The 144,179-nt window shown below is 34.5% G+C and overlaps 6 protein-coding genes, 1 non-coding gene and 1 pseudogene across 10 annotated transcripts in view; 4 read left to right on the top strand and 4 right to left on the bottom strand.

Moving 5' to 3' along the window:
* Nucleotides 1-4,849: 4,849 nt before the first annotated feature.
* LOC132310392 (uncharacterized) lies at nucleotides 4,850-6,360 on the bottom strand. The gene has a single exon (XM_059808570.1). The coding sequence runs from the start codon at nucleotides 5,571-5,573 to the stop codon at nucleotides 5,142-5,144; it is 432 nt and encodes a 143-aa protein (XP_059664553.1). The 5' UTR covers nucleotides 5,574-6,360; the 3' UTR covers nucleotides 4,850-5,141.
* A 37,371-nt stretch (nucleotides 6,361-43,731) lies between these two features.
* On the top strand, nucleotides 43,732-86,115 carry LOC132307849 (DNA-directed RNA polymerase IV subunit 1). Of its 4 annotated transcripts, none has more exons than XM_059805719.1 (21): nucleotides 43,732-44,067; nucleotides 45,737-45,887; nucleotides 51,153-51,239; nucleotides 53,703-53,808; nucleotides 54,676-54,796; nucleotides 54,897-55,018; nucleotides 58,893-58,946; nucleotides 59,069-59,296; nucleotides 60,414-60,551; nucleotides 60,677-60,772; nucleotides 60,864-62,801; nucleotides 65,812-65,981; nucleotides 66,116-66,182; nucleotides 66,261-66,379; nucleotides 66,616-66,764; nucleotides 75,661-75,920; nucleotides 76,021-76,194; nucleotides 76,279-76,416; nucleotides 77,957-78,219; nucleotides 84,114-84,225; nucleotides 85,269-86,115. In XM_059805719.1, exons 4-21 carry the CDS (start codon nucleotides 53,722-53,724, stop codon nucleotides 85,440-85,442), a joined length of 4,410 nt encoding a protein of 1,469 aa, XP_059661702.1. In that variant the 5' UTR covers nucleotides 43,732-44,067; nucleotides 45,737-45,887; nucleotides 51,153-51,239; nucleotides 53,703-53,721; the 3' UTR covers nucleotides 85,443-86,115. The 4 variants fall into 4 exon arrangements, with proteins under 4 accessions (XP_059661702.1, XP_059661700.1, XP_059661701.1 ...); XM_059805717.1 differs by having other exon boundaries at nucleotides 53,700-53,808; XM_059805718.1 differs by lacking the exon at nucleotides 45,737-45,887 and having other exon boundaries at nucleotides 53,700-53,808.
* Nucleotides 65,328-65,452, bottom strand: LOC132310939 (U6atac minor spliceosomal RNA). Its single transcript, XR_009482769.1, has one exon. It is a non-coding gene; the product is annotated as a U6atac minor spliceosomal RNA (small nuclear RNA).
* LOC132309823 (SPX domain-containing membrane protein At4g22990-like) lies at nucleotides 85,741-89,205 on the bottom strand (annotated as a pseudogene).
* Nucleotides 89,206-89,698: 493 nt separating this feature from the next.
* Nucleotides 89,699-96,788, top strand: LOC132309822 (SPX domain-containing membrane protein At4g22990-like; the record flags this gene model as incomplete). The annotated part of the gene is made up of 4 exons (XM_059808091.1): nucleotides 89,699-89,887; nucleotides 92,968-93,158; nucleotides 94,327-94,460; nucleotides 96,324-96,788. Coding segments are annotated over 4 exons (753 nt in total), but the record flags the coding sequence as incomplete, so codon positions are not given.
* Nucleotides 96,789-115,252: 18,464 nt separating this feature from the next.
* Nucleotides 115,253-117,319, top strand: LOC132307848 (molybdenum cofactor sulfurase-like). Its single transcript, XM_059805715.1, has one exon. It carries the CDS (start codon nucleotides 115,303-115,305, stop codon nucleotides 117,172-117,174), a length of 1,872 nt encoding a protein of 623 aa, XP_059661698.1. The 5' UTR covers nucleotides 115,253-115,302; the 3' UTR covers nucleotides 117,175-117,319.
* A 17,131-nt stretch (nucleotides 117,320-134,450) lies between these two features.
* LOC132307847 (hydroxymethylglutaryl-CoA synthase-like) lies at nucleotides 134,451-140,698 on the top strand. Its single transcript, XM_059805714.1, has 12 exons — nucleotides 134,451-134,708; nucleotides 135,573-135,679; nucleotides 136,470-136,602; nucleotides 137,158-137,301; nucleotides 137,584-137,742; nucleotides 138,811-138,884; nucleotides 138,984-139,059; nucleotides 139,171-139,226; nucleotides 139,333-139,420; nucleotides 139,776-139,916; nucleotides 140,016-140,165; nucleotides 140,321-140,698. Exons 1-12 carry the CDS (start codon nucleotides 134,634-134,636, stop codon nucleotides 140,534-140,536), a joined length of 1,419 nt encoding a protein of 472 aa, XP_059661697.1. The 5' UTR covers nucleotides 134,451-134,633; the 3' UTR covers nucleotides 140,537-140,698.
* Nucleotides 140,699-143,411: 2,713 nt separating this feature from the next.
* The window catches only part of LOC132307846 (bifunctional dTDP-4-dehydrorhamnose 3,5-epimerase/dTDP-4-dehydrorhamnose reductase-like), a 3,735-nt gene continuing 2,967 nt past the window's right edge, over nucleotides 143,412-144,179 (bottom strand). The window contains exon 2 of the mRNA XM_059805713.1: nucleotides 143,412-144,016. Within this exon, the coding sequence (XP_059661696.1) occupies nucleotides 143,564-144,016 (453 nt within the window). The 3' untranslated portion in view covers nucleotides 143,412-143,563. The remainder of the gene's footprint in view (nucleotides 144,017-144,179) is intronic.

The following is a 144,179-nucleotide window of genomic DNA, read 5'->3' as shown; positions in this document are numbered from 1 at the left end:
ATTCAAATAACAAGAAATATAAAAATAAATGGCATAAATAAGGCACTGGCCAATTGAAACAAAGAAAATACAGACAAATTGAACAAATTCATGCATTTTCAAATTACAGACATTTTAACATAAATTAAACAAATTCATGCATTTTCAAATTAAACCCCCTAATCGAACAATTTACAGACAAATTGAAAAAAAATCAAGATCCTGAATTTACAGACAATCGAACAATTCAACAAATTCAACAAACCCAACAAAGAAACTCAAAAACTAACCCTAAACCCCTAAATCAAGATCCTAAATTACAGATATAAATTTAACAAACCCTAAACTCCCAAACCAAAACAACCGAACAAAGAAACAGTTAAAAAAAACATTTTTCCAAACCCGAAACCCCCTATCAACTAAAACGAAAATCAATTTTTAGAAAGACAAAATCCATACCTCTAACTCGCGATTTTTTCTCAACAGCTTCAAATCAAACAAATGTTTCCCCTTCGAACATTCAACTATCTGCAGATATGTTGTTTGACCAAGTGTATTCGGTGTACGTATCAACCAAAATCGATGTCTTCACATACGAACCTAGGGTTATATCTCTCTGTTATCTCTTCTCTCTACCTCTCTATCTAGGGTTAGTCGACAAAATGAATTTCCAAAACCTAAGTTTGGGTTAACGAAGTAAAGTGGATTGAAGTGTTTGGCCACTGTGATTACAAGGTGTTTGGTTCACAGGATAAAACAAAATTGGGTTAAAGTTATATAAACTTTGGTTTGGTTAAGTGTAAAGAGGAAAACGACAAAAGGGCAATTTAGTCATTTCATTCACTTATTATTTTTTGCCAGCCGACAATGTCTGACAGGGGGTCTGACTGAAATTTTGCAAACGTGGGGGGATCTCCTTGAAGTTAGGACATACCTCATAAGGTGTAACTGAAGTTAACCCATTTGTATATTGTAATGCTATTATGAGACAACTCCTATCTAACTAATGAATTAAAAAATTTATTAAATGATTAATTTGACTTTTTATGCGTTTGAAAAAATCTGTCTCAATTACGTGGTTAAACAAAGAGACTTCATGTTGGAGACTCTTTAATAGCATTACTCATTTGTGTGTGCATATATATATATATATATATATATATTCTATTTTAATTAACTTAAAATAATTTATTAAAAATATACTAAATGAAAATAGAAAGAAAGTTGATAAAGAACGGTACCATTGGCCCCAATGTAGCTCTGCAACTGTTTTTTAGACACACTTTTGTTATTTTATTTAAGAAAATTTGTAAACTTTCCAACAGGAGAAAGTGAAGTTTCTCAAATAAAGTGCAACTAAAAAAAGAAAAAACTTAATGATTGTAAATATGTGTGTTTATATATACATATTCCTTTTTAATTAACTTAAAAGGATATAGATATCAAGTGATGCAAAAGAGTAATTAAGATTAATATATGTATAATAACTCTCTCAAAAAACTGATAATTGTATGGGTCTTTTTTAACTATGACTTAATAAAATGAGTCTCTTTCATAATTATATAAGAATTAAATTGGGGCATTTAAAAAATTAATTAAAAATTATTTATAAAATAAAAATAACAAGAAAGTCATGTGGGAACTGGCCCACTGAACCCTCTGTGGCTTCGTCACTATTTTTTAAGCTTGTTTTTGTCATTTATTTATGGAATATTGGGAATCGAATTTGGGGTGTCTAAAATCGGAAAAGGAATATATATATATATATATATCCTTTTATAATTAATTAAAAATTGATAAGTATCAAGTGGCGAAGAGTAATTATGATTAATATGTTTCTAATAAATTTCTTACAAAACTAATAAATTGTATCATTAAAGTAACAAAGTTGCATCAAAATCCAAATTTGTTAAAATAATCTAAATACTAATTAATTCTTAACTAATTAAGTTTTTTTTTTTTTTTTTTTTTTTTGTCAGACCTAATTAAGTAATACTCCAAGACAATCAATATATAAATTAATTAACCTATTTATTTATGTGGTCTTAGGGATGAGAATTGAAAGGTGGAATGCTAAATCATTTTAAAAGTTTTTTAAATATTACAAGGTTCACTAAAAGATAAAATGTATGGGTCTTTTTAATTTTGGCTTGGTAAAATTGGTCTCTTTGAGAATTATATAAGACTTAAAAAGGGACATTAATATAATTAATTAAGAATCTATATACTGAATGAAAATAACATTAAGAATATATATACAGAATGAAAATAGCATTAAGAATCTATATACATAATGAAAATAATAAGATATTTACGTTGGAACTACCTCACTCAACCCTCGGTGAGTTCCCCTACTGTTTTTTTGTCATTTTATTTATGTAATATTGTAATCTCGTAAGTGGGGTGTCTCAAATAGTTTGCAATGGAAAAAAATAAAAAATAAGAGTATAAATAAATAAATATATTTATTTTATAATTAATTAAAAATAGATAGATTCACTTCTAAGACACAACTCTCACCAGCATTATGTTTTAATGACGTGAACATAATCTATTTATTACATTATTTTTACATTTATTATTGGAGTTTCTTTTCAACTTCAATATCAATGAAAAATAGCATTATGAATCTATAGATAGAATGAAAATAACAAGAAATTTACGTGGGAACTGCCTCACTCAATTCTCCGTGAGTTCCCCACAGTTTTTTTGTCAAATTTTTTTGTCATTTTATTTATAGAATACTGTAATCTCGTAAGTGGGGGATGTCTCAAGTAGTTTGCAATGGAAAAAATAAAAAATTAAGAGTATAAATAAATAAATTTATTTCTTTTATAATTAATTAAAAATAGATAGATTCCCTTCTAAGACAAACCTCTCACCAGTCACCAGTATTATGCTATAATGACGTAAAAAATAATATATTAATTACATTATTTTTACATTTACTAGTGGAGTTTATTTTCAACTTCAATATCACTGAAAATAGCATTAAGAAATTATACATAGAATGAAAATAACAAGAAATTTACGTTAGAATTACCGGCCCTCACTCAATCCTCCATGAGTTCCTCCCCATTGTTTTTTTGTCAATTTTTTTTTTTTTTTTTTGGTCATTTTATTTATGAAATATTGTAATCTCGTAAGGGGGTGTCTCAAATAGTTTGCAATGGAAAAAATAAAAAAATAAATAAATATATATATATATATATATATATATATATATATATATTTCTTTTATAATTAATTAAAAATAGATAGATTCCATTCTAGGACACACCTCTCACTAGTATTATGCTTTAATGACATGAACAGAATCTATTAATTACATTATTTTAACAATTATTAGTGGAGTTTCTTTTCAACTTCAATATCAATACTCTTTTATCAACTTATATTTTTACACTATAATTTTCCGCATGTTATTTTTTATTTTTTTATTTTTTTGGGAAAGCCAAACATGTTAGTTTTCATTCAAGATAATCATTGGACGTTCCACTTTTTAACAATAGCAGCGCCAAAAATTACTTCCAGCGGAGCAACCTTTTGACAATATCATATATAAACTTAAAACATACTCAAATTCAAGATAACCGCAAAATTTTACAATAACATATTTTTTTATTCTAAAATATTTGTTAACTAATGTATGTAATAAAATTGCTAAAATAAAAAATGACTAATCCAGTACTGGAGGCTTACACAATCGCACCGAAGCAAAATTGGTAAAATAATCTAAATATACAAATTATTGACTAATCAAGTAACAATCAAACGCAGTCAAAATATAAATTAATTGACTTTCCGAAAAAAAAAAAAAAAATTAATTAATTAACTTGATCAATACACTTATTATTGTATTGTCACTAGTTGTCAAAAACACCCCCTTTCCGTATTTTTCAAACTAGTCTTAAGATAATAATTGAACTCTTTCCTTCTCAAGAAAGATGGAATGCTTAGTGATTTTAAAGTTTTTTTCAAATATTGTGAGGTATACTAGAAGAGAAAGTTTATGGGTCTTTTTTTAACTTTGATTTGGTAAAATGAGTATCTTTGAGAATTATATAAAAATTAAATAGGGGCATTTATATAATTAAAAAAAATTATACACAGATGATAATATCAAAAAAGTCATGTGGCCCATGTGGGAATTGCCCCAGTGAACCCTTGGTGGCTTCGACATTGTCTTTTATGCAAATTTTTGTCATTTTATATATGAAAATTTGTGAAATTATCTACAATTGAAAGTGGGGTGTCTCAAAGAGTGCAACGAATAAATTTAAATTGTGAAGTTTCCAACCATTAAAAGTGGGAGGGTCACAAACAGAGTGTAACTGATAAATTTAAATTGTGAAGTTATCCACAATTGAATATGGAGGTGTCATAAATGTGTGTGTATATGTGTGTGTTTTTTTTGCCCTTTTATAATTAACTTTAAAAGGTAGATATCATGTGATTGAAAAAAGAATAATTAGGTGACTAATATGCTTCTAATAAATCTCTCAAATAGCTAATAAATTGTATCATTAAGTCACCCATCCTGTCCCGCTAAATAACAAACGATTAGTTGGATATGAAATACATCCCTTGAGAAAGATAAATGAAAAGAAAGGAATTGGGGGTTAAAAATAAATACGTGAAATTGTAATGGGATTGATTTTTGATTCAAATAACATATGATTACTCGGATATGGATTGAAGATTTATTTCGATAATTCGTTAACAATTTGAATCCGTTAATATATTAACTAAACAAATCAAATATAAATTAAAGTCAAACCGATTTGAAAGTAATCCGAGCCGCGTAATATATTAATACGGGGTAAGTGTAGAAAACACCCCTCAAGTATACTTTTTGTAACATTTTTACCACTTATTTGAAAGAGTGTGCAATAAACACCCTTAATCTTTTAAAATTGTGCAAAATTACCCCTCTGTGAAATAAACAACCCTAAATTATTGTTGTAATACCCATTTTGCCCTTTTAGTCTTCCCAAAATACCCCTCCTTCTCTCTCTACTCTCTATTCCCTGCCGCCAGTTCCTCCCACCACCGTCTTTTTCTACACCCAATTTTGCTTTCACTCTTCTTCTTCATCATCATCACCGAATCAATAAACATCCAATTAAAAGCTAAAACATGAAATTTAAAACTAAAATATACTAATAATTTACGGACATGATTGCTTCAGCATGCAAACGAAGCCCATTTTGTTCAATCTCAGACATGTAGTTCTTCACTTCTTTTCGAACCATCTCTTGCATCACAGACAAGAATTCTTGACTAAAGAACTGTTTCTCAGCCGTTGGAGCTCCAAATTCGAAGTTTTGACCGCTATGAGCCACCATCGGTGGTGGAGCGAACTGGTGTACAATCACAGGCGGTGATGGTGGTGGTGGAGCCAACTGGGTAGGCTGCATGACTTGATGGGATCTGAATACTTGATTCGAGACCTCACACGAATCAGAGCCGGGCAGGGACAAGCTTAGAGAGGTAGACGGGTTGGTGGTCGACGACGACGACTTCTCGATCTGCAGCATCGGAGGAACGACCCCAACGGTTTTCTCAAACGAATTGGATCCGGTGAGCTCCATGGCGGAGTTGTGAGCTCAGAAGATGGCGGAATTGGGGCTACCGTGGTGGAGGTGCCGACATCGGAGGTGGAGGAGGTGATTACGATGTAGGATACAACATCATGTTCGGATCTCCCACCACCACCACATCCACCTCTCACTGCTCTATTCTGACACATGTGTTGCTTCTAAAACTACTTTTGCTCACAGCAGAACCCCTCTTTAGCCGAACCTCCCCAAATTGAACACACTTGTTGCTTTAGCCCTTGCACTTGTCTAACTTGAAATTGCATATACCATTATGAAAATTCCCAAATGACTCAGAAAACAGAACATGCAGCCGATTCCACCGCCCCTTGCTCATAACCGCTGTGAGATCTCATTGGCCGCCCGCCCATCCCGGGATCCATAGTCGCCGATGGGTTTTTCTCCATCCACCGAGCTTCTTCTTTACGGCCAGATTCACAACGCCGACTAAAATCACAACCTCTTCGGCAACGACAGAAGCGAACTAGAGGCTGAAACGGCGACTTAGGACAGAGTGCGGCGGTGACCTTCGGATCGGTGGACCGGCAGAGATGGATGGCCGGTGAGATAGGTTCGGTTTGGCAATGGCTTCGGCTTTGATGAAGCTCGGCTGGACTGATGGCTGTGCAACGACGGCGGAGCTTATCTTCTCCTTGCTTGCCGATGCAGGCTGTCGCATGAGAGGGGGCCTGTTTATTGTCCTTTTTAATTTTTTTACAAAATTTTGTATTTTTATATATTTTATAAAATTATTGATTAAGGGTATTTTAGTCAAGTTTGATTTTAAATTTGCAAGAGGGACTTGATTGCACTAAATTGAAACTTAAGGGGTGTTTTTTGCACGAGAGGGGTGTGATATGCACTATAAGCATACTTGAGGGGTGTTTTTTGCACTTCACCCATATTAATATAGAGAGATATTTTAAACATATAATATCTATACAAAATTAAATAAGGTCATTTATATAATTAAATAAAAATTATACACATCTATAATAACAAGAAAGTGATGTAGGAACTGCCTCCCTAAACCTTTTATGCAAACTTTTGTTATTTTATATTTGAAAAATTGTGAAGTTACGACAATTGAGAGTGGGGGTGTAAAAGAGTGTAAGAGTATAATTGACAAATTAAAATTATGAAGTTTGTATAATTGAAAGTGGAAGTGTCACAAAGAGGCAACTGACAAATTTAAATTGTGAAGTTTTGGACAATTGAAAGTGAAAGTATTGCAAATAGAAACTGAACAAATCTAACTTGTGAAGTTACCGATAATTGAAAGTGGAGGTGTCACAAATGAATGTATATATTTATGTTTTTTCCTTTTATAATTAACTTTAAATGGTAGCTATCATGTGATTTGTTAAAATAAAAAAAAGGTTACCCCTAATGCATAAGGCTCCCACCAATACAAATTTGCTAAAATAATTCAAATACAAATTAACCTATTAATTCTGCCCAAAAAAAAAAAACCCATTTAATTAATTATTGACTAATCCAGAAATAATCAAAGACAATAAATATACAAATTAATTAATCTGATTCATACAATAAATATACAAATTAATTAACCTGATTCATACATCTGTTATTCATACACCAAGTTATGGCAAGTACCTCCTCTCATTTTTATGTTTGATCTTACAAATAAGAACTGAACTCTCTCTATCAAGAGGGTGGAATTAGGGGTGACAAAGTTTGACACAACTCGCCAACACGATACGAGTTAAATGGGTTTGGGTTAACGTTAAACGGATTCTGGTCATAAACGAGTCGACACGATTAACCCATTTAGTTAATCATGTTGTGGGTTGAAGGGTTCGACTTGTGTAACCCGTTTAACTATACGTGTCATAAACAAATTTTTATTTAAGTTCCAAAATAACTATCTAAACTTGTATCTTATAATTTATTCTTTGATAGATTAGAGATTATTTAGTAATTTGGTTAGATTGAAACTTATATTTATCTAGTATTTAATGTTTGATATAGTATTATTAATAATTTAAATAATAAAGTGTTTAGATTTATTAAACATGTCATTAAATGGATTACACACGCAACCCGTTTAATAAACAGGTCGGGTTAGTGTTGAGGGTTCCTGACACAATTATTAAACGGGTCGTATTCGGGTTGAGCTGTTTAGTATAATACCCTTAAATTGACACGACACGATTACGACTCGCAAACACGAATTGTCACCCCTAAGTGGAATGCTTAATGATTTAAATTTTTTTATAAATATTGTGAGGTTCACTAGAAAAGAAAATGTATAGGTCTTTTTTGAATTTGACTTGATAAAATGAGTTTCTTTGATACTTATATAAGAATCAAATAGTGAGATTTATATAATTAATTAAAAATCTACATATAGAATGATATTAAAAAGAAACTCTTGCGGGATACTGTCCATTGAACCTATTGTGCCTCCATCACTTCTTTTTAGGCAGATTTTTATTATTTAATTTATAAAAATTTGTAAACTCGTTGAAAATTGAAAATGGGTGTCTCAAATAAGATAAGGTATTAGGTGCGCCTGGCGCACCTTACACTGGACCCATTGAAGATATGCGTGTTGTGCACGCGCAGGCCCATATTGTGCACGTGCGACTATGCACTCGGGCCTCAGCGTACCAAATATTTATTCCTCAAACGAGAAGGTATTGGGTGCGTTCGACACATTGTGCACCAGGCTCATTCGAGCCGTAGATGTCAGGAAACTTTACCACGGAACCTTCTGTGGCCCCGTCACTGTTTTTTAGGCCGACTTTCATTATTTTATTCATGGAAAATTGTAAATTGCCGACAATAAAAAATGGGGGCGTCTCAAATAAGAAAATGTATTGAGTGTACTCGGGGTACCATACACCGGGCTCATCTGAGCCGTACATGTTGTGCACGTATAGCTCCGATGAACTGGTGCACCATACACTCAGCGCACCGAATATCTACTCCTCAAATAAGAAAATATTTGGGTACGCCCGGTGTACTGTACACTGGGCTCATCCGAGCTATACATGTTGTGCACATATAATCACGTGTTTAGCACATACGGCTCAAATGAACTGGTGTACCATGTATCTGGCACACCGAATATCTATTCCTCAAACGATAAGGTACTGGGTTCTCCCGACGCACCGTGTACTGGGCTTGTTTAAGCCATACATGTTGTGCACGTGCAGGCAACTGCCCAACTGAACCCTCTGTGGCTCCATCACTCTTTTTAGACAGACTTATTATTTTATTTATGAAAAATTGTAAACTCACCCTCAATCAAAAATAGGGGTGTCTCAAACAGAAGAAGGTATTGGGTGTACCCGGCGCACCAGGGCTCATCCGAGTCGTACATGTTGTGCATGCGCTGGCACTTGTTATGTACGTATGGCTCAGATGAACTGGTGCACCATGCACACCGAATATTTATTCCTCAAATAAGAAGGTATTGGATGCGCTCGACACACCATGTACCAGGCTCATCTAAGTCATACGTATTATGCATGCGTGGGAGCGTGTTGTGCACGTACGGTTTGAAAGAACCAGTTTAACATACACTCAATGCACTAAATATCTATTTCTCAAACAAAAAGGTATTAGGTGCACCCTATATACTGGGCTCATTTGTGTCGCACGTGTTGTGCACGTACAACTCGGATGAGCCAGTGCACCATGCACTCGATGCATCGTGCATCGGGTTGCGTGTTGTGCAATTGAAAAAATAATAATAATAAAAGTATTAATATGTGTAAATATATACATATTTATACTCTTAATTTTTTTTTTTTTTTTTTTTTTTCAATTGTACACTATTTGAAACACCCCACTTTCGATTGTCCATAAATAAAATGACAAAAGAATGCCCTAAAAAATGTGACAAAGCCACATAGTGTTCAGTGGGGCAGTTCCACGTGACTTTCTTGTCATTTTCATTCTGTGTATAGAATGAATCATTCTGTATATAGAATTAAAATAACAAAAAATTTATATATGGAATAAAAATAATAAGAAATTTACGTTGGAACTTCATCATTAAACTCTCGGTGGCTTCACCACTGTTTTCTTGGCAGGTTTTTGTCATTTTATTTATGGAAGATTGTGATCTCTTAAGTAAGGATGTCTCAAACAGTGTACAAAAAATAATAATAATAATAATAATTAAATTAAATTAAGTGGAGTGATCTTTTGACAATATCATAAATTTTTTAAAACCAAAATAAAAATATTGATGTTAATATATTTAATATATTTCATCACCATCTAAAAGTTAAGATCATATAATCAGCTTAAGAATTCGCATTTAATTGACGACTAATAAAATGACATAGTTTACTCAAATTCATGATAACAACAAAACTACAAAATAACATATTTCATTCTAAAATATTAGTGAGATTTTATATATATATATATATATATATATATATATATATATATATATATATGCGTTAATATTTTTTATTAGTAATTTTTTTATTTAATAACAATTTTTTTAAATTGCTAGAATAAAAAAGGGCTAACCTTGTGCATGTACATGAGGCTCTCACCAATGTAAATTTATTAAAATAATCTAAATATTAGTTAGATTCTTTAATTAGTTATTGACTAATCAAGTAAATAATAATCAAGACAGCAATTTTAAAACATCTAATCTTCTTATTTTTTTTATATAGTCTTACAGATAAAAATTGAACTCTCTCCCTCTTAAGAAAGGTGGAATGGTTAATGATTAATTTTTTTTTTTTTATAAATATTGTGAGGTTCACTAGAAGAGAAAGTGCATGTTTTTTTTTTTTTTTTTTTTTTTTTTTTTTTTTTTGTTACTTTGGTTTCATAAAATGGGTGTTATTTAGAATTAAATTAAAATTAAATAGGAGGAATAATATAATTAATTAAGAATATATATACAAAATGAAAATAACATTGAGAATCTATATACATAATGAAAATAACAATAAATTTATGTTGGAATTGGCTCACTGAAGCCACTAGTTTTTTTGCACCTTTTTTTTTTTGTTTTTTTTTTTTTAATGGAAGACCGTGATCTCATAAGTGGGAATGTGTCAAACAATGTGCAATCAAAAAAACTAAAAATTTAAGAGGATAAATATGTGTGTGTATATATACACATATATATTTCTTTTATAATTAATTAAAAATAGATAAATGTGATGCAAAAAAAGAGTAATTATGTTTAATATGGTTATAATAATTACTCAAATGGGTCTTTTTAAATTTTGGGTTAGTGAAATGGGTTTCTTTTAGAATTATATAAGAATTAAATATGGGCGTTTATATAATTAAACAAAAATTTATACACAGAATAATAATAACAAGAAAGTCATGTGGGAACTGCTCTACTGAATCCACCCTCGGTGGCTTTGCCTCTCTTTTAGGCAAACTTTTTTCATTTTATATATATATATATATATATATATATTACCCTGGTAAGAAAAGCGCCATACGGCATCTACAGGCAAGGAGCAAGCTACAACAACCATACAAGAACCACATAGAACAGCAAATAACAACATCAAGCAATAACAAAACTAACACTCCTTATAGTCAAGATCACAGTCTTGACAAACCAGGAAAAGGTGTCAGTTACAGTAGGAGTATCAGCACCACAAACATGTCCTTCACCATACCACAAACAAGAGAAAGACGTGCAAGAGCTCCACAAACATGTTCGTTACCTCTAGCCAAGTTGCGCACCATACCACTAATATCTACATGACCTTGCACCAACCCCAGCCAAAGCTATTGCTAAACTTGATTCATTGCAGGCTGTAAAAATGGGACATAACCCACCAAAGACTTAGGTTCAATAGAGTCAACCCAATCAGGCAGTGGGTTAAAATATGCACCATGGCCCAAGCCCACTATTGGAATGGATAGAAAATTCAAGATTATGCCAATAGTGGAAACCATAAAGCCCAAAGGCCAGAGGCCCAACAAACCCATACTAGAACCTTCCAGGAATATGTGGACCAAAACGAAAGCGTAGATGATACACCAGTCATGCAACGTAAGCAACACCAGAGATGATGTCATGTCGACCTGCCTGAACAGTATCCCAAAGCATTGATAGACACAGTGAACCGAATCCGGTAAGCTTGATGAACAAGATAGCAAATCGGCCCGGTGATCCTACTCGGTCCTCTTGGATAGCAAAAGAAGAAAACAACCAAAAAAAAATGGTATAAATACCTGGATCAAACAAAAAAATCAGCAAACATAGGTCATCAGGTATTGCATCGTTCCAAAGTGGCCATCCACCCATCCAACGGAGATAAGCTGTGTCCGGGATTGGTAAGGACAACCATCCCCCAAAACATCCCAGATCAAATGGAAAGATCGGCAAAAGGCTGGTATCATCAAAGCGCAAAAAGCCCAATTGTACGTATCCTTGTTCACATATGCTCCGTCGGCTTAACAACCTACAAGAGCTCCGGACTGGATAAGGTATGGAATCCATCTGTTGCGGGAAGCCGGAGAGATGTACCGCAAACACCACCGGTGTACCTCGACAATCGTGCACAAAATCAACAGCTGCGGCCTCCGACAGAACCCATGGCGGCAAAGAAAAAGAGACTGCAACAAATCCAAAGGGATCGGATGGAAACACAGCACAGATGCCCCGATGCAGCAGATTTAATCAAAAGAAAACACAAAAGGAAAAAGGAAACAAAAGGGGAGAAAACGGCGATCAACAAGGATCAACCGCAGAAACACAAAAGGAAACAAAGGGACTAGGAAAAAGGAAACAAAAGGGGGAAATTGGTCTAAAAGAATAAATCCAAAGTAAAAAAATAGAGAGGAAGAAAGGAAGAGAAAGACAGAATAAAAGAAACAGGATGAGAGACAAGCTCCCAACAAAAACTCCGACGAGCGGAGAACTCTTCATAGAGAAGAGAAACTCCTATGAAAAGGAGAAAACCGGACCAATCCACTATTTTAAATTTGTCTTTCCATTTACTTATCTTCAAAAAAAGCCTAAGAGTGGGGTATCTAAAAAAGAGCAACTGACAAATTTAAATTGTGAAGTTTTTGATAATTGAAAGTGAAGGTGTCTCAACCAAAGTGCAACTGACAAATTTAAATTATAAAGTTACCGACCATTGAAAGTGGAGGTGTTAAAAATATGTATGTATATATCAATATAGAAATATATTTTAAACATAGAATATCTAATGTTGTAATATATAGAATTTAAATGTTGTCAAAATGTTTTATGACTATTTTTTTTTTACTATTCAAGTGACAATCAAACGCAATCAAAATATATATTAATTAACTTAATTCATACATTTATTATTATGTTGTCACAAGTTGTCGAAAACACCCCCTCTTTCTATTTTTCAATCTGGTCTTACATATAAGAATTGAACACTCTCTCTTATCAAGAAAGATGCTAAAATACATACATACATACATATATATATATATATATATATATATATATATATATATATATATATCAAATATTGTGAGGTCTGCTGGAAGAGAAAGTTTATGGGTCTTTTTTTTTTTTTACTTTGACTTAGTAATATAGGTCTCTTTAAAATTATATAAGAATTAAATAGGGGCATTTATATAATTAAATAAAAATTTATAAACATAATGATATTAACAAGAAAGTCACGTAACAACTGCCCCACTGAACCCTCGGTGACTTTGCCATTGCCTTTTTGTAATACCCCAAATTTTAAGAGGATTGTCCTGGTATTTTAATTAAGTATTTACTTGTATTTTTAATTATTTAAATGGTTTTGTTGCTTGTTTATTTGAAATTCTTTGAATTAATTGATTTAAATGTATTATTTGTTTTAATTAAAGTATTTGATTTAATTATGTGACTAATTGAAGTAATTGTTTTAATTATTGTTTTTATTAATTGAATTATTTGTAAATTGTTGTTTTTGAATAAGATAATTATGTAATGAAGATAAATAAGGATTTAAATATTTTTTTTTTTTTTTAATTAGGGTTTTCTTAGAGACCGCAGGTATCTATTATGTATTTTAACCTAGGTTTGTTATAGGCCAACGGGGATTATAATTAGGGCTCTGTCTCTACACGTACAGAGAATAGGGTTTATTATACGTCGCTATATATATAGAACAGTGTGTGGATCTAGGGTTTTTAGAATACAAAAGCTCTGTCACGTACTAAAGATACAGAGAGAGAAACAGAGAGCAGTTGTGAGGAAACAGAGCGAGGCTTAAGAGGAATTGTACAGAGATGACCAAGGAGGTTGATTAAGGATTAGAGACGGAGTAGTAAGAAGCTTGATAGCGTTCAGAATTGCCGGAAAACTTAGAGACGACGCTGGAATTTCATAATTGAAATCACAGGCAAGTTTTTCTCTTTCTCCTTCTCTTGGCTCGTGTTGATATTATTTCTGTAAAACAGAATTTATGCATGTTTTAGTTTCAGCATTCTGTTCTTAAAGCATGTTAAGTTAGTTGCAATTTTAGCCTCTGTAATTCTTTTCAACTACTGTAAATAGAACATTGGAATGATACTGGGTATATATAAGACTATTAAGTTCAGTATTTAAGAGAAACTGGAATGACCGGAGGTGGAAAAGATAGGCTGAAATGGAGCCGGCTCCCACACAAGTAGAGCCGGCTCTAGGCTAAAAGAGCCTGCTCCCAAAATTTGGAGCAGGCTCCATCTTCAATTGTGCATTCTGTTATTTTTTTTTAGTTTTTCTACGACTTGTTTAACACTGTTGGAGCATGGAGACTATTTGAATGGATCTGAAACTTTACAGAGGGACTAAGGAATTAATTTTGGGTGTTATTAGGACCTAAATTGATTAAAGTTTAATTCTAAATTAATGGAACAAACCGTATAAAATTTATGCACATTGTATACGGTTAATGGATGGATGATGATTTAAATGCTTAAGCTTATTTTTGGATTTTCCAGTGGGATCTATTATGTTTGAAAAATTGTTCTAAATGCATTATACGGTCATTGATGTATTGAAGTTGATCTATACATGCTTTGGAGGCTAATTGTTGAAGTATTAAATCCTTTATGCAACTATATGGATTAATGTTTGGTTTTAGATTGTTAAAGCATTAATCAATCTTCTGCAGTTATTTTAGCAATGTATCGGACTAATATGATTATAGAATTTATTTAAATGCATGATAGAGTCATTGATATATTAAATGGGATCTATGCATGCTTTGGATATTAGTTGTTGATTTATTAAAGTATTTCTTACAACTATATGGTTAAGTACTCGGATATAAATTGCTGAAATTTTAAACATATTTCTTAAATTATTTGGATAGTGGTTTTGGTTTGTAAATTATTGAACTGTTATATATATTGTAATTTACATGGAAATGGAGAATTGTATGTACCGGTATGAGACGGTGACATACTAGGGACGGTTTAGCTCAAAACGCATAAACCTACCCTAATGGACTAAAAGAATGGATTGAACAATATTAAATCCTAATTGTGACTAAGTCAAATCAACTGCGACTAAGTTGAACGGCTTCCTGGATTAATGGATGGTAGTTAAGTCATATCAACTGAATAAGTTGAGTGACTAACTAGTTGGGTTATTGTCTGTCAGTTTAATAAATAGTTGAACTACATACCCTGGATTTGGACGGACTTTATATATATGTTTATGGTACCATGAGTTGAGCTTGGGTCTCAGACTCGTTGGTTAGGGTGCGTATATGCAGTGGATGCGTAGCTGGTTATAATAGGTTAAGGTGTACCCTGTTAGGTCTAGGTACTCATACCCACCTTTGGGTGCGTATTCGCATGTTGCCTTCTATTCAGGTTGAGACCCCTATTATAGACCAGTGAATGTCCCTTAGTGTGGATATATTTATATGTATGGACTAGATAGATATTGTGCGGTGTCTACGGTGTATCTGCGTATCGGGTCACTGTATGGATTGCAGTTAGATTAGAACTTGCTCGTGGATCTGACCCACTCCTTTATTATTCTTTTCAGGTACAGGACGGTTCTAGCCTTAGAGCTTGATCGTGCTTGTCGAGGATAGTCTCTCATTCATCTGATTACGTAGGACTTCTCTCGATGTTTTTAGCATTATCTATTTTCAGTTTTCAATTTCAGTTGAACTTTTGGTTAGGGGTCCACCAGTGGATTCCCAAGTTGTAACCTTAAAGTTTTGGAGGATTGGAGTTTTATTATTCAGTTATACATTGAGGGTTTTATAATTAATATTTCTTTCAGCTTTATTATACCTTTATTATTTCATTTTGTCATCTGTGTTCGCTTTAAAATACTTTAATTGTTTGATATTCCCTTGGGTTTGGGCCTGGGCCTGATCAACCCGTGTCTCGGATCCGAGGGGTATCACACTTTTAGACAAAAAAAATCATTTTTTTATATGAAAATTTATAAAGTTACCGACAATTGAAAGTGGGGTGTCTCAAAAAGTGTAACTAACAAATTTAAATTGTGAAGTTTTTGATAATTGAAAGTGAGGGTATCTCAAACAAAGTTCAGCTGACAAATTTAAATTGTGAAATTTTCGATAATTGAAAGTGGAGGTGTCATAAATGTATACAATGCATGAAGCTCCCACCAAGACAAAATTGTTAGAATAATCCAAATACTAATTAACTTGATTAATTAATTCTTGACTAATCAAGAAATAATCCAAGACAATCAATATACAAATTAATTAACCTTCTTTATACATTTATTATTCATATACTAGTTGTCGCAAGCACCTCTTATTTTTATGTTTGGTCTTACAAATAAGAACTGAACTCTCTCTCTCAAAAGGATGCAATGCTTAATGATTTAAAAGTTTATATATATATATATATATATATATATATATATATATATATATATATATATATATATATTGTGAGGTTCATTAGAAGAAAAAGTGTAGGGGTCATTTTTAACTTTGGCTTTGTAAAATTAGTCTCTTTGAAAACTATATAAGAACTAAATAAGGACATTTATATAATTAATTAAAAATCTATATATTGATGAAAAAAAAAAAAAAAAAAAACAAAACAAAACAAAAAAACCTTGTGCGGACTGAACCCTCTATGGCTCCATCACTGCATTTTTGGCAGACTTTTATTATTTTATTTATAAAAAATTGTAAACTCGTTGACAATCGAAAATAGGGTGTCTCAAAATGAGAAGGTATTAGGTGCGCCCAACACCATGCACGGGACTCATCTAAGCCGTGCGTGTTGTGCATGCGTGAACGCGTGTTGTGCACAATCGGCTTGAATGAGCTGGTGCACCATGCACTCAACGCACATAATATCTATTCCTCAAATGAGAAAATATTGGGTGCATTCGGCGCACCATTCACCGAGCTCATTCAAGTTGTAGATGTTGTGCACACACGGGCAATTGCTCGACTGAACCCTTTGTAGCTCCGTCACTGCTTTTTAGGCCGACTTTTATTATTTTATTTATGAAAAATTATAAATCACCGGCAATCGAAAATGGGTGTGTCTCAAACAGGAAAAGGTATTGGGTGCACCCAGCACACCTTGCACCTTACTCATCCAAGCTGTACGTGCAACGCATGCTGTGCACGTACGAATTAGATGAGGTGGTGAACCATGCACCTAGTGCTCCTTCTTACTATTCTCTGCCATGCACGTGACGCACCGGACCACCTCAGTAACCAGTTCTTCGGGAAGTTCTAACAGTCCCATTTCCATCTTACTTACCTTATTTGTTAATTGTCTCTGTGTTTATAGAAGGGACTACATCCTAAGGTTCCAATTTATACTGTGAATTATTCATGATTTACCGTGGTTATTGCTATAATAAACATTAGCCTTAATTATCCCATTTATGAAAGCCTGAATTGAATATCAGGACTGTAGATTGAAGTCTCCCATTAAAGGATGTTAGATGAATTCAATAAAGTCCACCGTATATTGGGCTCATACAAGCCGCATGTGTTGTACATGTATGGGCACGTGTTGTGCACATACGGCTCGGATGAGATAGTGCACCATGCATCCGGTGCACCAAATATATATTCCTTAAACGAGAAGGAACTAGCTATGCCCGATGCACTATACACTGGGTTCACTCAAGTCGTACGTGTTTTGAACGCGCGAACAAGTGTCCCATTAAACCTTTCGTGGCTCCCTTACTACTTTTTAGGCAAACTTTTATTATTTTATTTATGAAAAAATTGTAAACTCATCGACAATCGAAAATGGGGGTGCCTCAAACCGGAGAAGATATTAGATCCGCCCGGCGCATCATGCACCGAACTTATTTAAGCTTTAAGTGTTATACACACGCGGGCACATGTTATGCACAAACGGCTTAGATGAGCTGGTGCACTATGCATCCAACACATCGAATATCTATTCCTCAAATATGTAGGTATTAGATACACCCGGCGCACAGTGCATAGGTGTGATACCCGTCGATTCAGGAACACGAGTTGATCAGGTCCGTGCACGAGATCGAGGGGAATATCAAACAATTAATATTTTAAATCAAATACAGAATACAAAAATATAAATAAATAATATCACTGAAAGGAAAACTAATAAATAATGTCCTCTAAATAGAATCCATTAACTCTCACGGATAGATAAAACTCTTTATAGAATAAATTCTCCAGAAGAATACAACTTGGAAATCCTCAAATATGGACCCTTAATAATATCCCACAACTAAAAATACATAAATGTCTAATAAACTGAAATAACTAATCAGAAGGTAGAATCCTACGTCGTTGACACCAGAAGAGTGATTATGCCAAGTCTCTGATCTGCACGAACAACTACTAATCCTGTTACTGACGAGGACCTGAAAAATATAATAATGGTGGGTCAAAACCCACAACAAGTCATTTCTACGATAACCCAAACAAAAACCTGAAGAAACTACATATCTATAACTAACTCATGCAATAATGCATAATCAATAAGTATATAAATATATACAATAAAGAAATTCACTGGAATAAGACAGACTCAACCATGTAATGAGTATCTCATAAAAATCACACATAAAGGTGATCACGAGTCCTCCTTCGACCAACGACACACATATCCCTAAATCCAGCTACCCATCTTAACTGGCAATATATGCCTCCACCCTAATCACTTATCACAAGACCTCAAGTTTGTATCATGGTACACATAATATCATTAAAGATATAACTAACCTTATCTTGAAAATGGTCTACAAACAATGACCATACCCATATCCTAACAATGGGTTGGAAAAAATATATAAATATAATAATCATATCCTAACAATGGCATGTCATCCATATCCTGACAATGGCATGACATAGAACCACATTCTGACAATGGTTCTCAAATAATCCATATATATATATATATATATATATATATATATATATGTCATGTTTAAGACTACAAAATACATATATGCACTTGATTAAAATCATAATGTATCATAACATCAAATAACGGACAATTTTCATGTTATTAAATCTCAGGAAGAACTTATAATTATTTAAAACTTCCTATAACAATTATCTCCACATAATCTGAACCCTAAGCACGCTGATAATTTATATTTACAGCCAATTAAGAATTTCAAATACATATCTCATGCTAAACGTTTAATCTCAACTGTTAAAACAATTTAAAAGATTAAATTCACCAATTCATAAATAAATAAATTTCAATTGCATTCATGTTATTATCATGTCTGTTTAAATTTACATAACACCTTATCTAAGTCCCTAAACATTATTCGGGATCTTAAATAATCAAATTGGGCCTTTAACATAGCTTTTTAGCCAATTCAACACAGTAGCGCTTGAGCACTGCTGCCCAGAAAATGGCGCTTGGGTGCTATTTCGGGAAACAACTCTAGAGTACCTGTTTTCAACCCTGTTCTCCATTTTAAGGGTCCTAAAGCATGTTACTAAGTCCCATAAACATCCAAGCATACATCATTATAACATGTAAAAATCCATTTAAATCATATCTAAGTCATGAATTTTTCAAATCATACATCAAGAACAAATATGAACATATAATCACAAAACCTATGCTCTAGATCAATTTAAACATGGATTCAGATTTTGTTAACCCTTTAATCATCCCTAAAGTTACCCTAGAGATATATAGATCACAGATCTAAGGGAGAAGTGTAGAACAAAGGACTTACCTTAAACTTTCGGATCAAAAGTTAAACTCCTTATTCCTTATTCTTCTTCTTTAACACCAGCAGTTTTGGGTTACCGACATCTACTCCGATGATCTTTCTTCTTCTTCTTCTTCATTCTCTCTCTTTCTCTCTCTCTTCCTTACGTTTTCTCTCTCTTTCTCTTCTCTTTTTCTCTTTCTAAATATACTCTATGTGTGTGTGTGTATATATATATTGATAGTTATATACTACATATATCATATACCTAATATACGTCTGACAATCTCAAACTAAGTAAATAATATAATAAATAATTATTTTTAATGAAACATAATATGTGATACCCCCGGATTTCCGAATGCGGGTTGGCCAGGTCCACAAACAAGTTCTACTCTACTACAATCCAAGCAGAGATCCGATACACGTATACATCCTAGTCAATCCAACAGTAACTAGTAGTCCGTATATATATATATACACACTAAAGGAACCTCACTAGACTATAGGGTTGTCTTAACCTGAATAGTAGGCAACATGCAAAACGCACATATAGTGGGCATGAGTACCTAGACCTACCAGGGTACACAACTACACTATATCTAGATACACATCCCTGGCAATATACGCACCCTAACCACTGATTCTGAGACTCAAGCTCATATCATAGCACCATACTTATATATATATAATCTAGTAACCATCCTATTCAGTATAAATTAATCCTCCATAAGTTATTCAACTTGTTCAGCTGACCTGACTTGAATATAAGTAGGACTTAACATTTTAGTTAATACATTCCCTTATATAATAAATTAATCCTCCATAAGTCATTCAACTTGTTCAGCTGACCTGACTTGAATATAAGTAGGACTTAACATTTTAGTTAATCCATTCCCTTATATAAAATAGGTAGGACTTAACTGATAAGTTAATCCGTTACTAGAATGCCACCGTCCCATACCGGTGCATTAAATCACACAATTCAACAATTGATGTAACGATTAAGGAAATACATCAAACAATCCAAAAATAACTATGATAATATGATATCAAGTTATCACAAAATATGAATGACTTATTATTTATTTAAGTTTCCTATATCATATGTCCTACATAAACTGAATCTTATACATATGATGATATTTTATTATACCGTCAAATAAGCATTCTCTATATTCAATTCATCCTACACATTTAATCTCAATTGTTAAAACATATTAAAAGATTAAATTCATTCATTTGTTTAAAACATTCAAATAGCAAGCATCATTATGATTGAGTCTATTTAAATTTATGTAAACCCAAACCTAGTTCCTATTTAATGTTCAGGAATCCTAAGCATGTTTCTACGTTCCATCATTCCACAGATATGAAATATACATAATTTAAACATATAAAAATTTACATCGGAAATCAAATTAAAATTATGCATTTATCAATTCATAACACAAGAACAGATATGAACCAAATTCATAAAACCTATGTTCTAATCCAATTAAACATGCATAATTATTTAATTTTAAGTGTTTAATAAATCCTGAAATTTCCTAGGCATGTATAGAAACACGAATCAAAGGGAAAGAGATAGAAGAAGAACTTGCCTTAAACTTTCGGACTGAAAGTTAAACTTCTTCTTCCTTGATCTTCTCTCTAAAGGGTTTTCTCCTCATTCCTTCCTCTTTCTCCTTCTCTCTCTAACTCTCTCTCTCTAGAATATATTACGTGATATATTTTCACTCATTTTTCAACCTATAGTTGTGTATTTATAGGCTAAATAATAACCGTATTCCTTTTTCCAATCCAAGTCAACTTAATAAAGAAAAATAAAAAAACAAAAATATTAAAAAGGTAACTTAGAATATGTTACGTATATAATCAATATATATCCTTATTAATTAAATAAAATATATACATTAGATTATTTATTAATACTAAAGTTACCATAATTTTAAAAGGTAACTTAAAACATGTTAAGTATATAATCTATCTATATCCTCATTAAATAAATAAAATATATACATCAGATTATTTATTTATACTAAAGTTACTATAATATTAATAAGTAACTTAAAACATGTTAAGTATATAATCTATCTGTATCCTTATTAAATAAATAAAATATATACATCAGATTATTTATTTATACTAAAGTTACCATAATATTAAAAAGGTAACTTAAAACATGTTACGTATAAAATATATGTATATCTTTATTATATAAATATATACATCAGATTATTTATTAATACTAAAGTTACTATAATATTAATAAATTACTTTCCTTTTTATATATATGTATATACATATATATCTATATATATACATATACATATACAACTATTCATGGGTAATTATCCATACCTATCCAATCTCCTATTCATGTAGTCCATGGGACCCAATTAGTTAGCCCATTACCACTAACCATAACCATAAAATAAAACATTTAATCGTTTAATTTATAATTAATTACAATTAATCAAATACATCATTTAAGCGCACAATCTAATTAAACAAATAATACAAATAACACCTAGACAAAATACAAATAACACATAGATAAGTAGCCAATTAATCAAGTAACACTTAATTCAATTAAACACATAAACAATTAGTCAAATAATTAATTAAATAATTAAAAAATACAATAAAAATAAATAAATAAATACCGAGACTAATGTAATACCCCTAATTTTAAAAGGATAATCTCGGTATTTATTTATTTATTTTTATTATATTTTTTTAATTGTTTAATTGATTATTTGACTAATTGTTTATGTATTTAATTGAATTAAGTGTTATTTGATTAATTGGTTACTTATCTATGTGTTATTTGTATTTTGTCTAGGTGTTATTTGTATTATTTGTTTAATTAAATTGTGCGCTTAAATGATGTATTTGATTAATTGTAATTAATTATAAATTAAATGATTAAATGTTTTATTTTATGGTTATGGTTAGTGGTAATGGGCTAACTAATTGGGTCCCATGGACTACATGAATAGGAGATTGGATGGGTATGGATAATTACCCATTGATAGTTGTATATGTATATATATAGATATATATGTATATACATATATATATAAATGAAAGTAATTTATTAATTTTATAGTAACTTTAGTATTAATAAATAATCTGATGTATATATTTATATAATAAGGATATACATATATTTTATACGTAACATATTTTAAGTTACATTTTTAATATTATGGTAACTTTAGTATAAATAAATAATCTGATGTATATATTTTATTTATTTAATAAGGATATAGATAGATTATATACTTAACATGTTTTAAGTTACTTATTAATATTATGGTAACTTTAGTATAAATAAATAATCTGATGTATATATTTTATTTATTTAATGAGGATATAGATAGATTATATACGTAACATGTTTTAAGTTACCTTTTAAAATTATGGTAATTTTAGTATTAATAAATAATCTAATGGTAACATATTCTAAGTTACCTTTTTAATATTTTTATTTTTTTATTTTTCTTTATTAAGTTGACTTGGATTGGAAAAAGGAATACAGTTATTATTTAGCCTATAAATATACAACTATAGGTTGAAAAAGGAGTGAAAATATATCACGTAATATATTCTAGAGAGAGAGAGTTAGAGAGAGAAGGAGAAAGAGAAAAGAATGAGGAGAAAACCCTTTAGAGAGAAGATCAAGGAAGAAGAAGTTTAACTTTCAGTCCGAAAGTTTAAGGCAAGTTCTTTTTCTATCTCTTTCCCTTTGATTCGTGTTTCTATACATGCCTAGGAAATTTCAGGATTTATTAAACACTTAAAATTAAATAATTATGCATGTTTAATTGGATTAGAACATAGATTTTATGAATTTGGTTCATATCTGTTCTTGTGTTATGAATTGATAAATGCATAATTTTGATTTGATTTCCGGTGTAAATTTTTACATGTTTAAATTATGTATATTTCATATATGTGGAATGATGGAACGTAGAAACATGCCTAGGATTCCTGAACATTAAATAGGAACTAGGTTTAAATAAATTTAAATAGACTCAATTATAATGATGCTTGCTATTTGAATGTTTTAAACAAACGAATGAATTTAATTTTTTAATATGTTTTAACAATTGAGATTAAATGTGTAGGATGAATTGAATATGGAGAATGCTTATTTGATTTAATCTTTTAATATGTTTTAACAATTGAGATTAAATGTGTAGGATGAATTGAATATGGAGAATGCTTATTTGACGGTATAATAAAATATCATCATATGTATAAGATTCAGTTTATGTAGGACATATGATATAGGAAACTTAAATAAATAATAAGTCATTCATATTTTGTGATAACTTGATATCATATTATCATAGTTATTTTTGGATTATTTGATGTATTTCCTTAATCGTTACATCAATTGTTGAATTGTGTGATTTAATGCACCGGTATGGGACGGTGGCATTCTAAGTAACGGATTAACTTATCAGTTAAGTCCTACCTATTTTATATAAGGGAATGGATTAACTAAAATGTTAAGTCCTACTTATATTCAAGTCAGGTCAGCTGAACAAGTTAAATGACTTATGGAAGATTAATTTATTATATAAGGGAATGGATTAAATAAAATGTTAAGTCCTACTTATATTCAAGTCAAGTCAGCTGAACAAGTTGAATAACTTATGGAGGATTAATTTATACTGAATATGATGGTTACTAAATTTTATATATATAAGTATGGTGCCATGATATGAGCTTGAGTCTCAGAATCAGTGGTTAGGGTGCGTATATTGCCAGGGATGTGTATCTAGATATAGTGTAGTTGTGTACCCTGGTAGGTCTAGGTACTCATGCTCACTATATGTGCGTTTTGCATGTTGCCTACTATTCAGGTTGAGACAACCCTATAGTCTAGTGAGGTTCATTTAGTGTGTATATATATATATATACGGACTACTAGTTACTGTTGGATTGACTAGGATGTATACGTGTATCGGATCTCTGCTTGGACTGTAATAGAGTAGAACTTGTTTGTGGGCCTGGCCAACCCGCATTCGGAAATCCGGGGGTATCACATAATATATATATATATATATATATATATATATATATATATGCACACTTCATTGTATATATAACTACTAATCTCCATGGATCACTATTCAACCCATTTAGAATTCCACTCAAGTAGTTTAAGACTCATCTAGTTGGTTCATAGGCTACAACCCAAATTTATAAACAATAAAATAAAATAAACAAATTATTTAACTAACACAATTAAATATTTAAAATAATTCAATTACATAAACACGTCACATTAACTCAAACAAAATACACATACACAATTAGCCAACATAAATAATTTAATTAACTTAATTAAAATAATTAAATAAAACAAATAATCGATTAAAAACGCAATTAAATATAAAAAGAAATAATCAATTAACCACGTAATTAAATAAAAATACAGTTAAAATACATAAATAAATCTCCAGAAATTAGTGATATTACAATCGGGCCCATCTGAGCCGTACGTGTTATGCACACGCGGGTGCGTGTTGTGTATATACGACTCGGATGAACCGATTCACCATGCACTCGGTGCACTAAATATCTATTCTTTAAACGAAAAGGTATTGGGTGCGCCTTACGCACCAGTCTCATCTGAATCATACGTGTTATGCATGTACAACACATACAGCTCGGATGAATTGGTGCACCATGCACCCAACGCACTAAATACATATACCTCAATCGATACGTACATGTGTTGTACGTGTTGTGCACGTACAACGCACACAACTCGAATGAATCGGTGCACTATGCACCCGACGCACTAAATAGCTATACCTCAATTGATACGTACATGTGTTGTACATGTTGTGCACGTACAATGCATACAACTTTGATGAATCAGTGCACCATGCACCCGATGCACTGAATACCTATACCTCAATCGTTAAGGTATTGGATGTGCTCGATGCACCACACCATGTATGTTGTTCAATTGAAAAATAAAAATAAGAGTATTAATATGTGTATGTATATGTACATACTTCTAGTTTTTTTTTTTTTTTTTTTTTTTTTTTTTTTTTTTTTTTTTCAGTTGCATATTGTTTGAAACAGCCCCACTTTCAATTGTCCCTAAATAAAATGAGAAAAGGATGCCTAAAAGACATTAATGAAGCCACATAGTGTTCAGTGGGGGCAGTTCCACATGACTTTCTTGTTATTTTCATTCTATACACAAAATGAAAATAACAAGAAATTTAATTATAGAATAAAAATAATAAGGTTAATTTCACTGAATAGCTATACCTCAATTGATACGTACATGTGTTGTACATGTTGTGCACGTACAATGCATACAACTTTGATGAATCAGTGCACCATGCACCCGATGCACTGAATACCTATACCTCAATCGTTAAGGTATTGGATGTGCTCGATGCACCACACCATGTATGTTGTTCAATTGAAAAATAAAAATAAGAGTATTAATATGTGTATGTATATGTACATACTTCTAGTAGTTTTTTTTTTTTTTTTTTTTTTTTTCAGTTGCATATTGTTTGAAACAGCCCCACTTTCAATTGTCCCTAAATAAAATGAGAAAAGGATGCCTAAAAGACATTAATGAAGCCACATAGTGTTCAGTGGGGGCAGTTCCACATGACTTTCTTGTTATTTTCATTCTATACACAAAATGAAAATAACAAGAAATTTAATTATAGAATAAAAATAATAAGGTTAATTTCACTGACACCCCCTCAGGTTTGGCCAAATATCACCTTAAAACAACTTTCGAAAATTACTATCACTCATGCTACAAATGTTTGTTCCGTTTTTCACTCACACCCCAACTGTTATCTTTAGACGTCTGACGCCATATAAAATGACTTAAATGCCCTTTGACCTTGTCAGAAAAAACTTTAATCTAAAGAAATATACTAAAAGACTAAACAATTCTAAATGTTTTGCAAATTTACAATTATATATATATATATATATATATATATATATATATGGTGCAATTACTCCCCCTGAATCACCTAAACTCTATGCAAAAGAAAACTAAATGTTGAGACTGTGCTCGAGCACTGTCATCCTAGAACTTAAACATAAGATGGGTCTGCCCTTCACTAAAGTTCCTCCATTTGTAGTTCCGAATCTATTGTAAATCATCACCACCATTTATAACCAAAACCCACATCACGGGACTTCGTTGTCATCTTAGTGATCCAACCACTAACACAAACAGCAAAAGCAAGTCTAACATCAACATGCCATGAACACACCACAGCCGCCGTGCTCTAACCTTGAGAGAAAATTAAAAAATAAAGGAAAAAAACCAAGAAACAACCAAGAAAATTGATGAAAACTATCAACAATTTGGGATTTGAATTTTGAGTTTCACTATGGGTGTTCAAAGGTTGTGAAAGAACAAGGATTGGAGGTTTGATAGATACTGTGTGTGTGTGTGTGTGTGTGTGTGTGTGTGTGTGTGTGTGTGTGTGTGTGTGTGTGTGTGTGTGTGTGAATTGGGTTTGATTTGTGGTTCTGGTTCAATTAGGTTCATCATGGGTCGAATTGGGTGATAATTATGGTGGTAGAAGTAGTGGTGGTAATATATATATATATATATATATATATATATATATATATATATATATATATATACGTGTGTGTGTGTGTGTGTGTACAGAGATTGAACTGATCTGGACTGACTTCATCAAAAGGTGAAAGCCCAAAAGTTCCTAAGCGAACAAATCGGTGAAGATTCAGATCCGGCCCGTTTGGCGATCGGCTTCTTGGTCTCAGCGAAGGTCATCTCTCCGTTGACGTTCTTAGAGACAAAAACTCAGTAGTTTGCCGGCATTTGGGATAAATCTGTGTGGGGGTAACGATGTCGGCTTTGGGGACAAAAACTCAGTAGTCTTCTTCTTTTTCTAAAATATTTGATTAATCTGTGTGAATTGTTGGTTATTGTATAGTATGTTGTGTTGATTTGATTTTTTCTTAATAGTTATGCTAATTTGATTAGATTAGCTGAAAGGTTGACTCATCTGGCACTGATGGTGTGGTGGTGGGGTGGGGTGGCCGGCGCTGGAAAAGAGAGAGTGTGTGTGTATCGTTTGTCGACAATAGAAGAGAGGATATGTGGGTGAGGGTGAGGATGATAGGGGTACTTTCGTCTTTATAAGTTTTAAAATTAAAGGCATTAAAAAATGAGGGTAAAAATGTCATTTCACACCCATTTTAATGGTGTTAGTAACGGAAAAGTAATTTGGGGTGTAAGTGATAGTATTTTTCAAAAGATGTTTCAAGGTGATATTTGGCCAAACCTGAGGGGGTGTCAGTGAAATTAGTCAAAAATAATAAGAAATATACTTAGGAACTGCCTCAGTGCCTTCGCTACTATTTTCTTGGCAAGTTTTTGTCATTTTATTTATGGAAGGTTATGATCTCGTAACTTGGATGTCTCAAACAGTTTGCAACGAAAAAAGAAAAAAATTTAAGTGGAGTGACCTTTTGACAAAATCATAAAAAAAATTAAATCAAAATAAATAAATAAAATTATTGATGATAATATATTTTTCGTCACCCGTCTAATAGTTAAGTTCATATAACAAATTAGCTTAAAAATTCACATTTAATTGATGATAAAATGATATAGTTTATTCAAATCCTGTTAAACAACAAAACTTCAAAATAACATTTTTTATCCTAAAATATTGGTGAAATATATATATATATATATATATATATATATATATATATAATTTCTTATTAGTGATTTTTTATCCTAAAATATTGGTGAACCTCACAATGCATTAATATTTCTTATTAGTAATTTTTTTTTTATTTAATAACAATTTTAAAAACTTGCTAGAACTAAAAAGAGCTAACCTTATGCATGTGCATGAGGTTCACACCAATGCAAATTTGTTAAAATAATCTAAATACTAATTAGTCTCTTTAATTAGTTATTAACTAATCAAGTAAGTAATAATAAAAAACAATCAATCAATATACAAATTAATAAATTGATTCATACACTTATTATTACATTGACACTAGGGCTACGTTTGGTGTGCAGGATTGGAATGGAATCCAACTTAGAATGGAATGAGAATGAGAATGGAATGGAATGGAATGGAATGGAATAAGTATTATCATTCTAATGTTTGGTGTGATACGGTTAATCGTTATGGAATGAAATGATTATTACCATTCTATTGTTTAGTTGACTATCATTAAATATGGAGTGGCATGATTTTTCTCAAAAATACCCTTTTCATTATTTTTTAATAAATCAATCTAATTAATATTTTGTCAGTACAATTTTATCCAAAAACGGGTTGAAACCTTTACATCAGCTTCTTAGGTTAAGTATTCAACCCGTCTTTGGATAAAATTGTACTGACAAAATATTAATTAGATTGATTTATTAAAAAATAATGAAAAGGGTATTTTTGAAAAAAATCATGCCATTCCATATTTAATGATAGTCAACTAAACAATAGAATGGTAATAATCATTTCATATATACATATATATATATAGATAGATATTTCATATATATATATAATAATCTCAATAATATATATCTATATATATATATATATTTTTAATGATATATCAATCTCAATAACATATATATATATATATATATATATATATATATATATATATATATATAATGGGGTTGAAGTTCCTGTAACTTTGTGTCAATGGTAGTGCTAGGTATATTCAGAAAAGAGGGAAGGTGAAAGATCTTTACCACGTTTAATAAAGAAACTCGAAAAACGTGAAAAATGGAATGTGAAAGATTTTTGGTCTATGCAAAATATTTGTGAAAGATTTTTGGTCTATGTAAAATATTTTTGCCTTATTGAAATGTGATGAAGGGTTTATTGGGAATATTACAAAAATATTTAATCTTACTATGGAATGGAATGGTCATTCCATAGGTTTAGTAATGGAATGGATTTTCATTCCCTAAAATGGATTCTCATTCCATTCCATTCTCGCACACCACACAAACGAATGGTTGAAATGGCATTATATTTCATTCAATTCTTGCACACCAAACGTAACATAATTGTTATAAACATCTCATCTTTCTATTTTTCTATATGGTCTTACGAATAAGAATTGAACACTCTCTCCCTCAAGAAAGGTGGAATACTTAATGATTTTATTTTATTTTTTTATAAATATTGTGAGGTTCACTAGAAGAGAAAATGTATGTATTATTATTATTATTTTTTTTTTAAAAAACTTTGGCTTGATAAAATGGGTCTTTTTGAGATTTATATAAGAATTAAATAGGGGCATTAATATAATTAATTAAGAATTTATATACATAATGAAAAGAACATTAAGAATCCATCTACAAAATATAAAAATAACAAGAAAGAAGCAATTTGCTTGGTATAACCCATGATTTTATTTTTTATATATTATAAATGAACCAAAATTCTGGGCAGAACCAAAATTCCAGATTCAATATGGCTGACGCTATTGTTATTTTGGCAGTTTTTTATCATTTTATTTATGGAAGACAATGGTCTCGCAAGTGGAACAGTGTGCACTGAATAAAATAATAATAATAATAAGTGTATAAATATATATATAATAGAGAGATTTGATGAATTGTACTGATTAAAGTCACTTGTTGCACTAAATTTTAGAAACCACCCTTGGAAAGCAGACCCCTCAATCAATTGACAGTCACTTTATGTAAAGTAAAAGTTACAAACAGACTAAATTTTTTAATAAACGAATTGACCCAATTATTTTTCAAACGTCAATCATAGCTAAACTATCAGGAATAGTGGGGACAAAATAAAATATTAGTATAAATATTTTAAACATATATTATCTAATCATATAATATTAGTATTTAAATATTATTAATTTTTTTTTTTTTTTTTTATAATTATTTTCTATTCCTCCTCTTTTCTCTCCGTATATTCTCTTACACTTATTTATATTTTCATTAACAAAAAGTAAATATTTTATTCTCTTCTTTTTTATGAATTATCCTCCCTATTAAATTACTAAATACTTGTAACGTATTCGAACGAGTTAGTCTGAATCTAATTTCATCTGACCCTTTCACAAGTTAATAAAAAAACATATAAAAATAAAGTGAGACCCATGTTCACTTTGGTCAGTCAAAGCAACTCAAACACAACAAAATTTAATTAAAATAATTTAGAAACTTTTTTTCCATAATAAGATAATTGCCCAAAAGAGTTGGTATATATATATATTATTTCGTGTCTTGTATTACCTTCCAAGACATTCCTGTCACTGTAAATTACATTATTTTCACATTTATTATTAGAGTTATTTTCAATTTCAATAACACGGTACTCTTTTATCTACCAAACTGATATTTAGACTGTAAATTTTTCAGTTGATATTTTAAATAGCTGTGGATTCAGAGTGTAAGTATTTTTTAAAATTATGTCCCTTGTGCAAAGCCAGGAATTCTTTTAAGTGGAGCGACATTTTGACATTATAATAAATAAAAAAAATTAAAAAAAAAAATAAAAATATTGATGTTAATATATTTTTCATCAGAGTCTAAAAGTTAAGTTCATATAATCAAATCAACTTAAGAATTTCTATTTATATCGACTAATAAAATGACATAGTTTACTCAAATTGAAGTTAACAAAAAAATTTCATAATAACATATTTATTCTAAAATATTGGGGAAATAGTAATTTTTTTATTTAATAACAAATTTTTTAAATTGTTTATTCTTGTAAAATACTAGAATAAAAAAGAACTAACAGTGTGCATGTGCATGAGGCTCATGCAAATGTAAATTTGTTAAAATACTTTAAATACTAATTAGTCTCTATAATTAGTTATTGACTAATAATTAAGTAATGATAAAAGACAGTTGATATACAAATTAATTAATTGATTCATGCACTTATTATTAAATTGCCACTAGTTGTGAAAAATATTTTCTCTTCCTAATTTTCTATATGGATCTCTCTCTCAATAAAGGTGGAATGCTTAGTGATTTTAATTTTTTATTTTTTATTTAAATATTGTGAGGTTCACTATAACAAAAAGTGTATGAATCTTTTTTAACTTTGATTTGATAAAATGGGTATTTTTGATAATTATATAAGAATTAAACGGGGTATTGATATAATTAATAAAGATTCTATATACAGAATGCAAATAATGTTTAGAATCTATATACCAGAAGTAAATAATAATATATTTCCGTTGGAATTCAAAACCTTGGTAACTACGCCACTATTTTTTCTCGCTGGTTTTGTTGTTTTATATATAGAATTTTGTAATCTCGTAAGTGACATGTCTCAAACAGTGAGCAATGAAAAAATAAAAAATAATAATTTAAGAGGATAAATATTTATATATAATTTGTATATTGATTGTAATATATATATATATATATATATATATATATTCAGTGCACCCCGTGCAGTGTGCACTGAAATAATCAGAGTCGTGCGTGCCACGTGATATGCACGCACGACTCTGAGTAGTCTGATGCACCGGGTGCATTGAATACCTACTCGTGCATGAGGCTCACACAATTGCAAATTTGTTAAAATAATCTAAATGCTAATTAGTTAATTACTAATCAAGTAAGTAATAATCAAATACAATCAATATACAAATTAATTAAGTGACTCATACACTTATTATTACATTGCCATGGAAAACACCTCTTCCTCATATTTTTCTATGCGGTGTTACGGATAATAGTTGAACTCTTTCACTATCAAGAAATGTGGAATGCTTAATGAATATATATTTTTTAAAATGTGTGTATATATATATATTGTGAGGTTCACTATAATAGAAAGTGTATGGGTCTTTTTTAATTTTGATTTGATAAAATGGGTCTTTTTGAAAATTATATAAGAATTAAACAGAACATTGATATAATTAATAAATAATCTATATACAGAATGCACATAATATTTAGAATCTCTGTATAGAAGTAAATAATAATATATTTACATTGAAACTCTAAACCTGTGTAGCTTCACCATTGTTTTTCTCGCAAGTTTTGTTGTTTTATATTTAGAATTTTGTAATGTCGTAAGTGACATGTCTCAAACAATGTGGCAGGTTTTTGTCGTTTTATATATAGAATATTGTAATCTCCTATATAGGATGTCTCAAGCAGTGTGCAATGAAAAAATAATAATAATAATTTAAGAGGATAAATATGTATATTTAATTTGTATATTGATTGTAATATATATATATATATATATATATATATATATATATATTCGGTGCATCTTGTGCACTGGACTAATCAGAGTCGTGCGTGCCACGTGATGTGCACGCACGACTCTGATTAGTTCGGTGCACCAGTGCATTGAATACTTACTCGTACATGATGTTCACACCATTGCAAATTTATTAAAATAATCTAAATACTAATTAGTTAATTACTAATCGAATAATAATAATCAAATACAATCAATATACAAATTAATTAACTGATTCATACACTTATTATTACATTGCCACTAGTTGTGGAAAACACCTCTTCTCCATATTTTTCTATGCAGTGTTATGGATAATAATTGAACTCTTTCACTCTCAAGAAAGGTGGAGTGCTTAATGAATATATATATATATATATGTATATTAAAAAATATTGTAAGGTTTATTATAATAGAAAGTGTATGGGTCTTTTTGAGAATTATATAATAATTAAACAGAACATTGATATAATTAATAAAGAATCTATATACAAAATGCAAATAATATTTAGAATCTATATACAAAAGTAAATAATAATATATTTAGGTTGGAACTCTAAATCTTGGTAGCTTCACCACTGTTTTTCTCTCAGGTTTTGTTGTTTTATATATAGAATTTTGTAATCTCGTAAGTGACATGTCTTCAACAATGTGGCAGGTTTTTGTCGTTTTATCTATAAAATATTGTAATCTCCTATATAGGATGTCTCAAATAGTGTTCAATGAAAAAATAAAAATAATAATTTAAGAGGATATCATAATATATATATATATATATATATATATATATATTCAGTGCATCTTGTGCATTGTGCACCGGACTAATCAGAGTCGTGCGTGCCATGTAGGGATGGCAATTTGACTCGTCTCCGCTGTTACCCGCCTCACCCCACACTGTTTTTGACAGTTTTGGGAGATCGTTTTGCTTATTTGGGCGGGGATGATTTGATGTAATAAAAACCTGCGCATGTTTGGTGCGGGGGTCGGGGAAGGTCGCCCCGCACCTCCCCGGCCCGTTTAGATAGGCAAATTATTTAAGTACCTTTATTTCATTAGTATATATATTTCCCACCATATATTAAGTACCCTATATAATAATATTAAAGTAAAAATTGAATTTGATTAAAAGGAAATTTGTAATGAAGAATTGAAGATAATGGGAAAAAAATAATAATAATAAGCAAATATATTTCAACAATAAATAAATTATGGTCTTAAACGGGTCGGGGTGGGTACCCGCGGGGGTAAAAATGTTAAACTGCTTACGGGAATGGGGTGGAAAGTACCACCGTTTTTCGGTTTTGGGCAGGGACGGGGGAGGGGTTTTTAAACTGTTGTGGGGGCGGGGAAGGGTACACCCGCCCAAACCCGCCCCCGTTGCCATCCCTAGTGCCACGTGATGTGCACACATGTCTCTAATTAGTCCGGTGTACTGGGTGCATTGAATACTTACTCGTACATGAGGCTCACACCATTGCAAATTTGTTAAAATAATCTAAATACTAATTAGTTAATTACTAATCAAGTAAGTAATAATCAAATACGATCAATATACAAATTAATTAACTGATTCAAATACTTATTATTACATTGCCACTAGTTGTAGAAAACACCTCCTCTTTCATATTTTTCTATGTGGTGTTACGGATAATAATTGAATTCTTTCACTCTCAAGAAAGGTGGAATACTTAATGAATTTATATATATATATTGTGAGGTTTACTATAATAGTAAGTGTATGGGTATTTTTTAACTTTAATTTGATAAAATGGGTCTTTTTGAGAATTATATAAGAATTAAACAGGACATTAATATAATTAATAAAGAATCTATATACAGAATGCAAATAATATTTACAATCTATATACTGAAGTAAATAATAATATATTTACGTTGGAACTCTAAACCTTGTTAGTTCCGCCACTGTTTTTCTCGCAAGTTTTGTTGTCTTATGTATAGAATTTTGTAATCTCCTAAGTGACATGTCTCAAACAATATGGCAGGTTTTTGTCGTTTTATATATAGAAAATTGTAATTTTAGATATAGGATGTCTCAAACAGTGTGTAATGAAAAAATAATAATAATAATTTAAGAGGATAAATATGTATATATAATTTGTATATTGATTGTAATATATATATATATATATATATATATATATATATATATATATATATATATATATAGTGCATCTCGTTCATTGTGCACCGGATTAATTAGAGTCGTGCGTGCCACGTGATGTGCACGCATGACTCTGATTAGTCCGATGCACCCGGTGCATTGAATACTTATTCGTAGATAAGGCTCATACCATTGCCAATTTGTTAAAATAATCTATATACTAATTAGTTAATCACAAATCAAGTAAGTAACAATCAAATACAATTAATATACAAATTAATTAACTGATTCAAACACTTTTCATTACATTGCCACTAGTTGTGGAAAACACCTCCTCTTCATATTTTTCTATGTGGTATTACGGATAATAATTGAACTCTTTCACTTTCAAGAAAAGTGGAATGCTTAATGAATATATATATATTAAAAAAATATTGTGCGGTTTACTATAATTGAAAGTGTATGGGTATTTTTTAACTTTAATTTGATAAAATTGATCTTTTTGAGAATTATATAAGAATTAAACAGGACCTTGATGAAATTAATAAAGAATCTATATACAGAATGCAAATAATATTTAGAATCTATATACAGAAGTAAATAATAATATATTTACGTTGGAACTCTAAACCTTAGTAGCTTCGCCACTGTTTTCCTAGCAAGTTTTGTTGTTTTATATATAGAATTTTGTAATCTCGTAAGTGATATGTCTCCAACAGTGTAATGAAAAAATAAAAATAAAAATAATAATTTAAGAGGATAAATATGTATATATAACTTGTACATCAATTATAATATATATATATATATATATATATATATATATATATATATATATATATTTAGTGCATCCCGTGCACTGTGCACGGGATTAATCAGAGTCGTGCGTGCCATGAATACAATCAATTTACAAATTAATTAACTGATTCATACACTTATTATTACATTGCCACTAGTTATGTGCACGCACGACTTTGATTGGTCCGGTGCACCGGTTGCATTGAATACTTACTCGTAGATGAGGCTCACACCATTGCAAATTTGTTAAAATAATCTAAAAACTAATTAGTTAATTTCAAATCAAGTAAGTAACAATCAAATACAATCAATATACAAATTAATTAATTGATTCATACACTTATTATTACATTGCCACTAGTTGTGGAAAACACCTCCTCTTCATATTTTTCTATGCGGTGTTACGGATAATAATTGAATTATTTCACTATCAAGAAAGGTGGAATGCTTAATGAATATATATATATATATATATATATATATATATATATATATATATATATACTGTGAAGTTCACTATAATAGAAATTGTATGGGTCTTTTTTAATTTTGATTTGATAAAATGGATTTTTTTTAGAATTATATAAGAATTAAACGGGGCAATTATATAATTAATAAAGAATCTATATACAGAATACAAATAATATTTAGAATCTATATACAGAAATAAATAATAATATATTTACGTTGGAACTCTTAAGCTTGATAGTTTCGCCACTATTTTTGTCGTAAATTTTGTCATTTTATATATAGAATTTTGTAATATCGTAAGTGACATGTCTCAAACAATGTGTCAGGTTTTGTCGTTTTATATATAGAATATTGTAATCTCCTATACAGGAGGTCTCAAACAGTGTGCAATAAAAAAATAAAAATAATAATGTAAGATGATAAATATGTATATATATATATATATTTATTTATTTATAATTAATTAAAAATAGATAGAGGTGAACCATGCCAAAAAAGAGTAATTATGGTTAGTTAATATTGGTTCCAATAATAAATCTCTCAAAATGGTTGAGAAATTGTATATCATTAAACTCACCTATCCTGTCCACTAAATTTTAGAAACCAAGGAAACGTAACGTCATCTGTGGGACACCTGTACCACAATCGTAATTACTATTTGCAAAAACAGAGGTTTATCAACCTCTCGAAAATATCATAAAATAAATAAATAAATAAACCAAAATAAAATAAGTAAAATTTAAATATTGATGTAAATATATTTTTCATTATTCTCTAAAAATTGAGTTCATATAATCAAATCAATTTAAGAATTCACATTTAATGTATGACTAAGAAAATAACATAGTTTATTTAAATCCAAGATAGTAGCAAAAATTATTAACAATATATTTTGCTCTAAAATATTGGTAAAATAATATATGGATTCATAAATCTTTTTTATTAGTATTTTTTATTATTTAATAAATGACTTAATAGTTCCGTAATTTAATAACATCTTTTTGATATGAATAAAATTTGGTAACTCGGATATTGATTTAGGATATAATCCATTAATCCTACAATTAATTAATAATTTAGGATAGATTAATATGATAATAATCCAACATAATATATTATATAAATATTTTAAACATATGTTATTTAATCATATAATATATTGTATTTAAATATTATTAAAATATTTTATGATTATTTTCTCTTCTTCCTCATCCCCTCTCCGTATTTTCTCTTACACTATTTATTTTTCCATTAACAAAGATTAAATATATAATTACCAATGAAGCAAATACTTGACCCTCGCGCAAATATTATTAAATTTTTTTTATGATTATTTGCTCTTCCTCCTCTTCTCTCTCCATATATTCTCTTATACACAAATTTAGTTTTTCATTAACAACGAATAAATATATTATTCTCTTCTCTTTTATGAATTATCATTCATATTGGATTACTAAATACTCTTATCAGATTTGAACGAGTTAGTTTGGATCCAATTTCATTCGAGACCGTTCACAAGTCAATAAAAAATATATAAAAATAAAGTGTGACCTATGTTCATTTTGGTAAGTCAACACAATAAACTTTAATTAAATTATTTAAAAACATTTTTTCCATAATAAGAAAATTGCCCAAAAGAGTTGGTAAGTATTATTTCGTGTCTTGTATTACCTTCCAAGACAGACCTGTCACTATAAATTACATTTTTCTCACATTTATTATTAGAGTTACTTTCAACTTCAATTTTTTGTTTTTGTTTTTTTTTGTTTTTATCCTACTTTCAACTTCAATGACACATTACTCTTTTATCTACGAAAGCTGATATTTAGACTGTAAATTTTTCAGTTGATATTTTAAATAGTTGTGGAATGTAAATATTTTTTGAAAGGCAAATTATGTCCCATTTGCAAAGCCAGAAATTCTTTCAGTGGAGCGACATTTTGACATTATCATCAAAAAAGTTTAAATCACAATAAAAAATAAAAATATTTATGTTAATATAATTTTCATCACAGTCTAGAAATTAAGTTCATAAAATCAAATCAACTTAAGAATTCCCATTTATGACTACTAATAAAATGACATAGTTTACTCAAATTGAAGATAACAACAAAATTTCATAATAACATATTTATTCTAAAATATAGGTGAAATAATATATATATATATATATATATATATATATATATGCATTAATATTTTTTATTAGTAATATTTTTTATTTAATAACAATTTTTTAAAATTGCTATAATAAACAATTTTTAAAATTGCTAGAATAAAAAGAGCTAATAGTGTGCATGTGCATGAGGCTCACGCCAATGTAAAATTATTAAAATAACCTAAATACTAATTGGTCTCTATAATTAGTTATTGACTAATAACTAAGTAATGATAAAAGACAATCAATATACAAATTAATTAATTGATTCATACACTTATTATTACATTGCTACTAGTTGTGGAAAATATTTTATCTTCCTATTTTTCTATATGAACTCTCTCTCATGAAAGGTGGAATGTTTAATGATTTTAATTATTATTATTATTTTTTTATAAATATCGTGAGGTTCACTCAAAGAGAAATTGTATGGGTCTTTTTTAACTTTGGTTTGATAAAATGGGTTTTTTTGAGGATTATATAAAAATTAAATAGGGGCATTGATATAATTAATTAAGAATCTATATATAGAATGAAAATAATACGAAGTATTTAGAATATATATACAGATTTAAAATAAAATTTAAAATCTATATACAGAAGTAAATAATATTGAAATAAATTTACGTTGGAACTCTGAATTCTTGGTGGCTTCGTCACTGTTTTTCAAGCAGGTTTTGTCGTTTTTTATATAGAATTCTGTAATCTCGTAAGCGAGATGTCTCAAACAGTGGCAAGTTTTGTTGTTTTATATATTCTATTGTAATCTCATAGGTTGAGATACCTCAAACAATGTGCAATGAAAATAAAAAGTTAAGAGGATAAATATGTGTATATATATATATATAATTTATCCGTTAAAGAAAAAATGAACACATAGATTAAGCTAAAATCGATATGATAATAATTTGATTTGACATAATATATTATATAAATATTTTAAACATATGTTATATAATCATATAATATATAGTATTTAAATATTATTTAAATATTTTATGATTATTTTCTCCTCTTCCTCTCCCCTCTCTATATTTTTCTCGTACACTTATTTGTTTTTCCATTAACAAAGATTCAATGTATAATATTCTTCTCTTCTTTTTTTTTTTTTTTTTCATATTTTTTTTTGTCTTTTGGTCTTTCCTTTACATTATAATCGTTGTTTACCTTTATCTTTTAACAATATTATTATTATTTTCTTTAAAAAATAATCCCAATCTAGACTAAGAATTATATAACAGTTATAATGGGATGAACTTCGACACCCTTCACTTGCCTATGATGAAGTGGAATTTCTTCTGAAAGAGGACGCACCAAGGACCAATGAAGCAAGCAAATAATTGACCCACGCACAAATAAGAATGACAAAAAAATTAATTGATTGGATTATCGAATCAAATATTCGATTAATAGCAAATCATATACAAATACATTCACAAATTATTTATAGATCACTAAATACTCTTATTGAATTGAATCCGACCCATTCATTGGTCAATAAAAAGCGGGAAGCAAATAAAATGAGACATGTTTACTTTTGTCCATCAACACAATAAAATTTAATTAAATTATTTAGAAAAGTTTGTTCCTTAGTAAGAAAATTGCCTAAATTAATTAGTATATATTATTCCCCTATAACTTCTAAAACATATCTGTCGCTCCTGTCACTGTAAATTACATTATTTTCACATTTATTAGTAGAGTTACTTTTCAACTTCAATATCATTCCCCTCTTATTTACAAAGCTTATATATATACACTGTAATTTTCACTTGTTATTTTCATTCTAGAAAAGGGCAATAATTGTCTTTTAAAAAATAGTTACATTCCACAGTTATTTAAAATAATTGTTGTACATTCCATTTTTTAAAAATAGCAAAGCGAGGAAATCCTTTTGGTGGAGTGCCATTTTGACAATATCATAAAAAAAAATTAACCAAAAAAAAAAAAAAATTATATTCATATATATTTTCATCACCATCTAAAAGTTAAGTTTATATAATCAAATCAATTTAAGGAATACATTTAATTGATGAGTAAAATAATAACATAGTTTACTCAAATTCAAATAACAACAAAAGTTCATGACAACGTATTTTATTCTAAAATATTGGTGAAATGATAAATATATGACTTAATTATTTTTTGTTTAAAACGTTATTGTAAATTTGCTAGAATGAAAAAGGGATAACTTAGTGTGTGATAATTACACCAATGTCTAAAATAGTCTAAATATTAATTAGTCTCTCTAATTAGTTTTAACTAATTAAGTAATAATCAAAGACAATCAATATATAAATTAGTTAACCTAATTCATACACTTTTTATAATATTGTTACTAGTTGTGGAAAACACCTTATATTTTTTTGTTTTTGTATTTGGTCTTGCGAATAAGAACTCAACTCTCTCCCTCTCAAGAAAGGTGGGGGAGTTTCAACCAATGTGCAACTGAAAAATAAAATTAAGAGCATAAATATGTATACATATATTTTCTTTCTTTTATAATTAACTTAAAAGTAGATAGATATCATGTGATGCAAAAGAGAGTAATTATGATTAATAATATGCTTAAGAGAGTAATTTTAAAGTTGATAAATTGTATCCTTAGTGTCACTTGTCCTATTCAGTGCACCTCGTGGGCTGTGCAATGTGTTACTTGGTGTCGTACACGATGTGCATACGCCGACATGTATTTGCACGCACAACTCTGATTAACCCAATACATTGTGCGCACTGAATATCTATCCGGGCATGAGGCTCATGCTAATGCAAATTTGTTAAAATAATTTAAATTATAATTAATCTCTCTAATTAGACATTGACTACTAAAGTAAGTAATAATAAAAGTCAATCAATATATAAATTAATTAACTTATTCATACACTTGTTATCTTTACATTTTACCACTACTAATTATGGAAAACATCTCCTCTTCCTATTTTTCTATTTGGTTTTACCGATAATAATTGAACTCTCTTTCTCTCTCAAGAAAGGAGGAATGTTTAATGATTTTAATTTTTTCCCTAAATATATTGAGGCTCACTAGAAGATAAAGTGTATGGGTCTTTTTTAACTTTGGCTTGATAAAATGGGATATTTTGAAAATTATATAAGAATTAAATAGGGGCATTAATATAATTAATTAAGAACTTATATACAGAATGAAAATAACATAAAAAATTTATATACAGAAGCAAAATAACAATAATTTTATGTTGGAACTCTCACTGACCCTCGGTGAGTTCGTCGCTGTTTTTTTTGTCAAGTTTTTGTCATTTTATTTATGGTATACTGTGATCTCATAAGTTGGAGGGTCTCAAATAGTGGGCAATGAATAAAAAAGTAAAAAAGTTAAAAGAATTCCCATTTATGTCACTAATAAAATAACATAGTTTACTCAAATTGAAGATAACAACAAAATTTCATAATAACATATTTATTCTAAAAATATTGGAAAAATAGTAATTTTTTTATTTAATAACAATTTTGTAAAACACTATAATAAAAAGGAGCTAACAGTGTGCATGTGCATGAGACTCACGCCAATGTAAATTTGTTAAAATAATCTAAATACTGATTAGTCTCTATAATTAGTTATTGACTAATAATTAAGTAATGATAAAAGACAATTATTATACAAAATAATTAATTGATTCTTGTACTTATTATTACATTGCCACTAGTTGTGGAAAACATTTTATCTTCCTAATTTTCTTCATGGATCTCTCTCTCAAGAAAGGAGGAATGCTTAATGATTTTATTTTATTTATTTGTTTTTTGAGGTTCACTCTAATAGAAAGTGTATGGGTCTTTTCTAAATTTGATTTGTTAAAATGGGCCTTTTTGAGAATTATATAAGAATTAAACAGGGCATTGATATAGTTAATAAATAATCTATATACAGAATGCAAATAATATTTAGAATCTATATACAGAAGTAAATAATAATATATTTAGGTAGGAACTCAAAACCCTGGTAGCTTCAACACTGTTTATTGCAGGTTTTTTTGTTTTATATATTGAATTTTGTAATCTCGTAAGTGACATGTCTCAAACAATGTGGCAGATTTTGTTGTTTTATATATAGAATATTGTAATCTCATATATAGAATGTCTCAATTAGTATGCAATGAAAATATAAAAATAATAATTTAAGAGGATAAATATGTATATATAATTTATATATTGATTGTAATGTGTGTGTATATATATACATATTCAGTGCACCGGATTAATCAGAGTCGTGTGTGCCACGTAATGTGGACGCACGTCTCTGATTAGTCCGGTGCACGGGGTGCATTGAATACCTATTCGTGCATGAAGCTTACACCATTGCAGATTTGTTAAAATAATCTAAATACTAATTATTTAATTACTAATCAAGTAAGTAATAATCAAATACAATCTATATACAAATAAATGAACTAATTCTTACATTTATTATTATATTGTCATGAGTTGTGGAAAACACCTCATCTTTATATTTTCTATTTTGTGTTACGAATAGTAATTGAACTCTTTCACTCTCAAAAACAGGTGGAATGCTTAATGATTTAAAATTTTTTTTATAAATATTGTGAGGTTCTTCACTAGAAGAGAAAATGTATTGTCTTTTTTAATTTTAGTTTGAAAAATGGTGTGTTTTTGAGAATATATAAGAATTAAATATGGACATTAATATAATTAATTAAGAAACTACATACACAATAAAAATAACATTAGAATCTATATACATAATGAAATAATATAAATTAACGTTGGAACTCTGAACACTTGGTAGCTTTCCACTGTGTTTGTTTTTTTTTTTTTTTTTTTTCAGGTTTTTATCGTTTTATTTATAGAATATTATGATCTCCTAAGTGGAGGTGTCTCAAACAGTGTGAAAAAAGAGAGAAGAATATGTATATGTATATGTATATTCTTTTTATAATTAATTAAAAAAAATAGGTTGTCAGGAAAAAAAATAAAATAGTAATTATAGTTAATATAATTATAATAAATCTTTCAAAAAGGCTGGTAAATTGTATCATTAAAGTCACCTGTCCTGTTCCACTAAATTTTAGAAACCACCCCTTTCAGAGCCTCTGTCAATTAGAAAGTCACTTTATGGTAAGGAAAGGTAACGTCATGTGTGGTACACTTGTACTATAATCGTAATTAGATAAAAAACAGAGGGTTTTTATATTTCTGACACAACACACCACGCAACGCAACGCAACCTTCGTCGCGCCTTTCTTTACTCTGGTCTCCGCCGTGAACTCGGTTTGTCTTTTCTTTAGTTTAAAGGAATCGGCGATCATCTTTTTATAAGCCTCTCCTATCTCTCTCCTCGTTCTCTCTCTATAGATATATCTCAATAGACACACATACACACACATACACGGACACTTGTTGGCTTGCCCTCGTGTTCCTCATTGTTTTAATAACACAACTCGTCAAAGTTATCAGAACAACCCTTTCAGTTCACGGAGGAGTCTCTGTTGTCTGCTTCGAACAGTGCTCAAGGAGAGTAAACAGTCGCTATTCCGTTCCCAGAAGTAAGAGAAATTTGTAATTTTATTGTCTATATATCAATACATATGTGTGTATCTATGTGTTCTTGTTTCTTGTCACTGTGTTTTGATTCTGGTTCTTTAATGATAAATGGTGTTCGTGTATGTATGTGATAAACTATTGTTTCTTTGAATTCAGGAAAAATAACTGTTGTCTATATGATTATTTTATTATTATTATTATTTTTGATTTGGGTCTGATTTTGCTGCTGATCATGTGCTGTATATACAGATGTAAATGTGTGTATGGAAATATTTGCATGTGGATTTTGATGGGTTATGAATGTGAAAAAAATTGTGCAATGTGGTTGATAATTCATGTGGTTTGAAGGTTTTGGTTCATGGGTTTTTTGTGAATTAGCTTTTCTGCTGATAAAAGTATAGGATTTATTTTATTTTATTGTTGAATCAAACCGTTGAGATACAGTTGCAACACTGGCACTACTTTCTTTTCTTGGCTGCATCTTATGTTTATGTTGAGTTTTGAAGGGTTGAAGATCGAAAATTTGACAATGTGCTTGGAAATCATGCATTTATTGATGAAATCTGTCAATGAGATCAGTAATTGACTTAGATATTAGGATATGGTGGGGTGTTATGAGTTTTTTGATTGACCTCCTGTGCTTGGTAGCACCGAATTGGTGATTTCCTCCAATTCCAATTTCAAGGCGCTCATTCGGTGCTCCCAAACATAAAGTGATTTATTTATTAACTGGATGGATTACGGAGAAAACATAGTTTGTTGGCAGTGGGTCACTCCAACTGATAGTCTGATACACGTTTAGTAACAGTTAATTCCTTGTGTTCCTCATCGTTTGTTTTAATTAAGGTCATTTCGACCACCGTGTGTAATTAGGGAAAACCTCAGGATGCGTGTAATTTATCCTTGAAAAATTGATCAACTATGGAGAAACATTTACAGTAAAAAGAAAGTAAAAAACTATTGAGGAACTTGATTTATTGGTGTCAGGTTAGTTAATGATTTAAATTTGTTAATACTATGACCATTGGATCCATAAACAGTGTCCTGGAGAGGTGGGGCAATGAATGTTTATGCATTAAATTTTAAAAATTCCTGAATCCATGTCGTGCACGTAAAAAGTGACCTTTACCGAGTTATCTAATAATACTGTTATTCGAAAATATTTATAGCATTAACTAAAATCATGCATCAATTTTAAAATGTTTTGATCCTAAATTTTTATTGTTTAAATTATTCCAACTATGTCTACAGTTAAAAATTAAAAAATTTAATATCATTTTTTATTAAAAAATTATCATATACTATTTCTATAAGAATGAAACAGAAAATGTAAAGTTTAAAAGAAGCAATTTGGTTGGTATAACCCATGGTTTCATTTTATATATATTATAAAGTAACAAAAATTCTGGGAAGAACCAAAATTCCAGATTCAATATGGGACGATTATAGCAGGTTTCAAGATATATAGTAACACAATTACTGGACTATAATGAGCTCCCTTAATGTTTTAAATAAAGATTATGTTAAGTAAACAGCAGGATGAATTATGTGGTACGGGTGACAACATTAGTAACGGTAGTATTTGTGCACTAGTGACAAAATTTGAAATGCTTTGCGTTCAATAAGAGATGTATTTTTTGGGAACATCCTCACTCTTTTCTATCATATCAGGTCGCTCACACTGAGATCCCAAACTGAGTGGCTCTGTGCTCACCTGTTGCCAATAAACTTTCTGGCTTCATGTGAGAATGGAAAACTGGACACATACATCGGAGACCTAGAGACACGCCGGTCAAGCGAGGAAGACTAGTTGTAATAAAAGGTAAGAGACGGAGAGGGTGACTAAAAATAACTTGGGATGAGGTTATTAAAAATGAATTTAAGAAGTTAAATATAGTAGGTGAAAATGAAATAGCATGTAATAGGGAGTTGCAAAGTTTACAGGAGGCTGTGGATGATTAATAATATTCATTAGGAAACATCTATCAGTGGACTTGTTTAGGTTGGAGGGGCAATCATTATTATAATTTGTTTCGGGGAGGGGGGAATATGAAGTTGGAATAATTTTAATATGTAAGGTTAAGGGGCAAAACATGATTTCCAAAAACTTAGGGGGACAGCAGCGTCTGCCCACCCCCTCTGTATCTGCCATCTATCATCACTTAAAATAGCATATACATTTCAATGTCCGATTTCTATGTTTCATGAATTCACATTTGAGTTTCTCATTCACGTTTAGAAATCAGAGCCATTCTACTTTCCAAACCAGATTTGTGATAAGGTTTGAGTGCAGTGAATACATTTATTTGTACTTTCATCAACCAAATTTTCAACAAGGACAGATATTTGATATTATTAAATAATGTGATACCAGTGGCAGTTTGCCTATCCAATAAAAAGAAAAAAGAATAGTAATTTGTTGAATTAAAGTTAGGAGGCTTTGCACATAAACTCATAGTTGTCTGAATAGGGATCCGGCCTGTGTTCAACTTGAGAAACAAACTGATTTAGATTGTCGGGGGTTCATCACAATCACTTTATCTTATTCAACTTCTGGTAAAGTTCCAAATATATAGATATTTCTTTCAGGTTTACATTGGCTCATACTTGAAGTCTAGAATGTATTTTCTTTCTTGTTTACTGTTTTCTTTATATGTTCTAGGAGCAATTAAATTACATCCAACAATTCCCTAAAGTTTTTGATGGCCAGTTGTCACCTTTGGAGGAGATTTGGCATTTTTACCATGTGCTAAGATTTAATTATTTTTCCATGATTATCTTTGTTGAAGTAATATTTTCTTTTGTGCGCCAACATGCTGATTGACTGGATTTGATTGAAATCAGATGGAAGTATATCAAGTTATATCTGTAAGACTTCATCAATTAAGTAGGATTGTCAATCAGAGGCCCTTTGTCAATATAATGGGGCCTCATGTGGTAGATTGATTACTCTGTAGTATATTGCCATCCAATGTCAGAAATTAGAGATTTACTAGATAATGGGTCCAACCAAGTCTATCAGTTAATGAACTTCAACTAAAATTATCAGATATTTTATATGGTGATTTGAATTCTTAATTTGATGTTATCTCTTATAAAATTTAGTCCAAGTAATTATAATATATTGAAGGTGCCTGTAGTTGGTTCTTTATATAGAAGGCTCGCTTTGGAAGGGATCCTTAGATGAAGTAGTGGTTGATAATAATTCTGCAATGAGGAAAAGTGAAGTACCGTGGCATTATATAAGTACTCTAGACTTTTTTGATTTCTTGGTGAAATGGCCAAAAGTGAGGACCTTTGTTTGAAAATCTTGTATAATCCCTCTCTCTTAAACATGCACTTACCCATGGTGCTTATGCCCTTTACAAGATGAATTGTATTGTCAAATCAAAGTGGATGAATTTTGTAGAAAGATGCTAGAGAACATATTTTTAGCAGAAATTTACCACTTGGACAGGCAGATGATTTTTTTCCCCCCTCAGTAAGTGAAAGTTAGGCAGATGAGTTTCTAATTGACAATGACTTAAACGTGTTTCAAATAGATTCTAGCCAGTGGAAAACAAAGAGTTCTTTGTTAAGGATGCCTTTTTGCAACTTGAAGGAATTACTATCAAGCTATCAATTGAGAAGATCTCAAAGGTGATAATCATTCTATCCTCATTTTGTAGAATTTCCTAGAAGCTTATTTAAAGGACACACATTAGTCATGTCTGGGCATATGATTTAGCCAGAGAAAATACGATCTTGCAGAAACGAAAATACCATTTTATTACTTATAAGAGTGACACCAATAAAACACAAATCGACTGATGCTTATATAGAAGAGGAGAATGGGGTACATGTAAAGAGTGTAAAGTAATCCCCGGAGTAAGTTTTACAAACCAACATTGACTACTAGTATTGGATTTGTTAATCAAAGAATTAAAGAGTAAAAAATTAATAAAAGGACAAACGCATAAAGTGGAAAGATTTGAAAGGTAATAAAGCGATAACATTTAGAGAAAAAATAGTACAAGAGACACAATTGGATTAGAAGGATAATATAAATAACTTTTGGTCAAACATGGTGGGGTGGTAATAAGAATGTGGCAAGAGAAAATTTAGGAGAAACTAAGGGAAATAAATTTATGCAAAAAGAAATATGGTGGTGGAGTGATGATGTAGAAGAAGCAATAAAAGATAAAAGAATAAGTTTTAAAGAATGGCAAAAAAGTAAGAAACAAGAGGATTTGGAGATATACAAAAAGCATTAAATATGAAGCTAAAAGATGGTAGCCAAAGCTAAACTTAATGCCTTAAATAACTTATATGGAAAACTAGGAACAAAAGAGGGTGAAATAGCTATTTATAAATTGAAAAAAAGTAGAGAGAGGTTGAATAAAGACATGGATCAAGTTAGGTGTATTAAAGATATAGTTCAAACAATATTAGTTAAACGATAGGCTATGCTTGTTCTTCACCAATGGACTTCCAGACCAAGAATATTTGAATCAAATGCAAAGATTATTGTTTCAGCGGCTACGGGGTCTTGTCCAGCTCTTGTGATGACGTTGAACCTGGTTTACAATATTGGAGTTCTTTTGACACAACACAATAATTGGTCTCTCATATTTTCACCTCGCATTAGAAAGTTGGAAAAATAACTTTCAACCATTACTAAATGAAGAATATACTGGAGAAGAAGTCGTAAGTAGCGAACCGTACATAGGAGTGGTAAAAGAAAATCATAAGAAGGAAGTAGAAGACACACTTAAGAAAATGAGTTATATGATTTTAAAGATTCGGAATGAGAGACTGTCATCCCATTCAATCCAGTAACAAAGCTGTAGGACCAGATAACATACCTATAGAGGCATGGAGAATTTTAGGAAAAGCTGGTATTGAATGGTCAACATAGTTTTTTAACAAATTTTAAGAGAAGAAAAAAAATGCCAAGTGAGTGGAGGAAAGACACAGTAATATCAATTTATAAAAATAAAGAAGCTATACAAAATTGTGAAAATTATAGAGGAACTAAATAGATGTGTCATACAATAAAATTGTGGGAAAGGATAATTGGACAAAGATTAAGGAAATAACCAATTTGGATTTATTCTAGGTAGATCCACTATGGAAGCCATATACTTAATAAGACTACTTATAGGAGAATATTGGAGGAAACAAAAAGACTTACATATGTTTTTCATACATTTATAGAAGGCATTTGATAGAGTGTCGACATAATTTGGTGGACTCTACAAAGAAAACAAGTACCTATAAAACTTATAACTCTAATTCAAGATATGTGGTACAAGGGGTCTTGTCCCACATCGAATCTGGATGGGAAAGTGATTGGGTATATATGGGTAGGTATGCAGCACTACTTAACAACTTAAGCTTTTGGGTTAGAGGGCAAGCTCTCAATCCATTACAGTTAGTATAAGAGCCAGACCTAGTCCTCGATTCGGTGTCACTCCAAGCGCCTACCTGGGAGGTGTTTAGGTCAGTAGTTGGGTAGGTAGGGTGGCCTGACAGCAATGAGGGCGTTGCGAGTTTGGGTGAGGGAGAATGTTATAAGGGGTTTTGTCCCACGTCGGATCTGGACAGGAAAGTGATTGGGTATATATGGGTGGGCATGCACACTACCCAATAGCTTAAGCTTTTGGGTTAGAGGTCAAGTGCCCGACCCATTATAATATGTATAGTGAGACACTGACAAGAGGTTCATGCTATATGCAGAGAAGCTAGTGAATTCCTTATAAAAGTTGGACTACACCAAAGATTGGTGTTAAGTTCATATCTTTTTGTGAGTGTTAGAAGAAATAACGTAATATCTTCAAGAAAATATTCCATGGTGTATTCTACTTGCTGATGACATAGTCTTAGTAGATACCTCTAGGGAAGCCTTAGCAACAAAATTGGAAATATGGAGAAAGACACTAGAAGCAAGAGGCTTAAAAATTAGTAAAACTAAAACATAATATATTGAATGTAAATTTTATTTAGTAGTAAATGAGGACAATATAAAAATCACAATTAAAGACCAAAAAGTTACCCAAAATACCTGGGATCAATACTTATCAAAAAAAATACCTGGGATCAATATTACAAAAAAGATGGGAGATAGATGGTGATGTAGTTAGTAAGATTGGAGCTGGGTGGACGAAATGGAGGCAAACTAGTGGTATCCAAAGAATACATGGTATCAAAAAAATACCAACTATAAAAGGAAAATTCTATAGTTATTAGACCAGCTATATTGTATGGAGCAGAACGTTGGGAATTGAAAAATACAAAACAACAACACATCCATGTACCAGAAATGAGGATGTTACGTTGGATGATAGGAGTAACTAGAAAAGATAAGATTAATAATGAAGTTGTGAAGGGAACATTAGGTATAACACCCATAAATCATAAAATTAGAGAAAGTAGATCTAGGTGGTACGACCATATTCACCGTAGATCGCACTGGTTAGAAGAGGAAGAGTTGTTTACCTAGAAGGTAAACGAAAAAGTGGTCGACCAAAACTTACATGGGAGGAAGTAATTGAAAACGATTTAAAAAAAATAAATCTAAGAGAAGACATGGTATATAATATGAAAAAATGGAAAAGGAGAATTCATGTGGGCTAAAGGCAAGGATGATGATGATGATGTTATTCATGCGTGGCTGCACAAATCTCTGTTGGAGTTGTATACAAAGAGATAAATGTAATTAAAAATGCCTTTTTTTTAAGCCATACTTCTTAATAGCAACCGAAAAACCTTTTGACAAGTTTGGTTTTATCTTTTGACACATGCATTTGAGGTGGACATAAACTGTTATTTATTTATTTTTATTTTTTAATTTTTTTTTGATAAGTAAGGTGGACATAAATAGTTTTGGAAATGTTCGTGGGATTATTTATTTATTTTTTTGGTATGCTATGACGCATTAGATACTCAACTCAACTCAATGAAGAATTTTCCCTCTTAGTCTACCATTCCACTGTACCTAAGGCCATAATCTTATCGAATCACATGCCATCATATCTTTCTTAGCTAGACGTTTCACTATTCTTTTTTTATAATTATTCATCAGCAATTGTTTTCTTTCTCTTGGTAGGTAAGCTGGTGAAGAAGGTTTTCATGCTCAAACGGTGCTAAGTCTAGGTTTATGGTGCAACATTCTAGAAGACTACCAGCTAAGCTAGTATGCATTTTTTAACATTTATTGCACTATAAAAATCAAAGATTCTCAAACCAACCCTAAAATTTCCATTCTGGTTTCCTATATTTTAAAGATTTGTAAGATCTTATTATTTGCACATAAATGGTGCACGTAATACGGTAATAGTGGAAAGTTTACTACAGGTGCATCTGTATTGGTATGCTTACATGTGCATCTATTTTGGTAAACCATGCTAGTGTTTGAGAATAATTAATGGGATAATTATGCTGATCTCCCATGAGGTTTGTCCAAATTACTATCGGATTAAATTTTTTGACACATAACTCTGACACCCTAATGGATGGTTAACATTAGCAGTGAGTTTACCAAACTACCCTCAACTTTAATACTTTGTCATTCTGATGTAACTGACCCAAGATACCTTCCACATAACTTAATGACAGATCACCCTTACACTTTATTTTAAATGATAAACTTAACCTTCTTGAAAAGGACAAAGTTACCCTATGTCTTTAACTAAATTTTCATTTCATACCTTGATTTCTTTTCTTCAAAATCTCTTTGGGGTCTCTCTCTCTCTAAAATTTCTCTCATCTCATCTCTTTTTTTGTCTTATGCACTCCACCGCCACCACCTTCTTTTTGCCTTGTTCTCTCTTTTATCCACCCCTCCACCGCTTGCAATTTCGAATTTTACAAGACAACCATCCTGCCAACATCATACCCTCATCCACTGCCACTAATCACCACCTCCTCGATTCTCTCTCCTCTATTCATTGCCACTCTACCTCCTACCCTTTTCTTTCTCCTCTCCTCCCTTCCACAACCACCAATTCCTTCCACTCAAACTACCTCAATCACACAATTGTTTTATTGAATGCCCTCAGTTTAATTGAAGAAAAATTATTTGTCTTTCAGAAACCCAACCAATTTTCTGCCTTGCTTATGTTTGATCCCAAATTAGAGCATGCATTTGGATTAATTTTGAAAGATTTTTGTCCAACTGGTCCTAAATTTGATGAATGTCTTGATTTATGGGGAACTTCAAATGCACCCTGTAAATCTGTCCCAATCGCGAAATAGACCTTCTCTGCTTGATTTCCCATTTACTGGCTTGAACCACCCTTCTCCTTGAAGATGCCATAAAATTATTTCCATGTGATAATACATTGAAATGAATGAATTCTAGCCAGACCCGTCGCTTGAAAGTGATCCAAACGTTGGTAGAGCTAAGTCTAGACCTTGTGAAGGAGTTAAATGTGAAGAAATTGTGACAAAATTAATAGGGTGGCTGCTATGGAATGAATTGCGTAGTTAGAGGAATTCAAAAGACTGTTTGGCTTTGTCTTTTTCTTATGGTTGTATGACGGCCAAGTTCAGACTTTTTTTTTCTTTTCCCAATGGTGGCAAAGCCAGGTCCTCTTCATTGGTCTTTGATTTCTAGTAATCTGATTGAAGATTTGAATTTTATTGATATTTTCTTTAATGATTCTTTGAAAAAAATAAAGCACGACCCTAAGAATCTGGATACTAGGATATCAACCTAGTACACAGCTTCTGTAGATAGAGAGCGAGGAGTCGTGGTGCTGGTGGGGAGAGAGAGGGTGGGTGTGGAGGAGAGAGGAGCAGTCCTGAGTGAGTTTGGGGCAGTGGAGTAGGTGAGAGAGGGGCTAACGATGGTGGTGGAGGTGGTGTGAGCGTGATATATATATATATATATATATATATATATATATATATGACCTATTATATGTCTATATAGTAATGTGTGATCTGTGTGTTAAAATAGTAAAGATTATTTTGTGTTCAAAATGTTATTGTTTAAATTGCCATTCCATATCGTACCAATGGACATTATAGCCCAGATGGTATGCATCTTTATTTCCAAAAGGGGTGGTTGAGTGTTTGAGCTGTGCTAGGGGCAATATTGTGGGTGTGTGCATTTGCTTGAACTCTTTGAAAAAGAAAAAAGTGTAAATTTTAACCCAAGGGGTTGGCCTAGTTGGAAAAGTCTTGGGCCCGGTGCCTCATGAAGCATCAAGTCTCAGGATCCATTCCTGCTAGGTGCAAACAATTCCTTGGAGGGGTGGTGTGTGAGTACCAACTAGGAAAAACAGAAGTGTAAATTTTGTCACATTGCTGCACACAAGGACATTTTTGGCATTTCATTTTATTTTTTTAACTGGGTTTATGGGCATCTGATGGTTGGGGAGGTCAGAGTTATTTTCAAACAAACCTTAAGGGAGGTTGACCAAACTTTTTTCAGTAGTTTAATCCAAGAGAAATTGGGGCAAAAATCAAGGGAGGTCAGGGTAATTTACCCTCAAATAAAATACTTTAGGCAAGGTCTTACAGTGTAATTTTTTTTTTGCTTAAGTGCACCTTTAAAAAGTGATGCGATAATCAATGAAATTTACTTTTCTTGCATTTCCTTTTTTTGATGCTTTTGGGCATGTTATTTTGATTGCTTTATTTGTGACAGAAGAACAAGGTTACAGAGCTCAATGGACGGCGAGTTGCATGTAGAGCAGCAAGTCCCATCTGGGATCCTGAGAGGCATAAATTTCAATATCGTAACTGAGGCAGATGCAGTAAGTATTTGTTAAATTATATGGAAGATAATCTGTATAATTGTCCTTTCATGAATCTCAGATCAGATGGTAATAATGTTAATTCTGCTCTGATGTTTTTGGTCTGGTGGGGTACATCATTTGTATTAATGATCTTTCTGTTCAATAACCCTAATGTGAAAACATCAGATCAGCTGTCTCATTCTTGTATCCTATTATGTTTCATTAATGAATCCCTTTATATTTGGTAACTTTTTCTTTCTATTTAAGCTACGGGTAGTTAAATCTTACAAATCCTGATTTGAATTTATAAGATCGTTTGAGATAGCACCTCTTTGATATGAATTGTTAGGATGAAGCCCATGTCATAAGGAATCTTAATGAATCTACAGAAACCTAAAGGGAATTACATCATTTGTGATTTGAAAATGCTTTCTAGCAATTTGATACTCTATTAAACCTGACAACCAAAAAAACTCTCTTCTTTTGGCCATTTTTCTGTGTCAAACTAAGCTTCGCAAAGCCCTTTTAAGGGCATCAAGGTTTAAATACACCATTCTTTGCCTCTCCATATGAATTTCAAATCAAAAATAAAATTTTCACATGTTGTGCTCAAGAAAGGAAGCTTTGAAGCCATTTTTCTAAAGTTTAAAGAGGCTGTGATTTTAAGTATTTTATGGTGCTTTGGATTTCTTGATTGCTAAGTGAAAAGGGAAGTGAAAAAATGATCTCACACGGGATCATTTTACTGGTGTCAATGATTATTCTTTTATGTTATGATTTTAATATTGGTTTGGGGAAACAATGACATTGCAAGTGAGCCTTTAGTACTGTGGTTTTGAATGTATATTTTTATATCAAAGCAATAATATTATGATATTGTATCAGGAGAAGGCATCTGTCCTACAAATTGAAGCAATCAATGAGGTCACTGATCCAAAGTTGGGAGTGCCAAACCCAACTGGTCATTGCCCCACATGTGGTGCCAAAGATGCGAAGCACTGTGAAGGTGTAAATCAAGAACTTAAAGATTGTTTTTATATCTTGTTGTGTTCCTATCCTTCTTATTGTTACTTGAATCATGTCGTTTTTTAATTTTCATTTTGCAGGCCATTTTGGAGTAATAAGATTTCCATGCACAATACTCCACCCATATTATATATCAGAAGTTGCACAGATTTTGAATAAAATTTGCCCAGGATGTAAATCCCTTCGGCAGCGTAGGGTCAAGGTTAGGTAACTCAATCCATGTGCTGAGCCTTAAGATTGCTGCGCTATAAGGACGCATTTCTGTCATAGTTTTATGCGGTGTTTTTATGTTGGACCATTCAAGCCTTTTTTTTTCTCCCCAAAGTTCAAGCAAATGCGCACACACTCACAATGTTGCCCCTAGCAGGGCTCTAACACTCAACCTCCCCTTTGGAGAGAAGAGACCATACCATCTAGGCTATAATGCCCATTGGTACCATTTAACCATAATTTGTATTATTATTTTCCTTGTTTGCTGTCTTATTTCTCCTCAATTTGGTTCACTGGTTGCTGCTGCCTGATTCATAGAAGATGCATTTATCAAGTCACTGTCATGCCATACGAAAGATTGGAGAGTGCATTGGTTGAGATGATTATAGTCTTTAGTCAAATTATTATGTAAAATAGAGATGTATTGTATGCATTTAATGATGATAAAAGTTGCTGAATTGAAATAAGATGCTTACATGTATTAAGAGTAGCAAAAGATGACCCAGGTGAATCAAAAGGAGCATGACAATTATATAAGGAATCTTGGTGGTGGAATGAACAAGTCCAAAACGCCGTAAAAACAAAACGGGAATGCTATAAAGCTTGGCAAAAAACTAGAAATAGTAAAACCTTTTAAAAGTACAAAAAAAAAAATCAGCACGGAAGTTCTAAAAGTAGGAAGTGAAGCAAAATATAGAGAATATGGTGATCACTATCAAAATTAGGTACAAAAGATTGGGAAAAGAATATGTATAGACTTGTTAAACCTAGAGACTAGAAACTAGACATTTTAGCCATATTATGAAGAGCAAAATTTAAGGGTTTTAGTAAAAGTTGATAAAATTAAAGAAAGGTGGAAATCTTATTTTGAGGAATAGTTAAATGAAAATCATCTAGGAAGTTTAGTCTTTGAAGAATATAGTATACTGGGTATAACATAATTTTCCGCAGGGTCAGGAATGTGAGGTTAAAAGGGGACATACAAGATAATAAATTAACAGAATGTCTAACGAGTGCCATAAAAATATCGATCTATAAAAATAAAGGGGACATATAAAGTTGTAATAATTATCGTTTTTATAAATTATTGAGTCATACTATGAAAGTTCCAGAGAGAGAGAGAGAGAGAGAGACTTAACAACTATTAAGATGAGAAACTGAAGTGTCGGAAAATCAGTTTGGATTCATGCCGAGGAGGTTGATGATGGAGGCTATTTACTTATTGAGGAGACTAATGGAAAGATGTAGAGAGAAGAAGAAAGATCTCCATATGATTTTTATTGATTTAGAGGGGACTAAGAGGGTTCTTAGTGATCTAATAAGGGGCTTTTAGAGAATAAAGGAGTCACAAAGGGATATATTGACACATTAACGGACATGTATATTAGATGTGTGACTATAGTTAGAATGACTGTAGGAGAAAAAAATGAATTTCTAATTACCGTAGGCTTACATCAAGGGTCAGCATTAAGCCCATAATTTTTTGCCTTAGTATTGGAGGAGCCAACAAGATATATTCAAGATGATATTTCATGGTGAATGCTTTTTGCTGATGATATTGTTTTAACTGATGAGACTAAAGGAGTCCATGTCAAATTGGAGGTTCGGAGGGAAATTCTAGAATTTGAAGGCTTTACAATACATAGAAATAAAACTTAATATACGGAGTGTAACTTTAGGATGGAGTGAAAATTGTGGATCAAGAGGAACAAAAATGTGAAAATTTTCGTTATTTGGGCTCAATTATCCATATGGAAGGAGAAATAGGAGATGATGTTAATCATGGAATTAAGGCATGATGTGTTAAATGGAGGTGTGCTTCTAGTATATTGTGTGATTAGGGTATTCTGTTAAGATTGAAAGAAAAGTTCTATAGAACTGCTATTAGACTAGTCATACTTTATACTTTATGGGACAGAATGTTGGGCAGTTAGGAAACAACGTATGCGTAAAGTGAGTGTGGCAGGAATGCAAAAATTGAGATGGATGTGCGACAAGACAAGAATAGAATTTGAAGTGAATACATTTGTGAGACGGTTGAAGTAGATTGGAGATAGAATGAAAGAAAATCAATTAAGATGGTTTGGACATGTGCACAAAAAACATTTAAGTACACCAGTTTGGAGCTAGAAGGTGTAACATGGTCCTCATTGAGGGTAATGCTAGGGGAAGAGGAAGACCAAAGTTAAGGTGCTTAGGGTAAGGAAGGAAGGATATGATAATATATGGTTTGACTGAGACTATGGATTTAGATAGAGTGGAATGGAAGAATAGGATTCATGTAACTGAACCCCAAGTAGTCGAAAAAGGCCTTGTTTGTTGTTATTGTAAAAGTTGCTGAACTGGAGACAAAATGTTAAATTTATTTCAGTTTGGGATTCCTCTTCATATTATTCTTCTCTTTTGTTACGAAAAACGTTGCGAACTGAGAACAAATCAAGATTCATGACAGAAAAGTAAACACATCACACACAAAGAACACAAAGATTTATGTGGTTCGGCGTAAGCCTACGTCCACGGTGAAGATGTGGCGAAATATTTCACTATGCGAAAAATAGGATTACAAGTTTCAACCCCCAACCCCTAGCACTCTCTTTCACTCTATTTCTTGTGGTTTTAGTGTTCTCTTGTAATACACCCCAAACCCTAAACTCTGGCCCACGACCCACGAGAAAAAAGGGTCAAAGAAAATTTTTAGTCCGAAAACGGGTCGCAACACGACCCACCGAAACAAAATCCGGGCTACAACTTCACATCTTTCAACTAAATTTACTTAGTATTGACTGTAGAGTATGTTGATCCTTAGATTGAATGACTTTGATCATGTTGTGCCATAATATTTTTATCATCAGTTTTGATTGAGATCTTCTCTTCGGGTTCTTTGCTTGCTTGTTTTGAAAGTTGATTTACGTGAACATCGTGAAGCAATATGGGAAAGTTTTGTTTGCTGTGATTCTGTTATCTGTAAAAATATAGAGTTTATGTAATATTAGTAAGGGAAAAGAAACAAGTGAAAGCATTCGGCTGGTGCTTTGGAAGATTTATATGACCTTAAAATTGAACAGTCAATGGAAGATTAGGAAGGCAACAACACTCAATTGTTTAATAGGCTTCTTTGTTGAAGAACTTAAGAGTTCACATATAAACCAAATTTGATGAATAATTGGAGAAAATTTCGTTAGTACTCATTGGAAGGCAATAGATTGGAACTTGATCATGAGAACATTGAAGTGCTTCATTTAAGAGTATCAACCTCTAGGGTAGGTAATCATCCTTTTAAAGGAATCCATCTGGTTATAGTGAAAATTGGTTTGCAAGGTGGCATACCATTCATCATTTAACTTATGGTATTCTGAAGCTTCACCATTTATTTAAGATGCTAAAGGGCTAGCCCAGTGCATAAGGCTCCTGCCACTGCAAGTTCGGGGGTGGGGTTGATGTATGCAGCCTTACTTCCGCATGCGGAGAAACTGTTTCCTGCTTTGAACCTGTGACCTCCAGGTCACAATGAAGCAGCCTTACCTTTGGGCAAAGGCCCGCCTATCTATTTATAATGTTAATGTAAAAAAATTTATTTCTGCTGCAGTGTTTTCCTTTGACGTTTCATGGTACTTGGAGTGACATTTTTGCTAATTCAAAGTCTGTTGACATTCTTGTTGTCTCGATTTATTTCTAATACACAGATGTTGGAAATTATATGATGTATTCTATTCAGGATCTATGTTCAATTATTTGTTATAGCTAAACGTGCTTAATATAAATATTAGCCCCACCTTTATTAGATGTTGATCTTAAAACAACTTTCACGGCTAGCTAAATGTTTGGTTTCTAGTTGTTTGCTTGCTGATGACGGTTCTCCTGTATAGGGCGCTGATTCAACATCAAGACAGCGCCAGGCTAGAAATTGCAAATATTGCGATGTAAGTTTCTTTGGCAATTATTATGCACTTTGCTCCTTTTACCTTCATAATCTTCAAACTCATGTTTTATTTTTCCTTTTGCCTATGTAATTTCTGAACTCATTTTTTTGTCTGATCAATAGGGAAGCATCAAAGACTTCTATCCAAGAATGAAATTTAAAGTTTCCATGAAAGATATGTTTGGGAAGACCGCAATAATAGCTGAAGTCAATGAAAACTTGTTGAAGAAGGTTCGAAGTAGAGGTTCTAGGGAAGTTCTGGCTTCTGATTATTGGGATATCATTCCAAAAGATGCACAACAAGAAGAAAGTTTACTGAAACCAAACAAAAGAGTCCTATCACATGCCCAGGTAGGATTCACCAAAACCTTTTTTTCACTTGTGTGCACGTGTCAATCTTTGCATCTTTCGTTCTTTCTTTTTCAATTTTAAGCTTCTTTTTCTCCCTCTTCCTTTTTATTTGTTGGGTTTAAATTATATCTTCACACCCCTTGAACTACGTCCAATATTACTATGCACCCTGTAAATTTTACAATGCGTCAAAGTACTCGATAGAACGATAAAACTTTGGAGAGACGAAACTAAACAATGGGATTAATAGAAAATGATGAATTACAACATTATGCCTTTCAACTATTTTTGTGCAGCATCTTTTATTTTACTTTTTGCTTCTTTCAGTTAATTCTTCTCCTAAATCAGAGCCGTGTCTTGCTAGTGATAATATTTTCATGAACCATGTTTACGGTTTTAGCATTTGTAATAAGCCATGTGACACGTGCGTCAATGGAAAACAGTCTGGAACAAACCTATGTTGAAGCACCCTAACATTGTCATCTCTATGTATATGAGGCACCAGGAGGGCCAAGTGACTTGCCCACTTGTGCCAACCCGTTGGGGTTCACTATTGATTTTTTCAAAATATGTTGCCTGGACTGGTGTAGGAGTGTTGGTGTATGTATGTATGTGTCTAAGCATCAGATTTACCCAATCCCCAAGACCAAAGACAAGTGGACGTTGTTGAATATTTATATTTATTAGGGTAAAATACACCGACTCCCCTGAGGTTTGGTGAAATTACACTTGGCATGGAAGTTAGAAAAAGTTCTATCGTATTCCCTTGAACTTTGGCATGTGGTAACAGTAACCACTCTTTGTCCAAATTTCCATTTGCTCCGTTATAAAATTGAGTGTGCTGACCAAAATACCCTTTAACCTGTTTGTACATGCTTCTTACTAATACTCCGTAGAATGGATCTGACTTTTAATCCATTCTATGGAGAATCTATAGATACTATCTTTTCTTTATTCACTTATTAGCCAAGGACTTTTTCCAAACACAAATATTGTCTAATTTTTTCTTTGAACTGCTGAAAGTCTCTCTCTCTCTCTCTCTGAAGTTGTACATGCTTCTTACTAATGCTAACCATGTTCCTATTTATGATGCCATGTTTTCTTTTTTCCTTTTTAGGTTTATCATATGTTGAAAGATGTTGATCCGAGGTTTCTTAAAGAGTTTATTTTAAGCAAAAATTCTCTCTTTCTCAGTTGTTTCCCTGTAACTCCCAATTGTCATCGCGTGTCAGAATTTGCGCAACATATGATCTTCGTGAGTAAAAAATATTTTTAATGGCTCTTTTGTCTTTGTTGATATGCTTGGCGAATCTTAAGATCTTATGCGACTCCTTTTTTTTCTTTTCTACATTTTTGCTTGTACGTGGTAAATGGTTTCAGGATGAGCGCACGAGGGCTTACAAAAAGCTGGTTGATTTTAGAGGAACCGCCAATGAGTTGAGTTTGCGTGTTCTTGACAGCCTAAAATCCTCCAAGGCAAGTGGCACTGTGTTTCCTTTGACTCATTTAAGTCACTCTTTGAGTAATCTCATGCTAATGGCATACAGTTGAACTTATAATACTGCAGATACACTCTGAAAAATCATCAACTAATGATTCTGCTTCCTATTTACCAAAAAAGGATTCTGCTTCTAGTATGTCTGGCTTGAAATATATCAAAGAAGTGCTTCTTGGGAAGCGAAGTGATCATGCCTTCCGCATGGTCATTGTTGGCGATCCAAATATAAAGCTCAGTGAAATTGGATTACCATGTTATATTGCAGAGAGGTTACAAATATCTGAGCAATTGAATTCTTGGAACTGGGAGAAGCTGAACACTTGCTGTAATCTACGCATTCTTGAAAAGGGAGAGATTTTTGTTCGCAGGAAAGGTGGTCTGCTTCGTGTAGGTTTTATGGATAAATTGAAGATAGGGGACATTATATATAGGCCCCTGATCGATGGAGATATTGTCTTGATAAATAGGCCTCCATCTATTCATCAACACTCCTTAATTGCTTTATCTGTTAAGGTGCTTCCCATAAATTCAGTTCTTTCAATAAACCCTCTTATCTGTTCTCCTTTTCGTGGGGATTTTGATGGTGATTGTATTCATGGTTATGTTCCTCAATCAATTGATTCTAGAACTGAGCTCCATGAGCTTGTTTCTCTGAACAAGCAGCTAATTAACAGACAGAGTGGTAGAAACCTTCTTTCCCTAAATCATGATAGTTTAACTGCAGCCCATTTGGTTGTCGAAGATGGGGTAGTCTTGAATCTTTTCCAAATGCAGCAGCTGCAGATGTTCTGCCCTCGTCAGCTGGAATTGCCAGCAATTGCAAAAGCAACTTCACCAGATGCTTGTTTTTGGACTGGGAAGCAATTATTTAGCCTTCTTCTGCCCCCAGAATTTGAATATGCTTTTCCGTCAAATGGTGTTTATATAAGTAAGGGGGAGCTTCTATCTTCATCTGATGGATCTTCCTGGCTACGTGACTCTGATGGGAACCTTTTCCATAGTCTTGTCAAACATTGCCAACAGAAGGCTCTTGACTTTCTCTATGCTGCCCAGGAAGTTCTTTGTGAGTGGTTGTCAATGAGGGGCTTGAGTGTTTCCTTGTCCGACCTTTACCTCTCTTCTGATTCACACTCTCGAAAAAATATGATCGACGAAGTCTCTTGTGGTTTGCGTCAAGCAGAGCTGATCTCCCATATCAAACTATTGATGGTGGATTCCAATCAGGATTTCCTTGTTGGAAGTGGTGAGGAAAGTGAAAGTGCTGTTGATTTTGGGGTGGAGCGCATGTGTTATGAAAAGCAGAAGTCAGCGGCACTTAGTCGAGCTTCAGTCTCTGCTTTTAAGCAAGTGTTCTGGGATATTCAGAATTTAGTCTACCAATATGCAAGTAAGGACAATTCTTTACTGGCTATGTTAAAGGCTGGAAGCAAAGGCAATTTGATGAGATTAGTCCAGCATAGCATGTGTCTCGGTTTGCAGCATTCATTGGTTCCATTGTCTTTCAGAATTCCCCACCAGCTTTCTTGTGCTGCTTGGAACAACCACAAGGCACCTGCCTCAACTCAGAAGACTAACAATATTTCTGAATGTGCTGGGCCTTTCATCCCGTACGCTGTGGTTGAAAATTCTTTCCTCACAGGCTTAAATCCTCTTGAATGTTTTGTTCATTCATTAACAACTCGAAATAGTTCCTTTAGTGACAATGCCGATCTTCCTGGGACTTTGAACCGGAGGCTTATGTTTTTCATGCGTGATATATACATTGGATATGATGGAACTGTGAGAAATGCTTATGGGAATCAACTTGTTCAGTTCTCCTATGATATTGAGGCCATCTCTTCGAGTAATGATACTGACTGTTCCTTTGATGACAACACTAATGCTTGTGGTGCAATGGCTAGCGAACCTGTTGGTTCATTGGCTGCTTGTGCCATTTCTGAAGCTGCGTACAGTGCTTTGGATCAACCAATTAGTGTACTTGAAACATCGCCTCTTCTAAATCTTAAGGTGCTATATCTCTTTCCTCCACCAATTCCATAAAAACATTTCTAAATTTTTAGAGCTTTATTAATTTTTAGGTATAGTGACAAAGTTAATTTAAAGAAGTTCCATGTCCAAGCATCTAATTATTAATTCCTGAATCTAACAGAGGATGAACCCAATGGTATCCCCAAATTTCTGGAAAAAAAAAAAAAAAATCACAAATAGTTATAATTGCGTAAGCTGATCTATTAAAACTTCTGTCAATTGGTTTATTTGATAGGTGGTGATGTTTGAAATTCTTTTTCCTATTTTCCTTATATATATCTAACCTTTATGGAAGGGGGTCAGTTCTGGGAATTTAGTAGCATGCTGTGGGTTTTGTTTGAGAAGTTCAATTTGTCTCCCTTTTTTGTCCTCTCCTTTTTTACCTTAGTCCTGATACTATTGTGTCTTAGATGATAATGATTCATGAGCTTGCACAAACAAAAATGCATAAGGTTGACTTTTCTTGGCAAACTATAATTAGTTATATTCCCTTTCTTATACTACACATATTTTTTTTATTATCAAGTTTCACTTATAAAGTAACTCAAGAGAGGTGCTTGATTATTTGTCAGTTATGCTTCCACCTTATGCAGTCATTATTTTGTGTCATGTGTACATGACGTGTTAGTGCTTGACATGACATAAAAATATGCCTTGGTAGGAGTGTCCCTGTTCATAGTGTACATGGACAATCAGATACATTCCATGCTCACACACAATGCACAGACACATGTAAGGATCATTATTTCTTTTTATTTTGATTCACATGTATATTTATGTGCTGAAGGGGCTTTGATGCATATTGCGTCAACCATAATACACGAGCAATGACAAATTAGATGAGTTCCAAATTTTCTAAGTCTGATATGAGAATATGGTGTCATATTTAGCAAAATGTGAACTGCATGTTTCATTTATTCAGTAGCATATTCAAGTTTTCTATTAGTATATATATATATATATCCTAATGCTGCACTGTAAACAAATTCTATGGATTCTCTCACATACATATAGGCAAAAAGTTATCCAAGGTTTAGCAAGTTTTTGTTAAAATAATGTGATGTCAAAATTTTCTAACATTGATTAATACTGTCCAACTCTAGGAAAAGAGATTTGGGGGTTAGAGTATCTGATGCATAACCAATACAAATACTTTTCTTGATCTGAATAATCTTTCACACCCTCTAGGACTGTATGAATGAAAGAGCCACTTTTTAGAGTGTAAACTTTAGTGACTTAGAAGCTTGTTTGTTGTTTTAATGAGACGAAGCATAAGAAGTACTTATCCACTGGTTAGGTTGTATGCAGACGGGGTAATTGAATTTTAGCAAGTGCTAAAGTTACATTTAATTGAGTATTGAAGCTGGAATTTTTTTTGATAAGTAAGAATTTTATAAAAAGCGCTCAAAAGGGGAGCGAAACCCATGGAAACGAGATGAAAAAGCCACAAAAAGCCTCAAGCCTTCAAAGAGGCCAAAAAAATAATAATCTCCTCAACAGAACGATAATCTCTCCCTGAGACCCAACAAAAAAGAGTAGAAATAATAGAGAACTTAAGCATAGAAATGGGTTTCTCCTTGCTATCAAAATATCTCCGATTCCTCTTTTGCCAAATGCACCACCAAACATAGAGAGGGGTAGCTCTCCAAGCATCCCGGATGAGCGCCCCAACTGAGAAACCTCTCCAAGCCTCAATCAACTCTCTAGAGGAACAGGGTATAACCCAGGGGACCCCAAATAACCCAATCATCATATCCCAACAATCTTTGGCCATACTGCAATGCAACAGAAGGTGATCCATTATCTCCTCATCGCGTCGACACAAGTAACAACGATTGATAACCACCTGCACTCCTCCTCAAACTATCCTGGGTTAAAATCCTACCCAAGACAGAAATCCAAGCAAAGAAGGCCACCTTACGGGGAGCCTTGGAGCGCCATATAGCCTTCCAAGGGAAAATGCCACCCTCCCCAACAGAAAGGCACCTGAAAAAGTATCTCACCTCGAATCGACCTTGAGGGTGTGGACTCCAAAGCCAAGTAGCCAACAATCAGCCTCTCATGAGAGATCACCTGTCGATACAGTAACTCCAAAAAACGAGTGACCTCCTCAATTTCCCAATCCTGAAAATGCCTCCTAAACTGAACGTCCAAAGGTAGTCTTCCATTATCAAGATGATAATAGTCAACCACCAAGGCCTGCCTGTTAGAAGCAATCCTGTAAAGCCGAGGGAAAGAAAGAGCAAGGGGAAACTCCCCACACCAAAGGTCCTCCCAAAATCTGATCCTCCTACCATCCTTGATCCGAAAGCGAACATGATTACAAAAAACGTCCCATCCCTTTCGAATGCAAGTCCAAACCCCCACACCCCTAGGACCACGCACCTCAAGAGAACACCACCACCGCTGATTTCCCCAAACTTGCTGGCAATAACTTTCCTCCAAAGCCAATGCCTCTCGACCCCAAACCTCCAAAGCCATTTCCCAAGAAGAGCCCTATTGAATTTAAAAATTGGGTTATAGATCCACCGAAGTAGAAAGCCTTAACCGGATGTGTTAACAGGTAAGCCCGAAGGCTGTTCCCGTCCCTGTCAGGGGAGATGCCAACCATCTCTCCTTTCTACGAACACCTGCAAATCATTGTACAACCCTAAAATAAAGTTTAGTGTGGCTGCTGGGATTTTAACAGCATTCTAATTTAAATGCTTAAGTTGTTGAAGTGTTCTGTAATTAGCCCCTGACAGGTACCCAAACTCTTCTAGTCTTCTTCATGAGTGGGTTATCGTGTAACCGTATTATAGCTTTCAGGGAGTTGTCTATATTTGAACATAGTATCTTTCTACTATCATACCACGATAACAACAGATTACTTTAGAAGTTTAATCTGTTTCGAGAGCTTTGCAATTTATTTTATTTATTTCATCAACAACTATTGTGTTATTCTGAGAGTACCTGACAGAAATTAATGGAGTCCAATATGATTGTACAGAAAACACTGGAATGTGGTGTGAAAAAAATTAGTGGTGATAAAACTGCTTCACTGTTCTTGTCCAAGAAACTTGGAAGATGGACATATGGTTTTGAATATGGAGCTTTAGAAATTCAGAATCACTTGGAGAGACTACTCTTTTCAGACATTGTTTCTACTGTTATGATATTGTAAGTTATTTATTTATTTATTTTGGGTAATTTTGTAAGTTGTTATTTTCTTTTTTAATTTGTTATCTTTCCTTTTCGATTGTACATAATGATTCATCTCTTTCTTTCTAATTGATGTGCCCTGTGGGTACTAGCTTCTCCCCACCGACTCATGGCCGTACACATAGCAGTCCATGGGTTTGCCATTTTCATATTTGTAAGGTATATTACTATCTAAAAAATACATCTTTTCTGTATCTTTTTTAGTCCATTCTCTGGCATAAATTTGTGGTCTTTCAGGAAATAGCAAAGAGGAGAAGACTGAAACTGGATTCTGTCATTGATGCTCTCTGCGTGAATTACAATTCGTCCAGAATGAGACTAAAAAACAACCTCCCAAACTTGCATATAACAAGCAAGTAAGCTTTTTTCCCATAGAACTATGGTTTTTAGTCGCTGAACATAAAGCTTAATTATGGTTTGGTGAACTCCACGTACCATGCTGTGTACATAGACTGGTTCAGATATATGACTTTGAATATTTATCATATGAAATCGTTTTGGGTTGTTGGCATTCCATAGACTCACACATCTACAGATTATTGTTGGCTGTAGCTTTAGTGTCCTACATTTTACATTGTTGATTAATTTGCAGGGATTGTGGTGTAACTGACAAGCAGAAAGAAAATGAGGCCACATTTTGCATTACAGTCACAATAGTTGAAGGCTCCAGGAACTCCTGTGTACAATTAGAGAACCTTCGAGATACGGTGATACCATATCTTCTTGGAACTGTTATAAAAGGTTATTATTGAACTAGATATATCACTGCTACGTCAACCTTCATTTTATGTGAAGTTCATTTCTCTTGTTCGGTTTATTATTATTCAATGAATGTTCTACTTTTGCTTCTAAGGTTTATGCGCAAAGAATGAGAAACGGAGACAAGGGATCAAATCTCCTGTCACCTTTGTTGTGAAGCACAAGGCTTTTATTTGGATCATGCTTCACCCCTGGAATTTTGCCTATGTTTGATATGTGCCCCTCAAGAAAGGAAAAGGGCTTTTTAATTTTTTTTTTAATTTTTTTATTATAATAATTATTATTTTTTATTGGTGTTGGTTGGGGGGGGGGGGGGGTGTTTCTTACAAATTTAAGACATATAGTTGTAGGTACACGACTCCCCCATTACACATGGCACCGAGGTGGCAGTCGACGTGTTATCCTTGCAACTAGACATGTGACATTCCCAATATTTACAATCTAGTCAAAATTATCTTTCTCTACGTATGCTGCTTGTGTAGCATGATAAACCAAGTCCAGTGACCTCGAGACTACTCATAGATACCAAGGCATAATAGATTATTGTACCATGAAGGAGGCTATATCTCCACATTCTGATGACCGTGAGATTCTCTCTTCTTCGCCAGTCTACCTTATTCTTTATTATTCTCAATTTAAATTTGTTAATCGACTGACTCGTCTTATGACTACCATAGCAAGTTCATTTCCAAAAAGATTATATTATCTTCAACTAGTCATTATTTAGAATATTTTTTACCATTGAAGGATTTAAATATTAAAGTTTCACCCTCTCTAATAGCTTAAGCTTTTGGAGTAGATGATTGTTAACATGGTATCAGAGCCTAAGGTCTCGAGTTCAAGCCTCAACGTCAACCTAATTAAAAATTGAAAAACATGCGTTGGACCAAAAGAAGGCCACACGTGAGGGGCGTGTTGAAGGGTATAAATATTAAAGTTACACCCTCTCTAACAGCTTAAGCTTTTGGAGTAGATGGTTGTTCACAGTTACCCTGTCTTCTCCACAAGCTCATGGCTAATTTTCAGTTGAATTCTCTTGTCTCATTATTAGCTTATATGCTTACTCCTGGCTCAGTTGCCGCGTCAGTAGAATAAGCTTTGGCAGATATCTCCTGCTCTGGGTACATGACCTGCCTCTTCCACAGGCTTATGCCTTTGACATGGCTTCTTTGCAGTCTTCTTTGGCCCTGTAATCCGTCTCAACTCTGGTTAATCGCTTTTATATTTAATTTAAGCCCTTGTATTTATTTATTAGTATTTCATAAATTTGAAAAGGAGTAAAGGACCTAAATTTGTGATGTAACTTTATAATTCCCCAATTGATTTATTTATCAAAAAATAATAATTCCCCAATTGATTTAAAAATACACTTGACCCATCCTCATAATATTTCTTATAACAAGTTACCATATTCAATTTTTGGATACTTTAGCAATGTCCCTTTACACATGGAGGTGACAAGGATAGGACAGTTAGTCAAGCAACAAACCTGACACGCATGCCCGAAACGGAAACTTGCACTTGTTTCTGGGTAACATAGCCTTTTGCACTACCTGTATTAGGAGCAATATTTGAGGGCCTTCTACATCTTGATTTGCAGCTATAATCATTGCCGTCTTTTAAGTACACGGACATGTCATAACTATCTGCATAGTTACCGTCATGACCCACTTAGTGAAACATGAGCATGTCATAAATTTCTGGAATTTCAGGAATGTGGCTGATGTATAGAGCTTGCCAGGTGATCCTTTCTCAAGGTCTGTGTCCAGCATTACTTGGCTTAAATTTGTTTGGACAATATGCTCTATATGACATGATGACACCATATTGACCACATTTACCATGTATGGCTATTGGCCGAGGGGCTGTCCCATTGACGTGTGGAGGATCCTAGTGAACTGTGCTCAAGCTTGTTGCGGATGTCCATTTTCTTTGTGCGAACCCTATCGCTGCCATAGCCACCCCTAATACCAAAATGCTTCCTTTGTACATTGTCCCATTTTACCAGACATTCATCGTGCATATGGTGGTATACAATTGGATTATATGAAGCATAGCACGATTTATTGAGTCTTGAGACTGTCAAGTTGCACGAGCACTGCGTTTCTCTTACTTATAAACTATAATTAGACTTCCTACACCGAAGGCATATATTATATTTGACTTAGATCGTATCGAATATGTGTTTGTACTGTTACTTTGTAGACACTGGTGTTACATTCCACGTGGCTTGGTTTATATATATATATATATATATATTTTGATAAGTCAAATATATAAAAACCGCTTAAAAGTGGAGCGGATCCCAAACATACAAAAAGGCCAAAAAAAACAACTCAAGCCTTCAAAGAGGCTAAAAAGAGAACAATCTCCTCAATAGATCTATAATCTCTCCTTGAAACCCAACAAAAAAGAGTAGCATAGCAACAGGCTTCTCCTTTCTGTCAAAATATCTTCTATTCTTCTCGAGCCAAATGCACCACCAAATACAGAGAGGTGTAGCCCTCCAAGCATCCCGAATGAGAGCCCCAGCTGAGAAACCTCTCCAAGCCTCAATCAAACCTCTAGAGGAACAAGGCATAACCTAAGGAATCCCAAACAAACCAAGCATCAAATCCTAACAAGCTCTAGCCATGTTGCAATGTAACAAAAGGTGATCAAACGTCTCCTCATTGCAAAGGCACAAGTAACAACGATTGACCACCACCTGATTCCTCCTCCTCAAATTATCCTGGGTTAAAATCCTACCCAAGACAGAAGTCCAAGCACAGAAGGCCACCTTTAGGGGAGCCTTAGAGCGCCAAATAGATCTCTAAAGGAAAGGACCACCATCACCAACCGTAAGGCACCTAAAAAAGGACCTCACCTCGAACCGACCCTGAGAATCAGGATTCCAAAGCCAACAATCCTACTCCCCATGAGAAATCACCTGACGATACAGCAACTCCAAAAAATGAGTGACCTCCTTAATCTCCCAATCCTGAAAGTGCCTTCTAAACTGAACATCCCAAGACAGTCTTCCATTATCAAGATGATAACAGTCAACCACCAAGGCCTGCCTAACAGAAGTAATCCTGAAGTGCCGTGGGAAAGAAAGAGCCAGGGGAATCTCCCTACACCAAGTATCCTCCCGAAATCTGATCCTCCTACCATCCCTGATTAGAAAACAAATATATTTGTAAAAATCATCCCACCCCTTCCGAATGACAGTCCAAACCCCCACTTCCCTAGGACCACGCACCTCAAGAGAGCTCCACCCACCACTACTCTCCCCAAATTTGCTCGTAATAACTCTCCTCCAAAGCCACTGCCTCTCAACCCCAAACCTCCAAAGCCATTTCCCAAGGAGAGCCTTATTGAAGGGCAACAACCTTGTAATACCTAAGCCTCCACTCCGAATTGGGCAACACACTTGCTCCCATCGAACCAGATGATACTTGAACTCCTCAGATGATACTTGAACTCCTCATCTCCCCCCCCCCAAAAAAAAAGGGAATATTGCGCTGCAATCTCTCAATTCTCTCATCCACAGAGGAAGGAATCTGAAAGAGCGAGATGAAATAAGTGGGGAGCCAAGAAAGGGTACTCTTAATCAGAGTAACCCGCCCCCCTTGAAGAGGAATTGCTTCTTCCAACCTGCCAGCCTCTTCTCAAATCTATCCACAACTGGATCCCAGCTCCCCACGCATCTCGACGGGGCTCTTAAAGGCAATCCTAAATAAGAAATAGGGAATGACCCAGTGCGACATCCAAGAATCTGAGCAAACCTCTCAATATCAGGAACATCCCCAACCGACACTAAGACACTCTTACCGACATTCACCTTGAGCCTTGAGACAACTTGGAACCAAACCAAAACGTATCTCAAATGTCTCAATTGGGACTCGTCAGCATCACAAAGAACAAGAGTATCATCCGCAAACATCAAGTGAGAGATCTCTATTTGACTGGCCACATCCCTGCCCACCTGAAAACCACTCAAAAGACCCAACTCAACAGCCCTTTTCAACAGTCTGCTAAGTGCCTCCATCACAAAAAGGAACAGGAAAGGAGAAAGTGGATCCCCCTGTCTCAAACCTCTCGAGCTAGAGAAAAAACCTGTCGGAGCACCGTTCACAAGAACAGAAAAACGAACACTAGAAATGCAAAAAAGGATCCATTTCCTCCATCTCCCCCCAAACCCCATCCTTTCCATCAAGTAGATAAGAAAGCTCCAACTCACATGGTCGTACGCCTTTTCAATGTCCAACTTGCACAAAACGCCCGGAACCCCACTGTTCAATCTGGAGTCCACACATTCACTGGCAATAAGAACTGAATCCAAAATCTGATGACCTCCCGCAAAAGCATTATGAGAATCCAAAATGACACCATCCAAAACCTTCCTCAGCTTAGAGGCCAAGACTTTGGCAATCAACTTATAGAAGCAACTCACCAAGCTAATGGGGCAAAAATCTTTAACATCAAGCGCCCCTCCCTTTTTCGGAATGAGGGCAATGAAAGTGTCATTCAAACTCTTCTCAAAAGAGCCCTGAGCATGGAAAGCGTGAAAAGAGCCCATCACCTCCTCACAGACCACCTCCCAACACTCCAAAAGGAATCTCAAGGAAAAACCATCAGGGCCTGGGGATTTATCCTTGTTACAGCTCTTCAAAGCAGACAAAACTTCCTCTTTAGAAAAAGGCTCCTCCAGAGTAGAGCACTCATCACTCGAAATAGAATCAAAATAAAGCCCTGCAAGCAACGGTCTCCAACTAACTGGTTCTCTGAACAACAAAGAAAAGAAAATCAACAAAACCCTTACAAATCTCCACCTTCTTACTCAACCTCCCCATCCATCCGAATCCTCCCAATGTGATTGCCCCTTCTATGAGCATTGGCAAGACGATGAAAAAATTGTGTTATTGTTACCTTTCTTGAGTCATAAAGCTCTAGATTTTTGCCTTCACGAGATCTCCTCCATGACAGCAATCTCAGCAAACTCCGCCTGACACTCCACCCTCCTAAGTTTCAAGGAATCCGTCAAAAACCCCTGACCCTCCATTCTATCAATATCTGCAATCTCAGAGAAAACCCGATTCTTCCTCCAAACCAGATTTCTGAAGACCTCCTTGTTCTAAACTTTCAGATCATTCTTCAAAAAACGCAGCTTACCTGCGAGGGAATGACTTGGGGAACCAACCACTCCATAGCCCACCCACCAGGATCGGACTCGCTCCAGAAAACCCTCAGCCTGAAGCCACATATTCTCAAATTTGAATGGGGATCTTCGACTACGCAACCCACCACAATTTGATATCAATGGAACATGGTCAGATAACGGACGAGCCAAAGTGGCCTGAACAACATCTGAAAAATGTTCCTCTCAATCACTCGACACTAGGAACCTGTCAAGTCGAGAGAGAGTAGGAGGAGAGCGACCATTGGACCAAGTAAAGGGCCCAACAACCAAAGGCAAATCAATCAACCTAAACACATCAATGAACTTCGAAAAAGACTCCATCTCAGCTGTCCACTTGCCCCCCGAAGACCTCTTAAAAGGAGATCGCACAACATTGAAATCCCCTCCAATAAACCAAGGCAGCAACCATCTCCTACGGACCTCACCCAGTTCTTCCCAAAGCAAATGACGAACACTATCCTCTGTAGGACCATAAATACCAGAAAAAACCCACTGAAAATCATCCTCCATCACAGAGAAGATACATGAAGTAGAGCAAATCCCAACCTGAGACTCCAACATAGCCCCACACACACACACACACACACACACACTACGCACAATCAAATCCGTCATCTCCGCAATTTTTGTTTCTTGAAGACACACAATATGCCCACCCCCTTTCTGAATCACCGACTTCACCACTTTTCTTCGAACCGGGTCATTGAGACCTTGGACATTCCATGAAAGAATTTGTAGCTTCATAAGGAAACAATTGGGTTAACATTCTCTCCCCTCCCTCCACAATCCCTCTCCCTAGATCCCTTAGTTCTCCTTTCATAAGTGACAAGAGTCGTTGGGCTCAAAAGCCCCCTCTCATCCACCCCCATTGGAAAATCTCCTCTACTCCCCCTACACCCCATTCTCTCAATGTGCTGAGAATTAAGAACTTCAAGAAACACATAAGTTGCCTCCTCCATACGACTGTTAAAAGAAACTTCCAACCGAGAGCCCACCTCTACCCCCTTTTCTCTCAACCAAACATCTTCCACATCAGCCACTCCTGTAGCTAAACCATCCCCATCCGCCCCCTCCTCATCAGGTCTAACAACAGCTAAAGGAGTAAAAAAATCAAAATCAGTCTCACCCCCATTCCATTGAACCAACCCCAATTCCTCAAGGAGAGAAGGACACAACCCATTCTCTCCCTCCTCGGGAACCGACGAACATGGTGAGCTGCAAGCAAGTGGAGTTCCACAAACCTCTGCAGCCACAGGATCACTCGGCTCACTTGAAGGCCTTTCAAGACTAAATGAGACCGCAAATAACTCAACAACACAGCAGCAGTAGCATCATCCAAGAATGTTGTCTGGACTCAAATTAACATTCACAAGGCCCTAATCAAGAGGAGTGCCTGGTGGAGTTAGACTGCCATTCTCTCGTTCTCTTTTTGTGGGTTAGTCACCAGGGATCTCTACTACGTCGGGAGTAATACTTCCATGTCATATTCATTTGTAAGAACACACAATATCATTTCCTTTACTTTTTCTTATGTTAGCATGCATAAATTAGAACTCAATTAATTGTTTTTCTTGGCCCAGTTGAAGCTCTGAACGACAGCAAAAGCTTTAGTTGGCATTACAGGCTATCCTATTAAAAAACTTAATTGGAATTCAATCCATTTTGGTCCTGTTCATGAACTTCTTTGCAATTTTTTTCTGGTAATTCGAATTTGCAGTTTAGAGTGATTCCAGGATGAGATTTTTGTTTTCTAACCTTAATAGTGTTAAAAGCCTATATTTGCAATATTTTTTTGTTCAATTTAGCTTTGCACTGTGAGTCAGAAAAGAGTAATTAGCTCATAAGGAATATCACCCAGTAGATACAATTAGTGTCTTAACTTTTTCCTTTTCTTTTCAGGGAGGTTCGAACCCTTTTATTTTCTCTTTCCTTTAAAACTGAAATTTTATTTATTTTATGGAGAATGGATATTATATCATGAACATGCAATGGTTTACGTTATATTTAATGAGCTTTAATTATCTGTTTCTTTTGATGTTTAGGTTTCTATTTTTATTTTAACCCCTCCAACACAGCATAAATTTTATATGACATTATACTTTACTATTTGTGTCAGTTTTCATTCTGTATGTCATAACTAATATACGGTATTATATCCTAACAATGATCTAAAACTAGAAATATATCGGTTTGATATCTAGAGGCATTGGTGTTGAGCTTTACATGATAGTGGAGCTCATGCAAAGGCAATCTAGAAAGGAGTTGGTCATACTTTTCTAGCTTGATTGTGCTGAACTTTGTGAATTACCGTTCCACCAGGATTAATATTGAGTAGAGTCTACATTCACCTGTAACTATTAATCTCTACTGTCAAAAACACAAGCTTCTTGTAATTCGGTAGGTTGATTTTGGAAAGGTATTTCAATTTCATATATTCATCTGTGATGATTTTTTTATTTTTTGATTTTATTTATTTATTTTTTTTGTAGTAAATTCATCTGTGATGAATACAATCAGATAAGCCAAAACGTTTGTCAGGACCAATATGAACAAGCTGTGATGAATGAAATATTCTCGTATTTGCTGCCATTTTGGTGAGGGGTTTTTTTTTCCTCCTAGGGTTAGCTGACTTTTATCAATGGAGAGAACTTGAACCATTTTTTTCCGCATTTCTAGAGAAAATTTGCTGAAGCATTAGGATTTATTTTGGACTTCAAATGAACACTATTGGTGTTAAGTCACTACTACATGCTTAAAAATGGATCTGTTAGTCTGTTTTGATTATAGTTTTCAGCATATGTGTGGATAACGAAAGTTTAGGGTAATAATATCTCTAGCTTGTGAACTTTTAGCATTTGAATGTACAGAGAATTTCACAAGCCAAAGTAATCGTTAGATAAGGTTATTAAGTTTACCAGTACTTGATCTATTAGTTAAACATTTTCTAAATTTATGTGGATTGTGTTGAAAAAGACTAGGCGAGGTTACACTGAGTATCGATTTAGGTGCTGTGATAAGACATGTGATCTGTGAATTAGTAGGGGTATAGTTTCCACTCTTCATTTTAAAAGAAAAGAAAATACTAACACAAAAAAAAATATGGCCCCAGGTTGAGCTGGATAGTGAAATCTGTGTCCATAGCTGACTTCAAGTAGGTTGGACTTGAGGCCTTTTTGAGTCGGACCATGTGCCTATTACGGCACTTAAGCAGAGATCCTGTTGGTATTGGTGTTATTTTGGTCCTGTGAAATTTATACTACCAAAAAAGGTCTCTTCAAAGTACATTAATCATTTCTTTTTGTTGATAAATCTTCGTGTCAGTCCTAGAAAGAAAAATAAAGAAAATAGTATATCATTCTAAATTTGCATTATTTCTATGTTTTTGCCTTTCAATTATCTGTATTGTGATTGTAAGCTTTTTATTTATTTATTTATTTTTTATCTCACATGTTTGGAAATTATTTGTTCCTTTTTGATGTTTTGCAAAACATCTTGTAAATGTGAAACGTTTACTTGGTTTTTAGAACTTGTGCTGTGATTCACTTTATGTCAACCCACCTTTTTCTTTTCCAACGAATTCTACAGAAGCCAAAAGCTTTTTGATCTAATGAAGATGTGCTTTACGTGTTGAATAGACATTATCGATTATTTATATGATCTTTGAATTATCTTTTTAATTTCCGTCATGTTATCTAGGATTCCTTGAGATCAAGAAGGTGGATATCTTATGGAAAGATCAGCCAAATGTATCAAGATCTCATTTTAGTTCTTCTGGTGAACTCTATTTAAGGGTTTATATGTCTGAAAACTGTGATAGATCAAAATTCTGGAGCGTCCTTGTGAATAATTGTCTCCAAATAATGGACATGATTGATTGGGATCGCAGTTATCCAGATGACATTCGTGATGTGAGTTCGGCCTACGGAATAGATGTTGCATGGAAATGCTTTCTGAGTGTAAGTTCTGAGGAGGCATCCACCTTACTTCCTTTGGCTACTTCAGATTTTGTGAAACTTGTTAATATTTTTAATTTACAATTTGTGATTTTGAATGCAGAACCTGAAGATTGCAATATCTGATACTGGCAAGTGTATACTTTCAGAACATTTGCTTCTTGCCGCAGATTGTCTATCAGCTACGGGAGAGTTTGTTGCCTTAAATGCAAAAGGGTTGGCGCAGCAAAGAAAACAGACCTCTGTTTCTTCGCCATTCACACAAGCATGCTTTTCTGTTAGTTCTCATTGACATCTGTAATTTATTTATTTTATTCTTTTTAGATTAGCAGGGTGTGTATAAATCTATGTTCTGTCTCAGAATCCAGGCGATTGCTTCATTAAGGCTGCCAAGATGGGAGTTGTGGATAATCTTCAGGGGAGCATAGATGCATTATCATGGGGAATGATTCCTTCTATAGGAACTGGAGGACAGTTCGAAATGTTATATTCCCCGAAGGTAGATATTACCTTGTCCTATTTAATGTTATTGATGTAGCAAAATGTTCAGGGTGTTAGACTGGAAAAGTGAACAAATTACGTGTCTCAGTGATATTAAATACATACTAGGAGCTTATGCATAAACATAAACTAAATTCATGTGTATGTGTACACCAGTTGATCTACCCCATAGTTGTGACATTAGTGCCATCATCGATCAGTTTCATTCCTATCACACTCTATGATGTTTATTTATGAATTTCCTCATCACTTCTGAGTTTCGACCTTTGTTGAAACTAGCAAAATTTCAATATTTGAGAATCTTTTGAAGTTCTTAAGTTTTATAAATAATGAAAAGAGTGTAGGTTTAACTAGGAAAAAAAAAAAAGAGTGGAGGTTTTGTGCCCTACGTGGATTCTGTTCTCTCGCTGTCAGTTGACGAGGTCAAAATTAACTATAGAATTTATTAGGGAAATTAGCTCCAATCACATACATGTAATTGGATCTGAGTTCTTGGATTTCTCATGGCCCGTTGGCTCTTTCTAAGGCATTCTGGTCATCTTCTTGATCACATAATTGTGCATTGGGTTCTTTGGCTTCTATAATATTAGATTTTTTCGTGGAGAAACGACAGATTTTGAACTCGCTCAATAGTGGCATCAAGTTGCTTCTAGGCCAAGACACTTACCATTCCAGTCCTGATGGTATAAATTATAGGGATGCTTGAATTATTTTTTCATTAAATCAAGTTGCTCTTATATTCTTCTGATTTCTTTCCATCTATGCAACCTTTAGATACTGACATGCTTCCGAAAGTGTCAATGATGGATGTTCGGTTCTGGGCCATTTGCCCAGGTGGTATAACCTCTCCTCTCTCAAAGGGGAGGTGAGGGGTTGAGCCCCGTAGAGGGCATTTGTGAGTGTGTGCGAGTATTTACCTAGCCAAAAAAGAAGAAAAAAAAAATGTCAATGTATTAGTAGAAATGCATCAAATATTACATCCTGCGGCTATGGCATCCCTCAACCATGAACAAATAGACTGCAAAGCTTTCTCCCTATTCCCTACCAGATGAGGAACATGATTTGAAGCTCTTGAATAAAATCTAAAGAGAAACCAGGGTGCAAAGCTAATATATTTCTTATATCTTCCACCGCTACAATAAGGTTAAGGAACATAAAACCTCTTTGCGACAACCATCTCAACAAAATGCTTCAGCCATTGAGGCATCCGCCACATTTGTGAAAGAAACTATAGCCACCTTAAGAAATATACCGTCTGGGTTGCGGACAATGAGACCACCTCCTAGCATCGATGTTTGCTGTTGTTAATTGCTAGTCAGAAGTCATGTATGAACTTATCTTGCAGTTTGCCAGAGTATTGATCTATTTTGAACCTTTGAATGAACAAATCTTTGTGCTCTTTTTCTATATACTGTTATGTCTGTGTGTGGTTGGGAGGGGGAAGGAGTGCGCTTGGGAAGAGAAACTATTTTGCATTTTATGGTAGAATGTTGTATTTACTTCCACGTTCTAATCCTTTCTACTACATCATTGACCAGGGACATGAACTTGCTACTCCTATAGAGGTCTATGACTTGTTGGGTAGCCAGATCAGCTCTCTTGAACAGAATGTAAAGGTCAAGGCACCCAGCTGGCATGACCGTATGTCCAATAAATGTCACACTCAGCCAATATGTACATATGATGATATTGCTGTGAAAGGATGTAAAAATTTGGAAATATCGCTAACAAAATTAAGAAGTGTTATCTCGCTGAAGGACATTCAGAGGTTGTCTCAGGAATTGAAGTATATGCTACGCAAGTAAGTTGGCCTCTTCTAAAAGATCCTTTTCTCAATGCTGCGTTATATCATTTGGTACTAGTGAAATAACATAACATATATTAAGGTTGTATATCCTATATAGAATAATATGAGTTGTTCATGAACAGTTTTCAGTTCTCATTGTGTTGTATTTCTGTACTTAATTTTATATTGTAATAGTCCAACAATCTCCTATTGGTATGGAATTATTGGCAAGAATCTTGTTACTAATTTTTCCCTCTATGTAGCACCTCTCTTCAGGTTAGGGCTTGTAATTTTGACTATTCATTTGTCATAGGTTAAACATCTGATGTGTTTATTTGGGGATAAGGAACTATAATTTTATCGAGAAAAGGTTAAGAGAGTAAAACAAAAAGATGGATGTGGAAAGAAATTCAGCAACAGATTTACAACAGGAAAAAAAACAAAACATATGCATTAGAGACTTTTGTGACCTCCTAAAACTTGAGGGTTTCAACAACCTTTGAGGAAAATAGAGATGCCCTCAAAAAATTCAAGAACGGCTGCCTTTCTCTTAGATTATACTCTCTTAGACGATACACACACTTCTTCAATGGCCAAACTAGGAATCCACTTTTGCTGCTTGAATAGAAACAAACAAATCCAAGATCTCTCTCAACATATTGGTATAAGAGCAGGTAACCCGTATTCATTATTTATGTAAATGATTTCTTTTAGGGAAAATTACACAAACACCCCCTCATGTTAGGTCAAATCTCACATAAATGGACATTTTAGTTTTAATTTGCAGTCACATTCTGAAGAGTTAATCCGTATTTCACTCGCACCCCAAATGTCACTTTTCAGGGCTGTCAGAGTGCTTTTTACATGCAAAATGACTATGCTACCCTTTGACTTGCTGTTGACTTAAAAAAAATAGTATTTCAGTTATTAAATGACTCAACCACCCCCTAGATCCATTGTCTCTCTCACTAAAAATTAAGTTCTTCTCTCTCTCTACATATATACATACATATGTGTGTATATATATATATATATGAAATCAAGATCTCTTATTCTTACAAGGCTGCCATACCTGAGACTTGGACACATTCATCTTCCTGGCCTTTTAATTCTGTATAAATAGAATTAACACACACACACACACACAAAAGATTGTTGATGAAACAGAAGAAGGCATGATGTGTTCACGCACAACATAATATAAGTAGCCCACATAAACAGAAAATAAATAGCCCAAATTTGAAATACAAATCAGGTCAACTTGGAGTCCAAATTAGAATAGTGATTGGGCAAAATCAAGGACGACTTAGTTGAAATAAAAATCAGGTCAAATTGGATGGAGTCCAAATCAGGTCATATCATGCAATAAATCAACCATGTTTGTAAAGATTTTTTTTTTTTTTTTTTTCTGCCTAATGCTTCAAGGATTATGTGGTAATTACCAATCTCGTAGGAGATTTCGGGTTGTCGAATTGCCCACTTGAAGAACATAGCCAATCGCTTCACCGCCCAAATTCCCTATGTCGACTACATTGGCCACCATATTAGTACTCAATTCGGCACCCACATTTTTCAATGCGCTTTCGATTGCGGTTTTGCCTTTGAGTTTCTGAAGAAAGACACCTTGTAGCTTCTCTTCCGGTGATAGAAACCCATCAACAGCTGGACTAATTGAGCTCTCTCTGTGTGGGTTTGGGATTGAAGCTTCGTTACAGCGGCGAATCGGTAATAGATGAGATAGTTGATCCAAGATGTGATTTTCACCATGGTGATGATACTGGACTGGTTCTTGATTTGCTTCTCTGATGATGGTGATTCATCAAGTGGCAAAAATCTTTGGGCGAGTTTGCCGGTTGTAGTGACGGTGAGGGCGACAATCTAAAACACCGACAGTGAGGGTCTGCCTTGATGGCGACGGCAGATCTCCGGCGACGATGGTGATAGCTATCTGCAGTGGGATGGAGAAGGAGAAGGTGATAGAGATAGATATAGGTGTATGTATAGATATGTGCTAATGACTCAAATAATCCCATGTTAAAATGCAGAGAAGTATTTTTTAAGGGTATATTTGTCCCCAAAACTTTTATCTATAGATATATAAATATACAATAGATTTCCCCTTAGGGTCACTTTTGTCTTTTAAAAAATTTGATATTTATTGTTAAAATATATTAAATAAGTGAGGGCATAAATGTTTGGTGGGTTGTTTTTACAAGTTGCTTGCCAAAGTCTTAGCCTCTAGACTGAGGAAGGTTCTGGATGGCGTCATCTCTGATTCTCAGAATGCTTTTGTGGGAGGCAGTCAGATTTTGGATTCTGTTCTTATTGCTAGTGAATGTGTGGACTTCAGGTTGAGTAGTGGGTTCCGGGTGTTTTGTGTAAGCTGGACATTGAGAAGGCTTACGACCATGTGAGTTGGAGTTTCCTCATCTACTTGATGGAGAGGATAGGGTTCGGGGAGCGATGGAGGAGATGGATTCTTTTTTGTATCTCTAGTGCGCACTTTTCTGTCCTTGTGAATAGAGCTCCAACGGGGTTTTTCTCTAGTTTGAGGGGCTTGAGACAGGGGAATCCGTTTTCTCCTTTCCTTTTTCTTTTTGTGATGGAGGCTCTTAGCAGGTCGTTGAAAAAGGCTGTTGATCTGGGATTGTTGAGAGGCTTTCGGGTGGGTAGAGATGTTGCTAGTCAGTTGGAGATTTCTCACTTGATGTTTGTAGATGATACTTTGGTTCTTTGTGATGTTGATGCGTCCCGGCTGAGACATTTGAGATGCGTTTTGATTTGGTTCCAAGTTGTCTCTGGGCTTAAAGTGAATGTTGGAAAAAGTGTTTTAGTGCCGGTTGGGGATATTCCTGATATTGAGATGTTTGCTCAGATCCTCGGATGTGGCACTGGCTCGTTTCCTATTTCTTACTTAGGTTTGCCTCTGGGTGCTCCTTTGAGATGTGTGGGGAGTTGGGATCCGGTGGTGGATAGATTTGAGAAAAGGCTGGTGGGTTGGAAGATGCCGTACCTCTCCAAAGGGGGGCGGGTCACTCTGATCAAGAGCACTCTCTCTTGCTTTCCCACCTATTTTATCTCCCTTTTTCAGATTCCTTCTTCGGTGGCGGAGAGAATTGAGAGGTTGCGGAGGAATTTTCTTTGGGGAGGGAGAGGAGAGGAGTTCAAATATCATCTGGTACGATGGGAGCAAGTGTGCCGTCCTCATCAGAGTGGAGGTTTAGGGATTCGAAGGTTGTTGCCTTTCAATAGGGCTCTTATTGGGAAATGGCTTTGGAGATTTGGGGTTGAGAGGCTTTGGCTTTGGAGGAAAGTTATTGCCAGCAAGTTTGGGGAAATCAGTGGTGGGTGGTGTTCTCTTGAGGTGCGTGGTCCTAGGGGTGTGGGGGTTTGGACTTGCATTCGAAAGGGATGGGACGTTTTTCGTAATCATGTTCATTTTTCAAAGGCTTTGGTGTGGGGAGCTTCCCTTTGCTCTCTCTTTCCCTCGGCTTTACAGGATTGCTTCTGACAGGCAGGCCTTGGTGGTTGACTGTTATCACCTTGATAACGGAAGACTAACTTGGGAGTTTAGGAGGCATTTTCAGGATTGGGAAACTGAAGAGGTCACTCATTTTTTGGAGTTACTATATCGTCAGGTGATCTCTCATGAGGAGGCTGATTGTTGGCTTTAGAGTCCACTCTCTCAGGGTCGATTCAAGTTGAGATCCTTTTTCAGGTACCTTTCTGTTGGGGAAGGTGGCACTTTCCCTTGGAAGGCTATTTGGCGCTCCAAGGCTCCCCTTAAGGTGGCCTTCTTTGCTTGGACGTTTGCCTTGGGTAGGATTTTAACCCAGGATAATTTGAGGAGGAGAAAGTAGGTGGTTATCAATCGCTGTTACTTGTATCGTCGCGATGAGGAGACAGTGGATCACCTTCTGTTGCATTGCAGTATGGCCAGAGATTGTTGGGATATGATGATTGGGTTATTTGGGGTCCCCTGGGTTATGCCCTATTCCTCTAGAGGGTTGATTGAGGCTTGGAGAGGTTTCTCTATTGGGGCGCTCATCCGGGATGCTTGGAGGGCTACCACTCTCTGTGTTTGGTTGTGCATTTGGCTCGAGAGGAATCGGAAATACTTCGATGGCAAGGAGAAACACGTTTCTATGCTTAAGTTCTCTATTATTTCTACTCTCTTTTGTTGGGTCTCAGGGAGAGATTATCGTTCTGTTGAGGAGATTGTTATTTTTTTGGCCTCTTTGAAGGCTTGAGGCTTTTTGTGGCCTTTTCATCTTGTTTCCTTGGGTTTCGCTCCCCTTTTGAGTGTTTTTTTATAAAATTCTTACTTATCAAAAAAAAAAAAAAAAAAAAAAAAAAAAAATTACATTTTATACCTTTTTAAGATGAAAAGCTGATATGGGGTCTAATTGAAAGTTAAAACCAAAATGTTCATCTATCTGAGATTTGACCTAACCTGAAGGGGTGTCGGTGTAATTTGCCGTTTCTTTTAATTTTCTAAGGATTAAGTATTTGTTTTGTGGTTTAAGGGTTTTCCAACTAAAGTTGAGACTTCAAAAGCTAATACTGTGAATTTACAGTAACATCAAGCAATGTTTGTAATTGGCTGGCCAACAACAGTAACAAGGCTCTAATATGCGTTGTTAATTCTGAGGCCATTCTTTAGAATTATGATCTGCTGTGCATAATGAAATGTTCTTCTTCTTCTTCTTCTTCTTCTTACAAAATTTGTTAAAAAGCTACAAATGAAGAAGTTTATGAGAAATAGTAGTGAGAGAAATTAAGTACAGAGCATTCAATAATATTTATTCTAAATGAGGTGTAAAGGATGGGAAGAAAAATATATACAAATCTGCTAAGTGAAGAGAGAGGAAAACTAGAGATTGTAACAATATTAAGTGCATTGTGAGTGAGTATCTAAAAGTTCTCGTGAAGGGTGATGAAATTAAAGAAATGTGGAAAATTGAGAAGCTATGAAAATCATAGAAAAAGCAGTTTAGAAAGATTTTGCAACCTTAGGGAATGTAGATAAATCATATTTTCCTGTAGGATCCAGTCATGAGTGGTACAAAAAGCATCGAGTAAGACAAAAATAAGTTTAGGTTTTGTCGGTTTGTCTTGGCTAAGAAAATTGTTCAATAATATAATAATAAATAAAAAATGCCTGATGAGTAGAAGTATTTTTGCTACCTATATATAAGAATAAAAGGGATACTTAAAATTGTTCAAATTATTGTGGTATCAAATTAGTGAGTTATAGTATGAAACACCTGGAGAGAGTTATTGACTATCCCCACTACGCAATCACTCACCTACTAAAATATCATTCAACATAATAAAATCCACAATAAACAGATATCAACTATAGAATCCAATCCCTATTTCATGGCTATCCCCACTACACAATCACACATTCTAGGAATAAAACTAAGATCACAAAAATGGTAAAACTAGATGCCTCTAGACTATTACGTATCTTCTCTATTAGTTTAAACTTATAAGTAGATGGTGGTTAACACACAGTGCCATATGTGTTTCATCCATGTAACTCAATCATGGGGATTACTTTTGCAGATTAATTATGATGATCTCATTGTGCGAATAGTTTTTGTACATGTGTATGTTTTTTGAATGAAAGGTCAGCTCGTTTGCCTTGAATTGTATTCAGAATTTCATAATTAAGCCACTTGTAAATACTGATGTGCTTACAAGCATCTATGTAGCAGACAGGCATGCTTAAGGAGCTTACATGATTTTAATCAAGATCCTGTAATTGTTAGCACATTTTATCAGAAGTTAATTGTTCTGTGTGGGGTTGCTATTCATCGATCTTCGTTACCTTATAATCCTTTCTAAAATATTAATTTGATTTGTATGTTTCTTTTCTTTTATTTTCACCATCTTTGATGTAGGTATCCTGTCAATCACCAGTTAAGTGATGTGGACAAGTCTATTGCAATGATGGCTTTATATTTTCACCCTCGAAGGATAGAGAAGATTGGAACTGGTTTTCAGGAAATAAAGGTAAATGAAAGAAATTTTGATTTTGTGAATAATAATTTTCAAAAGGAGTCTATTTATTTACTTACACGTGAGTTATCCTGAAAAGGACAAAATTGTCACATTCTCTGCAATTTGATTGTTTAGAACCTGAGTTGCTTACTAATCTAAGATAATCGAATTATTTTAAAAGTGAGCATTATTTAGTCAAGCCAAAAAGATGTGCTATGAGATATAATGCAAATATTAGTTGGGATTCTTTCTACCCAAAATTTAGTTATATAAGCCACGGTTGTGTTATTTTATTTTTTCAATCATGAGTTTTAAAACTTAGTATTGTCAGTTAGGGCTTAACAGATTATCAGAGTGAAATTTCAACAGCATAGGCTAAGTAGAACTTTCAATGATGTCTTTGAAACCTAAAATGCCTACTCAAATTATCAACTTATTGCAGTCATGGTGTTTCATTCTAAATTTCTTTACTAGCACTTTTTCTAGAAGACGAGTAACCAAGATTACAATTGTTTCATTGGAAAGACTGCTAGAAATAATTTCCAATGGCTTGATTTGTAAGCAGAGAACTCCTTTATCAGAATAGATTCCTATATCATGTCCTAAAATTCAATGTTTTAGTCCATTATCTTAGTTGAAAGTATGTCAATTTTGCCCCGGCAACGGCGAATTTTCACTTATCAAAAAAGAGAGAAAGTATCTCAATTTCTATGACACCCTTTTGTTCATAAAGGAAAACACTTCCATCATATATTCTGTTAAAACATACACAATCTAGAATATGATATCATGGCTTATTAGGAAAATAGTTTAGTGATTATATATTTTGGTTTACCCAAATACTTTCATCAGTGCCTGTATTTGGAAGTAATTTTCAAATCAATGAATGAACCTCAAAGTGCAAATGACTAGAGATTGAAGACAGGAGTATTTCTGTGCCAGAACTACTAGCTAGTCACTGCTGCAAGAACTCTTCAAAGATCCATTCTAATTATTTTATATGAAATGTTCCCTGAGATAATTTTATTTTTTGATTTTTTGTTTCCTGTTTACAGATTGGTTATCATTCAAAACATGAAAATACTCGCTGCTTTTTGTTGGTAAGAACTGATGGAACAGTCGAAGACTTCTCATACCATAAGTGTGTACATGGTGCATTGGAGATTATTGCTCCTCAACGGGCGAAAGCTTATCAGTCAAGGTGGCTAAATGAAACAATTAGGGAGTGAGAGGCATTTACGGTGGCTTTCTAACCTTTGCGTTGGATAGTTAGATGTGCAGTCATCTTGATGCATCACTCATAAATGAGCCAGAGGATTGCTTCCTGGACTGGTTTTGTTAATCCAATGCTTCTTGTGGCTTGAAAGCTAAGGAAATCTGAAGCAGATCTAACTTGTGGACAACCGCATGTTGAAAGTGTTGGCATGACATCTAAAAAAAGTGTGGGGTTATGGGTTCGATTTTTGTCATCAATTAGAACAGAATTTTGTTTTCCTTCATGCTGCAGTATCTCTTCTTTGAGTGATATTATGGCTTTTGGGAGCTCTCACACCTTTCCAAAGTTGTACAACTTCTACAGAAACCGAATGTTGTGTCCAACCAGAGCAAAGGGCTGTGTATCCTATACTCCTTTTCTTTTCCGAGTGCAAAGACATCTTTTGTGGTTTTTCCCTTGGTTAATTTAGAGTTCTTTTTGCTGATTCGCAGAAATTTATTAGTAATCAAGAGTATTGGATGAAGAATATCTGATGTAAGTAGCGAAAAACAAGTTTGGAAAGGGAATCCCCTTTTTATGTTGTATTTTTATCTGGCAATGGAAACATCAATAAACATCAATGTTCCGGCTATTTTCTGTGTCATTTTTATTTATTTATTTTTTCATTGGATGTCTGGTTGATGTAATACCTTAATTATTGTTTCCATCTCCGTATTGTTGATTTTTGTGTTGCATATACAACTGTTCCTTAGATTTTGGATTTGGATGTCATAAACTCGACTTGAGAATTGAAGATTTTCATAGGTCTAAATTCTTCCAGGAATGAATTTGTGGAACGAGTCCACAGCCATGATTATATATTAGTTTCCAAGTGATTTCTGACTTTGAAGATATATTTTTCCATACAAACCATTAGAAAGTGCGTTTATGCTGAAAAAAACCGTATTATATATATTTTATACAACAATTTTATATTAGTGTATACAAATAAGATGTTCATGCATATATGTTGCAATATGATACTGCACGATGTATTAGCGATACACTAGGGACACAAGAACAACTCACGAAATTCCCTTCACAAAAAGGGACTAGTCTAGTTTGTGAGTCTTATTTGTTAGTAAAGAAAAGTAGCGCAATTTGTATGTGCTACTATATTGTATTTACCGGCCAGTTTTACTGTTTGAGTCTGCTTCGTTTATATTGTATTGATTGCCATTTTTTTTTTTCTTTTATATTTTATGTTCATATCGGCATAAAAACATGGGAAGATGGTCACTGGATCTTTTTCATTAATGATTCTAAACTACAGAGTTAGGTGGTCAGGTCAGGTGATTCAACCCTGCTTCGTCACCATCAATGATGAGCCCACCAAGGTGGTCAAGTGAGGTCTATTATGGTCTTGAAGAAAAATAATAATATAATTAAAAAAGTCTATATGGTCAACATTAATTAACCCGCAAGGTGGGCGGAGAGGGTTATATATTTTTAATAATGTAAAAAATATTTTTCACAAACACTTTTTTTTTAAAGTAAATTAGGGAGGAGATATTTGGACGGAGGCTCAATAATGTCCTAGTACACAAATACTAAGTTTAGTGAAGAAGCACCTTCTCCTCAGGGGACCTTAGACAACTGTCTTATGATTAATTTCCTCGTATAAAACCACTGCAACATGGTGGATCCCACGCCAACCTTATGTGAAACTGCCTTGGCCGAATTTGGACTGTAAATAATTTTCTTTTATTTAATTCCTTTGCATGAGAGAATTTGTATCTATCTTTTGATCAACAATTTTTTTTTTTTTTCTTCTTGTGAGTGCTCTTATGATAAAAAGATGTAACATTATTCTTTTTTCATACATTTGTTTACTGAACTCAACTCAATTTGATAAAATTAAATTGAATTGGGTTTCTTTAAATGAAGGTTTTGTAATCGTGCTTTAAAGTGGATTATGAAATTATATATATTTTTATTATCTCAGTCCATTTTCTATATTTTTTTTCTTCTTCTAACATTACTTTATATGTATCACATCATTTTTCTTTATTAATTCAAATGATTGATACAAATGCCTTTGTCAAGCAAAATAATCTTATGTTATGTTTGGAATTATAGAATTAAAATTTAGAAGAAAAGACGCAATTCCATATTTAAAAACACTAATATTTTTGTTAAAATTATCTCTAATGCATAAACTTCTTTCTTATTTAGTAAATCCTCAGTGAGTAAATGAAAATATAAACCATAAAAAATACAAATTTGTTGAATGTATTAGCTTTCTGGCAATTGTGTGGCGCACTTAAATAAAAATTGTGAGTTCTAATCAATTTATCTTTTATTAAAAATATATATTTCTAAAATTCAAAATATGATTCAGAACAAGAAGAATGGTAGAAGTTGACATACCAGCATTACATCCTTGTGGCATCTGATTCTCTTCAATCACATGGGAAGGTTCTCTAAATGAGATCCACAACCATAGTAAATAAATTAGCCATGCCACTGCCATAACCCAGCCAGGTAATGTGTCTTCATTAAATGTGATCTTGTATATCTTAAAATTAGTTTGAAGTAAACCAGCAAGTGCAGGGCCACATGCCATTCCAAGAGCACTGGCACTAACAAAACCTGCTGAAGCCTGCATACGAATTTTAAGGGGTAAACAGTCACTGATATACCGCTGGTTTACAGCTCTAGCAGAACCGAAGCTGAAAATTTGGAGAACACAATTTGTGTAAAAATTATATTATGAGGTTTAGTTACAATCTTAAAAACCAACATATAGAATATGCCTAGGCTACAATAAGGATGAATATAAAGCAGAATGCAATTATCTACGTTTTCATGTTACTGAATTGTACTCATCAACTAATGACTCGTACTAACACAGAAACACAAAAGAGAGACATACACAGAAATGCAGAGAGAGTTACCCACAAAGAAGACGACCGGTAAGAAGAACAGATATTGAGTCAAGATCATAAGCCAATGCATACAGCAAATTTCCCAAAAGAAGCATTATACTACTAAACACTAGAGGCCTGAAGTATGATCTGTTCGACCAAGCACTGAAATACACCGAGGAAAACACCTGGGCGACAGCCATAGCACCAATAACAATCCCACAGACTGTTGCTGCAGCACCTAAGCTGATAGAGTAGTTATCTGTTGTGGGAACAACAATATACGTATTGACCATATAAAGAAATGTGTTCACTAAGTTCAAGAGAAGCGACATAAAATGGTATCTCTCATCATCAACAAGTTCCTCAGTAGGAGCAGGTAACTCTTCTTGCATAATAAATGCATGTTGCGCCATGAAGTGAAGAAGTTTGTTGAGTGGGATAATCTGTTTGTGGCTGCTTTTATTGAATCAATGACAGGATCCTGCAGATTAACTCTACAGGAGCAAGCATCTCTCTTCGGATGGTAAATGAGATAGATTTGAATCTCACGATGTTCTTATAGTAATCCTTGGCATGGCTCTTCCAACTTAATGTGCTTTGAAATTCTCCTGTGACTACTTATAAAAAAAAAAACTCATGTGACTAAGTTTGATTTCTGACATACCCAAAAAATAAATAAAATAAAATAGAATGTGATAAAGGAAGAAGAGGAGGAGGAGGAATGACACTTGGTTAATGTCTTTTAGTTTTAGATTAGTGAACCTCAATGAGTCTGTAATGTGAGTCTATAGGTCCTTTGGACTGGTTGATTGTCTGAATTGTCAACTCAAATGCAACTCTTAGTTGTATATGGGATGCGTTCCCCATTTGAGCGCCTTTTTATGAATACTTTTCTTATTGAAAAAAGAAAAAGAAAAGTCAAATGCTACTCTTGTTAGTAGTTAAATAACTATTATGTTGTATAAACATTGTCTTTGAACATCACCACCTTGCACCCCTCAACTGCTCAGCCAACCATAGAGACCTCTACAATTCTGGAATGTGTTGACTGACTCTTGCAAATGCTCGGATTTCATTACTGGATAGAATTCTGCAAACAATAAGAAGTATGCTGTAGTAACTCGTATAAGTTAGTAGTTTGAGCAACAAGATGAGATATGTCAATAAATGGGTGTAAATTGGGCTTTTGTATTACTTTTCTCAATCACTTAAGCAGTTATTTCTGAAAATCCTGGCTTCTCACTAGTTCCATATTACTATATTTAAAGTATATCATCAATGGAGTATAAAAGATGCTTAACTGAACAATATTAGGGAAGGATGTTTAAATAGAGATGATGGATTTTTATGTTTTTGATTAATAGAACCAGTACAGAATGATGTACTTGAAAAAGGTCTTGCACAACCATTTCTCAAAAGTTCAGAGGAAACCCAACAAGGTGAAGATGGTGACCAAGAATGTGATGAGAGTGAAGAAGCTCCAGAGGAATCTCGTCAGCCAGTCACTTCAATAGGATCAGCATATAGGTTGCTTACGCCATCTGTGAAGGTATGTGTTTCATTTTCAGTTTTTCAATTTCTAGGTCACTGAATGTACAATGAAATGTCAGTTAACAATTTCATTCTCCAGGTATCTAACATTGCAAGAATGAAATAACTAGGAGAGTCAGTCATACCAAATTAGATATATTGGCTTGTAAAAGCAGCAGAGTTGTTTTTGGTGAACTGAAAGTATATTTAATCTTTGATTCTTCATGGAATTGCTAATATATGCACCTATTAATATTGGGGAATCTCATTGGATTTGGTGTTGACCTGGAGCTCCATCATTCGGGAAAAAAAAATAGTGCATATCTTAGGGTAAGAATTATTGTTACGAGTTAGGACAAAAGACGCATGGCTTAAGTTCAATAAAACATGAAATGTTTCTTCAATGATTTATATTACGTGCTTGAATTTATTCTCTCTTCAAGAAGGTACTAGTTGTTAAGTTGATTGCATACTTTTGAACCTTTCTTTCAAACTATGTTACATGGACTCGGATACGGGTGTTGGACACGGGTTTGTGTCGGATGTGTCAAATCTCCAAACAGAAGGACACACGGACACGGCTAAATATTCATTTTAGTAATTATTTTATTTTATTTTCTAGAGTAAAGTACTGTTTTGATCTAATATAATGTTCAATATAGGCATTTAACTCCTTTTAAAGTAATAATATAATGTAATTGAATGATTGGATATTTGTTTTAAGTATGTGTCTAACCAAAAGTGTCGAACACATATCCCATACCCATGTCCGAGGGATTTGTATCCGACACGGGTAATTCACTACTTTTGAAGAGTCCATGTAACAGAGCTTTCAAATACTTCCATGACTGTTTGGAGTGTCTGCACAAAAGAGAGCTTACTAGCTTCTCTAACAGTGAAATATCTCTGCAATATTTTATAGAGTTTTTCAAATCTTTTCAGATTAAGAAATACTGACACAAGTTATCTGGAGGACACAATTAAGAAATTATGCAGTAAGCAGTATCATCATTACAGCTTTTCAATTGCATGTTATTCATGGGGGCAGTCACTTATGGGTCTGAGCTTTGACGTCATGTGAAACATTGGTCCCTAGTGGGAGTGAACTTAATTTGTCAACGTTATAGGAGTTTAAAGCCAAAACTTAGTAATAGGTTAAAAGTTTTGAACTTTATCTCCATAAATTCTAAGATAAAAATCTGTTATGTAATTGATATTACTTGAACGTGCTTGTAAAGAACAAGGAGCTAGGAAGATTGAATAGAACCCAGAAATAGAATTGCAACTGAACATCGTACAGAATAGCTACTGATCTATGATATTCCAAAGAGTTAAATTCAAGATTGAAAGTGCAAAGGTCCTCAGCGCACAATGCAGAATAGCGACTGAACTATGATTTTGCAAAACTGAAATTGAGTCGCAGCTTGAGCAACGATTCCCAATAGTTCTCTTATGAGGCATTCCTGGAATAGTTAATATTGATTTTGTCCGCAGCATGTACCCTTTTAAATTCCAACACTCATGGGTGCAGCTTTTAATAAGCTACAATCATTTGTAAGCACTACTCTTCTCTAGCAATCCCTGACCCTTTGAATATCATAAAGAAAAAAACGAATCTAAGGATATCTAGGCATTATTCATGCAAACCAATCTAAGAGGGAATATGAGCAGATAGAGCTAGGGGATAGAATTAGATCAAGCTTGAGTTAATCTCTGGTTTTGTTGGAAATGGAATGGTATGTGAAATTTTGTTGAAGTTCATAAATCATAAGCATGCGATGCGATTCAGTAAAACTGATGGGTAGCTATTATGCCTTTTGTCTCTTGAACTATGTTAAGAAATTGGTTGTTGGAATGATGTGAGTGTCTATTGCTCAATCTATATATAAGTAAAGAATGTGGAATTGAAGAATGTGATGATCGCTGGAACCATTTGATTTTTCTTTCTTCTTTTTGAGTTATGTCTCTTGAGTAGTAGTTTTTGCAGCAAAGTCAAGATATAAACATGAAATTTGAATTATTAAAGTTTAATATAACTTCAAGTGCTTTAATTGAGAAGAAATATTTTACTTTCTAACTACCGTGTTTAGTGAACGAGTGGAAGAAGATTGCTCAAAAGCAGAAATGAATCAAACGTGTCCAAAATGGTGTTTGTACTTGTGAAAGTTTTTTCAGCCCTTTCCTGCACCCTCTGATCTGGGGAATCTAACAGATAAATCCCAGGTTTAGGCATTATACAATATGCACACATTTGATAATTGATATTACATTCCATTTATCTTTATAGATTTGGTTGGACTCTGCAATTATTTTGCAATTACTCATGATAATGTGCCTAACAACTTCATAATAAGCCAATGATCTGTCAGCAGAGTGGTATGAGGATGGCCCTGAAGAGAGTAGTTGGTACAGGTTAACATTCAAAGAATGGGAATGGGATTGCAGGGGCTACAGGTTCTACTATAGTTTGGGGCGTGCTGGCGCGCACACAAAAACTTATCCTAATGTCATATTGGAAGGACATGTCCTGTTGATGCAGTATGAATTTAGGGTCACAGTGTGTGTCTTTAAAAAGAATAGGGGCTTTCTTTTTGGAAGCTAGAAACCTAATAGGGAACTCAAAGTTTCAAGAGTGCCTAATAGGGAACTTCTATTATGTAAGTAGTGTAGATGCACAATCTATTCAAGTGTCTTATTTTGCATGAGATTAATATTTGTATCTATTCACCTTATGAACTTGAATTTCCTAATTGGGATACTGGTGGTTAAATTTTCAAAATCAGGATTGAGTACCTCCTAATTGTTTTCTCAAAATATTCTATCATTACTTATTGTTGATATTTAAGGAGAAATGATTGAAGTGCTGACATTATTTATTTATTTCTATATCGGCAAGTACTATGAGCCGACTCGATGCATCTTGGAGATTTTCTTTCCCCTTCTTGATCTCAACTATTTGTGAAATCTCAAAACAGAAGTATATATCATCCTCTATCTGGAACTAAAACAAAATCAAACTTTCATGCGTCCTCTATCTGGAGCTAAAATACAAACGAACTTACATGATCTCTCTGAAATAATGCTATATGATGTTATCAGGTTCAATTGCTGATTTACTTCATGCTTAAATACGCAATGGAGATTTTACTTTCAGAATCTAGTGTCATTACCACACACTATTTTGGCTGGTCTACAAGTACAGTGGCAATTTTCCTTGCATGTCTTGGCTTAACAGTTCTTCCTGTGAACATCGTTGTTGGAAGCTACATTAGCAACATGTTTGAAGACAGGTAATTTTTAGCAGAGATGCTCTTTGAATCTTTGCTTTATTAAACAAGGCATTCATTGTACTTCTGATCTGAAGTTTATTAAGTTTTAGTTAGATTATTTAGTATTTAAGTATCAGTTGAAACTCCTTGCAAAAGCCAATACTAGGTGATGATCCTTCCACAAGCATTGTTAGCTTATCATTTTTAATTTGAATTTTATAGCTCATCCGTACTGGTTTCTTTTCCAAAAGCCATAAAGAATTCTCCTAAAGAAATTTGACTGATATATATGTATACAAGTGGCCACTGTTGAGCAACACATGGCTTATTGGTTGATATGATCATCAATGGCTGCTGTTGCAAAGCTTTTCAGGTTGATGGTGTGGTAAACTATTTGATCTATTACTGATTTTGAAAACTCGGCCACCAATAATCTGCATTTAACTTTATTTTTATGTTGAAAATTAATTTGTCGATTACGTAGTGTATTGTTGATAGAACTTTCACCCCCAGAAAAGGCTTGCAACATTCTCAATGCCAAAAAGAATATATATGAATATAAAAGAAAAAATAAAGATTGTTTTGTGATGTCAATTTAGACCGAAAGATCAAAACCATCATGCTTGCATTGGCACTTTCACATTCAGACAGATTCCTAAAATATGGTCAAGTTCTTTATTGAGCTATATGTTTACTGACAAAGGAGGAAGAACAGATTTGCATAAATCCTGAGTTATCCTTGAATCTTCCAAATGGTTGTGAAAACGTCAAAAGCATGAAAACGTCAAAAGCAAGAATTTTTGAATCTGGAATTTTTTTTCTTGCTCTTCCCTGAATTATGACCAGTCTTAAAATTCCTCATCAACTGGCTTCCTAATTTCTAAAGATACATCACTGGTGAATTCTTTAAATCAACTTCAATGAATATTTCATGCATCTTGAATCTGGTGCATCTGTACTTTTAGGGCTTCTATGCCAACGGGTTGTCTTGAAACGTCTATCTAAAGCAATAAGCATGGTCATTGAAAGCATTGTTGAAGATTTGTTGCATTTAATAAGATGATCTATATCTGCTCACTATGTATTACTCAACTAGTGGTATGCAAGCTCCTCTGATCTGGCATTCCCCCCTCCTTTGGTTCCTATGTCCCACCAATTTAATTTATTTTCCTCATTGATCTAATTGCAGGCAAATTTTACTGGCATCTGAAATTATGGTTTACTTGGGCATACTCTCAAGCTTCCACATAATAGGTACATATACTGTGCCACAATATGTCTGCTCGGGACTCATAATGTTTGTATCTGCTGAAGTACTAGAAGGTAAGATTTGCATTATTGATGAACTTACTCAATTCTATTTTGTCTGTGAACTGAATGATTATATGAGAAATGATAAAGGAGTACAAAGGGGAGCAGGAACACTCCTCAAGGAGAAAAAAATGTTAGGAAAAAACAGTGGAGGAGCTCCAATGAAACATGGACTCATGGATATAAAATGAAGTGATGCAGTAAGTGCATCCTCTTGGTATTGTTCTCCTAAATTTTTGATGCATCATATCAGGATATCCCGTATTTTATTAAGTGAGATGTTCTGTTAAAGTAGATGTGTATCATTGGGAAGATGCCACCATAGATCACGTCATAATAGTTGGTGTATTGCAAGTTGAATTTCACCAGAACAAGAAATAGTAGTTTATGCCTGTAACCACCAGCTTTCCAGCTCAGATGTTCTCATGTTGCTCCCTTTTATGGAAGTTGCAGGTTCAATTCCCGTCTAGAGGCACGGGCATCGTGGGAGTTTATGGGATCAAGTTTCAGTGCAGAAAGCGCCAACACCTATTGTGCAACCCATGCTGTTGAAGTTGACTCTGACAATGATAAGACTGACACCCATAAATGCTGCTTGTTTTGGACAGCAAACTACATTACTTACCTCATAAAGGAAAACAAGATCCACATGCCTTCCTCTGTTTTGAGAATTCAAAATGGATGGTACTTGGATTTCCTGATACTTTGGGCTAGGATGGGGGTCAATTACTTTCTCATTGAAGAGCTACTTGAATCTTCTAAAATGTCATTGATACTCTGCCTCTCCTATCTCCTCTGGTTTAGAGATCTAATCATAACATAGAGAATCATGCAAATACACAAGATATAATTTATGATACGACACAATCTGGCCTAGTGTACGGATGCGAAGAGATTTTAATAATTCTGTAGAGAAACTATAATAGTAGAAAATGCCCAACGCTGGACCATACCCAAATTCCCACTCTAGGGTATGTACGACTAATACCCGAGCCCTTCACGATATACCTCTCCAAGAGACTCCCTTCTATCCATTAGTGTTCTCTCTACTCTATTAATCATTAATCACATCTTTAAAGGCCATGTGATGTAGAGGCTTCGAGACTCGCACACTCATTTCTGCACAAGGCAACTCTCTTGCATCTTTTTTCATTTACTCTCTCCTAACTCGCAACCAAAATTCTAGATTTCTATTTATTGAGTTCTAAACCCAATAAGAACTTTCTTAAACAAAATACCAATAAAAACCTTCCCTTAAAGCCCAAGTATTACCAATAAGAACTTTCCTAAAAAAACACAAAGTCTAAAATAGAAATAAAATTAGAAAGTAGGATTTTAGACGCAATAACAACAATCTTATGGGGAAAATTGCACTCAACCCTCTTTTTAAGGAAATTTGTGTTAAGCAACTATAGCTACAAATTATTGATATTCAAGCAAGTAATAAGAAGAGTCTCTAAGTACCATCTTAATGACCAGCTATTTCTGCTGAGGTTCACAATGCAACCTTGAGAAAGGCATTACTTCTTTAGAAATCTTCACACACTGAAAATTACATCATTGGGTTAATATTATAGCAATCAAGGCAGTCATGTAACTGAATTGCAGTGGTCATGACCTCAAGAGAGGTAAGTAATTGAAATTTCATAAGCCAGTTGGAAGGCTAGTAATGTTAAAATAAATCTTAACCCACATGTGAATGATCTATTGTTGTAAACAGTGATTGTAGGTGCTTAGTAGTTGAACTGAGTTTGGATTATGAATTAATTTCGAAGAATTTTTATCTTTGCATCTTTATATATCTAGTGACAGTTGTGGGGTGTGAGTCATGCGGCTTCCATTTTTTTGATTCCTTCAATTTGGTTGTCAATGCAGGTGCCAACTTGGCACTCCTCTCTCGAGTCATGTCATCAAGGCTTTCACGGGGAACCTACAATGGTGGATTGCTTTCAACTGAAGCTGGGACAATTGCTCGAGTGATTGCATATGGCACGATAACCTTGGCCGGATACTTGGGAGAGAGTAGGCTATTGAATGCTACTCTACTCCCTTCGCTCTTAATTTGCATATCTTCCATTATTGCCACCTTGTGCACTTACAATTCTCTCTACTGAAAAAAAAGAAAAAAGAAAACTCTTGTATCTAGGAAATTCCTTAGGTCCAAAAATATTCCTTGACTCGTTAATTTATATTATTGATTTTTTATTTTTATTTCTTTTTGGTTCTGTAATGACCCGAATTCAGGGGTCCGAATCGTTTACTGGGTCCTTACCCGAATCCGAAGTCATCTAAGGCATTATTGTCCTTTCCTATGTCAATGCATAAAATACATATACATCATCCCATGACTTATAGTACATTATATCACTAACATCACAGAAAACTCACAAATACATGTAGAATGGCAGCGGCGTCCAATTCCATGGGTACAAGTCATATGTCCATACTCTTCTGGTTTCCTGAAAATGTTAAGATAAGGGGTGAGCTCAACAGCTCAGTAGGTAATGCCTAAAACACTGATTTTGAACTTCCTTGAGCCAACAACCAAAGAACGGGAAAAAAAAATGTCGGGATCATACATGAGGAGTTATCAAAATTACAATCCATGTCATTCAATTTAAAAAATTATCATTATATAATTAGTCATAATCATAGGTGTCAAAATGTCATGAAATGCAACGCATTGCGTAATCGTCTCGAGCTTGGTCTCACATCAACTCCAAATCCCCACCTACGCTAATTGACTTTACCGAGCTGGGATTGACACTTTTAGTGTCAACTTTTTTCACACCCTACACTGGGCCGCGCCCACTCTAGGTCACGTTAGCCGCTAACTGATTTTACCAAGCCGGGATTGACACTTTTAGTGTCAACTTTTTCACGCCCTACACCGGGTCGCGCCCACTCTAGGTTAAGTTAGCCCTGGACTCGCGATATTCAGTTCGTTTCTAAATCATTTCCTCACAATCCTTTCCAAACACATTTCTTTAAAAAGAAACATTCTAACCTCACTTTTCCCAAACCATGCCCATGCTATGAATGGAATCATACATTAATGAAAACAATGCAAACATGCCTGCACTTTATCAGTTTAGTTATACATACTCATCATCATATATATGTAATTTCAAGAAATAAATTCGACGCAAGGCATGTTCATTAAACAACTTTGTAACTAAACACATATATAAATATACGAAATTAATATCATTTAGGTCATACTTCGTCACATAAACAAGTAAATACATTATCAACATTAAATCTTGACATTTGTCAAATAAACGAACTTAACTAAAGTCAAAACGTGACGGTTTAGACATCCCTACCTCAAAAGTAGCCAAAATGCACCCCTGGCTTGAAAAGTCAATGCCGGTTAAAGCGGTCAATGCCAGTTAACAAAAGTAAACATTAGTCAACAGAGGCGGAATGAAAAACTGTTCGGTGGGAACGTAGCCGTTGACGAGGAGATTCTTCTGTTCCAAAGGCTCAGCTCTGGAATCTAATTCCAAGTGGTCCAAAACCCTCTCCGAAACTTTAAATCCAAAAATTTCAAAAATTCATAAAATAATCACCGCTTCTCAGAAAATTAAATCCTTTGATTATGTGATAGAGAATAACGAGAGGGACATTTTCTGTCAAGGAACCAAGACCAAAAACCCGACCGATTGGCCAGAAAATGGAGGAGAAAAATTGAAGCTCAAAGAAAAAGAAAATAAAAAGGAAGAAAGAGAGACTTCTTGTGGGAGAGAGAAACTGAGGCTGAAATGTTCAGCCAAAGGCTTTAAGGCCACTAAAATGAGTAACAAGTGGGTCCCATCACAAAAAAACATCTTACTTTTTTAGTATTAACATATATATATATATACACTAATGTAATACCCCTGATTTTAAAAGGATAGTCTCGGTATTTTTTTTAAAATTATTTTAATTGCATTTAATTATTTAGTTGATTTCTTGGCTAATTGTTTACTTGTTTAATTGATTTAATTATTTATTAAATGTGTTAATTGATTTAATTGTTTAAATGAAATTGTGTGATGGTGTGTATTTATTTAGGAATTTAATTGTTTTATTTTATTTTTATTTTCATATTTTTAAGGAATTGGATATGAATAGTAGTAATGGACCAACCAATTGGGCTCCATGGACTACTTGGATAAGGAGTTTAATGGGGACGGATAATTACCCATGTATATGTATATTTAATAAACAAATAAATATATATATATATAAGGAAAGTCATATATATTTATATATTACATATAAAAAGGATTACACATAGATTATACGTACCATATATTTTAGTTACCTTTTTGGTATTTAGATTTTATTTTGTTTTATTATTAGTTTGGCTTGGATTGGAAAAAGGATTAGGGTTATTTTATTTGCCTATAAATATATAATTATAGGGTTGTGAAAGAGGTTAGAAATATATTACGTACTATATTTTAGAGAGAGAAAGAAGGAAGAGGAAGGAAGAGAAAAGGAAGAAGGAGGCTAGGGTTTTATCTAATCCCTAAAGGCAAGTTTTAATCTTTCTCTTCTCCTTTGATTCGTACCCTATGCATGCTAGATTATATCTAGGTTCTTAAATAAATTAATTGAATCTAATTACATGGATCTATTTGAAAATTTCAGTTCATGTATTTTAATAATAGGTTTGTAATGAATTTTAATATTGACAAATCGATGCATATGTTTGAGTTATGGTTTCCATTATGTGTTTATGTAGTGTTTAAATTTTTGTTCACATGATGTTCGTATGTATCAGTCTGTGTGTGTGTCTGTGTGTGATAGATAGAAAAATCAAAATTGGTAACTCATCATAAGGTATGCACGCCGAACGAGGAAGGAAACATGTGGTATATCAGTTTTGTTTCATTGTAATTTAAATCTCATTGTTTCATAAGACTACACGCCACACGAGGGGAAGGAAAACAAAGCATTACAAAGTGATATGAATCATGTATCAGTTTGCTGTTTTCTTTAAATTGAAGTTTCATTGTTTTCATAAGGTTCACACGCTGCACGAGGAGGAAACAAGCAACAATTACAATCTGATATGCTATATGGGTTAGAAATAAATCTTGTACATGAAAAAATAATAATAATAATAATACTTAGTTATGCATTAAATATTTTTTAAAATGTTATTTTGATTACTATTAGAATGTTAAATTAGTATTTATTATTTTTGAATGATGGATCTGAATTAAATATCTATTTAATTTAAGTACATTATCCTTGAATTGGAATGCATGATTTAAGTTTACATGCTATGTATGGAATTTAATTAATTTTAAAAGGATAAATTAATTAAATATTGTTGGATTAAATTATTTTAATCAATTGTTTAGATTTAAATTAATTTAATCAGAACATGGAGATGTACAATTTAGTCGAGATGCATGTTAATTTGTTGTGATGTAAATTAAATGCATGCTAATTAGAATTGATATTTTTGCTTAAGTAAATGCAAAGGATGTATATAAGATTTATATCATATTTATTTGGATTATTAAATGTAAATATTATTTACATTATCCTTGAATTGGAAACTTTTATTTGGTTGTGATATGGATTAATGCACCATTATGGGATGGTGGCATATTAGGGACGGATTAACTTAAGAGTTAAGTCCTACCTATTTTTAATAAGGGAACGGATTAACCACAGTGTTAAGTCCTACTTATTCGTGTCAGGTCAACGGAATAGTTGGATGACATATTATTGAAATAATAATTGGATAGTTTATTTGGATGGTTGGATATGATGGACTTTACATATAGAATTATATGCCATGATATGAGCTTGAGTCTTAGGATCAGTGGTTAGGGTGCGTATATTGCCAGGGATGTGTAGCTAGATATAGTGCGGTTGTGTACCCTGGTAGGTCTAGGTACTCATGCCCACTATATGTGCGTTTTGCGTGTTGCCTACTATTCAGGTTGAGACAACTCTATAGTCTAGTGAGGTTCCTTTAGTGTGTATATATATCTATATATGGACTATTTAGTTATTGTTGAATTAATTAGGATGTGTACGTGTATCGGGTCTCTGTTTGGGATGTAGTAGATTAGAACTTGTATGTGGGCCTGACCCACCATTATTTTTCAGGTGTTCGTCAGTTCCAGTCTTAGAGATTGTTCGTGCCGAGCAGAGACAGCTATTCATTCTTCCGACTCTACGTAGGACTCTTCTTCATTAGTAACTTATTATTTTTATTTCGATTCAGTTATTTCAGTTAGGATATTATTAGGGGTCCACAGTATGGATTCCTGAGTTGTAGTTTAATTAATTACTGGTATCAGAAGATTGGAGGATTTTATTATGGGATTTTAATAATTATTTATTTGAGGATTTTTAAATAAGAATTTATTATTTAGTTTTCCTTTCAGCTTATCTATTTATTTTTAATTCATCTTGTATTCCAATGCTTGTTTAAATATTAATTGTTTGATATCCCTCGGATCTGTGCTCGGACTTGATCACCCGTGGCTCTAGAATCGAGGGGTATCACAGTTGGTATCAGAGCACTCCAGGTTCAAGTGTCTCTAGGAATCTATCGTTTTAAGACTTCCGCGTAGCGTATTATTTTAGTTAGAGCCTAAGATTAGGATTCGTTGTATTCTTTACGGTTCGGTTAAATCGTACTAATGTCTGTCTTTCTATGTTAACAGAATGGTTAACGCTAGAAGAAGACGGGACAATCAGAGAAACAAGCAACGAAGGGAGGCGGCTCGTAGGCAGCGTCAGGAGGATGAGGGTCAGTTCTATGAGGAGCATGAGGAAGTTCAGCAGACTCGGGATCAGGGAGGAGATCCAGAGTTTCCTCCTCACATCAATGACCTTATTGCTCGGGCTATAGAAGCAGGGGTAACCGCTGCACTTCGGAATCAGCCTCAAGTACAGCCGGCACCGTTACCAGCACCGGTTGTTCGGATTGATACTTGGGAGAAGGCTAGGAGTTCTTTCACAAAGGGGAGCCCACCTGAGTTCACAGGCTCCACCGATGCGAAAACAGCTCATCAGTGGAAACAGGATATCGAGCGACATCTTCGCTTGGTTCAGTGCACGGAGGTTCAGAAGCAGATGCTTGCTACCTTCAAGCTAGTTGGGGATGCACTACAGTGGCGGGAGTCAGTTAACACCGCAGCGGAGAGGATGGCATTGACTTACGATCAGTTCAGTGCACGCTTTGATGAAAAGTATTTCCCTTATGCAATCAGGGCAGCCATGAAGACTGAGTTTCTTAATCTGCAACAGGGGAACATGACAGTGGCAGAGTATGAGCAGCAGTTCACGCGCCTATCTCTTTTTGCACTGGAGGAGGTGGATACAGAGGAAAAGAAGCGCAACAGTTTCGTCAAGGGACTGATGTGGTCTATCAAGAGATCTATTATGGGTAGTCCAGCCTATACTACTTATGCTCAGGTGGTAGACGCCGCTCTACAGCAGTATCAGTTGACCGTGGATTTCAGACAGGCCAAGGGTGAGAAGCGGGGTGATCGAGACTCTGCTAATCAGTCAGCTGAGAAAGGGAATGGGAACGGACACCGACAGAATGACAGGGGCAAATTCCAGGGACATCAGCCTTGGAAGAAGCACAAGGGTGGTTCAGATGCTCAGCAGAATGGGGCACCTATTCAGAGGCAGCAGAATGGGGGACCACAGGCAGGACAGGGTCAGCCACAGGCTAACCGACAGAGGAGGCCATTTGGTACTTTCCAGGGTAGTTGCTATACTTGTGGAGAGTATGGTCACACTTCCAGGCAGTGTCCTACAGTAAGACATGGACAGAGACAGGGACAACATGTGCAGCAGGGGCAGAGGGCACCAGTGCCTTTACCAGCTCCACAGGTTCCACGGATGCAGGGACAGATATATCCGGCTTTACCAGTGCCGCCGCCGCAGCCTCAGGGACAGGCACCGCAGTAGTTGCACTATGGCAGGGTGTACAACCCCATGCCACAGGATGTTCGGGCACCTCAGGCTGTTGAGGGTAAGTTTCCTATTCATGGTTTGCATGGACGTGTTTTATTTGATACGGGTGTTACACACTCATTTGTAGCTAGGACTTTTGTTGCTTTATCTGGGATGAGGACGAGGGTATGCACTAAACCTCAAGGTATTTCTACACCATTGGGCGATACAGCCATTTTACATGAGAGTGATGGGCCTGTGACACTAGATATTGGTAGACTCAGATTTCTAGCCAATCTATTGGTCCTGGACATGCACACTTATGACGTGATACTTGGGATGGATTGGTTATCGCATTACCATGCCCAAGTTAATTGTTATGATAGATCAGTTATTTTCACCATACCTGGTCAGGACATGTACGTCGTCGCTATGCCGCGTTCTAAGGGGATCACTAGCACCTATTTGTTTCATATGGAGGAGGAAACGGATGAGGGGACTACTGTATTATTGGATAACATACCAATTGTACAGGATTACCCGGATGTATTTCAGGAGATTCCAGGGTTGCCGCCTAGTCGCGAGATCGACTTTGTGATAGACTTAGCTCCAGGCACTACGCCTATTGCTAGGGCACCATATAGGATGGCACCAGTGGAGATGCGCGAGCTGAGGGATCAGATTCAGCAGCTACTCAGCCAGGGTTTCATTCGCAGGAGTACTTCACCCTGGGGAGCACCGGTTTTATTTGTGAAGAAGAAGGATGGTTCGCTCCGCTTGTGTATAGATTACAGGGAGTTGAACAAGGTTACTATTCGTAACAAGTATCCTTTGCCCAGGATTGATGACTTGTTTGATCAGTTGAAGGGAGCTACTTATTTCTCTAAGATTGATCTGCGGTCTGGATATCATCAACTTCGGGTTCGGGAGCAGGATGTCCTAAGGACAACATTTCTCACTAGATATGGATCTTATGAGTTTCGGGTGATGCCGTTCGGGTTGACTAATGCACCAGCGGTTTTCATGGATTTAATGAATAGAGTCTTCAGAGCTTACTTGGATCAATTTGTCATTGTCTTCATAGATAACATTTTGATTTACTCGAGGTCAGAGGACGATCATGCTAGACATCTTCGGATAGTCTTACAGACGCTTCGTGAGCATCAGTTGTATGCCAAGTTTGAGAAGTGTGAATTTTGGCAGCGGGAAGTGAAATTTCTGGGTCACGTGGTGTCAGAAAGGGGAATAGCGGTGGATCCAGCCAAGGTTTCAGCGGTGGTTGAGTGGGGACAGCCTACATCACCTATCGAGATTCGGAGTTTTCTCGGTTTTGCAGGTTATTATAGAAGGTTCATCCAGGGGTTCTCAAAGATAGCGGGACCACTCACTCATCTGACTAAGAAGGGTGTACGGTTCGTGTGGGATGAACATTGTCAAAAAGCTTTTGATGAACTGAAGACTAAGTTGACTTCTGCACCGGTTTTGTCTACCCCACAGAGCGGGATTGAGTATCTTGTCTACACAGATGCTTCTTTGCAGGGTCTGGGATGTGTCTTGATTCAGGAGGAGCGACCAATTTCGTATGGATCTCGGAAGCTTAAGCCTCATGAGCTTAATTATCCAACACATGGTTCGGAGTTGGCAGCGGTGGTCTTTGCCTTACGTATTTGGAGGCATTATCTGTTGGGTGAATCCTTCAGATTATTTAGTGATCACAAGAGTCTGCAGTACTTGTTCACTCAGCGAGAGCTGAATATGAGACAGCGCCGATGGTTGGAGTTTGTGAAAGACTATCATTTCTCTATTCAGTATCATCCAGGGAAAGCGAATGTGGTGGCAGATGCACTCAGTCGTCGACCTGTTGGTAGTCTTTCCACTCTATTCACTACTGAGTGGAATGCGTTGAAGAGGGTGGATGAATTGTTGGATGCTTTCTTGGCTTGCATGGTAGTTACACCTTCTATCATTCACAAAGTTTTGAAGGCACAACTCATGGATCAACAGTGCATTGATAAAGTTGCAGAGATAGCTTCCGGAGAGGTTCCATTCTACTATGTTGGGGCTGATGGAGGTTTGAGGTACAAGAGACGGTTAGTGGTACCTTCTGCTGATGAGTTGAGGAAGGATGTGATGACTGAGACTCACCACTCTGAGTTTTCAGTTCATCCTGGAGGTGACAAAATGTATCAGGATATGAAGCGGCAGTTTTGGTGGGCAGGTATGAAGAGGGACATTGCTCTATTTGTCTCACAATGTAGTACTTGTCAGATGGTTAAGATTGATCATCAGAGGCCGCCAGGAGCTCTACAGCCACTGCCGATACCGGAGTGGAAATGGGAGAGCATTTCTATGGATTTTGTAGAGGGATTACCTAACTCATTTAAGAATCACAATTCCATTTGGGTCATCGTTGATAGGTTGACTAAATCTGCTCATTTCTTACCTATTCGCACTGATTACACTTCGGAATAGTTGGCGAAACTTTACATTACAGAGATTGTGAAGTTGCATGGCATTCCGTTATCTATTATATCGGATAGGGATTCGAGCTTTGTATTAGGGTTTTGGAAGAGTTTTCAGCAGGCTTTGGGTACAGAGTTGCATCTTAGCACTGCTTATCATCCTCAGACTGATGGACAGACCGAGAGGGTTAATCAGATAATGGAGTATATGCTTCGTTCTTGTGTCCTTGACTTTAAGGGCCATTGGGAGGAGTATTTACCACTTGTGGAGTTCGCATATAACAATAGTTTTCAGAAGACTATTGGTATGGCACCGTTTGAGGCATTATATGGACGACCATGTAGATCTCCTGTTTGTTGGATGGAGGTTGGCGAGAGCCGATTTTTGGGTCCTGAGTTCATTAAGGATACTTCTGAGAAGATTGCTCTTATTAGGGATCGCATGCGCACTGCCCAGAGTAGGCAGAAGAGTTATGGGGATCGTCGTACTCGTGCATTAGAGTTTCAGGTTGGGGATCAGGTTCTACTCAAAGTGTCTCCTATGAAAGGTGTAATGCGCTTTGGGAAGAAAGGGAAGTTATCACCATGGTTTGTTGGTCCATTTATGATTACCGATCGCGTTGGAGCTGTAGCTTATCGGTTGGCACTTCCAGATCATTTGGATCGAGTGCACAATGTGTTTCATGTTTCCATGATGCGAAAATTTCTGCGAGATGAAGATCGGTATCAGCATATCGATGTGGGAGAGATTGAGTTGCAGCCGGATGCAACATATGTGGAGCCACCGTGTCGCATTATTGACCGTAAGGATTATGTTCTTCGCAATAAAGTCATATCGTTAGTACGTGTCCAGTGGAATCACCATAATGAGGCTGAGTCTACTTGGGAACAAGAGGATGTCATTCGCTCACAGTTTCCAGATATAATGGAAGAAGGTAAGGGTGAATTCCGAGGACGGAATTCCTTTTGTTAGGGGGGAGGAATGTAATACCCCTGATTTTAAAAGGATAGTCTCGGTATTTTTTTTAAAATTATTTTAATTGCATTTAATTATTTAGTTGATTTCTTGGTTAATTGTTTACTTGTTTAATTGATTTAATTATTTATTAAATGTGTTAATTGATTTAATTGTTTAAATGAAATTGTGTGATGGTGTGTATTTATTTAGGAATTTAATTGTTTTATTTTATTTTTATTTTCATATTTTTAAGGAATTGGATATGAATAGTAGTAATGGACCAACCAATTGGACTCCATGGACTACTTGGATAAGGGGTTTAATGGGGACGGATAATTACCCATGTATATGTATATTTAATAAACAAATAAATATATATATATATAAGGAAAGTCATATATATTTATATATTACATATAAAAAGGATTACACATAGATTATACGTACCATATATTTTAGTTACCTTTTTGGTATTTAGATTTTATTTTGTTTTATTATTAGTTTGGCTTGGATTGGAAAAAGGATTAGGGTTATTTTATTTGCCTATAAATATATAATTATAGGGTTGTGAAAGAGGTTAGAAATATATTACGTACTATATTTTAGAGAGAGAAAGAAGGAAGAGGAAGGAAGAGAAAAGGAAGAAGGAGGCTAGGGTTTTATCTAATCCCTAAAGGCAAGTTTTAATCTTTCTCTTCTCCTTTGATTCGTACCCTATGCATGCTAGATTATATCTAGGTTCTTAAATAAATTAATTGAATCTAATTACATGGATCTATTTGAAAATTTCAGTTCATGTATTTTAATAATAGGTTTGTAATGAATTTTAATATTGACAAATCGATGCATATGTTTGAGTTATGGTTTCCATTATGTGTTTATGTAGTGTTTAAATTTTTGTTCACATGATGTTCGTATGTATCAGTCTGTGTGTGTGTCTGTGTGTGATAGATAGAAAAATCAAAATTGGTAACTCATCATAAGGTATGCACGCCGAACGAGGAAGGAAACATGTGGTATATCAGTTTTGTTTCATTGTAATTTAAATCTCATTGTTTCATAAGACTACACGCCACACGAGGGGAAGGAAAACAAAGCATTACAAAGTGATATGAATCATGTATCAGTTTGCTGTTTTCTTTAAATTGAAGTTTCATTGTTTTCATAAGGTTCACACGCTGCACGAGGAGGAAACAAGCAACAATTACAATCTGATATGCTATATGGGTTAGAAATAAATCTTGTACATGAAAAAATAATAATAATAATAATACTTAGTTATGCATTAAATATTTTTTAAAATGTTATTTTGATTACTATTAGAATGTTAAATTAGTATTTATTATTTTTGAATGATGGATCTGAATTAAATATCTATTTAATTTAAGTACATTATCCTTGAATTGGAATGCATGATTTAAGTTTACATGCTATGTATGGAATTTAATTAATTTTAAAAGGATAAATTAATTAAATATTGTTGGATTAAATTATTTTAATCAATTGTTTAGATTTAAATTAATTTAATCAGAACATGGAGATGTACAATTTAGTCGAGATGCATGTTAATTTGTTGTGATGTAAATTAAATGCATGCTAATTAGAATTGATATTTTTGCTTAAGTAAATGCAAAGGATGTATATAAGATTTATATCATATTTATTTGGATTATTAAATGTAAATATTATTTACATTATCCTTGAATTGGAAACTTTTATTTGGTTGTGATATGGATTAATGCACCATTATGGGATGGGGGCATATTAGGGACGGATTAACTTAAGAGTTAAGTCCTACCTATTTTTAATAAGGGAACGGATTAACCACAGTGTTAAGTCCTACTTATTCGTGTCAGGTCAACGGAATAGTTGGATGACATATTATTGAAATAATAATTGGATAGTTTATTTGGATGGTTGGATATGATGGACTTTACATATAGAATTATATGCCATGATATGAGCTTGAGTCTTAGGATCAGTGGTTAGGGTGCGTATATTGCCAGGGATGTGTAGCTAGATATAGTGCGGTTGTGTACCCTGGTAGGTCTAGGTACTCATGCCCACTATATGTGCGTTTTGCGTGTTGCCTACTATTCAGGTTGAGACAACTCTATAGTCTAGTGAGGTTCCTTTAGTGTGTATATATATCTATATATGGACTATTTAGTTATTGTTGAATTAATTAGGATGTGTACGTGTATCGGGTCTCTGTTTGGGATGTAGTAGATTAGAACTTGTATGTGGGCCTGACCCACCATTATTTTTCAGGTGTTCGTCAGTTCCAGTCTTAGAGATTGTTCGTGCCAAGCAGAGACAGATATTCATTCTTCCGACTCTACGTAGGACTCTTCTTCATTAGTAACTTATTATTTTTATTTCGATTCAGTTATTTCAGTTAGGATATTATTAGGGGTCCACAGTATGGATTCCCGAGTTATAGTTTAATTAATTACTGGTATCAGAAGATTGGAGGATTTTATTATGGGATTTTAATCATTATTTATTTGAGGATTTTTAAATAAGAATTTATTATTTAGTTTTCCTTTCAGCTTATCTATTTATTTTTAATTCATCTTGTATTCCAATGCTTGTTTAAATATTAATTGTTTGATATCCCTCGGATCTGTGCTCGGACTTGATCACCCGTGGCTCTAGAATCGAGGGGTATCACAACTAAACATAATTTACAACCACTTAAATAACCATGTAACAAAGTAAATAAGCACAAAATAATGATGTATGAAATGCCACTAACCCGTAACACCGTCCCCGTGCTTAACGACTCCGGTAGCGGGTCCCACTTAGGACCTCCCGTTCCAAAAAATAAAAAAATGCCGAAATGGCAACCAATGCATTTCTAAGAGTCTTGAACTCAAGGAAATACTCCAACTAACCTGGGAACATACCCGGTACACCCCGCGGTGTCTGACACATAAAACGAGACAATGATTAAAATAATCCAGAAAAAAAATCAAATTTTTTTTTTTTTTTCAAGAAATGGAAAAAGGAAAAAGGAAAAATCAAGATCATTACAATCTACCTTCCTTAAAAAGATTTTGTCCACGAAATCTACCCTCCTTTAAGAAGGAGGCCTACAGCCACAGACCTTCCAAAGAAACATCTCATCAAACCACAGGATTATGAGCTTACCAACCTTATTGCCTTTGACACCAGACGCCAATAGGCAATCACACACCACTGTCACTACAATCCGATGCTCACCACCCTATGAGGGTACTCATCACTCACATCATCGTAACACAAATCAGCTGGTACGTTCTACACTTTACTCGACTCAAAATGGACATCGATCCACTCTACACTGCCACGCAAGGCTTCGGAGCCCGAAAGAAAAACGGTCACCAGACCACCTAGCATGGCAACATCTAAACTCAACTCATCCTTTAAAGGACACACAAAACCCTAGACAATGAACCCCATTCATCTCACAACCAAGCTCAAACCCAAATCAACATATCTCTGTCAGACCAAACATTCGTTATCTAACACATAGCTACACTATCACATATCCGCACCAGCAATTCCCACGTGCACTATACGACAACTATCATACTTAACATCTTCAAGATGTTTAAACAACGAATCTCCCAACGACTACATAAATATGAGTTACCAAATCAGTAAAGCGCACTATCCTGTACCCAGGACTCAAATCCTTAAAACAAGATCTTTAATAATCAACAATCGTATCGCAAACCCATTTATCGGACACTTGGTCCTACCTAACACACCTCGTCACTCGAGACAAACCACCCGAATCCACACTGTCACACCGACACAACGTTTAATACCATGTTCTCACTATCCTTGACAAATCAAAACAATCATTGACCTTGGACCCGACATCGTGCTAAAGAGGGACAGATTCAGGAGAATTGGTTGGCCAGGCCATTCTCATCATCGGCACGGTCTCAACGCAGACGTCATTCCCATTCTCAAGTCTTAACCTCAAACATAGTCTCACACAGTCCACAAGACGACTATGAGATCCACTTACTATCAATCCATTACTCTACGTAACCTCAACAACTATACAGTCATATACCTATTCTAAGAATCCTAATAATGCCTTAATCACACAATCATAACAAGCTAAAAGCAATACGGCACCAAATACCACAATCATCGACCATCATACAAGCTCTTTAATCTCCTCATAACATCCACACCAGGTAGACAACTCCATAACATCATTCAATTTAATTTTTTACCACGTCAAAACATATAATACGACTATCTCATGCTTGAGATCTCGAAACCAGAGTCAATCACTACTATTACTCCTCAAAGGAATCATACATTCACATTTCAAATCATAAAATCCTGAGGCGATACCGACACTAGTCCTCAAAACACTGCTCAAATCAATTGTCTATAAAAACACCCAAGTATATGACTCACATCACATCATATCACCTAATCATCCTCGAACGTACAATTCACGACACATCCCCTAACCCTCATTGCTAGTACCAGACACCGGAAACACACAATCCCTATTCGGCAACTCGTGCCTTATATGCCACCGATCAGAACGACTCTCAGAACAAGCAAAACAAAAACCAAAGACTCCACCTTCCTCCATGGGAGCGAGTCGACCCATTCAACCAAACCTTTACCGATGAACTCTAACAACATAACAAACCAAACACGGGGTTCACCCACCTGCAAACGTGTGGAGAACAAGACTCCCAACAAACGACGTCTTTATCAGGACTAGAACAAATGGAAAGGGTAACGAACCCCGCTTTCACAAGAGACTGACGACTCGAATCTAAATCCACCCGACACTCTATCACACGCTACTCACCAATCGTCTAACTGTGGACACCCAATCTCACCTGAGATGAGCTAAACTTCTTTCACACAAGGAGAAGAACCAATTGGCTACTCGTACAGAACCACGAACTCAATTTTAGGCGATCTCGCCACTAACGGACCGCCAAACATTATCAACATCGGAACCTCGCATACGTTACACCTGACCTCCACGATCAAAGGAACCTACGCGCTAACACATGAAACTCATACGTCCCACCCTGAACATCGTACTGTGCCATACGCAATCGTTCGAAAGTCATGTCCCAAGCACTATGCCTAAAAAAACTAGAAAAATGAAGCAACCATGCACCAAATAGCTCGATCCACGAGCTAAAGACCTACGTTATTCGTTCGATAAGAACCGGAACCCAAACAACCCTAAAGTAACCGAGTTCCTCACCTACTCAGGTTAAAACTCACACAACTAGTTATGTCGTGACAAGTACTCTACTGTACTAACAACCATCCGATGCTTGATCGCATACTCTTGTACACGCATACATATGTATATAATAACCGAAACATATACCTTGACACGATCGTGTCCTATCACATCAGTTTAAACAACGAGTCCATTAAATCATTATGTGAAAATAAACATCCCGTTCATCATTGTCATCTTTTTCACAATTAACATGCTTTCGAGTCACGTATGCACTTCATTTACATATACTGGCATTTAAACACATAAACACTTAACAAATAGACATGCCTTTCAAAACATTAAATATTTAAATAGGTAACAAGTAAGCATGCTTTTTAAACAGTTAAGCACTTTAACATATAAGCATGTAAACATGCAAGTCAACTTCCCTTGCAACCCTAGGTAGGCCTCTACCCGTCGTCCGAAAGGTATTCGAATCTAATGCTTTGATACCAAATTTGTAACGACCCGAACCCGGGGGTCCGAATCGTTTACTGGGTCCTTACCAGGACCCGAGGTCATCTAAGGCATTACCGTCATGCCCTATGTCAATGCATAAAATATATATACATCATCTCAAGACTTATAGTACATTATATCACTAACATCACAGAAAACTCACAAATACAGGTAGAATGGTAGCGGCTTGTAATTCCATGGATACAAGTCATATGTCTATACTCCTCCGATTTTCTGAAAATGTTAAGATAAGGGGTAAGCTCAACAGTTCAGTAGGTAATGCCTAAAACACAGGTTTTGGACTCCCTTGAGCCAACAACCAAAGAACGGGAAAAAAAGATGTTGGGATCATACACGGGGAGTTATCAAAATCACAATCCACGTCATTCAATTAAAAAAATTATCATCACATAATCAATCATAATCATAGGTGCCAAAATGCTATGAAATGCAATGCATTGCGTAACCGTCCCGAGCTTGGTCTCACACCAAACCCAAATCCCCACCTACGCTAACTGACTTTACCAAACTGGGATTGACACTCTTAGTGTCAACTTTTTTCATGTCCTACACCGGGCCGCGCCCACTCTAGGTCATGTTAGCAGCTAACTGACTTTATCGAGCCGGGATTGACACTCTTAGTGTCAACTTTTTCATGCCCTACACCGGGCCACGCCCACTCTAGGTCAAGTTAGCCCCGGGCTCGCGATACCCGGTTCGTTTCTAAATCATTTCCTCACAATCCTTTCCAAACACATTTATTTTAAAAGAAACATGCCAACCTCACTTTTCCCAAACCACGCCCATGCCATGAATGGAATCATGCATGAATGAAAGTGATGCAAACATGCCTGCACTTTATCAGTTTAACTATACATACTCATCATCATATATATGTAATCTCAAGAAATAAATTCAACACAAGGTATGTTCATTAAACAACTTTGCAATTAAGCACATATATAAATATACGAAATTAATATCATTTAGGTCATGCTTCGTCACATAAACAAGTAAATAAATTATCAACATTAAATCTCGATATTTATCATTTTAAGCATTGTTAGCAAGAAATCAAATAAACGAACTCAATTAAAGTCAAAACGTGATGGTTTAGATATCCCTACCTCAAAAGTAGCCAAAATACATCCCTGGCTGGAAAAGTCAACACCGGTCAAAGTGGCCAATGTCGGTCAACAGCGGCGGAACGAAAAATTATTCTGTGGGAACGTAGCTGTCGACGAGGAGATTCAACTGTTCCAAAGGTTCAGCTCCAGAATCCGACTCCAAGTGGACCAAAAGCCCCTCCGAAGCCTTAATTCCAAAAATTTAAAAAATTCATAAAATAATCACCGCTCCTCAGAAAATTAAATCTTTTGACTATGTGATAGAGAATGACGAGAGGGACATTTTCCATTTAGGAATCAAGACCGGAAACCTGACCGATTGGCTGAAAAATGGAGGAGAAAAATTGAAACTCAAAGAAAAAGAAAATAAAAGAAAACAAAAGGGAGAGAGAAACTTCCTGCGGGAGAGAGAAACTAAGGCTGAAATGTTCAGCCAAATGGTCTTAAGGCCACTAAAATGAGTAACAAGTGGGTCCCACCACAAAAAAAAAAAAAAATCTTACTTTTTTAGTATTAACATATATATATATATATATATATATATATACACACACACACACACTAAACATAATTCACAACCACTCAAATAACCATGTAACAAAGTAAATGAGTACAAAATAATGATGTATGAAATGCCACTAACTTGCAACACCGTCCCCATGCTCAACAACTTTGGTAGCGGGTCCCACCTGGGACCTCCCGTTCCGAAAAACAAAAAAAATGCCGAAATGGTAACCAATGCATTTCTAAGAGTCCTAAACTCGAGAAAATGCTCCAACCAACCTGGGAACATACCCGACACATCCCATGGTGTCCGGTACGTAAAACGAGATAATGATTAAAATAATCTAGAAAAAAAATTGATTTTTTTTTTTTTTTTCAGAAATGGAAAAGGGAAAAATCAAGATCATTACAGGTTCTCAATCTTTTGGGATCCATGTACTAATGTTGTATAATGTTGAGGAAAATCAATTGGATTTTAATAGTTTTCATTGGTTTCCTAATGGTGCTAGCACAAATAAACTATAGACATCCAACTTTTCGAAGAGAGTCACAAGGAACTGTATTCGCTTTTTCCACCGTCTATGTTACTTTGTTTTACAGGGAATCAAAGTGCCATTTTATACGTGTTACAAGAAGAAATTACTCGTCCTTGATTGGGAAAATTTTGATTCCGTAATCTGATACTCTTGTTGAAATGAACATTTGCACAAGCTGATTTCCATACCGTAGTTTGTAGATATGCAAGTGTCTTGTTGTCTATAGGGATGTAAACCACCAAGACCAGCCCTGTTAACTGTAACTATCCTGATCTTGACAAAGTTATGACCTAAGTCACATAAAGCGAGAGCAGGAGTGATAGCGAATTCGAGAGCGACAGAATTAAGTCATAAATAGTGAGAATTTGAGCCGGAACAAGCGGAGAGCGGGAACGTGCTCAGAACATAAGAGCAACATCCATTAAAAAGAATTGTGTGACGATATTTAGAATTACCAGAAATAAAATTCATTAAATCTAATCAAAATTTGGATGTTCACCTTTCTCTTGTACATCATCATTACTCCTCTGTCCCTACATATACCGAGGGATTTGGTTGCTGCTGGCCTCTCACACCAACCGTTTATTGAATGATCTGTTTGCTGCTGGCTTCTTACCCCCAACCGTTTATTGAATGCCTTTATCATTGTGATCATTTATGTTAAATCAAACAAAGTGGAGATTTATAATTGCCTCATAAAATCAGACCAACCCTTTGCTTTTATGATAAATGTTATTTGAAATTTGAATATTTTGTTAGAGAAAGGTAATACTTTGAATTGGGCTAGTTCAGAGAATGAGACTCTCGTCATTGTGGAGATATGGAGACCTCCACACCGAGAGACGGTTTCGAACCAAAAGTTTAATAGAGTACTTTAATGTGGATAATTATTATGCTAATTGTTTTGGCAATTATATAGTATTTTGACAAAAGTAAATATGCCGTACAATTTTAGGTCAGTTTCTGTTAGGGATCATAATCATAGAACGGTAACACGTTACATTTCCTTGTTGAAATGTGTTGGCTGATAATGGTATGGCTATAATCTTCGGCAGTCTTTCTTGAACAAGGACTAAGTCATGTATTAATCTACAACAATATATATATATTTTTTATAAGTAAAAGTAGCTTAGAAGAGCGCTCAAAAAGGGAATGCATCCCTGATACAAAAAGCAAAACCTACAACAATTTTTTTTGGTAAACAGAAGTGAATACTTTTTGGTTTTTCTTTCTTTTTCTTCGTGGAATAGATGCAGAGATGAGAACATTAGTTTTGCCCATTTTACACGAGACTACTTACCATATAGTCTTCATATGAAAAAGTTCGGTATGATACATTTTTCACATAGCTTGTGATTCTACACTAGTACAAAATGGTGGAAAGTGTCAGTTTCAAGTTCAATCAGAATAAACTGCACAAAAGCAAGAAACTTTTTTTTTTTTAACAAAAAAAAAAAACAAAGACATTTTGAAGACAAAGTCAATTTACTGATTTAATGTACTGGTCCTATTTGCCCCACCAGACAACCTGTCCAAAACTCATGTTAATGGAGATTGTTGACTTCTATATTCCTGCAGGAAAAAATACCCAGTGAAGAATTTAGAAAGACAAGAATATGAGTAGGGGAAGAAAAATAGGAGGGAAAATAGAATCACCTTCCATTAGAGAGACCTCAAAAGATTGCTTCCATGGTTGCTATCCAACTCCTTTTCTCAGCTTGCCTGATCCCACCCATCATTCCAAGTCCAAGCAAAGAAGCAGTGCCACCGCTTCCGGTTGCAACTTCACCGCTGCCACAGCTTCTTCCCTCCCTCCCAACACCAAATTCACCAACCATGAATCCCTCCCTTTGTTGGAAGAATCATTCTCTAACTTCAATAAAGCATATCCACAATACCCACAGACCCAAGAGGCTGACCAAATCAGAGCACAAGAATACTACCATCTCTCTTTCTCCAGTCATGTATGCCTTGATTACGTAGGCCATAGCCTCTTTTCCTATTCCGAACAACAAAACCATTACTCCACTGCTTCAAATATTGCCTCTTCCTCATCATCTCATGTACCCTTCTTTAATATCCTTTACAAGTCAGTAAATTTGAATTCTCAAATTCTGTATGGTGGCCAAGGGTCGGAATTCGAATCCAAAATGCAGAAAAGAATCATGAGATTTATGAATATCTCCGAAGATGATTACTCCATGGTTTTCACTGCCAACCAGTCATCTGCATTTAGACTCCTGGCAGACACTTTTCCGTTCCAGTCCAATCAAAATCTTCTTACAGTCTATGATTACGAGAACGAGGCAGTGGAAGTGATGATCAGAAGTTCCGAAAAGAGAGGCGCCCAAGTCGCGTCAGCTGAATTCTCGTGGCCTAGTTTGAGGATCCAGTCCAGAAAGTTAAGGAAGCTGATAGAGAGCAAGAGGAACAAGAGCAATAGGGGATTGTTTGTTTTCCCACTCCAGTCTAGGATAACTGGAGCTAGGTATTCTTACCTATGGATGAGCTTGGCACGGGAAAATGGGTGGCATGTCTTGCTTGATGCTTGTGCATTGGGAGCTAAGGACACGCAGGCCTTAGGCCTCTCTATGTTTAGGCCAGACTTTATTGTTTGCTCCTTTTTCAAAGTTTTTGGAGAAACCCCATCTGGTTTTTGCTGTCTGTTTGTCAAGAAATCGAGTGCTAAAGTGTTCGATGACTCAACCGTAGCTCCTGGAATAGGGATCGTGAGTCTTGTCCCAGCCAAAAGAACATCTCAGTCCCCTGAAGAACTTGGACAAACATCAAAATTCAACATACAGAAAGATGAAACCAAAGAAGTCCTTGTAACACATAAGGAACAATCATTCTCTGAAATTGTGGAATTAGAGAATACCCTCAACTCTGCTCAATCCAGAAGCGAAACCAGCACTGATGGGAGCTCGGAGATTGGATGCAGGGGCTTGGACCATGCGGATTCATTAGGCCTGACGTTGATCAGTCGCAGGGCAAGGTACCAAGTCAACTGGCTGGTGAATGCATTGATGAGTCTTAGACATCCAAATTCAAATAATGGGCCGTGCCTGGTAAGAATCTATGGACCTAAAATAATGTTTGACCGAGGACCAGCCGTGGCATTCAATGTGTTTGACTGGAAAGGAGAAAAGATTGATCCCACACTTGTACAGAAGTTGGCTGATAGAAACAACATATCTCTTAGCTATGGATTTTTACACCACATTTGGTTCCCGGACAAGTATGAAGACGAGAGGGAGAGGATATTGGAGAGAAAAAGCAGTGCTGAAGAGGAAGGGTCAGTGGGAAGTAAGAGAAGAGAGAATTTTCATTTAGGGATATCAGTAGTTACAGCATCACTTGGGTTCTTGACAAACTTTGAGGATACCTATAGGCTCTGGGCATTTGTATCGTGCTTTCTGGATGCAGACTTTGTGGAGAAAGAGCGATGGAGATACAAGACCCTTAATCAAATAACATGTGAGGTTTAGACTAGACTTGTTTTTATCATTCTTTGCCACTATGAGGAGCAATAGTTTAGTGTTTACTGTAAGCTTTTAGTTATGTTAGTTAAAATAGATGCACATAAAGTGCACACCAAGTATAACATTAACAGTAGAGATCTGTTCATTCAAACTTCAAGTATCTTCAGTATTCGATTATTGTTTTTGTAGATTTATTAATAAGTCACATTAAGAACATAATAACAAAATCTAATCAGCAGTCAATAATATTTTAACTAATGATCAGACAAAACCTAACTAGCCATCATGCAGTCAGTTACCTTGAATTAGGTATTATCGAAAAGTACTATATCAAGGTTCAGAAGGGAGCCAAATGTTTCATGTGCTAATTCAATAATATGCAGATTACTGCATATTTTAGTAATGAATACAACAATTTTATAATCATATTCATAAATATACAGCAACTATATATAATATTTATATATTGATGACGAAAAGATTGGAGTAACATAGCATTTACCATTTAGCTTTAACAATTCAATACAGCCATGTCTGAGACTGACCTTCAGATACAAGCATAAACAAATAAAATTCACTGATCACCACTGGAACTTTTAAATATTATATATATACATAAATATATATACACATATGTTTTGAGAAGTAAGCAACGCGCACACTCGTTTTGACCTACTTGGCCCAACAAAAATGCAAAGCCATTAAAAAATGTGCCGATGCCAGCCATTTCTTTGAAGAACACCATGAGGTAATCCTCCTCTGTACCTCTATCCTCTCATTCAAAAATGTGCTTTGCTCATTGCCATTACAGAGCATAAAGCCAATCACATTATTCGTTGATGTTCTTTCGTGAAGGAGTTCCCAAAAACTTGTTCATACAAACATTACCATCCCATTTGGGTATTCTCTGTACACACCCCTGTTTGGCCCCACAAGTGGCAAACATTCCTGGGATGGTCAATGAGGTTATATCACAAACCATATATGACAATGAGGCAAAACCCTATCGAGCAGCCCCCGACTATTTAGCCCAATCCACGACGCAATGCAAGACTTGTTAGGGCACATCTTTAATACATAATGTTTGGATTGGGCCATATGTTCAACCTAATTTTGAAGCTGCAACTAAAGCATATAGATACAAATTATCCTATTAGTTAACGTAAGTGAAAATGACATTGATTTTTTAATATTATCTTTCATGCTTTACTTAACAAATGACTATGAAATGTAAGATTAACAATCAATGTCGCCTATTAGTTAGCAAAAGGGAAAATGATTTGTCATATATAACGGAGATCGGTAACAAATAATAGATTTATTTACGTGGACATTAAGAGAGAGAGAGAGAAGCTGATCAAACAATCACTAAAATGAGGTGATTAGAAAGAAATTTTTTTTTGACTATCCTATTTTTGGATAAAACCGCAATTGACTAAAAATTTGATATAAAACTCTTCTGAACTATTCAATTATTGTAACTGCGAGACCACAATGTTACAGAATTGTAAAAAATTAACAGTTAAAGGACAACATGATTTTCATGCACCTAAAAAGTTATATACTATAACGAGGAAATGCTCCTTAATAGAAATTTAAAAAAGAGCAAATTGCATAAAACCCTCTTGAATTATTAATTTTTTTTGCATAAAGCCCCTCTTATAGGTTACCTTTGAAATGATGTTCATTTTAGGTTTCCTTTTTTTTTTTTTCAACTTTTAAAAAACAAAAATTTAAGAACATTGCTGTAATGTTTGTAACTTAAAAAGGCAAAAGAAAAAGAGAAAAGAAAAAAAATAAAAAAATGTGTGGGACCCAAAAGTTTAAGTGGTTATAAGACCACGTTTTTTTTCCTTTTTTTTTTTTTTTTTTTTTTTTTTTTTTTCTGTTGTTTCTTCTTTCTTCGGTCTCACAGCTCTCTGCCTTCTTGTATTTCTTTTTTTCTTTTTCTTTTGCAAGCTTTCACTCTTGATTTCTCCCCCATCTTTTATCGGATTAAAGTGCCGTTTGAGGCAAAACGACGAGCATGACAAGCTCTACGTGCTAGTACCAGAAATTCCAGCTTTTGGTCCTTTTTGGGAGCTCGAATTTAGAGACCCATTTTAAGGGTTTTGGCTCATTTTTGAGGTAGGGACACCTTAATCCACTACTTTCTTGTTCCATTGTGAGTTATAATCATTTGTTGTGCCAAACATGCTTAATTAGAAGTTAATTGTATCAATGATTATTTTAAATATTGTCTAGAGAAATTCATGTATTTGAATGTGAGTTGTTTTATGTGTAAAGTATGCTTAAATGTATTTTGTTATATCTTAATGTGTTAATAATTACTTGGGAGATGTTGAACATGTTGAATGTTTAATTTTATGGTGTAGAATTTTAAATGCCATGACATTGAATGTATGGAACATATATACATGCACATACCATTGGGTTTGCATGAAATGGGAGAAATTGTTCTTGAAATAAATATAGGGAATTTCAGGGAAGTGTTTTTGATGAAATGGTTTTATGTGAAACCCGGTCGCTGCGGGGTTACCAACGGGCCGGAGGTTAATATAGCCTAGAGGAGACTAGGGAGTCGCCCTAGCGTGGTTGAGCTAGCTGGGCCCCATAATGACGTCGCGGGGTTACCAAGGGTCAGGGACACTAGCCAATCCTCCTCTCGTGTCGCGGCGGGGCTACCAAAGGGCGGGCTGTATTACCAGTTTGGAAACGATGTTTTGGATTATGAAAATGGGGAGCGACGCTAGCATGCATTGCATCTCATACCATTGCATTGGATATACTTGAGATTGAATCGTTATGCTGTTTTATATCCCGACATTGTATGATCCCCATTTTCCATTGGCCTATGCTTCGTTTGGATTCACAAGGACACAAGATGTGTGTCTTAAGTGTCACCTGTTGAGCTTTATGCTCACCCTACTATTTATATTATTTTTTTCAGGTCTTGGAAATGAACTGGTGGACGACAATCCACCTCAAGCTTGAAAGTTGTTAGAAGGTTGTTTGCTATTTTGTATTTTGACCGTTCTATGTATATTCTTAGTTATGAAAATATAATTAAGTTAGTATTCATGGCCTTGTAACTTAAGAACGAATTTATTTTTTGTTTGATGTAAAGGAAACTGATGGAATTATGGTATATGTTTCTATGCAATTGTATCATGTAACGTTGTAAGACAGGGACTTTAAATCTTAACCATGTATTTTGGGACTGTAATTATGATAATTTAGATTAATTGGTGTGTAGATGTTCCACCATGAGAGGAACTATGTTGAGGTATAATGAACAGATGAATGGGATGCTGGATGATATTATGTGTTTTGTGTATTGGGACAGGTTGTTGAAGGCCCATTTTTAGGGGAGGTTATGCCGAATTTTTTTTAAAATTTTGGCATCAGCTAGGGTCGTTACAAATTTGGTATCAGAGCGATGGTTCGAATACCATTAGGACGACGGGTAGAGGCTTACCTAGGGTTATCTGGGAAGTCATTTGCATTGTTATTTCCTTGTTTGGAAAAGTGCTTTGCTATTTGAAAAAGCATGCTTAACTGCTTACTTGCTTGCGTGCTTATGTGCTTATATGCCTAAATTAATGTGTTCATTGCATAGTATTACATGTTAAATGTTTGTACAGTATCTTTTTGCGTTGGGTTGTTTACGGTTGGACCTTAGTGTTATCGTTATTGAATTGTTTCCTTTGTTTTATAGAACGATGTCACGGCGTGAGGAAATTAGGAAAGTTGGCCCTAGACCGATTAGGGGTGATGTTGGTGAGAGCTCCAGCTCCAATTCGGAGGAGCTAAATGATGAGGACACACTTCTTAGGGACTTGATTCCCCCGAGAGTTGTCCCCACAAGGAGGGATAATGTTGAAGCACCCGTAGAAGTGGGTGAAGGTTCTGTGGCACTGGAGTTTAATCGTTTGTTGCAAAATGTCGTGAGGGCAACGATTGCTGCTCAGCTGCAGTCGGCACCACAACCTACAGTTCAAGTTGAGGAGACGCCAGCTCAGAAGCGTCTCAAAATTATTAAGGGGTTTGGCGGTGCAGATCCAATGATAGCAGATGACTACATGGAGCAAGTTGAAACTCAATTGACTTCTATGGATGTGACGGAGGATCATTTGAAGATCATCCTAGCTGCTTATAAGTTTGCTAAGGATGCCAAATTATGGTGGAAGTCGGTTACGAGCCGGTATAAGGTAGAAGAGATGAGTTGGGACAAGTTCAAGGAATTGTTTTATGAAAAGTACTTTCCGCTTTCCAAAAGATGGGAGTTACAAGACTAGTTTCATAACCTTATCCAAGGGAGCATGTCAGTGGCAGAATATGAAAACAAGTTCACTTCACTTTCTCGCTTTGCTTCAGAAATGGTGAAAGATGAAGTTAACATGACTCAGAAGTTTGTTTCTGGTCTTAATGATCGAATGAGGCTGTTGATCACGGCACATTTCATCAAGGTATATTCTGAAGCAGTGGAAAGGGCTTTGATGCTGGAGGCTGATAATAAAGAGAAGGATGCAAGAAGAGAGCAGTTGAAGCAAAAGAGGGGTGCAGGGCCATCTTCAGAAGGATCTTCTTGGAAAAGGAACAGGGGCGGTCCATCTCAGTTTCAGGGACAGCAGTCTGCACGATCTGTTCCTACCACTCCGTTGCCAGCTGGGTCTGATAGGAGTGCAGTTGTTTGCTTTCAATGTTAGCAGCCTGGGCATTACAAGTCCAGTTGTCCCATGAGATTGACTTCAGTTTCTTCAGCTCCGAAGGCTTGTTATGGGTGTGGCCAGCAAGGCCATTTGATTCGGGACTGTCCGAGTCAGGGAGCAGGCACCACTAGTGGCAGAGGGTTACGGCAGAGGCCGTTACAGTCGGCTACGGTTCAATCAGGTTTCAGACCACTGCCGCCACCACCACAGCCTGCCTTGTCTTCTCAGGGTTCATGACCAGCTAGGAGGGATACTCCTACTGTGTCGGCACAACAATCTGGTGTTCAGATTAGTAGTTCATAGGCACAGGCACCGCAGGGGCGTGTCTTTGCCTTTGCACCAACTGATGCATCTCCTGGATCTTCAGTTCTCCGAGGTATATTTCTAGTGTTTGGTTCTTGGGCCCGTATTTTGTTTGATTCTGGCGCATCTCATTCTTTCATTTCATCATCATTTGCACTTGCATTGGGGTTAGAGGTCAGTTTTATGGATCGGGCGTTGCGTGTTGATACGCCAGTTGGAGTTTCAATGTCTTTGAGCCGAGTCATGAGGGACTGTTCCATTGTGATAGCCGGGCGGACTTTTGTGTTTGACCTTATCCTCCTGGAGATGACTAGCTTTGATGTCATTCTCGGGATGGATCGGTTAACTTCCTTTCATGCCACGATCGACTGTTTCAGAGGAAGGGTTATAGTTTGTACTCCCGAGGGATACTGTTTCTTTTTCGTGGGAGATTGGAGTGATTCCCACATTTCATCGTTTTATGGAATTCATGGACAGAGTCATGGTGATTACTTTTTGGCTAGCCTTATAGCTGAAGAGGATGATGTTGTGGAAGAATATTATCCTGCAATTGTTCGTGATTTTCTGGATGTGTTTCCGGAGGATTTGACAGAGTTGCCTCCACACCGAGAAGTGGAGTTCTCTATTGAGTTAATGCGAGGTACCGCGCCGATTTCTATGACACCGTATCGTATGGCACCAGTTGAATTGGAGGAATTAAAAAGACAGCTTGATGATTTGAGGATGAAAGGTTTTATCCGACCGAGTGTGTCACCATGGGGCGCACCGGTCTTGTTTGTTAAGAAGAAAGATGGTTCTTTGAGGTTGTGCATCGATTATCGGAAGTTGAATCGCGCCACCATCAAGAACAAATATCCTTTGCCAAGGATAGATGATTTATTTGATCAGTTGAGGGGAGCCAGTTGTTTCTCCAAGATTGACTTGAGGTTTGGCTATTATCAGTTGCGGGTTAGGGATGAGGATATCCCGAAGACAGCATTCCGTACACGGTATGGACACTATGAGTTCCTTGTTATGCCTTTTGGCTTGACTAATGCTCCAGCGGCATTCATGGACTTAATGAACCGCGTTCTTCACGATTACTTGGACCAGTTTATGGTAGTTTTCATGTATGACATTCTTGTGTATTCACGATATCGGGAGGAGCACGAGATCCATTTAAGTATTGTTTTACAAATTTTGCGGGAGCACTGGTTGTATGCCAAATATGAGAAATGTGAATTTTGGCTACAAGAGGTGAAGTTTTTGGGACATGTTGTTTCAGAAGGCGGAGTGTCAGTTGATCCATCAAAGATTGAAGCTGTTTTGAATTGGGAGCAACCCAAGAATTTGTTTGAGATCCATAATTTTCTTGGTCTAACGGGTTACTACCGGAGATTTGTGAAAGATTTCTCCTGTTTAGCAGCGTCTATGACCCGTTTAACCCGGAAAGGGATTAAGTTTGCATGGAATGAAGCCTGTGAGTCATCTTTCCAGGAATTGAAGACAAGATTGACTACGGCTCCAGTGTTGGTGATACCTAAGTGTAGCTTGGGTTATGTGATCTATTGTGATGCTTTACTTGATGGTTTAGGGTGTGTGTTGATGCAGGATGGTAAGGTAGTGGCTTATGGGTCTCGGCAATTGAAGACTCACGAGTATAACTACCCTACTCATGAACTAGAGTTGGCGGCAGTTGTGTTTGCTTTGAAGTGTTGGAGACACTACTTGTATGGTGAAAGATTCGAGGTGTACTCGGATCATAAAAGTCTCAAGTACCTTTTCTCCCAAAAGGACTTGAACAATAGACAGAGAAGATGGATTGAATTTTTGGAAGATTATAATTTTGACTTGCAGTATCATCCGGGCAAGGCAAATGTGGTAGCAGATGCCTTAAGCCGAAAATCTCGTGGAATTTTGGCCTGTCTAGCTATTCGAAAGTGGAAGATGCTTAAGGATTTGGCAGAGATGGGATTGTATTGTTTTGATGATGATGTTGACAGCGAGCCGGCATTCTTGTTTAGTCTTGTGGCTTAGCCTACTCTTGTTGTACGAGTGATTGAGTCACAAAGACAGGACCTGGATTTAGATGCCATTCACGCTTTGATCTCCAGTGGTGAAACAGTGAAAGATTGGGCCTTGTATGCAGATGGGGGTCTACGGTTCAGGGGTTTGTTGGTGGTTCCTACGGTTTGTCGTGAGGACGTCTTACAGGAGTTTCACACTTCCCGCTTTGCAGTTCATCCAGGTGGTACCAAGATGTATCACAATTTGAGACGTCAGTATTGGTGGAACGGGATAAAGAAAGATGTTGCACAGTTTGTGGCTAGATGCCTTACCTGTCAGCAGGTGAAGGCCGAGCATCAGAGACCAGCCGGTTTGTTACAACCATTACCTGTAGCACAATGGAAATGGGAGCATATTGCTATGGATTTTGTGACAGGTCTTCCAAGGTCACGAAGGGGCAATGAGTCCGTATGGGTCATCATTGACAGATTGACCAAGACGGCTCACTTTTTGCCTATTAAGGCAACAGATGATGCAGAGAAGCTTGGTGTTCTTTATGTGAACGAGATTGTAAGGTTGCATGGAGTTCCAGTAACCATTGTTTCAGATAGGGATGCCAAGTTCACTTCAAAGTTCTGGGAAGGACTTCAAGCAGCGTTTGGCTCAGTGTTGCATCTGAGTACGACATTTCATCCACAGACTGACGGTCAGTCGGAGCGTACTATCCAGATTTTGGAGGATATGCTTCGGGCATGTGTGCTTGACTTGGGTGGTAGTTGGGAGGATCACCTTCCACTTATTGAATTTGCCTATAACAACAGTTATTAGGCGAGCATTCAGATGGCTCCATTTGAGGTGTTGTATGGTAGACCTTGTAGGTCTCCTGTTTGTTGGACTGAGGTAGGCGAGACAGCCACCTTAGGACCTGACATTGTACTCGAGACTACTGAGAAGATTAAGTTGATAAGACAGAGGTTACTTATAGCTCAGAGGCGACAGAAGAGTTATGCGGATAAACGGAGACGGTCGTTATCCTTTGAGGTGGGAGATCACATTTTTCTTCGGGTTTCTCCACTGAAAGGATTGATGAGATTCGGGAAAAGTGGCAAGTTGTCGGCACGATTCATTGGACCATTTGAGATTTTGGATCGTGTAAGAGAGGTTGCCTACAGACTTGCTTTGCCACCACAGTTGGATAGGGTCCACAATGTTTTCCATGTATCGATGTTACGGAAGTACGAGCCAGATCCATCTCACATTTTGAGTTGGGTTGATGTAGACATTGATGAGGATGCTTCCTACGAGGAAAGACCAGTTCAGATTCTTGACACACAACAAAAGGTGTTGAGGAACAAGACGATACCAATGGTGAAAGTCCTTTGGAGACACCACGGAGTTGAGGAGGCTACTTGGGAGCTCAAATAGGAGGTTCGCTCCAAGTATCCAGAGTTGTTTTCTTCTCTAGGTATGTCTTGATTTCGGGGACGAAATCTTTTAAAGTTGGGGAGAATGTAATGTCTATAACTTAAAAAGGCAAAAGAAAAAGAAAAAAGAAAAAAAAAAATTTGTGTGGGACCCACAAGTTTAAGTGGTCATAAGACCACGGTTTTTTTCCTTTTTTTTTTTTTTTGTTCTCTGTTGTTTCTTCTGTCTCGCAGCTCTCTGCTTTTTTGTATTTCTTTTTTTCTTTTTCTTTTGCAAGCTTTCACTCTTGATTTCTCCCTCATCTTTTATCAGATTAAGGTGCCGTTTGAGGCAAAACGACGAGCACGACGAGCTCTACTTGCTAGTACCAGAAATTCCAGCTTTTGGTCCTCTTTGGGAGCTCGAATTTAGAGACCCATTTTAAGGGTTTTGGCTCACTTTTGAGGTAGGGACACCTTAATCCACTACTTTCTTGTTCCATTGTGAGTTATAATCATTTGTTGTGCCAAGCATGCTTAATTAGAAGTTAATTGTATCAATAATTATTTTAAATGTTGTCTAGAGAAATTCATGTATTTGAATGTGAGTTGTTTTATGTGTAAAGCATGCTTAAATGTATTTTGTTATATATTAATGTGTTAATAATTACTTGGGAGATGTTGAACATGTTGAATGTTTAATTTTATGGTGTAGAATTTTAAATGACATGACATTGAATGTATGGAACATATATACATGCACATACCATTGGGTTTGCATGAAATAGGAGAAATTGTTCTTGAAATAAATATAGGGAATTTCAGGGAAGTGTTTTTGATGAAATGGTTTTATGTGAAACCCGGTCGCTGCGGGGTTACTAACAGGCCGGAGGTTAATATAGCCTAGAGGGGACTAGGGAGTCGCCTTAGCGTGGTTGAGTTAGCTGGGCCCTATAATGACGCTGCGGGGTTACCAAGGGTCAGGGACACTAGCCAATCCTCCTCTCATGTCGCGGCGGGGCTACCAAAGGGCGGGTTGTATTACCAGTTTGGAAACGATGTTTTGGATTATGAAAATGGGGAGCGACACTAGCATGCATTGCATCTCATACCATTGCATTGGATATACTTGAGATTGAATCGTTATGCTGTATTATTTCCCGACATTGTATGATCCCCATTTCCCATTGGCCTATGCTTTGTTTGGATTCACAAGGACACAAAATGTGTGTCTTAAGTGTTACCTGCTGAGCTTTATGTTTACCCTACTATTTATATTATTTTTTTCAGGTCTTGGAAATGAACTGGTGGACGACAATCCACCTCAAGCTTGAAAGTTGTTAGAAGGTTGTTTGTTATTTTGTATTTTGACCGTTCTATGTATATTCGTAGTTGTGGAAATGTAACTAAGTTAGTATTCATGGCCTTGTAACTTAAGAACGAACTTATCTTTTGTTCGATGTAAAGGAAACTGATGGAATTATGGTATATGTATCTATGCAATTGTATCATGTAACGTTGTAAGATAGGGACTTTAAATCTTAACCATGTATTTTGGGACTGTAATTATGATAATTTAGATTAATTGGTGTGTGGATGTTCCACCATGAGAGGAACTATGTTGAGGTATAATGAACGGATGAATGGGATGCTGGATGATATTATGTGTTTTGTGTATTGGGACAGGTTGTTGAGGGTCCATTTTTAGGGGAGGTTATGCTGAATTTTTTTAAAATTTTGGTATCAGTTAGGATCGTTACAATTGCTCCAAGGTATTTTTACTTTCTTACAACGCTTCTAATAGCTTTATGTGATACAAATATAATTCATTTAAATATTGTTTGTGGAATAATTTTTAACAACACTATAATTTAAATTTGAAAATTTCTAAAAATGACATACTTTTGTTTATGGGTATTAAAGGTCCTTTGCAACTTCCAATTTTATACAATTTTTTTAAAGGATAAATTACATAAAACACTTCTAAACTTATACTTTCATTTGTCCTTGACAACTCTTGCAACAATTGAGTAGTAAAAAAAAATGAATAATCAAAGGAGTTTTTATTTATTTATTTTTATTTTTTTTTGCAATTTACTCAATTAAATATACATTAAAGAAATGACGTGGAATAGAAAAAAATAAAACAAGAGAATTCAAGAATAAGGTGGGGAGTACGACCAGACAATGGTTTAAATGATGTTACCAAAAGAAAGAGGGTAGAGGTTATGACAAGGTATCCCACCACTTCATCAAAACAACACTTCACTAATAGTTCGTGATACACGTTTCAAAAAATGGTTTCAATGATGCGTATCACCACTTAATATGTCAGTGCCACTGTACAAATTATACATATATATATATATATATATATATATCGCTCTTGCATACACATTCAAATATTGTACTTAAAGCTCCAAATCAGGTTGGCTTGATCAATTAAACAATTGTTTTTAACTCACTGCGCTTTTTAGTTAATCTCTTCTTGAGTCACATTCAGAAAAGCCCCATGAAGAACATTCAAGAGCTTATTCAACAATAACGGGCCCAGAAATAGTTGTTCAACAATAACGGGCCCAGAAATCGTTCTTTGGGCTCAGGTCATTTACTTCGCGTGTGATTGAAGAAGGAAAATTTATTCGACACTGCATTTGGAAGAAATAGTTTTGGTGGTCCTCCAAGTAAAATAGAATGGTAGGGAATGTGATACTCCCGCCCATTTTCGGTGAGTTTATAGTGAAAGGTACAACAATTATAAAAGAAAAATAAATGAAAAGAAAGTTTATTTATACAAGTATAAAATATAGAAAATAATCTCGGAAAAACGTAAAAACATGTTTGGTAAAATATGTTGTAAGTTTGAAAAATTGAATGGCTAGTTAAAAATGTTAATTTAGAATTTTTTTTTTTTTTTGAACAGTGTTTTGCTACCGCGTGGGAGCAAACAAAAACATCATTTTGATGCTTCCGATTTTGACCTCAATTTTGGAAGCATTTCGATACAATTCAAATAACAACAAATGTTACTAAATATGTTTCATGATTTTACTTTGCTAACAGCAAACTAACAAAAACAAAAAAACACAAAACAAAAGTATTAACCAAACAGGTTCTAAACTTTTCAAACTCAAACGGTCTCACACCCTCACCCACCAACATGAACAAGAAAAATCAGTTGTGTGCTCCACAAGCTCCTCGAAAAGAAAAGAGACACCTTTTAATTACTTACAAACTGGAAGTGGGATATTTTAAAAAGTATTATATAAGTGTCAAGGTTTTCAAAGCCAATTTGTTGATATTTTATTGGTATTATATGAGTTAAAAACTTGTGAGAAATTATTATGTTATTTTGGCCAATCCCGAAGCAGTACATATGCAAAACTTTAATTAAAAATTGAGAATTTAGTACATATTTTAGGGTTAATCAACACACTTGACACATCAATAAATGTGTCAGAATGATATAAATTTTATTTAACTCTTTATTGACGTGTCAAATGTTGATGGATTGGAATTAATTATGCCAATACTACGTAATAATTTATTTATTTATGTGTCGATTTATGATTGAATTAGGATCAATGATTCCGAGAATTAGTTGACTGTTGAAGCCATGTTGATCCACGTGTTGTAAACTAAATATGCCCATTAATTATAGGCTTATAGCTTCATTATGGATTGCTTTAGTTAAAGTATTCCGTAAATGAGTCCCATTCAGAACCCACCAGTTCAAGAATATCACTCGAAAATCTTGTTGGTGCCGAATTTCGTATCAATTAATTGGTCGTATCAATAAAATCATAAAATCAATTATCGAATAATAATAAAATCAATTATCGAATAATAAAAAAATCGATGATAAAAACAATCTAATCATCCAGCTGTTTGGGCCCTTTATAACAACATATTATATATGTATATATATATGATCGGTATTTGTTTGACTAGTGCAAAACATGGGAACAATGGACCCTATTTCCACTGTACAAATATTTGTATTATACTTTGTTGTTTAAATATATACTGCTTTGAGAATGTAATTGGCATTACTTTAAAGTGAGGTGTTGATATGAGTGTTGCATTCTTGAAATAATAAGCATTGCTTTGAAAATGGAGAGAATACTTTTTCAATAGGAATTCATTGATTAAGTTTGTTAAAACTTTATAAAACTTGTTAAAACTTGTTTGATTTGAAAATACTCAAAAGAAATATATCACAAATAAATTGAAATGAATTAATAAAATATCTAACTTTTTTGGGCAAATAATTATTTAATTTTCTTATTTTTCACCGCCTTGAATTTGTTATTATCATTCTAAACATGTAATCTCATGAAAATTGTGAGAGACGAATGTATCCTCAAGTATTAAACTGAATATATGAAATTAAAATATATATTTCTCTTATATTAATAAACTCTAGTTCAGAAGGTATAAATTATTCTTTTTCTTTAAAAGAGGTTGAATGTCCAAACTTTAATAGAAGCAAAATTATGTACTCATTACTTCTTTTCAAACTAATGAAAAATAGGACGATCAATATATTTGTTTTTGTGCGAGGATGAAATAAAATAATAATAATAATAATAATAAATAAATAAACCAAATATTGATTTTTAAAATATTGGTCTTACAAGACTTTTGTGTTATAAAAAGTAGGGGGGCCTATTCTTGAGTGACTTCATTTTCAACCAAGTAGTAAGGTTTAGACCAAAGTTCACCAACACAAGTATTATTCTTCATTTGACGTCAAAAAACGCCCAAAACAAGCCTCCATTCATTATTTCCTTTCAATTATGATTTTCACACATGTAAAGTCAACCCAAGCAAGCACCCAATTTTCTAATCTCAATTTTCTAACATATGATGCAATAAAATACCATAGTCGACCTTCCTTACTAGCCTAAACTTAGACTATCTCAACAACTGTTTTTTGTCGTTAAAACAAAAAATGAAGAGAAAAATGAAAGTCTATGATGTTGCCAAATAAATAAAAAATAGAAACCACATGTATAAAATCATTTGGATTAATTTGTAGTGTCTCAAGTTGAGTTCAAAATCATATAAAGCGGGAACGAGAGCGAAAGTAAGAGCGAATTTAAGAGTCGGAACGCAAAATCGACAAAATGAAGTCACAAACAGGAATGAGAGAGTGTGTGGAGCTGGAGCGCGATCAAAACAATGAAAACGACTCCCGTTGAGAAAAATTGTGTGAATTAAGTTGAGCTGATCCAAACACCTCTTCACTTCTCCAAATTACATATAGAGTAAGGTGTATAAAAAAAAACTCTGCTATATAAAAAAATTGCAAAAAAGCATTGGAGTAGTATATATGTACATGTAAATCTTTAACGTTTAAAAATATATACATATTAGCCCTGGTCATCAATTTTGACCAATTTTTTTTTATTAAAATTTTAAAATACTTTTAATAATCAGTGTCTTATGAAATCAGTGTTTTTAATTTTTATTTTGTCTTAGGGACATTTTAGGTATTTTAATTTTCAAATTGACAAAATATCTTTATTTGCTCAAATTAAAAAATGTAGAGATTTTTTTAAATACTAACTTAATATTTGAATATTTAGCATATAACTGGAGGAATTTTTACACTTCCCACTTACATATATATATATATATATATTGTTTGAATATATAGAAGAGTGGCGAAACAAAAAATTATCATGCATACCCAAAAAGATAATAAGAAAGTAGTATTATATGCAGAGTATGTTTTTTCATATCCACATTCTATTATTTGTATTATGTGTCACGTTACAATAAGTAGTCCGTTTTTCATGTGTTTACCAAAGTTAGCCGCCGCCTTGTTTTACTTGAAAGTCAGAGAAAGGTATTTAAAATCTGAAACTAAATTGAAGTAGTCTAAATGGCTTCACTACGTACTCAATTTCTAAATGCATTTACAGTTGGGAATAAAAATATTTTGTCCTACTAAATGAAAGTCAGCTTAATTCTTTCAATCAAAATCAACATTGGCATGCTACCAATGCCTGCCTACCAACCTCTTATATTCTATATATATATATATATATATATATATATATATATATATAATAATAATATGGTTGAATCTTGAACAGTTTTCACGACCACTCATGGCTGAAAATGGGTATCTCAAGATAATTGGGGATTCTCATTTTTAACAACCTTGTATTTAGTGCCACCAACTATAATTGCTAAATTTTGAAAGTTTCACTAGATATAGAAAAATCATATATTTTACTCACTACTTTTATACAACTATATAACTGATATGATTTTTGTTATAGATATTTAGGAAAGTGTTTTGAATTTTTTTAAATGCTCACAGGAGTCTTGTTGGATTCTTTCCATTGGGAGAACTACAAAAAGGGATTGATTTTTGTAGCACTACTCCTCAAATTAATATTTATGTAAGAGGTCTGTAGTTTAGTGTTACACTTTTTAGTTTCATAGTAAAATTTAGAGAGTTTAACTTTTAAAACTTCCTAAGAATATTGTAGAAGATCTTTATTAGAAAAAAAATATAATAATAATATTTATTTGTATGTGTATTTTAAAAAATTGACTAAGAAATCCTTTTGGTTTAGACTTAGACAATTTTTTAATCGTCTGGTGGTATTTTTTCAACCTTTTAAAATGGATGGTGGATGGTGAGTGTTCGAATCTTTAAACGAGTCAAGTAAATATGGGAGTGATGCGTGTATCTTAAAGATGAAATATATATATATATTTATGCCTTGATATGTAATATTTATTACAATGGCTTTTTAGTATTTTGAGAGTAAGAAGAAATCACAAAGTTATCATTTATGCGTGAATGACCACAATAACTTATCATTTATTTTTCAAAAAATAAAAATATTTAATTATTTAAATAGACTTGTCATCATTTGGTGTATTTTTACTATATGATATTTGTTAGATTAATTGAAAAGTACGGTAAAACCTTCACCATGTAGCACAAGAAAATGTGAACATGAACCATATATGGTTGGATCCAATTTTTATTTTGGTTGGTAGATTTCCGTCCAATTTCAACAATTATAAAGTATTGAAAGTGCCACCAAAAGATGCTATGCGTGTATACATCCATTGAAAAAGACTTGGTGGTTGATAATGTCTGGTTCTTTAAAGGGACGGTTGATGGTGCGTACTAGGGGGTTCTGCATTTATGAAGAGTTGATGGATTCCAAATAAGATGGCCTTAATTATGAAAGCTCCATTTTAATCGCTAACTCATATATATATATATATATATATATATATTTTCCTCCCATATTTGTTTTATAATGAATTACACATTTTTGATATATATGTAATGTGCAAAAAAAAAAAAATCACTGCAATATATCGAATATGCAAATATCTAGTGTTCAAAAAAATTTCTATATTTATCAAATTGAACAAATAAGGATATATATATTTTTTAATTAAAAAACTAAAATACCTAAAATGTTCTCAAGAAAAAATAAAAATTTAAAAAACCGAGAAAGAGAGGAGAGAGAGATTATTAAGGGTATTTTGAGGTTTTTATAAAAAAAAAGTTTAGTCAAAATTGACAGTGAACAATTTTTTTTAAAACTTAGGGGGAAATTTGCACATATTTCAAATATGAGGAATTTATACGTACATATTAAATAGTACATGTATTTTTTGCAATTTTTTATATAGCAGATTTTCTTTTACACTTTACCCATATATATATATATACAATATGAAATGGAATTCTAGCATTTTAAGAAGGAAAGCGGAACAGACTAACAAAGAGATAACAAACTGATATTTTCTTGTAAAAAGGATAAATTATGAACAATATTTGAGTCCAACTCGCTAATGTGGCCCAATAAAATTGCGACAAGGGTTAAAATTAAATATAAAATTGAATTGGGTTTAGCCTAACTTTTACTTTTGAACATGTATTTTAAATCCTAAGTTTTATTTTTGAATATTTGTTTTAGATCGATTGTGTCACATTAGTATGTTGGATGAAGTTCATTGTCACATTAGTATGTTGGATGAAGTTCATCCAACCTGAGTTGGACTTTAAGTATTATCTATAAATTATAGAGTATTTGGTATGAGCAAACTGATAGCTTCTTGTAAATTATAGAGTAATTTAATGAGTCTGTCACCCAAAAAAATCAGCAATTGATTATGAAATAAAGGTGGTGCTAATGCCAGCTGTGATTTCTAAAACAATAGGGCCATTTGAATGAAGGTGGTGTTAATGTGTTCTATTGGGGATTTAAGTGGTTGGGATTTCAATGGTTCCATAAAATGTCCTTTTGAGACTGTTCCAACTTTAGGTATCACAAATGATTCATGTAGACCCTCGTTACTCAATAATGGAATAAAAACTTCAATTCTTTCCTGTATACCTTTTTTTTCTTTACCAATTTTGTGCCGGCATATACCATATATTTGCATATAGTAAGTGTATCACGATTTTTGGTTTTTTTATTATTTTTTTTATACTTATTTTATTTTGACAAAAAACTTACATATTCATTTGTTCAAAACTTAAACTCTGAAACTTTTATTTAAAAAATAAAAAAATACCACTAAACTAAATTCAGATAATTTTTTATGTTAAATTTGCTTCCTTTGAATGAGAAGGCATATTTTTTAAAATCTTGTGTCTTTCACAAACGGAAATGACTATGGCCGGTTAGGATAACAAATATCAAGTTGACGAATTTGATGGACCAGTCCAAGTTCGATACTCTTTTTACTCGTATTTTGCACAATGGCAGATTACGTAAATAGGTGGAAGGTGGTGGGCAGTCTGCCTCTAAATTCACAAGTATACTGTATTTTCTTTGGGGGACTAAGCTCGCACTTCTCTATATATATCAAACGGAAACATTTGAGCCTCCTCACACCTCTCTTCATTTGCGATTTTCCAGGATATTCCCTCACTTCCTCTTTCTCTCTCTAAATTCTTTCTCTGCTCTAGAATCTCTTAGAAGAGGAGCAAGTGAGAGAAAAGCCTCCGCTTCTTTCATTCTGTTTGTGTGTGTCGAGAAATCGAGGTAACAGAGCAGAAAAAGAAGAAATGGGATCTTCAGAGCAGAAAAATGTGGGAATTCTCGCCATGGAAATCTACTTCCCTCCTACTTGTATCCAACAGGTGAACAAATCTCAGCCTTCCTTCTCTGTACTTCTTCAATTCGATTGACATGTTACTATGTTTCTTTAATTCCATCTGTCTGGCTCACTTCGTTCAGAAGCTTTAAGTGCGTGTTTAGTTCTGTTTTTTGAAAAATCAATTTGGGTTTTGTTTTCTTCGGAGAGAATAATGAAGTGGAAATGAGGTGGATAAATCCGTTTGGATGTTCATTTGTGGAAACTATTTTTCAAAAAAATTCTCATGAAAAAGTCCAATTTCTTCTTTTCCATGTTTTTCTAATTACGACCTGAAATTTTCAAAATTTGTGCATGTATGTGTATACCTATATATAACAGGGTTTAACAAATTTGTGTTGATATGGGTCTAGTTTGAGTTGGGACATTTTGTTTAAAACGATCTGTGTAAATTTAGAATTATATGTATAATCGTAAATTTCAGAAGCTTATGCATTTATTTTTCTTATATAAATCTCTTAAGTTGTTGTTCTGGGTCCTAGTGTGAATATGCTTGGTAACTATATAATTTTAATTGTTAACTGCTCTGTTTTTAAAGGAATTTCAACGTTGTTTATTTGAGCTCCTAAAATTGTTTCATAAATCTTAGAGCTGTTGACCATGATCCAGGTTATTAGTCTCTCTCACACACACATGTAACATGTGTATCTGAATCAAATAAATTGTCAGCGTACAATTGTGTGGTCACAGGATGGTTTTATAGTTGTTTTCTTCTCTGGACTATCCTAATATGTCCAGGTTTTAAGATTTTTGTTGGCTATTTAGTGTCTATGTGCTTCAAAGATCTAAAAGATATTAAAATGGACATAGCCATAAGAGTTCTCAATTTTCTTTTACACGTACTCTGTAGGAGGCACTGGAGGCTCATGATGGAGTGAGTAAAGGGAAATACACCATTGGACTCGGACAAGACTGCTTGGCATTTTGCACAGAAGTTGAAGATGTCATCTCAATGAGGTTCAACCACTACAACTGATCTTTACTGTATTTTTGACTGCAAGTAGCATGTGCATGTAATATCAATTTTATCTTTGCTTCGTAGCATTTCACATGCTGTGTGACAGTTATATAGAAATACGATGACTACTAATCACTTGGTTGATCCATGTTCTCGGAAGCTGTGATCATTTGTGCTAAAGAAAACTGATTTTTAGTTGCACTTCTATGAAGCTCTTCGTGAAGAATGAAGATATACTCAATTTCTATAACTATTCATTCAATAATATGTTTGTGATAGTCTAAAAATTTTAGGAAGCATCTTGGCGATACAATGTCATAGGATTGGAATGCAGCCATCATTTTTTTGCTAAAAAGTTGATGATTTGAGTTGAAACCCTGTAACAAGAAATAAGCCATACTTATTCAATTTAGGCATAATGAGGATCAAAACTGCACGAAGAATCCATTCCCCGTTTGTCATATTGGAAACTGTTCCAGAATCTTTTCCAACTAATTAGTACCTATTTACTTTATCGAAAATCTATCATAAATGAAGAGTTATAAGCTCATTTTTCATGTCATTCACTGCTTATGAACTGTTTGTCCATTGTTCGTCTATTTGTTTTCTTGTATTTTTTTTTTTAGGGTTCATTGGAAAGGTCTGTTTTGATATTCATCTTGTATTATTTGTCTTCTAGTTTGAATAATTTCATGTTTTACTTGGTCTATCATTTCATGAGGTCCTTTAAAATTTTGGTTCAAAACTTCAAATATTTGTCACTTTTAGTAACACATCTTTCAATTTCAGTTTGACAGCTGTTACTTCCCTTCTCGAGAAATACGGGATTGATCCAAAACAGATTGGTCGACTTGAAGTGGGCAGTGAGACTGTTATAGACAAGAGCAAATCCATTAAGACATTCCTAATGCAAGTCTTTGAGGTATTAATTCATTTCTTTTTTATACTGATGCTTTTCTCATTTGAAAGTATTATTTGTCATGTAGCCATTCCCAAGTAGTTGAGAAAAAAGCTTCTTCTTCTTGTTTTTTTGGTCATGATGTGACTGAACTTGTGAGTTGTGATCATAAATTGGTCTACTGGAATCAAAGCTAACTGAGATATAGGATGGTTATATAAGTATAATCATTAGTTGGTTATTAACCTTAGCCCCTGTTTTTACTTTAGAAGCAGAAAGTTTGATTTAGCAGTTAGTAGTGAAGGGTTTGTCAAATGACAAAAATTACTCATATCTGAGCGTGGGTCCAGCCATTTGGTACCAGGTTGTGGCTTCAAATTACTTTCTTGTATGTTCCTGTACTATGCCATAAAAATTTCATTTGAGATATTTTATTCCTTGATTTCTTGTGTCCCATCTTCTGTGTAAATCTTTGTCTAAAACACAATATGTTTGGTGCATTTTTTTATGTCTGGTTATAGTAAATCTTGAAGGCCTGTTGTCACAAATTTAATTTCTCTACTCATGTCAAACAAGCAGGAATGTGGAAATACTGATATTGAAGGTGTGGACTCAACCAATGCATGCTATGGCGGAACTGCAGCTTTATTCAACTGTGTCAACTGGGTAGAGAGTTGTTCATGGGATGGACGTTATGGACTTGTTGTGTGCACAGATAGTGCGGTATGATAATTTCCTTCATATGATATACTTTTCCTTCAACTAAGATGAATTGGAACTTGTTTTTCTTAAAGGTTTGCCTCCCTTTCTTTGTTCACTACAAGTCCAAGACTATATGAGCATTTGAAATGTTGCGGTAGCAGCGTTTCTTCCTATTTTCCATATTGTTGGAATCGGATTTGTTTTATATGCATTTTGATAATTATATCTATCTATCTAAATTTTTTTACTATCTGTTTGTAGTACATTATGTTCTATTTCTTTACTGGAGGCTTTTGTTATCAGGTCTACGCAGAGGGACCAGCCCGGCCCACTGGTGGAGCCGCTGCTATTGCTATGCTGATTGGGCCTGATGCTCCAATTGCATTTGAAAGCAAATTCAGAGGGAGCCATATGTCTCATGTCTACGATTTTTACAAGCCCAACCTTGCAAGTGAATATCCGGTAATCCTCCATGAATTCCCTTTTACTTCTGTGTTTGTTTCATAACATTTTCAATACTTGTTCAACTTGTTGTGTCCTTCACTTCCATCTTGGTTTCAAAAGACAAAGCAACAAAAGGCATTCAATTTAATTATTTATTTTAGTCTTTCTGTTTGTCTCATTCCAGTTTCCATTAAATATGATATTTGATGTACAAGCTACAATTGAGGACATAAAGCAAAAGTAACATTATTATGTGTGTGTGTGTGTATATATATATTTGGCTGAAACAATTTCTATTTTCTAAACATTGGCAATGATGCCCCCACAAAGTTGAAACCTTCTGCTCTAGGAAGGTATTCTACTGCTTACAGAAAGTTAAAAGATTAGAGCCTCTTTTTTGTTTTTTGTTTTTTTTTTTTTTTTTTTTTGCATTTCTCATCATGAAGTTTCATGGATTGCCAAAAAAAAGAAAAGAGGAAGCACATCTAGCCATTATTGGGGCCACACTGTAAATTTTCTAAATGATAGTTTCTAAAAATGGGGCGGGGGGAGGGATCTCTACATAGTCTGCCCGTGCATAGCATCTGTTGCAGTAAACTTTGTAATATATGAATGCTTGTTCATCAGAGAGAGAGGTTTTTTTAGCCATGTGGTCTTAATTTGTATAGCTATTCAAAGTTTTTGTAGAAATTAATGATGTCATATTGTCATAACTTATTGGAAGAATACAAGAGTAAACTTGCTAACTGTCTACCGAAAAAGAGAATAATATATATATAAAGAAAATAAAAGAAAAGAAAGGAAAGAAAAAAAAAAAAAGAACTAGCAATCTACTTGTAACTTCCCAATTTCTGTAACACTATCTAACTTGAATCAATTTCTTTTCTTCCTAATAGCTCTGATCAACATTGAAACCAATGAAAATGATTGCGGAGTCTGAAGATTTGAAACCATCAAATGTTAAACTTCTATACTGTGTGCCTTAGCAATTATCAAACATGAAAAGATTTGTTTATGCAGCCTATATGTTATTATTATGGAGGTATTTAGCATAGTCCATAACTCAATAATTCTCATTTATCGTAGGTTGTTGATGGGAAGCTTTCACAAACTTGTTATCTCATGGCACTGGATTCTTGTTATAAACGTTTCTGTAACAAGTAAGCTGCCATTAAAATTCTAGAAGCAGTTTTCTTCATCTTATACGGACTTCTAAGATTATCTGTGCTACCATGTAACTAACTGTTTTCTTACTACAGGTATGAGAAATTCGAGGGCAAACAATTTTCAATGGTTGATGCAGACTATTTTGTATTTCATTCTCCATATAACAAGGTATTTATCTGATACTGTTATGCTCTTTCAATTAATATTTTTTTTTGGTTTATCATTGAAATTCTAGTGTACTTATAGAAATACTTTCTCCTATTACTTGATCCAATGCAGCTTGTACAGAAGAGCTTTGCTCGATTGTTGTTCAATGATTTCTCGAGGAATGCAAGGTACTTTTATTTTAATACTCTCTCTATAAATAGTCTTACTTTGAGAACCTTTTATCTGTTTGATTTGCATGTATCCAGTGACTGATGATACCTAATTTATTCACAGTTCTGTTGATGAGGTTACTAAAGAAAAGCTGGGACCATTTTCAACTTTAACTGGTGATGAAAGTTACCAAAGCCGTGATCTTGAAAAGGTCTGTTTCAAATTCTGACATGCATATCTTTCTCCCTCTCAAATTTTTTTTTTCCTAGTTGGTACTCACACACACTTGTCCCTTCTGAGACTTGAACCCCTGAGCTCCCTTTGGGAAGTAAGAGGCTGATACCGCTAGGCCACTGGCGTGTTGGTTTTCTCCCTCTCAAATTCATTTTTGTATATTGCCTTAGTGAAAATTTTCTGGTTAATTTATAAATTGCATTTTGTACCTCAAGGTAAACTAATTAAAACCCTAAATTAGATAAACTGCTGGCGTATTAGGTCTTTGGAATTCCATAATTGCTGTACCTGGACTTGTCACTGATGAGCACTTAACATTAATGCATTTACAGACATCTCAGCAGCTCGCAAAGCCCCTATATGATGCAAAGGTGCAACCAGCCACTTTGATTCCGAAACAAGTTGGCAACATGTACACTGCGTCTCTCTATGCAGCATTTGCATCTCTTCTTCACAATAAAAATAGCACACTGGTAAGTGTTTAAACTATTTTTGGGTTTGAAGGCTTTGCCTTCTAACCTTAAATGTGAGATTTTTTCTTCTACTTACATGATTGCAATTATAACTTCCAGGCGGGCAAACGGGTGGTAATGTTTTCCTATGGGAGTGGTTTAAGTGCCACAATGTTTTCATTCCAACTTCGTGAGGGCCAACATCCTTTTAGCCTTTCAAACATTGCAACTGTGATGAATGTTGGCGAGAAGTTGAAGTCGAGGCATGAGGTATACTTCGTTCCTTAGATTTACTTTCAGAGACAATAATTGAATTATGTCGCCGACTGTACATAACCTTGATCTGGGATTGGCTGCACAAGACCTTCTAATTGCCATTCAGCTCCATTCTTATTGTTTGATTGATATATGTGCTTTCCCTGCAGTTTCCACCAGAAAAATTTGTCGACACCATGAAGCTGATGGAGCATAGATATGGGGCCAAGGACTTTGTGACAAGCAAGGATTGTAGCCTTCTATCACCAGGCACCTACTATCTCACTGAAGTTGACTCCATGTACCGAAGATTCTACGCAAAGAAGGGTGGAGATAAAACCACCAGCAGCCCGTGCGAGAATGGCTCACTGGCCAATGGTCACTGATACTAAGTTTGAACTTAATGTCATGCCTTGAAGTCGGCTTAAGTGTTGGTTTAGATGATGTTGTCAGCACATAAAAGAATAACTGTGCTTCCATAAGTTTGTTCTATACAGCAAAATAGTTTGCATCGCTCAAGTGTTTTCAATTTATTATTATTTTCCTAATTGAGTTCTTCCTTTTGGTGCTCTTTAACTTAATTAAACACCCATCTCTTTAACTTAATGAAACACACATCTCTGTCCTTTGATGATTGTGAAGCCTGTCCATATTTTTATCCAAGTTCCTGAAAAATCTTGGGAAAAAAAGTTGGATGTTGTTAAACGAGAAGCGTATTGTAATTTCGTAAAGCACACACAAACCTGGTGTGCCATGAAAATTTCTGCATTTTATGGCTGCCTGCTTAAATGTTGAACATATTAGCGGCAATTGTGGCTGTTTACCGAATTATTGAGAATTAATGGGGCGTATATTTAAGGGCATACACCATAAAAAACGAGCTTGTTCTAGAGTGGGCATGATTATCTGCATTGGGTTTAGGCTAATCCAAGGTTGTGGCGTTTAATTTCGAAATGAAATTCACTGTTCAGACGTTAAATGAGTATGGGAATGAGGCACAATGGCTATATTTGGAGCTGAAAAGAATAGATTGTGAAATTTATATTTATTTGATGGCTGATACAATCTAATAAAGAATGGTAAATGTTGCTATGGTATAAACGTAATTATACAAATCTTTTTACAATGTTCCATTTGAATAAATGGATTTGAAATTAAGGATTTTAGCTTCAAAATAGTAATGCCCATTAAAGTTTTGATTCATGGGAGACTTTATTGCATCAGTCAAAACCCAATTTTAGTTAACTCTTGTATCTTGTTTTTTGTTATCTAAATTATTAAAAGGGTTAAGTGCAAAAAAAACTCCTTTGCTATATAAAAAATGTGCAAGAAATACCCTTACTAACAATTAAGTGTATATAAATCCTCCTATTATCAACCTTTTGAGCAAATTATTCCCTAATCATCAATTTTGACGATTTTTTTTATAAAAACCCCAAAATGCTCTTGCTGATATAGAAAATTAAAAAAATAAAATAAAATATCTCTTTACTTTCTTTCTCTAAACCGTCTCTCCGAGCTCTCTTTCTCTCCCTATGTATATTTTTGGTAAGTCTCTCTCTCTCTACAACATAAAAGATCACCACAACAACAAACAATTAACTCTTGTCGGAAAATCACTACTTTGATAATATATATATATATATATATATATATATATATTATATGAAACTAACACCACAAAATATTTAATTGGTAACTTGAAATATACCGATTATTGATACACCTCAAGATGTGATACAATATGTCCGAATATGTCCTAAATCTATATGTGTACAGACTTTTACAATAAGATAATGTTGCGTTAGTTTTGGCATTATCCCAATTTGCTTTAATTTTCGTCTATGACCATGGAGCTTATTTGCGTGAATTCATGATATATATATATATATATATATATATATAAGATCAATAAATATAAGGAAGTTGTTGCAAAAGAAAAGAAAGAAAAACAGACAAATATGGAAGTTACTGGAAAGGGAGACCTTCCAAAAAAAAAGGAGAGGGCATTTTGATTTTTATTATTATATATTTTTTAATTTTGATATTTGGGTAATTTAGACATTTCAATGCCAAATTGACCTAATGTCTTTAGTTGCACAAATTGTATAATGTAGGGGGGGTTTTGCAAACAGCTGAAAGTTAATTGAACATTTTGTATATTATGAGGGGTTTTTTTTTTGCACTTAACCCTTATTAAAATCTAAACTAAAAAATACTTCTTAGATACCTAAATTTATTAATTGGAAATCCTCCAATCCAAATGAAACTATTTTTTTTTTTTTTTTTTTGCCACCAAATGAAACTTCAAAATCCCTTTTTATTTTCAAATACTACTGTGTCCATGGATCATGACCCATTTTGAATCAAGAGCAATCTTTACGTATCTCTACCTTCAGTTTTATATGATGACTAGTAAATCAAAATTATTACATTTTGGGCTCGTTAAAAACCCAAACCCAATTTCTAGGCAAACCTGGGCTGAAATTGAAATTCATTTAATTTTTCAAAACTTCTGGTAAGAGATAGAGACTTCCCGGTGATACTAATAAATTAAACCTAATCCTTTTTCTATTATCACACACTTCCTTTATTCTTTCCATTATTTTGCTTACATTTATTATTATTATTATTATTTTTTTCAGAAGCAAAATATTTTGCTTACATTGAACAATGTGATATAATGCACTTTGTTACTTCTCTTTTTTCACCTCTTTTCTTAATTCTTTTGAAACTTCTAATAATTACCACTAATCCAAAAGGCCTAATTTAAAAGAGGTGATATGATTCTAAAAGCCTAGTTTAGAATTCTCCTCTTGATTCTCAAATTGCATTGAGCCGGCCCTATAGGAATGACACTGTTTTTTGAGAACGCAGAGCATAGAATAGGTTCGATCCCTAGCCCAAAAATGTTTGTTAATTGAATACACTGTCCACCACTTGAGAAATTCTACGAAACCCACGTTGCTACCAATCAAAGCTCTATGTCTTCTTTCGTAAATGGGTAAAGTGCAAAGTTTGAAGATAAATGAGAAATTTTGATTGGGAGGAGTACCACGTGTCAAAGTATTTCGGGGTACTCTAGAATTTTTCCGAGCAGTTGGTGACTTGGAGTATATGAACCTATGGTCATAGCACCTATTTATTTCAAATTGACCAAAAAATCATTGAGGGAAAACCATAAAAGGAACAATGTCAGCCCCCGAAAATAGGAAGCCACTGGAAACATAAAACCCTTGTGAACTGCACAAAGAAGCAATCTTCAGAAATCAAATTCAAATATTTATTCATAACCAATTTGATACGAATACAACATTCAGATACACAATACAGAATCTGCATGTCATGTGGGAAGACAAAAACAAAATTAAGAAATAGCAGATGAAGAACCAAAAATTTCAAACCTATAAGTTTCAAGCTACAGGGGTCTTTTGATTTGGCATGAACACATACTGTACGAGAGATTCCTTAATGGATGAGAGTTCAGGAAATTCCCGCTTCAGTTTGGTGGCATCAAGCTCATTGTTGCTCCTTGGAGCAATGATCACCTTTGATTGCTCCTCAAGTGTAAAGTTCTTCCATGTAAAGTTGGGATCAATGTAATTCTGATACATCTCCAAAATCTCATTGTGGCTGACCACTCCAGGGTTCGTGAAATTCCAGATCCCAGTGAGGTTTCTCTTTGCCATCTCAATAGAAATGGGGATGAGTTCATCCAAGATAGTCATTGAGTTTGGTATGTTCACCACCTTTTCATATCGAGTGATCTTTGTGACGAAGTTGCGGGGGTTAGTTAAATCGGATGAGATAGGCATCCTGACACGCAGTGTGCAGACATTCTCGTAATTTTTGAGCAAATCTTCCACCTTTCCAGATCAGCAAAAGGAACTACTATCAGAACTAACAAGTACATAAAGCAAAGTCCAACTTTCTTGTGTATAGCACATCCTTAAAGTAACAAGCACTCACATCAGTAAAGAGAAACCACCTCAGAAATAAGAATAGATTGGGAAACAAAATGCCTTATTT

This window comes from Cornus florida, unplaced genomic scaffold (assembly GCF_030987335.1).
Source record: "Cornus florida cultivar Cherokee Brave unplaced genomic scaffold, ASM3098733v1 CherokeeBrave_3.0.0_Hap2_Chr05, whole genome shotgun sequence".
Lineage (NCBI taxonomy): Eukaryota > Viridiplantae > Streptophyta > Magnoliopsida > Cornales > Cornaceae > Cornus > Cornus florida.
Note: the sequence above shows the minus strand (reverse complement) of the source record. Positions and strands in the feature narration are given on the sequence as shown.

Bases quoted from the DNA above. Each gene is read 5' to 3' on its own strand.
- LOC132307849 (XM_059805718.1), top strand. From the start codon at position 53,722: ATGGACGGCGAGTTGCATGTAGAGCAGCAAGTCCCATCTGGGATCCTG. The intron at 53,809-54,675 runs GTAAGTATTTGT...ATATTGTATCAG, and splicing joins TCGTAACTGAGGCAGATGCA to GAGAAGGCATCTGTCCTACA. The intron at 66,380-66,615 runs GTAAGCTTTTTT...ATTAATTTGCAG, and splicing joins AACTTGCATATAACAAGCAA to GGATTGTGGTGTAACTGACA.
- LOC132310392 (XM_059808570.1), bottom strand. From the start codon at position 5,573: ATGGAGCTCACCGGATCCAATTCGTTTGAGAAAACCGTTGGGGTCGTT.
- LOC132307848 (XM_059805715.1), top strand. From the start codon at position 115,303: ATGAGTAGGGGAAGAAAAATAGGAGGGAAAATAGAATCACCTTCCATT.
- LOC132307847 (XM_059805714.1), top strand. From the start codon at position 134,634: ATGGGATCTTCAGAGCAGAAAAATGTGGGAATTCTCGCCATGGAAATC. The intron at 136,603-137,157 runs GTATTAATTCAT...TCAAACAAGCAG, and splicing joins TCCTAATGCAAGTCTTTGAG to GAATGTGGAAATACTGATAT. The intron at 137,302-137,583 runs GTATGATAATTT...TTTTGTTATCAG, and splicing joins TTGTGTGCACAGATAGTGCG to GTCTACGCAGAGGGACCAGC.